The following is a 144,179-nucleotide window of genomic DNA, read 5'->3' on the forward strand; positions in this document are numbered from 1 at the left end:
ACATTTTTAATCATGTCTCTGTGTGTCTGCCTGTGGGTGTGTACACATGAGTTCAGGTGCTTGTGGAGGCCAGAAAAGGGTGTCAGGTTCCCTGATACCACAGTTACAGGCAGTTGTTACAGGCTGATATGGGTGTTGGGAACTGAATTATGGTGTCAACTGAACTGATATTTAATATATATTAATATAATAAATGTACATGATATATTAATATATAGTTTATACATATAGACTATATATTTGTTTTGTTTTTTTAAGACAGGGTTTCATTTTTTTTAAAGATTTATTTATTTATTGTGTACACAGATGAGGGTGCCAGATCTCATTACAGATGGTTGTGAGCCACCATGTGGTTGCTGGGAATTGAACTCAGGACCTCTGGAAGAGCAGTTGATGCTCTTAACCACTGAGCCATATCTCCAGCCCAGGGTTTCATTTTGTATCCCTGTCTGTCCTGGAACTCACTCTGTAGAACAGGCTGGTCTCAAACTCATAGAGATCTGCCTGCCTCTTACTCCTAAATGCTGGGATTGAAGGCCTGTGCTACCACACTGCTTGGCTGATTTTTAATATTTTTAACTATGGTAAACTAATCTATGTGTCCCTTTATAAATAATCTTTAGTATAAGTCTTTTGTAAACCTTCTAATGACATAATTAACCTTCTAGTTTTTTCCCCCTTTCTGTTAAAAAAATCTTTTATTTTAGGAAAGAAAATTTACTTTACCATAAAACCTCCATATTAATACCATGAGACAGAGCAACACAGTAAGAAAATTTACTAACTTAATCCAAATTATGAAATAATCTAACAACCAACCTAGGATAACCTAGTTACATATGGTTGAACTGTTTGTTGTAGGACTTAGTCAAACTTTATTGATGCCTAGGTATTTTATTTTTTACTTTTTATACTTTTAATTTTTTTTTTTTGTTTGTTTTTTGTTTTGTTTTTCGAGACAGGGTTTCCCTGTGTAGCTTTGGGCCTTTCCTGGAACTCACTCTGTAGCCCAGGCTGGCCTCGAACTCATAGAGATTTGCCTGCCTCTGCCTCCCGAGGTGCTGGGATTAAAGGCGTGCACCACGACCCCCTGGCTATATTTTTAATATTTTAATTCTATTTGTATGGATGTTTTGTCTGAATGTGTGTATATGCACCATATGCACGCAATGCCCCCATAGGCCAGAAGAGGGCACTGGATCCTCTGGGACTGGAATTATAGATGGTTGTGAGCAGCCAAGTGGGTGCTAGGAATTGAACCTGGATCCATTGGAAGAACAATCGGTGTTCTTAACCACTAAGTCATCTCTTTAGCTCCTGCTTAGATTAAAAAAAAAAAAAATGGCAAAAGATTCTTTAAACTTTGTTTTTGATCTGCCAAGAACCTGAGATTTATAGAACATTACATTTTAGGAGGGTCTAGCTGAGATAACAGAGGACTTTAAACAATCATTTTATTTTAGTAGAAGAGGCAGGAAAAATCATAGCTACATTTCTTCAAATGTTAACACTATAATTAGATTTGGATACAAAAGCTTTCTGTTCCTCTGAAAAACTAAGGGAGTTAGCAAATTGTTAATTTTATTCTCCAAGTTAGACAGGAGTCTGTCTCTCTGTTGGAAACAGTGGTTGCAGACCAGACCTACAGCATTTGTATATTTATGTAGTTTTTAAAACATGGCATATTTGAAATTTTTATATCATTTCCTATGACATTCTATCATGTTGTATATGTCAGAAGCCCATTCATATAGCACTGTATTACATATAACACAGGAACATTTTCTGCTAAAACAAAGATATATTTAATTTCTTTAAAGTTACTATTATTGTATATATAATATATATATGTGAATAGGGTATGAGAATGCCATTGTTCCTGTGTGAAGGTCAGAAGACAACAATTTCTCTCTCTCCTTCCACTGTGGTTTTTGGTGATAGAATTCAGGTCTGTCAGATTTGCACAGTAAATGCTTGCTAGCTCACCATTCCTAGCATAAATATTGAGTTTAATGATTTAATGAAGATAGAGAGTCCTAAATCCAATACTGTCTTTTTGGAAACAATACTGGTTTTACCTTGATAACTCTACTATATATACACACTATATTAAATATTAAAATATATAATTTTATAACACTTACAATAGAATGCAATAACCCTTAAGAATGAATGTTGAGTAATGTTTTAGTTGGCTTTCTATTGTTGTGATAAACAACATGACCAAAAGAACTTGGAAGGAGCTCGGTGGAGGTGGCGGTGGCGGCGGCGGCGGCGGCGGCGGTGGCGGTGGCGCAGGCCTTTAATCCCAGCACTTGGGAGACAGAAGCAGGCGGATCTCTGTGAGTTTGAGGCCAGCCTGGGCTACAGAGTAACTTCCAGGAAAGGCTCGAAAGCTACACGATCTCAAAAAACAAACACACAAACAAAAGAATTTGGAAGCAAAGGATTTATTTCAGTTTGTAGTTGTGTGTGTGTGTGTGTGTGTGTGTGTGTGTGTGTGTGTGTATAGTGTTTTTTTGTTTTTTGTTTCCTTTTTTGAGACAAGGTCTCACCCTGTAGCTCTGACTCATTATGTAGACCAGGCTGGCCCTTGAACTCACAGACATCTGCTTGTTTCTGCCTCTCAAGGGCTAGGGTGAAGTTTAAAGTCTGCACCAGCACACAGGTTTCAGCTCGTACTTTATAATCCATCACTGAGAGAAGAGGGGCTGAAACCGGAGGCAAGTCTGGAAGGAGAGGCTGTGAAAGGCACTGCCTACAGCTTGTCCCTCATGGCTTGCTCAGTTTGCTTTATTATACAGCCTGCCCAGGGAAGGCACTGCCCCCAGTGAGATAGGCCCTTGCACATCAATCATTCATCCAAAAATGCCCCACAGACTTGTCTACAGGCAATTTATAAAGGCAGTTTCTCAATAAAGGTCCCCTCTTCCCAGATGACCCTAGCTTGTGTCAAGTGACAAAAAAACAAAAACAAAACAAAACAAAAACAAACAAACAAAAAAACCACCACAAGTGACAAATTTATCATCCAAGTAACAAAAATAGCAATCTGAACCCTGAAAAAAATACACGCCTGGGGCAAAGCCCAGAACCATGTAAAAGTGTCTCTACATACAGGCTGGTTCTTTCATTTCTCTTTAAATCTGGTAAATTTATATTTTAAGTTTGCCTAGAAAAGAACATCTTAGATATTTCTTGAGCATTTAATAAAGGCATGTTTTAATAATTTAATCAATCTTTAAGTATAAGATATTAGTTATCTCTCTTGTTAACCTGTAGTAATTTTTTCTTTCATAGTTTTTCCAGAATTAACATTTGAAAATGCCAGATCCAAACCATTCTATCAAGAAACTCAAAACTAACTTTTTTTTTTTTTTTTTGTCGGAGCTGAGGACCGAACCCAGGGCCTTGTGCTTGCTAGGCAAGCGCTCTACCACTGAGCTAAATCCCCAGCCCTGTCAAAACTAACATTTCAATGTCTATAATTTTTGTTAGTTCTGACTGAGGTAAAGTCTTCGCGTAACCCAGATTTTACAGTTAACTTTTAGTTGTTTGTATTTTAGTTAGGCTTGTCTAAGGGCCTGAAAGAACTTTTTCCTCCAAGAGACAGGTGCAGGGGGAAGGAGGGACAGTGCAGTAGATAGACAAGTAACCAACAGTCCATATACATTAATACCATGATTATAAGTTCAGAAATCCTAAAAATCTTTAGACACACACACACACACACACACACACACACACACACACACACACTCCTATCATTCTGAGTATAGTAACATTAGTGCATAGTAAGATAAAAATACAAAACAGGGGGTGTAGCTGGGTGGAGGTGCCACACACCTTTAATCCCAACATCCAGAGGCAGGTGGATCTCTGAGCTCAAGGCCAGCCTGGTCTACAGAGCAAGTTCCACGATAGCCAGAGATACACAGAGAAATCCTGTTTGGAAAATAAAACAAAACACAAACAAACAAACAAACAAAAACCTGGGGCTGGAAAGATGGCTGAGTTTAGAGCATTTGCTGCTCCTGCAGAGGACCTAGGCTCAGTTGCCAGTACCTACATGATGCTCACAATTATCTATAACTCCAGCCCAGAGGACGTGATGCCATCTTTTGTGAGCCAGGCATCCTGTGGAACACATACATACATACATACATACACACATACAGTATACACATGAAATGAATCTTTAAGAAAGTACAAAACTGAAGTCGAGAAAGCTTTGTTGCTCAGTTATTTTCAAAGAAAATTAAGGGCTGCTTTAGATTTTAAAAAACTGCCAAAATATAGGTATCATAAACTCAGAAAACACAACTACACTAAGCCAGCATTCACAGAAGAAATAATGTAGAAATTTATGCAACTTTTGCGAAAGCATAAGGTGACCAGGTGAAGCTTGTTATGTAGACTTTGATCAAAATCTATTTTTAACAGTGGCTTGGCAGGAAGGGCTGCCCTTACAACTGCAGATTTAATGAAGTCAGAAAGATCTGGCTTGTGTAGTAATTGGGTGACTCAAAGTTCCTTGCAAATTCTATTGAGTCCAGGTGTGACTCAGTTTTTCAGTCTAGGTGTGATAAACTTAGGGTCCTTAGAATTTATCTTTAGTTTGACAGTCTATAAATTTTTCTTATTTCCAATCCTTTTTTTTTTTCCTGATAGGCTGATGTAACTATGTCCACCAGGCTGGCCTCAAACTCTGACTGCCTCTGTCTCCCGAATGCTGGGGTTAAAGGTGTGTGCTACCACTCCTGACCCCTCTCTAGGTTTTATTAAGAGATACCATAAAATCTGCTCCTTTGACAGAGAACTGTTCTGTTTGGGCGTCATTTTAAAGAGTGTGAAATGAGCTCGTGATGCAGTGGAGAAGTTCAAGCCTTGTGGTTTAGAAGATGAAGGCAAAGAATGGTGGATAGGAGAGGTCAGAAAAACTCAGGTTCCTTACAGTTTATCTTTAGTTTGACAGTCTAGATATCTCCTCATTTCCTATCCTTTAATATCTTTCTTCAGTTCTGGTAGTTTCCAAAACTCTCTTACCAATCTCTTATAAGTCAGAAACTTTGATCTTTTCTTCTTGCATGCGTTTACGTTCCACATGAGGCACACTGCTCAGTCATCATCTGTAGTTCAACACTAGGAATATTAAATAATCATGTTATTTTCTTGTGAAAATCATGAGCTGTTCTGTTAGCTGGAGATCTGTTTTGGGTCAGAATCATGTGCTGACAGTCAATTCAGAACAAAGCAATGCACTGTCAGCAAAACCAAGCGAGGGCCAAGCACCAGAAAAAACAACTCACTAATGACCACCTGAAAAGGTAGAAGGGCCCCATGTTGGCACCTGGACCTGATCTAGGTGACTCCTCTGGTCAAAGTGAGTTATCACTGGGGCTCTATGTTTAGTCGCCCAAACTGTTCTGGCAAGCACATAGCTCTCAACTCAAAGTGAGTAAGAGATAGTTTATTCTTGGGCCAAATATTGACCATGATTCAGGAACACACATATAGATGGCCCTGAAAGACATGTTTCACTGTGGAAAGAAGTACATTTGAGTTTATTAGTTACAGAACAAGGAAGATCATAAATCAAGGCACTAACCAAAATTATTGGTGGGGACCAAAAGTGGAAAGTTTACAGCTGAGGAAGGGAAGCTCTACCATACAGATGCTGTCTGGTGCAATTCTTAGGGTTTGGATTAGTGGGAGATAATTTTAAAGCTCTTATCACAAAAAATGTTAGATCAGACCTAGGCAATGACTGGCTTTCAACGGTCCTAAAATTGGCCCAGATAATGTCTCTGCTCTGCATTTTAACTTTCCATAATCAGTCTTTTGGTCTCACAGTCTACCACAGGTACAGCTTCTAGTCAGTGTGTGTGTGTGTGTGTGTGTGTGTGTGTGTGTGTGTGTGTGTGTGTGTGTGTAGTCACTTTACAAAATATAACCCCTGAAGAGGAACCAAGGACACATTACTAGTCAGTGATATAGACTGTGGTCTGCTTGGCATTTGATGTGAAAATGCAAATTTTTAACCAATGTACTACAGTAAGTCTGAGAGAGAAGCAAGAGTATAGAAAGAAGGTAAAAGACAAGAGACAGTTAAAAATTACGGGGCGGGGTGGGAGTGGGACTGGGGTGATGGCTCAGTGGTTAAGAAGAGCACTTGTTCTTTCAGAGGACCCGGGTTCAATTCCCAAAACCTACATGATGGCTCACAACCATCTGTAACTCCAGTTCCAGAGGGTCTGACATCCTCTTCTCGACTCCATGGGAACCAAACAAGTGGTACACATATAGACATGCAGGAAAAACACTGACAAGGTAAAAATAAACATCTTTTTTTTTTTTTTTTTTTTTTTTTCTGCCAGAGCTGAGGATCAAACCCAGGGCCTTGTGCAAGCACTCTACCACTGAGCTAAATCTTTAAGCTGTCAGGGGCACATCCTTATGTTGTGGACTGTCTAAAAGTAGCGGAGTCTTTTAAGGGTTCTTTTCACTTTTGGATCACCCTCCACCCACAGCATTGCATGATAACCACTGTTGTTCTTTCCCTCTGCGGGTTGTTACGTGTTAATCTGCCGTTGGAAATAGGGACCATACTAGTTACTGTTCTCGCTGCTGTTAAAAATACCTGCCAGAAGCAACTTAACGAAGGGTTTATTTTGGTTCACAATCGGGGATTTAGTGTATCATGGTGGGGAAGCCACAGCAGCTGTCCCTAGCACTGACTGCAGTGCACCTGCAGGAAGGAAGCAGGGGAGGGGGGGGAGGGAGAGAGAGAGAGAGAGACGCTGATTGCTACCTACTTCCTCAGTTATTCAGTCTGGGACTCCAGCTCATAGGGTAGTATGCCCCATGTCCAGGATAGAGCTTCCTTTTCTGAAGACACAGAGGCACCCAGAGCTGGGTTTCCACAGCGATCCTAACTCTCCTCAAGTGGACAAGATGAATTGTCACAGGGTCTTTGTTCACTCTTGAACTTTGTTTTGAGACACAGACTACCTCTGCCTCTCAGTGTTGGGATTAAAAGCGTGTGCCGCTCCAACCAGCTTCATCCTTTAACTTTTTAATCTCAGGTTGATAGTGATGCAAACAGTCAATTTAAAATGTGCCATGTAGGAAAACTGATGTGTGCTTTCTAGTGTAAGCTGCTGCAATACAATTTTTACCTAAGTTAGTAATAATCCATCTTCTGTCTTACTTCTAAGGGCAATACTGGCTTAGTAATTTTTGGGGGGGGGGGTGGGGGCGGGTCATTATGCAGCACAGGCTGGCTTCCTACTTGCTATCTATCCTAAGATGACCTTAACCTCCAACTCCCTAATACTGGGATTACAAGTGTGTGCCACCACACCCAGTTCTCTTTTGTTCTTTGAAAAATGCAAAAAAATTAGAAAACTTCCTCTTGAGAATTCCAACATTTCGATACTTTCTTTTTCTAATAAAATCACTTTTCCCTAGCAAGCGCAAAGCCCTGAGTTCGATCCTCAGCTCAAAAAAAAAAAAAAATCACTTTTCACTCAGCTGGGCAGTGTTGGCTCACGCCTTTAATCCCAGCACTCGGGAGGCTGAGGCAGGTGGATCTCTGTGAGTACGACGCCAGCCTGGTCTACAGGGTGAGATCCAGGAGAGGCTCTAAAGCTACACAGAGAAACCCTGTCTTGAAAAACCAAAAATCACTTTTCAGTCAACAAATATATAACAGGTAGCTTTCATTTTAGTGTAAAACAATAATATACATTGTATAGCAAATGGTGTAAAAATAGCAAAGTTTCGGTTGTAGGAATTGAATTCTGGGGCACTCCAGGCTTTAAGGGTGAAGAAGTGTAATGATGTAAGGATTTTCTCAGAAAAGATCATTCTGACAAGGTGAAATTTAAACAAAGATCACAGACGGCTAATAAGAGCCAAAGGGTAGGGCACCAAGTGCAAACGTCCTGAGGCAGAGATGTACTTGATACATTGAAGAAGTAAGGGAACAGTGTGAAGGAAAATGAATCAGCAAGTATATTAAAACAAACAAACAAACAAAAAAAACCCCCATCAGATGACAAGCCAGAGGCACCACACATGGGACAGTTTACATAGCATTTGTGCATTATGAAGTGTTAATTTCTGAGATAGACACCACTGGTGTGTGTTAGGCTAGGGATGATACAAAGCTTTCTTTTCTTTTCTTTTTCTTGCTTTTTTTTTTTTTTTTTTTTTTTAGACAAGGTCTCATTAGGAAGCTCAGGTTGGTTCAAGAAGTTGCCATGTTACCTAAGTGCTGGCTGGGATTACAGGATGATATTAATCTTTAAAGGGATCACTTTGACTACTGTGTGGAAGGACTTAGATCCTGTGGGCATGCAAAAGAAATAAGGAAATAAGAGAACGTTCTCATGGTCCAGTGGTAAGGTAATGGAGGTTGCAAATAGAAATCCTATGTGGAATGTATTTGGATGTTACTATTGGTAGAATTTGTTAATGGAACTGATGTATGAAAGCATCAAAGATGACTCCAAAGTTTTAGCCTTAACTAGAAGAGTGGACTTGCCATTCTATAGACGATTTGGATTCTCTGGGGGAGTGTGTGTGTGTGTGTGTGTGTTTGTGTGTGTCTGTGTGAGATGTGAGAGAGAGCGAGAGAGCGAGAGAGCAGAGAGGCGGGGGTCGGTTTGGGATATAGTAACTTGTGTGATGTAGACATCTGGGTAACGCTGAAGGGTAAATCTGAGTCTAGTGTTTTAAGGAACAGTGTGGGCTGCAGACTTAAATGTGAGTCATCCAGCTAGTTCTCAGTGGTATCACCTAGATCGTGAACAGAAAGGTACCAGTACAATTGGAATCCTGGGGCGCTCCAGGTTTCAGGAGTAAGAAAATGAAGAATAAATAAAGTAAGGAACAGCTGGTTCAAGCAGGAAGAGCAGCAAGAGAGAAGAGAATCTTAGAAGCTCTGGGAAGGGATCAGCTGTGTCAAATGTGGCTGACAGTGAAATGAGAGGCAAAAAAACCAGACATAAATGTTAGATTTAAGCTGGGCGGTGGCGCATGCCTTTGATGCCAGCACTCAGAAGGCAGAGGCAGGCGGAGCTCTGTGTGTGCTAGCCCGGTCTACAAAGTGAGTTCCAGGACAGCCAGAGCTGTTATACAGAGAAACCTTATCTCAGATATATATATGGGGAGGGAGGAAGGGAGGGAGGGAGGGAGGGAGGGAGAGAGAGAGGGAGGGAGGGAGAGAGAGAGAGAGAGAGAGAGAGAGAGACCAGAGGTGAGGGTCTAAGAGAGAAATAGAAAACAAATGTGAAAGAGTCCAATAAAGGAATTCAGATAGAACAACAACAAAACCAACCAACCAAAAAAAACCCAAAGGTTAATAAAAGTCTTTAGAGCATTGTTTTTCAACCTGTGAGTCTCGACTCCTTTGGGGGTCAAATGACTCTTTCATAGGGGTGGCCTAAGACCATCGGAAAACATAGGTTTTACATTAGGATTCATAACAGTGGCAAAATTAGTTATGAAGTAGCAATGAAAATAATTTTATGGTTGGGGGTCACCACACTATAAGGAAGAGTATTAAAGGGTCACAACATTAGGAAGGTTGAGAACTACTGCTTTAGAGGAATGAAAATCAACCCCTACCCCTTCCACAGATGGTAGGTAGTTAGTATAGCACATTTTAAGTTGACTTAAGTGATCCAACTCAGGGGGTAGTATCAATCAGACAATTATGTGTAACTGACAAGTCCGTTTTTCCCCAGGACAGATTACAGTTACCGGAGTGTTGTGTTGTATTCAGATGTGGAAAAGCTGGTAGTTCAGGAGTAAGCAGAAATTGTTACTGCTTTCTAATTTCTGTTGTTGGGGTAAGAAGCAAGATAATTGCCTTTGAAGAAGTATTGGTATGTTTAGAAGAAGGATGTTACCACAGCTGGTTAAGAGGCAGGATACATGCACTAACAGCCCTAGGGATTTGCCCCTGTGCACCTCGGCAGTCAGGAAAATAACTGCATCCTTAGCATGGCTGGCTGTCCTTTTCCAGCCAAGTTCAGCTGTTCTGTCGAAGGTAGATACTGTAGTGAATGAGCCAGAACTGTGAATGGGCCAGAACTGTACAGTGGGCAGCTAAGGAGGAAAGGACTGAAAGCATTTTAGGATCTAAGGACTCATTTAAGCTAGGCAACCAATTATTTACTTTTTTTTTTTTTTTTTTTAATAGGTGTTAGGAACTCAGGCCCTCTGGAAGAACAGCTAGTGCTCTTAACCACCAAGCCTTATTTATCTCCAGCCATATGCAATAGATTTTAGAAAATGAATATAATACTTGATTATTAGTAAACACACAGGACCTTTGTTATTTGTAGCAGTTGTTAAAGTAACCATGAACACTTACTGCCCTTGAATAACAAGATTAAGTCCTGTAAACTTCTGATTCTGTTCATCAACTAACTGGCCAATACATAAAGTAATTTTATGTGTTTGTTTGAAGACAAAATCACCAAGACAAAAGCAGTTGTTTACAGTACTAGACATCAACTCATTGAGAGGCAAGGTAGCATTGTTCAATCCCAGCAGAGAACAGTTGTCAGGCACATTAACATGCCCAGATCTATGTGCCTTGGGTGGATACAGATGTGGGGGCGACAAGTGAATTTTATTGCATAACTAAATTCACAATTATAAAATAATGAGTATCAGTGGTACATCTGGAACATTTCCTCCCATAGTTCCATCCTGTGTTACTTCATCAAAGGTGAACAAGGGCTAGGGATATCAGCAGGCGGTGGTGGTGCACGCCTTTAATCACGGCTCTCGGGAGGCAGAGGTAGTCGGATCTCTGAGTTCCAGGATACCCAGGGAGACAGTCTTCAGGATTTCTGTGCAGGGACTGACTACGAACACTCAGAGCATTTCAATTGTTTCTTGTGTTTCATCTTTGCTCCAAAAACGTTAGAAATGATCTCTCCCTCTAGCCCTCCCTTGTCCCTTCTCCATCTTCATTTCAGGCACCGATCTTTTTTCTTAGTTACTTACAGCTTCTGTGGGCATTAAGCTGGCTTTTACTGCTTCTCACAATAATGATCTTAACATTTGACCCGTGGATCTGACAAGCCCACAGTATCATCATTTTTAAACATTTTTTTCAGTTGTGAGTTCACGGTCTCTTCCTACGTTACACTTTATTTATTAGACTTGACACCGTTGTAACTTGTTGAATATCAATCTTCTCGATGCTTTTTTTTTTTTCTTTCCTTGAAGGGTACATTTTTTTCCTTCTTGATGTGCATCTTGTTCTCTTCTGCTTACTGCAATCCTTTCTGTCAAATCCATGTTCCGGCGAACAACAAACCAGTCGACTACCACCAAGAAAAGGCTGCCGCTGGTATTTTTCCTCCCCGTGTATCCCCACTCATTCCCAGCCACCCCCCTTAGCACACCGCACGCTTTCTTCCTGCCCGCATTCTCCGAGGAACGCTCTCTCTCCCAGGGAGAGGAAGAACGAGGAGGGGAAGGAGAAGAGGCGGTGGGAAGGCTCCGTTCCGCCGCGCGGCCCGCCACTTACGTCTCCAGCGCCAAGGCCTGCGCCCTCGCCGTGCGTGCGCCCCGCGCCGGGTGAGTGACTGCACCCGGCCGCGGTTCCGGGTTGCAGCGGCCCGCCGAGGGCGACTTCCGCCGCGGCCCTCCAGGGCTCCGCGGCAACCGGCCGGGCCGCCCAATTAGGGGCTTTCCGACCCCCACGCGGAGCCCGGAGGGCGGGGGCCGCGGCCGACTCGCGGAGGGCACCCCGCCCCCGCCGCCGTTGCGCCTCTGGGCGCACGCGCAGCTGCCGCCGCTCCGCATTTAGTCCGCGATGGCGTCCCTCGCGCCCCACGGTTCTCCTCCCGAAGGCGGCTCCCACCCCGCGCAGCCCGGAGGCCCCGGGGCCCGCCTCTCGCAGGCCCCCGAGCACGACTACCCTTAAGGTGGAACGGGAGTGGCCAGATTCGAGAGTGAGGAAGGCAGCAACCGGAAAGGGCTTGACGGGTCGCGGGGCGACGAGCCCAGGCCTCGGAGGAAGAGGAGGGCGGGAGCAAGCCGAGGTTTGCCGAAGGCGGCGTTCTCAAGCCGCGCGGGGTGGGAAGGAGGGGGGTGTGGCGGAAACTGCCGAGCTTTTCCGAAGGCGGCCGCGTCCGAGTTGCCCGGATGTAGTTGGTGGAGCGGCGGCGGCGGCGGCGGCGGTGGTAGTAGTGGCGGTGGTAGCAGCGGCAGCGGCAGCAGGCGGCGATCAGGACTCGGCGGCGGCGGCGGCGGCGGGGGGGGGGGGGAGGGCAGGCGGCGGCGGCGGAGCAGGAGGAGGGGAAGGTGCTGGAGGCGCTCGCTCTCCGCGGGGACCCGAACACGGCCTCTCGCCCCCTCCCCCCGGCTCGCGCTGCCGCCGTGTAGTTGGCGCCGCTGCCCAGGCCGACCCTAAGCGGTGGTGACGGAGGGAGATGGCCCGGGAGCGCCGGCGCCAGTAACGGGGAGGTGCCGCGAGCCGCCGAGGGCGCGCCGAGTCCTGGTGCCGGGGCTGCCCGCCGCCCGCCCGCCGCCCGCGCGCGCGCCCGCCCGCCTCGCGGCCGCTCTCCCCCTCCCCGACACACACACACAGCCGGGCATTGATGGTAATGTATGCGAGGAAACAGCAGAGACTCAGTGATGGGTAAATCGTCTTTTCGTTTCGGGCCGGGCCGCGGCGGAGGGCGGGCGGGCGGGCGGGCGTCCTTATCGGGAGCTGGCCGCGCCGCCATTTTTGTTGTTAACCCCGATCGGGATCGGGCGGAGGAGGCGGCGGGCCGGGTCGGGCGCACGGGCGGGCAGCCTGGGGGGTCTGGCGGGCGCTGCGAGCGGGCTGCGGCTGCGGACCGGGTACCGGCCTGGGCCTCTGAGTCCGGGGATTGTCCGCGGCGCGAATCCGCTCCGGTACGTTTGGTCGGCGGCCGGCGGGGAGGGGCGGTCGGGGGGACCCTCTTTCTTCCTTTTCCCGCGAGGTCTCATGCCACGGCCCTTCTTACTGTTTTTCAGCTGTCACGACCGGAGAGGGGACTCGCAGCCTTTCCAGGTACCAGCCGATCCCGGGGTAGAGGGATTGGAAGGGGTCGGAGGGGGAAGGGAGGGACTGCTACTCGAGCGTAGGCTTCAGAAGTCGCTACAGGCCCTTGGGTGCAACAAATCCGAAAGTAGCACGACTGGCCCGCTTAAAATTTGGTATTGGGTTCCACTAGCACTCTCCAAACACGTCTAGGGACTTATCTTGAGCGGCGGCTAGAGGAAGTTCAGGGTTTTTGTTTCGTTCTTCTTTCTTTTCTTTTCAAAGGCAAAATCACTCGCAACCAGGAAGACCTGGTTTGTTTTGAGCGAGAAGAAATCGCTGGGGTGTAGTGAGTGATAGGTGACTTCAGAGGCACATTTACTGACTTGGATTGGGGAGCCAAAAGATAAATGTGAAGGTTTTAAAAGTAGATGAAAGGAAGAAGTACCTAAGTGAGTTACAGTTGTAAACTATACCCTTGCTAGTGTGTTTATTATTTAGTTTAAATTATTCCCTTTCAAGGGGAAGGTTTTGTTTTTGCTCGAGTTAATTTAAACCTTCTGTTACTTGGGTACTCCATGCTAGTAGAAATGACTCTGGGTGTCTATTGTTACTGAAGATTTTGCATGTAGAGTTTTAAAGATTTGCTGGGGTGTCCTCAGGACAGTAACTGACGACAACAGAAGCAAATACTTAATGCCTCTAATCACGTTTAAAAGATAAAAGAATAGGAACAAGGTCTCTCTCTCTCAAGGTTCTGTGGGCCAGGCTGGCTTCCAGTTTTACTTCTGTCTTAGTCTTTTGAGTGCTGGATTACACGTGGGAGCCACCAGCCTGGCAAGAGAGCAAGCAAGTTTCTAACCTGATACTTGGGTTACTGTATAGGCTCTTCCCTATTTGCATGTGTCAAACATTATTGACCCCTCCCCCATGTGACTACTCCTGAAGGACTGATACATTGTGTTCATCTTAAGACACCTGCAGAGTAAAACCATTATTTTAAGGGCATTTAGAATTACGCCTTCTTAGAAGCATTGCTCATGTATCAGTTTATTTTGGCAAATATTACAGTTTACGAATTTTATCCCTGAAAGAGCTTGTAAATTAGGGTTGGTGTTTTATTTGAATCAAAGAAATGGAAAAACTGTTGTCTTTTTTAAACTATGGTCTTAAAAACATGCTTATTTATAGATGTGCCTGGATGCATTAGTTGAAGAGTATAAATGGATTGTAGTTTAAGCTTTCAAAAAGTGACTTTAGTTTCAAAGTATGCCAAGATACTTGTTTTTTAAAATTAAATAATAGGAATTTTTCCCTTCCTTTTTGTGTTTTGTGTTTAGATTTGTTATCAGGAGTTGCACTGTAACTCTTGAGCATGTAGATTTTCTCTGTGAGTAAAGGAAGTATTGAAAATGAAAATAAATGAGTTTTGATGTAAGTGAAGTTTAACACATCAAAGATGTAATTTAAATAGTAGTTGAATTTAAAGTTTCAACTTTTTCTTTTCTTTTGGGGGGGTGATGTTTTACAGGCACTTAAGTATTCGTCAAAGAGTCACCCCAGTAGTGGTGATCACAGACATGAAAAGATGCGAGACGCCGCAGATCCTTCACCACCAAATAAAATGTTGCGGAGATCTGATAGTCCTGAAAACAAATACGGTGACAGCACAGGTCACAATAAGGCCAAAAACGTGCATACTCAAAGAGTTAGAGAAAGGGAAGGTGGTAAGTAGCTTTCTGGCCTAAACTGTCATGGATATGTACTTTGAGAGTCAACGCAACAGTGCATTTAGCGTGTCCAGCTTAAGGAAGTTACTATGTGCTGATGTTATCAAGTTTGGGTCCGTTTTTTTTTTTTTTTTTTTAAATTCAGCAGTCACTGTGGGAAAATGGTGTTGGCATAAGCATAGACTCCAGTGTTTGATGATAAAGAGGTCATTTACAAATATAGTTTTCTAAATGTTTACTAATGCTAGCAGTGTCCCTGGACAGTTTTCTAAGAAACTTTGAGTTCTTAAGGACATTGTAGTTTGAAGTCATTGGTACTTCACATTATTTCCCTAAGGTGTTCAAGTTTTTATTGTAATTATGAATTATACGTTTAAAGAGGAGGTTTATCAAGATACTTACAGTCACTATTCAAAATGCTTTTTATGATTCGGGAAATTAGTTTTTGTTGTAACCATTTAAAATTTTATGTCCTGTTTATCCCCCCTAGGGTCCTGTTAATATTTAATTGAAATACTCAACTTTAAAGATAATCCTTTTTTAAAATTTTTATTTTGCTTTTTGAGATAGGGCCTCATGTAGTGAGGCTGACTTCAAATGAACTATTCGCTGAGGATGATTAAGTTAGCCTTATTTCTTTTTTACAGTGCTGATACCTTCTTGTTACCTGCTCAAACTGTAGTGGGTACTGGGAATAAGTACATTTGCAGACTGACTTTGCTCACAGTTTATAAATGTAACCATTTGCTTCTAAAGTCTACATTGTGGGATAAAATAATTTCACTAAGGTAATTAAAAGCCCTATATTTTTCTTTCACAAAAAGACCTCATATTACTTAAGTAGATATCATTTAGAACAGTATTAATTGAAAACTGGAGGCGCTCCACAGTAGAATACCATGAGCTTTTTGTTTTTTGTTTATGATTAGTTCTTAATGCCTTTAATTACTTTCAGAAAATATTTTGCATCTTCTGTTTTACTGTTTACTTTTTGCCTCTTAGTGTAGAATCAGCTGCACTCATTGTGATCATGTATTGAGAAACATTGGCCTCTACATAATTACTGGGTTGAGGAATTATTAATGGTCAGAAGATTACTTTGGGATAGAGTAATTGGATGGGAGGAAGGGAATTGTGTGGAATATAGCTATTGCTTTGTTCTGCTTACACAGATAAACTACATGTTTGTAAGAGTAGCAGGTTAGCAAGTGTTAGAAAATCTTGGGTACCACCATGATGATTGTCAGTTTTCTGGGTGAAGTTTCTGTAGTATCCATGTATCCTAGGGGTACTATTGACCAGTTACTCTTCAGTGTTCGTTTGCATGTTAACCATTGGGAGGCAGAATGAAGTGTACTTTTAGTGTGCTTTCTTTTGAACCCTTTTGATAATTGACACAAAAGTTTGTTTTACTAGGTTTGATAGACTTTCAAGTTGTTTTTTTAACAACTGGACCCAATTGGGCATCCATTCCAAAATCCAGTAAAAAATTAATGTTACACACTCAAGAGAACGTCTATAAATGATTTTATCTACTTATACTGAGGCAGTAAGTTACTTTAGAGTTGAAATAATCCTCACCAAATTCTGTTACTTATACATTCAACAAATGTTGGACATACGTCATGTGCCAAGAGTTGTGTGATAGTTTTAGAAGTCAAGCTATGATGGGGTCTTTTGCCTGGAAGTATTCCTTAACAGTTTTGAGTTTTGACTTGACACCCTGGCCTAGTAGTGGTTTAGTTGCTTGCCTTTTCTGTATTTGCTTTCTTCACTTGATTTTCATTCACCTTCATAAATGAACTCATAAGTAAGTGCTTGGCTTTTGTTTCTTTTTTATTTATATTCTTGTTGATTAATAGTCCATTTGCAAGTAGTTTGTTAGTCATTTTAGTCTCTAGTCATTTGCTAAATTATACCTTACTTTGTAATTCCCTTCCATCACTCCATCATCTTCTGGAGCATAGCAGATAGCCTGACCTCCGTTCTTTCTTAGTCCTCTACACCGGGGGAACTTACCATAGCATAATCTTGTTTCTTCCCCCACTTAAGATTTTGGTTCTTTGAGAGGGTCAGAGTGTCTCACTGTAGTACTTGCTAGGTTGCAACTTGATATGTAGACCAGGCTGGCCCCAAACCCACAGAGACCCATCTGCCTCTCATAAAATTCATTCTGGTATTCGGAGTTTATCTTTGCAGTCCATTATACATATGTATGTAATGTATACTCTTTTCTTTTGGACAGGGTCTTACTATTGATTACCCTGCTGCCTCTGGTTCTTGAGTTCTAGGATTAGAGGAGTGAACCACAGTTTTAGATCAGAGAGACAAAGCAACAGTTTTATATTCATTGTGTTCAAAAACGAGAAAAGCAAGCCTTGAGGATTCTTGAGTATTAAATAATTTAAACAAGAAATTTAATGATACAAATAATTTAGAGTGTTATGTCTTTGTAGAGATTCCATGAAACTTCACAGAACTTCAGTCTTGGGATATTCTTTCCTATCCTCCACAAATTAGTGTGAAAAAGTATACACATATACATACATACATACACATACGTGTGTGTATACACACACACACACACACACATACATATATATTTGTGAGTGAGGTCTCAATTGAGTATGTATTGGTTCCTGAATTTGTGTGAATTTAGTAAAATTTACATATTTTGTTACTTAGTTGGAAATTGTGGTTTTTGTTTTTGTTTGTTTTTGTTTTTGTTTTTGAGCTGAGGATCAAACCCAGGGCCTTGCACTTGCTAGGCAAGCGCTCTACCACTGAGCTAAATCCTCAACCCAGAAATTGTTTTTAATAGAAATGAAAGCTGCATGTTTTGGAGAGTCACTATTGCTTCTGAGGATTTGAAGTTTCTAGATATATGATGTGTTTTACTATTTACTCTGTGTGTTGAGCATGCCTCATCAGAATATTTGAAATCTTGTCAAAGTGTTGAAAAGCCTTTTGGCTGATACATGTTTAACTGGTAAAATCTAAAGAGATATCCCAAATCTCAAGAGGTACTGAACAAACATTTTTGTGTAACACACTTAACATATTGAAGAATTACTCAGTACTGATCATTAGAGATGATTTAAATTTTCTAGATATAATTTAATGTCTTTTTTTAATGATAGATAATATTTAGTGTGGCCTTGAACTCAGAGGTACATGTTAAATTAACAATAGGAACCACTGAGATACACGGTACCCTCATGTTGACACTGAAAAGTAGCACAAATAGTATCTGTGTTTTCACAATTCTACAAGGAAGGAAATCAAATGGAAAACTACTGGTGGGTGAGTCTGGAAATCCTCTCTATGCTTAGACGTTCTAAACTCAGTGAGACAAACTGAAAACTTATTTGTTAGTGTTTAATAGGGGATAAATTATTTGATCCTCTTAACTTCATTCAGCTTGCCTCAGTGGTTAGTTTTTACCAAACTAATTTGTAATGACTAAGTTAGGACTGTGAGCATTATAGTACAGTACACATGTATAGCTCTAGGCCAAGTTGTTCTATGTTAGTGCTTTCTATTTTAGAAGATGTTTCATCTTTAAGTCATTGTGGTGATATATTGTATATCAAGTAAAGCTTGCCTGAAGATCAGAGAGAGACAAAGGAACAAGCCACAGCCACCACCTTTTACCAACTCCTCAGCCTGAAAAAGCCTCTTAATTCCTGTCTCCTCAGCCTTATGTATCTTTCTCTGTTCAGCTATCACTTCCTGGGATTAAAGGTGTGTGTGCTTCCCAAGCAAAGAAAGGCACAGATCTTGATTGCTGGGATTAAAGGTGTGTGCCACCACTGGTTCTTTTCTCTCCTAGACCCAGTCAATCTCATGTAGTCCAGGGTGGCTTGGAACTCACAGAGATCCAGACAGATTTCTGCTTCCCGAGTGTTAGGATTAAAAGTGTGTGCTACCACTGCTTGGCTTCTATGTTTTATCTAGTGGCTTGTTCTGTCCTCTGATCTTCAGGCTAGCTCTGTTTGATACACACAATATATCAGCACAGGTCATACCAAAAGTTTCTCTAGGAAGAAGCTACACTTTCCCACCTAAGTATAAAGCTTCTTAACTATTTCTCCCTCTTTTTTTTTTTTTTTTTTTCAAGATAAGAGTTTTGCTGTTAGTTTTGGTGCCTGTCCTAGATCTCGCTCTGTATTCCAGGCTGGCCTCGAACTCACGGAGATCTACCTGGCTCTGCCTCCCGAGTGCTGGGATTAAAGATGTGTGCCACTACTGCCCGGCTTCTATTTCTTTTTTACAAAGTGAGTTGTTTTTTTGGTACAGAATTTAATGTACTACTATTTGAATCTTAATAATTTGATAAATGGGTAATTTTGGTTTAATGAAAACAAGTTTCCTTTAAAAATCATGTTTTATAATTTAGAATTATATTTACTGAATCATCTTAGGCGAGTCAAAACAGGAAAAACTTTGTGATTAACAGTAAGGTTGAGCCAGGCGGTGGTGCCGCACGCCTTTAATCCCAGCACTCGGGAGGCAGAGGCAGGCGGATCTCTCTGAGTTCAAGGCCAGCCTGGGCTACCAAGTGAGTTCCAGGAAAAGGCGCAAAGCTATACAGAGAAACCCTGTCTCGAAAAACAAAACAAAACAAAACAAAAAAAAAAACCAAAACAGTAAGGTTGAAAGATAAGCAGATAAGCAGTCTAGTCTAGTCTTTATTTATTGTTTTGTTTTTGTTGACACAGGATTTCACTGTTGTAGCCTTACCCAGTCTTGATCCTTCTGCCTCAGCATGCTTGATGCTTTTTTTTAAACGACATATGTATGTATATATGGTATATGTGGAGGTCAGAAGTTCTCTCCTATCGTGTGCCTGGAGATCAAACTAGGCCAGGTTTGGCAGCAAGCCCCTCTACCCTCTGAACCTTCTCATCAGCCCCTGCCTAATGCCTTTTTTTTTTAAATCTTTTTGAGATAGTGGCTCATGCTTGCCTTGAATTCCTGATCCTCCTGCCTCCAGTACTGGAGCATATCAGCAATCCTCAATCTGAATGTCCCAAGGACTCAACTTTGGGACTTTTTCCTTTAACTTTAGAAAACACCCAGGCCTCCCACATAGTCTAATGATGTGTGCTTGTGAATCTTAATAATTATAACAAGTCATTTGTCTTAGAGCTTTCTGTCTTGCTGTATTTTTACATTTCTGGTTTGCTTTTGAGTGAAATTGCTGTTGAGTTATTTTTATTGCATTTCTATTTTATAATACATTTGGGTGGTCCACTTTGACTGTTTAAGACAGTCTTTTTATTTTTTTTTTTAATATATTAAAATTTTTTTTCATTTTACATACCAACTCCTATTGGTGAAACTATTAAGGCCACTCCACGTAGTTAAAAGGGAGGTTTATTTTGTGGGGTAACTTACAAATGAAGGGATAGGTTGTAGGGTCTGGCAAATGTATGGTGCAGTCTGGCGGTGTTCTCTGGAGAACTCTGCTTGGTCTACCTCCAGCAAACAGCATCCCAGAACCAAGAGAGAGCTCTCCTCTCTATCCTGGGTCTTCAGCTTCCTCCCTCAGCCCCTCCTTGTAGGCATGACCATTACTGAAGCCTCAGTGGGGGTTGGAACTTCCAGACCAAGGCTGGGATGGCTACCCACTACAAACCCCAGTTCCCCCTCCCTCCCCTTCTCCCGCTCCTCACCTCCCTCCCACTCTTTCCCCATCCACTCCTCAGAGTGGGTAAGGCCTCCCATGGTAGTCAACAAAGTCTGGCATACCAAGTTGAAGGAGAGCCTACGCCCTCCCCATTGTATCAAGGCTGAGCAAGGTATCCCACCACAGGGAATGGGCTCCAAAAAGTTAGTTCATGCACCTGGGATAAGTCCTGGCCCTACTGCCAGGGGCCCCACAAACAGATCAAGCCACACAACTGTCACCCACATTCAGCAGGCCTAATTTGGTCCCATGCAGGTTCCCGAACTGTCAGTCCAGAGTCAGTGAGCTCCAACTAGCACCAGTCAACTGTAAGACAGTCTTAATTGACCTAATTTCTACTTAGCTGGATTTAAAAAAATAACTGGATAAAAAAATGTGGTGTAACATTCCTAGGGCTACTCTGTAAGTTCCAGGAAAGTTAAGATTGCTATATTTGCTGAAAACATAGCTCCACCAGCTTGTGCATGCAGTGTGGTTTTGGGGTACCAGTTTGACTGAAGATGACACTGAGCAGGTGACTTTGAGACACTGGAACAAGTGGTGGGACACTAATTTCCAATCATTCCAGAGCCTGGTATTTCAGGTTTATGTGCCCAGTCTCTTTTAAGGACTTCTGGATTTCTGCTCTCAGAATGTACTTCCTAGTACCTAGACTAGGATGTTTTTTGTGTTCACTGCCACCTTTTATGGTGATTCTGTAAGAGACCCTGAGTATTGGTTTTTCTTTTTTGCTATGTAGTTATTTCCCATACAAGAACTAGAGTAACCTAATTAAGTTAAGGTATTGCACAGCTCTTGCCACTCTGAGGTTTAAGAGTTTTTTAGTGACTTCAGATTCTTAGTCCTGTTCTCACTATCCTGAATGGATTGTTGTTGTTGTTTTTAAGATTTATTTATTATGTACACAGAAGAGGGTAACAGATCTCATTACAGATAGTTGTGAGCCACCATATGGGTGCTGGGAATTGAACTCAGGACCTCTGGAAGAACAGTCGATACTCTTAACCTCTGAACCATCTCTCCAGCCCGTTTTGTTTGTTTTTAAGATGGGGTCTTATACTTTAGCCTAGGCTGGCCTCTGATTCATGGCAGTTTTCCTGTCTGCTTCTGAGCTAGGGTTAAATGCCATGCACTCATGAATAGTTGGTGTTTACTGCTTCTTCTAGAGGTAGAAAGGAAAGAGGTGGATAGTTCAGTAAAGGAGCACTATATAACAGGAACTAAGGGCATTTGTTCACATCTTTTTTGCCATTCCAAAATTTGGGGAGTTGATAGGGGTGTTTAAAAACAAGTATGGAGTAATAGTAACCAAATTTGGCTACTGACAAGAAGAGCTTGCAACAGCTTACTCTATAACACCTGAATTACTCTGAATCAGAGCATAGAAAATGAAATTTTAAATAAAACTGATTTAATGTGGGTATTTGTAATCTACAGCTCTGGAGAGTTTCCAGTTCTCAACTTGGCATCACGAGGAATCTTCACATTAGAATGATTATTTGCTAGAATGTAAATTCTATAATTTTTAAACTTTAAGGACATCCCTGTCACCTTCCTATACTAATAGACACTATTATAATTTGTATGTATCTTAAATAGACAACTTAATGTCCCGTGGCAAAGGCATCTGGCTAATGTCTTACACTAGTGAAGTCTCTGTCTTAGCAACTGCATAGACCACTGGATATACTGAATTTGGATAATTATAGTCACCGTTGTGTAGATAAAACTATTTTAAGCATTAAGATCTCACAACTCATGAAGTTGTCTTGGGATGGTTCAGTAGTAAACTTGAGTTCTTATGTTTGAAAGTCAGTCACACAAGTCAGTATATTTATAGTAACCGCAGGTGCTAGCTATTTATTTATAAAATTTATTTACATGTATTTGTGAGACATTGAGGTGGCTCATCAGATCCAAGCACTTTGTTGTACAAACCCAACAATGAACTTGATCCTGGGAACCCATGGTAGAGAGAACCAAGTCCTGAAAGTTGTCCAGGACACTTAAGGCGTAGCATGTGCCTGGACTAACATATCACACACCACACACACACACACACACACACACACACACACACACACACACTTTCAGAAACAGTATTTAAAGGATACTTTAAATTGATAAAGTATCCTTATTGTTGATAAATTAACATAGGCCTAGATTTTTTGAAATTTTTAACCTTTTTTTTTGGTTTTTCAAGATAAGGTTTCTCTGTGTAGCTTTGCACCTTTCCTGGGACTCACTCTGTAGCCCAGGCTGGCCTCGAACTCACAGAGATCTGCCTGCCTCTGCTTCGGAGTGCTGGGATTAAAGGCATGCACCACCACCGCCCGCCTTAATTCTTTTTTTTTTTTTTTTTTTTTTAAGATTTATTTATTATGTATGCAAGTATTCTACCTGCGTATATGCAGGCAGGCCAGAAGAGGGCATCAGATCTAACTACAGATGGTTGTGAGCCACCATGTGGTTGCTGAGAATTGAACTCAGGACTTTTGGAAAAGTACCCACTGCTCTTAACCTCTGAGCCATCTCTCCAGTCCCACCACTTAATTTGTATGACAACAGCGTGTTCTGAAAAGTTCTGACCTGTTATCCTCAGAACTAACTAGTTTATTCTGGTAACAATAAAAGCAATATTTGTAAAGTATGAGACTTAGAATATTTTTGCCTACTATGAAGAGAGGATAAATAAAACATTTTGTATTTAATATTTGTGATTTATAAGGATAATTTTGAATATTAATATATAACAGGAAAGACCCTTTGAGGGTTGAGTAACAACATTAATATTTGGATATAATGATAAGAGACATCTTTTCGTTTTGTTTGATTTTGGAGACTTTCTTTGTAGCCCTGGCTGTCCTCAAAATTGCATTTAGACCAAGCTGGCCTTGAATTTACAGATCCTGGCTGGGAATAAAGGCTTATACCACTGTGCCTACCCACGCTTAAATTTTTTGAGACAAGTCTCAATATGTATCCTTGGCTGGCCTAGAACTTGCTTGCCTCTGATTCCAGTGCCCTGGAATTAAATGTGTGTGTCACCACACCTGGCTGAGATCTTTTCTTAAATGACCACTAAATACCAATATTGGTTGTGCTTTGAAAAAGTAGAGTAATGGTGTAGACTAAGAAATTTGGGCCACACTTACTTTTTGAGGCCTGGTCTTTAGTAGGCTAGGGTGGCCTTGTCTTCATCTACCTGCGCCACAGAAGCCACTTTTCTGTCTATTAATGGAACATATAAAATTTAAAATGTTGCTTCTTTGTTCCTTTTGTATAGGTTTTGGTTCAGAGTTCAAGAATTACCTTGTTTTTCAATTCAGACCTTTGTGATTTCAGTTTGCTATTTGGCTCTTGTCCACATGAACTAGTTTTACTTGTCCTTTTTGGCCCATGTCTATAAGAACTAGTTCTAAATCATCATTATTATTTAGTTTTCTTTTTGTTAAGCTTTTGGAATTATGATTCCTTGCATATCATAGATTCCCTATTATTCTAGATAATTTTTGTGTTGGAACTGATACCCAGGCAAGGCCTCAAGCTAGGCAGTTGCTCTACCACTGAGCTGTTCCTTTCCTTACAAATATTTGTTTGGTGTTTGAAAATAGTTTTTCTTTGGTATGATTTCAGCAAATAGATCAAGCCCTTTGCTTAATAATCTTTTGTATTAATTTTTACTTGACTTGTGGTTTTCTTCACAGTGATAATTATGCAGTTAGATTTCATTTCTCACTTTTAAGGCATATTCTGATATGTGTATTCTATTTTGAGTAAAGATTTGAGCTTTTTTTGTGGATAGCAGTGAGACAGCATGTAAGGAAGGGTTGTGCCATCAAGCCTAAAAAAATGGTTTGGCTAAATTACTTTTTCCTTGTTTTTAAATTTTAAATTAATGAATTAATAGATACATTTTGGGCCAGTTTTGCTGGGTAGTTTTCCTGGAATTCATGTGTGTAGACCAGGCTGGTCTCACACTTGGGGCAATCCTGCTGCCTTCCAGTACCTGGGATTCCAGGGGTGTACCTAGTAAAACACCACTGATCGACCAGTTATTTTCTCCCCAATGCACGTCTAAATTAATGATGGTGTGTTGCCACAGTGTGACAGCTGCTGTCACGTGTAGTTCTTAATCATTGGGATTGGATATTTCCTGCTTTTCAGTTAGAAGTTAGGATTCTTTAGCTCATATTACTTAAATGCAGGATATAGTTTTTTTTTTTTTTTTAAAGTTCTATGTAAGTCTCTAGACATTATTTGTGTTTATGTTAAGTGAAGCTGTGATTACTTTCTACAGCAGTAACAATGTGCTAGGAAGGGCTAGACAAATACAAATTAAGGAGTAGAGTGGTTTCTCCTGAAATCCCAGGCTATGTTCCTTTAGGCCACTTAGAACAGGTTTTGTTCCTGTCCTTGTGAGGACTCTGAGTGCCTTACTTTGGCACAGCACTAGACCTGCTTAGCCAGCTTGGCTTTTAGGGTCAGGTTGGTGTTTGCTCTATGAATGTTAGGGGGCTTGGGTTAAGAATGAGGTCAGCAAGAGATTGATCATAGCCAGAATCCAAGAGGGTCCTCAGCAGTTCTGTCAGGCCATGATCTCACTCCCACTGCTTTTGCCCTTTCCAAACGTTCCTTCTCACCCTTATTTGTCTTTATACTGTTGTCTCTCTGTGTTGATAACCAAACTGCTGTGTTGGTACTCTAGCCTCACTTTTTTCTTGGCTAACCTCTTACTAAAAGATAGTAGGCTCCATCTGACCCCCCTTCTCCTTTGCTTGTGTGTATGTCTGTGTACCACTTGCATAACTGATGTTACAGAAGAGGAAGCCAGAAGAGGATGTCGGATTCTGTGCAACTGGATTTAAAGATGGCGGTTGTTATGTGAACCAATGAGAGTCTGTTAAAGGATCTCAAGAATTGATTAAGATATAAAATGGGGATAGTACAGTCAGTGATACAGAACAAAATAGATGCTGACCTTGCTTATCCAGCTATCGTTGTCCTCTATTCTGCCCAGGGGCGATGGGAACCAGCTGTCTTGTATCTTCCTCCTGAGTGAGAGCACACCCCTATTCCTCTGCTCTTAGTTGGTTTTGTAGGCAGGCAAACCTCAAAGCCATTGGCTGAATGGAAATACCTTAATCTGAGTTAGAAATGTATAGTGCAATATGGCAAATAATCCTTAATTTGCATCAGTATACAAAATATTCTAAACAGAAGTAGAACATACAGTATAAACAAAAATGGAACTACAACCAACAAAAAAAATCAAGCAAGAAACACATACTAAATGTCCAGACCATAGATAATTGGCAAATTAGAGAGATTACTCCAAAGAAAAGAATCTGAATCTTGTACTTGATATGCTCTTAGCTAAGATAGGAGAGGACTGTCCCCTTAACTATCTAGTCTTCAACCCCATCAAAGACCTGAGAAGGAAAATAGTATCTGAGTGAGCAGGAAGTCCATGCAAGCAGCTTCTGACAATGTGAGAGATGACAGACAGATAGCTGGCTACCTGGACAGTCACCCAAAATTTTTCTGTAGCGATAGGCATCCACTTTTGGCTACAGGCCTAGAATATCTGACTGATTTTCAGAAGCAGGAAAATTTGGAAGATGTCTTACCCTGGCTTGGCAAGGTTTAGTAGTCTCTTTTCCTTGTGTCCCGCTGTCCAAGCTGGACAGCATGCTTACTGTCAGCAGTCGAGGTAAAGGCAGTTCTTTGACCAACAAGCCAGTTTTGCCCAGAATACAAATTCCATATGCCTATTGTCCTTGTGGGAGTAGATTGATGCTGCCAGGAGCAATTGTGTCTCACGTAAACAGAATTCTAAGTTATTAAAGTAAATGCCATATTTTCTAGGTCTTTGAAGTGTTTGAAGATTACCTATCCATCTGAAATACATCTGCATATCTAGAAAGTCTGACTAACATGACTATAAGTTTGACAAACATGGGTGACTATTAACCTGTAATACTTATAAACCTATATAGCTTAAAGACTAAAGCTTCACATTATAAAACAATCTCTAAACAGATGTACAGCTTAAGGACAATGACCTTGAGGTTGTGACAGCATACAAAAATCATAATCAGAGGTAGAAATGTACAGTGCAGTATGGCAAAAATGTCCTTAATTTGTATCAGCATACAAAATATTCTAAACAGAAGTAGAACATACAGTATGACAAAAATAACTTTACATTTATATCAATGTACAAAAATAAACAGAAGTAGGAACATGTACAATATGACATAATAGTTTTGAACTTGTATCAATATACAAATTATCTTAAGAATAGAAAATAATTTTACATTTGTATCAATATGCAAGGATCCATGCCAATGCAAATTATCTAAAACGTGATAGTTGCTTTTTGATTTACAAATAGATAGAATAATCTACTTTATTCTATCCTATCTGTCCTTTTTTCCAAATGAGATTTCTGAGTGTTTGTTGTTCCAACACCTAACAGTTGACAATTTATGCATAATCCTAAGGGGGGAAAAACCTGTTGGGAGAGGGGTCTGTTGTTTCCTTAGAGTTGCTTCTTGCTGTTTAGGGAACAATGGTATCTCTGTGGGATCCTGTAAAAAACGAAAACTATGGTTAAGTCTTAGGAGGACTGTAACATTTTTAGCCAGTCTGAGAGTAATGGGAAAAGCTTATCTGAAGTTCTGGCTGGAGAGGTGACTTCAGAGATCGCTCTTAGGAAAATTATTGTTCATTGTGGAAGACTTAAACATTATTAATATCATAATGAAAAATTTAAATTTTTTTTTTTTCTTTTTCCCGAGACAAGGTTTCTCTGTAGCTTTGGAGGCTGTCCTGGAACTCGCATTGTAGACCAGGCTGGCCTCGAACTCACAGAGATCCACCTGCCTCTGCATCCAGAGTGCTGGGATTACAGGTGTGTGCCACTACCACCTGGCAGAAAATTTAAATTTTAAGATAGTAATATATCTAAAGAAAGGTTCTAAAGAGTCAAAAATTAAGTATGGGGAGGAAGAGAATTGTGACAACAGTGGTCCCTAGATTTTTGTTTTGTTTTTAATAAAGTAAGGGTTTGATGCAATCTTCATTGGTTTCTTTTTATTTTATGTGCACATTTGAATGTGTGAGGGTGTCATAACTCCTGGAATTGGAGGTACAGCTGGTTGTCAGTTGCCATATTGGTGCTGGGAATTGAACCTATGTCCTTTGAAAGAGCAGCCAATGCTCCTAACCATTGAGCTATCTCTAGCAGAGCTAGCTCAGTCCATAGAGTATGAGACTCTTAATCTCAGGGTCCTGGGTTCATGCTCCATGTTGGGCGCCACTTGTTAGTGAACCTACTAGAGTTTGTTAAAGGATCTCAAGAATTTATTTTTATTTATTTATTTTTTAAGATTTATTTACTTATGTATACTGTATTCTGTCTGCATGTGTCCCTGCAGGCCAGGAGAGGGCACCAGATCTCATTACAAGTGTTTGTGAGCCACCATGTGGTTGCTGGGAATTGAACTCAGGACCTCTGGAAGAGCAGCCAGTGCTCTTAACCACTGAGCCATCTCTCCAGCCCTCAAGAATTTATTAAGGTATAAAATGAGGATAATATAGTCACCTATACAGAACAAAGTAGACACTGCCATCGATGCTTATCCAGTTGTTGTCCTCTGTTCTGCCGAGAGGTGATGGGAACGAACCATCTACCCAGTAGAGAGCACGGCCCCCCTATTTCTCTGGTCTTAAGTGGTCATGTAAGCAGGCAAGGCTCTTGGGCTTGCTACCTCAAAGCCACTGGCTGGAAGGAATGAATTCCCCCAACAGGTTGTAAGCTGCTATGTGGGTGCTGGGAATCAAGCCTAGATCCCCTAGAAAGGAAGCCAGTGCTCTTAACTGCAGTACCATTCTTTCAGATCATTAGTGTTTTGTCCCCATGTAGAAAACCTATTTTGACCTTGGCTCTATTTTACATTATAGTTGTTTTTTGTTTGATTGTTTTAGTATTTTGAGATGGGCTCTCAGGTAGTGCAGGTTGACCTTAACCTCACTGTGATTCCTTGAAATTCTGATCCTCCTGTGCCTTCAGTGCTGGGCTTACAGGTATGCACATTACCACAGCTGTTACATACGTTGCTGGTAACATGACTGTATGGCTTTATGTATGCTAGGCAGAAACTCCACCATTGAGGTGAGCTACATCCCTGGCCCTATTATATATAGTACTTTACATATGTGATTTAAATTTTCCACTTTAGGCTTCTGGTAGTCAGAGATTGTTGCTGTATTTTGTCTATCCCTAAAAACGTTGACACATTTTGCTCTATAATCTTCATTCTTGAGAACCACTATTCTAATTTAAACTAGTGATTTATTGTGTTGGGATTTTATTTCTGAAGTGACTGAATGTTAACTGAAAGTCCTCTTGAATAGGAAATGAGAATGCCAGTACTATGTGGGCAAACTTTCATATTTTTACAATAAATTGACTTTTGGAAGTAAACCCATTGAAAGTATAAAAGCTATCCTCGTTTGGTAGTGGCTCAGTGTTTAAAAGCCTTGGAGACTGATTTGAGTGATTGTTCAAAGCCACTTGCCAGATAAGTCGATGTCGAGTCACATTTGAGTTTACACCATGGTAAAGCAAGTTGCTTTCTGTTTCACAGTATTTTCATTGAGTTCATTCTTTTCACTAGTTAGACCTGTTTTTAGTGATAACGAAGTTAGGTTATATTTGAGTGAATGTTACAGTCTCTGAATTGATTATTTTCTTACTGTTTTTGAAGGAATAGTTATTTGAGAATTGATGTCATCCTCCAGACCATCATTGTGTTTGTGGTTCTTCACTCCTCTTTTGAGTCTTAATGTAATAATGCTTGCTTCTAGTTGGGCACTGGTGGTGCACGCCTTTAATCCCAGCATTCGGGAGGCATAGCCAGGTGGATCTTTGTGAATTCCACCGAGGCCAGCCTGGTCTACAGAGCGAGATCCAGGAAAGGTGCAAAGCTACACAGAGAAACCCTGTCTTGAAAAAACAAAAAAACAAAAAAATAATAATAATGTTTGCTTCTGAAAAATTAGCACACTGTCACCTTTCCAGTATCTTCCTGTGTGGCCTTAAAAAAATCTGTCTTCTGGGTTTGAGGAGCAGTCATTTTTAGAGGTGCTGGGGTGGTATGTCATGTTGCAGTTGCTTTTCTCTTACTAACCTCATAATTGACCAATATCGTGTGGAGAAATTCAGGGTAATTGATCCTTAAGTTTTGGTTTGTTAGCCATATATTACTTCTCTCTTTAGTATTTGAGAGTTTTGTACATGAATATAATGTACCTTGATCAAATCTCCACCCCTGTTTTCTCCCCTTCTGTGCTTTTTTTTTTTTTTTTTTTTTGGTTTTCGAGACAGGGTTTCTCTGTGTAGCTTTGTGCCTTTTTCCTGGAACTCGCTTTGTAGACCAGGCTGGCCTTGAACTCACAGAGATCCTCCTGGCTCTGCCTCCCGAGTACTGGGATTAAAGGTGTGCGCCACCACCACCTTTCTGTTTATTTTTCCTCTCAACTTCATGTACTGCTTCTGACTCACTGTAGTGCTGACACGTATGTGTATGGGGTAGGCCATCTAATGTAGGGAGCAAGTATACTTTTTCAGAGCCTATCTGTCTCTAAAGAAACTTCTCTTTTTCTCCTGATTCCATCATTTGCCAAAAGTTTCTGAGATAGGGATAGGACCTCGTGAGCTTTTCCTCATTCATTTTGGGATTTTGCCTGGCTTCATCTTGTGCAGGTCTAGTGTATGCATTCCCAGCCACTGAGGGTTCATGTGTATAATGGTGCTGTTTCACTATAGACAGCTACTCCCTCTTTTTTTTTTCTTTCTTTTTTTTCTTTTTTGGTTTCTCGACACGGTTTCTCTGTGTAGCTTTTCACCTTTCCTGGAACTCACTTGGTAGCCCAGGCTGGCCTTGAACTCACAAATCCACCTGGCTCTGCCTCCCGAGTGCTGGGATTAAAGGCATGCACCACCACCGCCCGGCTCCCTCTAGCTTTAAAAGTGTTTCTGCCCCCCTCTACCGCCTCTTTCAAGTTGATCCCAGAGCCTTGGTGGCAGTAGTTTGTAATTAAGATAAACCATTTAGAGGTGACTAATTCAATCTCTTTATCATCTGCAGTTGTGGGTTTGTGATGAGGGTTGAGAAGTGTACTTATCTATAAAGATAACATAAAGTAGCAGTTTAATACTGTGTGTATTTAGTAAAACAGTAATAGGTTCTTCCAGGTGCCTATGACTTAGCCAGCCATTGTTTTTGATACCCCCCCCCTTGTTATGGTTGCGGGTGCCAAGTTAACCCTGTCAAGTATGAGTTCTGTCCTGTCTTTAATCCATTCAGAAAGCGGTTGGTTATTTCCATAATATTTGGGCCACTATTGCACCAGTGGACATATTATTATGCCCACTTAGTCAATATTGTAGTATACAGGGCCGTACTTGTTAAATAAGTATTGACTTTTTCCTCCTACAGTGTACAGTGAAAGCTAGCCAGTAGGTATAAAGATTCCATGTTAGTCCTAGCTTGGTTTCTCCATGTTCTGTGACTCAAGTATGTGATGTCTTCATCAATAGGGGGTCTTAGCATTGATGTTTGGGGAGCAAAGAGGGGTATTTTTTGTGGGTCCCACTGACCCAACAACTCAGAAGGTAACCTATACCTGGCACTGGCTTTTTTTTACTTGATAGGCTGTAATTTGGGGGAAGGCAATGTCTCCAATTAAACACCAAGTGAGAGTGAACAACATGCAATGTCTGTCTCTCTGGTTCTGGATTACCTCCCTCAGAATGATAATTTCTAGTACCACTTAGAAAAAATATTTTTCTTTTCTGGGTGAATAATCCATTGTGTATGTAAATACATGTATATGTAAAATATCTCTGGTCATGTAAATACTTTAAGAAGCATCTATAGTTTTTTTTTTCCATAAGGTTTTTTCAAATGTCTTTAGTGTCTTTCCCATTTCATACTACTCTGTGCCCCTTTATTTCATTTCCCTCTACCCCCATGATTCCTCACTAGTTTCCTGCCTTCTGGTACTTCAGCTTAAACACACAAGGCTAGCTAACCTCTGCAGGTCAGTGAGAACATGCATTGTTTGACTTTCTCAGACTAGGTTACTGTAGCTGATGTATTCCTGTGTCCACCCAGCTCTTGCAGCCGCTCAGACCCAAGTAAACACACAGAGACTTACAGCAGTGAATACAAATTAACAACTCTCTTTGTAGTTCCTTTGGGAATATGCACAGGAGTGGTATAGCAGGTAGAGTTGTTGGCTCCTCCCACTTTGGAACCTGCCTTTTCATTCAAGTGATGGTATCCTTTCTTTATGTTTCTCCATTGTTGGTTTTAACATCTGTACTACCAGTGTCCTGTTAAGAAAGCCCTTTCTTGTGACACTAAAGTGAAGCACATTTCACATTTTCTATAAGATTTAGGCTATCAGTAGCCCTGCATCTTTTGTTTGTTTGTTTTTTTAGATTATTTATTATGTATACAGAAGAGGGTGCCAGATCTCATTACAGATGTTTGTGAGCCACCATGTGGCTGCTGGGAATTGAACTCAGGACCTCTGGAAGAGCAGTTGATGCTCTTAACCTTTGCGCCTTCTCTCCAGCCCGAGCCCTGCATCTTTGATGTAGTAGATATTTTAGCTCTTTGTTCAGTATCATTTCTGTTGGAGTCAGTACAAGACGACAAGGAAGCATATTGAGTACTCTAATGGTCTTTGGGTCTGTAATGGACATGTCAGAATAGCACATTTAGGAATGACCAGTGAAGAAGAAAATGTTGTTGAAGGACTGAGGGTCTGCTTCAGTGATGAGAGAGTACTTGCCTGTTACTCGGTTCACAGTATTCAGAACAGGAAAATTGACTCATACTACCAGAAATCTCTATATACTGAATGGGATTCTAAGATCTCTGAGAAGTGTCCCTTTGAATTTGGCAGTGTGTATGGAGGTGAGGAATATCAACTGGAAATCACACTAGGTATACCTGAGTTAAAATTTGGAGGTTAAAGCTTTGCTAGATTTTAGCATTTTCTTTTTATTAAGGAATTTTTTATTCATTTTACATACCAGTGAAAGATCCCCTTCCAGTCTTCTCCCATTGCCCAACCCCCCCCCCCCATTCCCTCCTCCAACAAGGTAAGGCCTCCCATGGGGAGTCAGCAGAGGGTCTTGGACCTGCCTCTACTGAATGTACCAGGCACATAACCTCTTAGTTACTTTTTAAAAAGAACCAGATTGAAATTTATTATTATTCCTTAAAAGTTGTATGGGAGAAACTTGTGACTTTTGCAAGGGTTTGCTATATATCCTACAAACACATGCTAATTAAAATTCCGAGCCAGAAGTATAGTGTAGGAATCTTGGTGTCTTTTGATTGTGTGTGTGTGTGTGTGTGTGTGTGTGTGTGTGTGTGTGTGTGTGTGTTAGGTGGTAATGGAGAACAGCAGACAGCAAAAGAGCCACCTTTGATGTTTAAGTTTAAATTGAGGCAGAGACAGTCGGTATTTGTGAGTGATACTGCTTTAGTTAATTCAATCAATGTGGCTTCTAGTTTGTCTTGTCTATTAAATTTACTGTTCATTTTCAAGAACAGAGTTTTTTGAGAGGAAAAAAAAACGAACAACTAGATCCAGCTACAGTTCCACTCCTGGGCATACATCCAGAGGACTCTAGTCTACCACAGGGAGTGTTTTTAAGTTTGCAGTTAAAAAAATTAAAACAGAATTGCATCATTTCCCCTACCTGCTCTTTCCTCTAATCCTTCATACATTGTCCACCCCTGAGCCCAATTCAAATTCATGTTCTCTTTCCTTAATTATGCAATATTTATATGTTATGTGTGTATATATCTATCTACACACACACACACATACAACATGCTGCATCCATTTAGGGTTGCTTGTTTGTATGTTTGCAGGACTTGATGTTGGACTAAGGGGCTCATCCCAGGAGAAGACAAAATCTCTCAGCAGAGGTTGTCTACTCTGAGGGTGGACCCATGAGATTTTTAGCATTTCTGTTGGTGGTGTCCTTCCTCAAGTCTTGCTAGGCAGCCATATTCTTGAGGCATGGGTGTGGCTTCCCTGTCATTTCTAGGAAACACACTCTTACAGCAGATTTCCTGGTCTGGGGTCTTACAATCTTTTCTGCCCCTTCTTGAAGTTTCTTGAACCTCAGTGTATGGATCATATTGTAGATTGATGCCATTTGGGACTGGGGGCCCGATGGTCCCCAGTTCTCTGTATTTCTACATGGGTGGCTTTCAGTAATACGCTATACCCCCTGAAAGAGTAGCTTTGATGAGAGCTACAGTCTGTTACCAGATTCTTGCACATCCATGTTTATTTCTGTTCTAGTTAGAATAGCACAGAATTGGAATCAGCTTGGATGTACGTCAGCTGATGAATAGGTGATACAGTTGTGGTTTCTGTGTGTAATGCAGTTTTACTCAGTCATAAAGAAAAATGAAATTTTGAAGAAGATGGATAAGTGTGGAAATACTAAATGAAATAACCCAGACTAAGGAAATGAAATAACTGCACATTTCCTTACATATATGTATCTTAGATTTTGTATTTTTCTCACTTCCTTGGAATTCTAGTAGATTTCCTTTGGTGGCTAGCATCTGCTTGTTTGTTTCTCCCAGCTGTGTGATCACAAACTCAGACCACACCACAATGTCCTTTTTTTAAAAACATGGATTCTGGAGTAGAACTTGAGTCCTAATACTTGTCCAGCAAGTACTTTACTGACTGATGGATCTCTTCAGTCCCCAGATCTTAGCTTTTTATGTGTGTATTTGTCATATCAGTGATTGTGGTCATGAAACTATAAGGAAGAGAGGGAAAATAGGTCTCCAGAACAAGATGGGGGAGGGTCATAAAAAATGCCTATGACATGAAAACAAAGTCTGTTGAGGATGGGAAGATGTAAGAGAGGGAATGTTGGGAAGGATCTTCAAAAACAAGTTGTATTTTAAAAATACCATAAAGAAACCTCTAACACTTGGTATGCTAATTTAAAAAATTCTCACTATCAGAAAGTCATTTTGACCCTCATAAATTCTTGGTATTAATTAAATACTAATTTTTGTTACTAGTGGGTTAAATTTTAAACTGGAAATACTCAGCTGGTGGTATGTTTCAGAGAGCGAAGGCACTTGCCTCCTAAGCTTGGTGACTTGAGTTCAGTCTGTAGTATATTTATTGTGAAAGGGGAGATCTGATTCACAAGTTATCTTTTGGAATCCATATATACACACACAAAAGTAATTCTAATTAAAATAAATTATAAAAAGGCATTAAAATTTTTTATAAATTATTTTATTTGAGGATTTTACACATGAGAATGATGTCCTGCATTATTTCCTCTAGCTCCTTAAATCTTTATATATTTTTTCTTAGATTTTTATTTTATATGTATGAGTGTTTTGCCTGCATGTATGTATGTGTACCACATGTATGCCACATTGGTATTGGTATCGAATACATGTCCTGCAAGAACAGCAAGTGATCCTAATCTCTGAGCCATCTCTTTGGCCCCAGTATTTATAAGTTTATTAAAGTTCAGGAAAAATTATTTGAGGAAGTTATACATGAGTAGACTGGATTGGCATATTTCTATGTCTCTCCAATTCCTTTTGTATTTCTCAACCACCCCTAGAACTCATGATTTATTCTGACAGACACCCTTGACCCTACTGCGTCCAGTTACGCTGCACTTACTTGGATGTGTTTGGGCTGATCACAGGATTAAGATCAGTATTCCCCCAGAAAAGACAGATTCACCTGATCTTCTCTTAGCAGCCTTTGAAGACTTAGACTTCTCTGTCTCATTCATTCTTCAAGTGCCAGTTAAGATTGATGAAGAGGCGTGGTAACTTTCCAGGTTTAATAGAATGCAAATGGAGTGTGAATAAATAGTAAAACCTACATTTTATCATTGATTTCTAGAAATGGAATTTACAAATATCTAGAATTAGCATAAGTTGTAGACCTCTGTAATTGAGTGAAAGTATCAAGGTTTAATGAGTCTTATTATCTTGCTTTTTCTTTACTTATTTTTTCTTAGCTGGCTCAAACTGGCTTTATAGCTAAGGCTAGCCTTCAATTCCTGAACCATTTGCCTTCTACCTCATGTTCATGGATTCCAGCTATGCACCACTGCATCTAGTTTAAAAGATCGTGACTTTGCTATCTTTCTTTCTTTGTACATAGCATCTACTGAGTCCCTGACCTGTTTGAAGCAGCTTATAAGCACCTTTTCCATGTTTGACAATAGTTTTTGGCTGGAATTAGATAGTTGGCATACGCTTCTCTCCCTCACAGGTTGTTGTCAACACTTCAGCCACTATCATTATGTAGACCAGGCTGGCCTCAGTCACTTTTTATGAAAAGCACATTTGTCAGTTGTACTCTTTTTTCCTGTTGGCCTTGAAATAAATTACAAACATTTCAAGGAGTAGCTAGCTACAGCCCTTTTAACTTTCCTAGCTTTGTTCATGGTAGATGTTCAGTCTTCTCTTCTGGCCTCGTTTACCTCGTTTACATATTTGTACTTCTTAGGTGTGAATTTGCAAGCTCCTTTCTCTAACTGGCTATACCCAGCCTATGGATTACTGAGCATGTCCATGGTGGCATATATCTTGTCTGTGGTGTGTGTGTGTGTTTGTGTGTGTGTGTGTGTGTGTGTGTGTGTGTGTGTATTTGTTTTTGTTTTTTTTTTTTGAGACAGGGTTTCTTTATGTAGTTTTAGTACCAGTCCTGGATCTCGCTCTGTAGACCAGGCTGGCTTTGAATTCAACAGAGATCCACCTGGCTCTGCCTCCTGTTTTAATCATGTTTTGTATTCATGATAGGATGAGAATGGCCAGTGCTTGGTTTTCCTAGACTCTTTCTTTATAAGGTACTGAAACATAATCCCCCTCTTCAGAGGATTTAACATACACAGCCAGTGATTCTAAGTCTTGTCAGTTTTTCAGTGTGCGTTTTTGTTCACTCAGTTTCACAGAGACAGCCCTGTACTTTTCATTGTTGCTGGCATGACTGGTAACATTGTACTATGGTTTTCAAAATTTGGTTTATGATTGCTTGAAGTATATAGGAATGCCTTTATTTATATTAGCTTGGGTGGGAAGCTTCCTAGATCTGAAATGTTTCTACCTCAGCAGCCATTGCAGCTCTTCAAATAGGTTTTTCCCATCCATATTGGCATTGTTACCTGGTGCTGTGCAGGTCTTGCTTGGGTGTCAATGTTGAGATTTCATGAGTGTAGCTTCCCTCGCAAATCTAGAAGACACATTGTTGTGGTGCCCTGGAACTCTGGTTATTAAAGTCTTTTCTGCTACCTCTTCTGCAGTGTTCTGTGAGCCTTAGATCCTAGTGTGTAGAGGCTATCTGATGTCTGTTTGGGGACCTCACAGTCAGTTCTCTGCATTTTGACCGTTATTAACTTGGTAATGGTCTCTGTTGCAGAAAGAAGCTGCTTTGTTGAATGAAGAGGTCTACAATTATCTGTAGACATATGGGTAAATATTTAGAGATTATACTGGTTTATTAAAGTGGTGCTGTATGCCAGCCTGGGCTACAGAGTGAGTTCCAGAAAAGGTGCAAAGCTATATAAAGAAATCCTGTCTCAAAAAACAAAACAAAAACAAACAAACAAACAAAGATTTCTTGTAGTCTGTAAAGTCACCACAGGGTAGTGGTCTGGATTTATATTACCAGGCAAAACTCCCTTTCTATTGAGGAAGCCTTCAATCAAAGTAGACAGCTGTTGGTTACCCCAAGATACACTTGCTACTATTTTACCTTGGGGGAGATCTTCCCTTTCTGATCATTGTTGGGGTTCATAGGCATCCCAATTGGTAGAACTGTTTACTTTTCTTCTTGGACAGCTTAGATAGCATCTTTGGATGCTGTGCGAGCTAGTCCTCAGATAGGAGGCTTCCAGGTCAGTTCCAGCTTGATTCCTCGAAGAGTTGTGTCACCAGTGTGTGCTGTTTCAGCAAAGGGGTCTCTTACCTCCAGGCTCTGATAGGCAGCGAAGGGTGAAGGCAACAGCCTGTAAACAGTTTTGCTAGTCTCCTCAAACCTCTTGACCAACAAGTTGAAGGGAGATTTTCCATGCCTAGCACTGTGTGTTGTTATTTATGACTTTTTGAGTGCATCACTTATCACCTGATTTGGGATAGCTTTTTCAAAGTACGTATACTAACATGTTTTTAAGTAAGATGTTTCCTTATGTCTTTTTCAAACTTCCTTAGTGTTATTTACCCCACCCTCATCCCTCTCCCTTTGAATTTTCCTGTTTTCCACTTGTGCAGTTAAAATAGTGTCACACGCGGTTTTTTCCTATTTTCCCCATCATAGAACCTGTGCCTACCATCTCCTTCTCCAGAGCTCCTTCTTCTCCACCCTAACCCCAGCATCTTTTCACTTTCCTGCTTTCTGCAGTTAGCCCAGCTTCTGTACTCACAGGGATTGCAGGCTGGGATCCTGTGTTTCATTCAGTGTTTATTCTTCTGGTATGGATTACTTGATTCTGTGTATGATACATTCCTCATGTATTTTAGATATTTGGACCCTATGCGGTTCTCGGATTTAAAAAGCATTTTCTCCCATTTTGTAGGACAGCATCTGCTATGTCTACATAGAGGCTTTTTGTGCTGTGATCCATTTATTTTTTATTTTGTTGTTTGTGCTCTGATGTCATGCTCTAATTATCACAAGATCCATGTCAATGAGATTCATCCATATACTTTGTTTTAGAAGTTTCAAACAATTTTAGAGTTTTCATTTGAGTATTTCATCTTTTTTTGCATATGTTGTAAAATGCCTCCGTTTCCTTCCTTCTGCTTGTGGATGTTGAGTTTTCCTGTTTAGTGTCCATTCCTTATAATGTATTCTTGGTAGCATTGTCCATGATTCTTTGTGTGATTGTTTTGTGTATGTCTTAGTAGCAGAGCCATACTGGTTGGATTAGTAGACCTTTGTTATATAGTTTTGGAATTGAGAATGTGGTAGCTTGAACTTTCTTATTCTTTCTCAAAATGGTTGTTTAGTATGTTTTATGGATACATCCAAATTTTCAAAGGTTTTTTGGGGGTATTTTTGTGTGTGCGAAAGGATGGTTGATGGAGTATAAAGATTATTCAAGTTGAAATGGCCTTTGTCTAATAAACACAGGTAATTTTTACATGAAAATGCCTATGTAATCAATTATGATAAATAACTAAAAAAAAAAAAACCAGGTATATAGCTGATAGATAATCTTGACTACTCTGATTAGGGCTTTTATGTCAACGCATATCTGTCATTCCCCTTTCCCAGTCCTTTAGACTACTGATTCTCAGAACTAACAAGTGGTTACAGTCTATAATCTGGCTTTCTTTGTAACATCAGCTCCTGAATAATGACATGGAGGTTTAATAAGTATGAAAACTTGGCCTTAGCTTAGATTTGTTCCCAACTACCTCTTATAACTTTTAACCTGTTTATATTAATCTACATTCTGCCACATGGCTTGTTACCTCTCCTCCATACTATATATCCTACTTCCTCCGGTCTCCTTGGCGAATCCCCCACCTCTCAGATTCTTCCAGAGTTCCTATCTCTGTCTGGAAGGTCCTGCCTATCCTCTCCTGCCTAGCTATTGGCCATTCAGCTCTTTATTAAACCAAACAGAAGGTGCCTTAGGCAGGTGATGTAAAACAGTGACGTACTCAAAAAGCCATAAATAACAACACACAGTGCTAGGCATGGAAAATCTCCCTTCAACTTGTTGGTCATGAGGTTTGAGGAGACTACTAGCAAAACTGTTTACAGGTTGCTGCCTTCACTCTTCGTTGCCTGTTTTCATTTTTTCTGGATTCCCTTTTGTTAACCATCCTGTTCTGACTATGTTACATGGCACCTTTGTTGTCTTTTCTAACAGGAACTACATTATATAATTTATGCTGTCACGGAATGTGTTTCCAGTGCCAACAGTATGACAGTGTAGTAGCAGTACTATGAAACTAGTAGCATGCAGAGTCACCATTAGCTGAATGAAAGATAAGCAGCTCAAATAAAAACTAAAGGAGTAGCTTCAGAATGGTCCAGAGTTCAGTAAAATACTCTTTTGGCCTATTTTTCACCTTTCTCCCCTGTCTGCTCCCTTACCTTACCCAGAAGAGTGGAATGAGATACATAAGATAAGAGACTTTGAGCACTCCAAAATGAGAAACTGGCCTTTGGTGCATGGTTTGATAGAAGTTGAATGATGACCCTATTTTTGAAGGAATCATCTGAAACGTTTAAAGAATAACTCTTGGAATTTGAACCTTAGCATGTGTGCTGCGTTCAGAGAGTTGGAAGAAACAGAGACATTGAGATGGGTTTTGTTTGTTTGTCTTAGGTTGGAGTGTTTGGTTTAGCAACCCAATGGAGATAATTTAGGTAGATTGGTAAGGAAGAGTCTGAAAGGTAGAGCTTTGAGATGGATTTACTAACGTATAGATAGAACTTAAAGGAATCCACTTAACTCTAGAAAGTGAATGAGTACTAGGGGTTTGCAGACTTTGTAAATGCCAGATATAGTAAATTGCGGTTTTGTAGTCATTGGGTCTTTCAAATAACATGCTGTAAAATATGATTAAGTCAAATGAATTGAGTTGTGCTATGTCTGACTTGGAGCTACAGATGGATCAGACTCCTACCATATACTGATACCCTAGGAAAAGATAAATATTTGAAGTATAACGTTTGCTGAATGAATGTTGCTTTCACACCATTGTAAAATCATTAATGGAACCATTGCTAGTTGTTGGGGAACTTGAATTTTGCTGTACTGCTAAAGCAAGCATATGTAGGAAGGATGTAACCAGATTCAAATAGGAATTTGCCAATACCAATTGTACATAAAGAAGTGAAGCCTGGGGATTTGCCATGAAACTTAAGGTGTAAGGAAGAGAATTAGCACAGGAGTTGAGGCGCTATTGGCAGGACAAGAAGAGTACCTAGCAAGAGTGTCTTCTGGAGGTTCAGTGAGGAAAGCATTCGAAAAACTGTGGGTGGGTCAGGCCATGTCATTGGCTGCAAACTGTGGAAATGTGGAGACCTAACAGATGTGGGCCACACTCAAGAGTAGGAGTAGCCTTGGGCTTGTTAAACCATGCATCCTGTGCCCCCCACCCACCCACCCACAGGCTAAAAAAACCAAGTACTTCAGTCTCTGTCAAGATTCTCTTAAGGTATAAAGAAAAAAATGTTTTTGTGATTGTCTAGCAATTCTTAACTGGGTGTAAACTGATAACTTTGTCATATTGGCCTTATTTTGGTTTTTTGAGACAGGGTTTCTCTGTGTAGCTTTGTGCCTTTCCTTGATCTCGCTCCGTAGACCAGGCTGGCCTGGAACTCAAAAAGATCCGCCTGCCTCTGCCTCCTGAGTGCTGGAATTAAAGGGGTGTGCCACCACCTCTGGTCTTGGCCCTGTTTAATGATACTTTGTTTCTGTGAAAAGTCTGTTTGGATTTAGACATAGGAAGGTACAGATATTCAAAATGTTTCCATGTATTTTGTGTGTGTGGATGTGTAGTCATCTGCATGCTATATAGTGATTAAAACACAACTTGTTGGGGGTGATTATCTCTTTCTATCATGTTTGCTTAGGGGATCGAATCAGTCCATCAGTCCTTTGACCTGCTGGTCATCTCAATGACCTCACCTTTTTATTTAAAGGAGATGTTGTCTAAACCTGTATTCTCAGCACCTAGGTGGTTGAGGCAGAAGTGTCCTAGTCTAGTCATGCTTCTGTAGGCTGTGACAGAACATGACCAAAAGCAGCTTGGGGAGGAAGGGGCTTACTGGTCAGCTTCTCAGTCCATCATGCTGGCAAGTCAGTCAGGAATTGAAAGCAGAAGTCTGGACACTGGGACTGAAATAGAGACCCTGGAGGAACGCGCTTTACTGGCTTGCTCGTCCTGGCATCCTCACTTTGCTTTCCTCTTTCATTTTTCTTTTTTTAATTGAAAATAGGTTTTCAGACGGTATATATTGTTTATGGTTTTATCTCCCCCGGGCTCTTCCTTCCACCTAAATCTACACTTTTTCTTTTTCTTATTAGCAAACAAACATCTAAAAGTTGTGTTTGCTTTCTTGTACACACAGCATCACCTGCCCAGGGATGGTGGTGGTGCACTGTAAATTGAAGTTCCCCAAAATTCCAGCTTGTGTCATGTTGACAGAAAATGAGGACAAGGACTTGAGTTAGAGCTAGCTGGGCTATGAAGTGAGACCTATCTCAAAATAAAGTAAAATAACAAACCCTTTCATAATTAGTTTCTCTTTTAGCATTATTCTTTTCAAATAATGTGATTGTTTTTCCTAGGACTTTGGAAGATTTAGTTATAAAAAACTTGCAGTATTTTTGAGTTTTTTGAAGTTTTTCATATAACCAAGCTTGATGATTTTGTTCAGTGGTATAAAACAAGGCAGGTTTGGGTATAGGAGGGCCTGCTACAGACATTTTATACATTGCTCTTTATTCCTAAAGCAAATTTCAAGATGACATCCAAAGTTGTCCTCTGACACCCTCATGAACATTGCACCCCTACGCATGAGTGTACCTCCATATGAATACACGTGCACAATACAAATTGAAGTTTAGGAGCAATGAAAAAGTGAAAATGTCTTAGTGTTCATTCATATGACTGATTTTTGTAGCTAGAGAGCAAGTTGAATTTGGGAACTTAAATGGGCTGATTCAAGTGTCAGGGAAAGAATAAGATTCAGAAGAGCTATTTAAGTTAAGAGAGTTAGTTAGTAGGAATGCTTAAGTTTAAATGGTGGAGCAGAAGTAGTTAGGAGCAGCGTCTGGAGGGTACCAGAAAGTGTCCTATCATTAGGGGAATTAAAGAACAAAAGCACACCACTTGTCTTGTTAATGTAAACACTTATGCTGCTTTTAGCTAGTCAGCTTTCGTTTTGTACATGTGCTTTTGTGGAGCCAGAGGACAGGTGTAGGGGATGTACTCTTTCCTTCTAACATGTGGGTCCTGTGGCCCGAACTAGGTATTTAGCCTTGGTTGCAGTTGCCTTTACTGGCTGACAAAACTTCTTTTTTAAATTACATTTATTTATTGATAAGGTGTAAATTACAGGATAATGTACATGTGAGTCTAAGGATCTGACTCATGGTCTGATCTTGTCTGTCCTTGAGCATTAAGCAGTTGTAGATTTGCTTACTATCCTAGGACTTAATGCAGTCAGCCTAACTTTCATTCAGTTCCACAACCATATAGATTGTTAATATTTATTTATTAGCAACTTAACTACCGTGATACTCATGTACAGGTGTCTTGGTGATCATGTGTAGATACATACAAAATATCCTCAATGTTATCAGAATCAAGCTATTTCATTATTATTACCATTATTACCAGTGATATAATTTTGTTGTTTTTGTCTTCTAATTACATTGTCATTATGCAGACAAACATTTTTCAAGGAAAGGAGTTCAGTTATTGGTATTAATTAAAAGTAGCAATATTTGTTTCTAGTATGGAGTGACATTAAATAAACCACATTTGCTTCTCATTTTGTTCATAAAATCTGAGCCTCTGCCTGAATAATGTGCATTTTAATGTTTGGTCATCACATACTATAGAACAATTACAGTATATGTATATATAATATACTAATGGCAATTTTTAAATTTTGAACTTCTAAGGTTCTTCAGCTATTTTCAGAGGTACATATTGTTGCTGCTGCTCGGTATTTTTACGATAAACTGAAAGCAAAACACTAAAGTAGTAATGATACATTGTTTGACTGTACATATACATATATATATATATATACACATACCTAGACCATCATTGTGAAAACAGACTCCCAGAACTAAGAATAAAATGCAGTTCTGGATTTTAGTCTGCTTTTGAGTATATTTTGGGGACTTGAATAGGTGGTAGTATATTTTGTAGTTACAGCGGACATATGGTTCACAAACCTGGCTGTCAGAATGAGCTAAGCAGTTCAACATAGACTCAAAATGCCTCAGGTTATCAAGAGCCCTGAATTGGAACTATGCCCACCCCATTGTGTTTTGGACATTAGACTAAGCTATATAAATGAGAGATGTCTTTTACTCTGTTGGTTTATTATAGGAGCTTCAACACGTAATAACTGTCCAAAGATTAAAGGATTGTTAAATGAGAAAAGTATTCATGTTAGGTGTGTGCTTGCTCTTGCATGTGGAGGTGTGCAGGGTAAGACAGGTGTGAATAATAATATATAACAATAAAAATGTATAATGTGTATATTATGGGGTAAATTAATATGTGCTCAATAATGTCTGTCATTTGGCATAGAAGAAAGCAGTAGTCATCAAAACAAGTAGTTGGTAACTGCAGAGTGGGTGTTGATCCCACTGACTAAGCTGATACCTTTAGCTGGTTTCGACATTGTCTACTACTCCCCCCCCAGTAGAGCTGGCAGTTCTGCAGATTTCTTACTTCTCTTTTTTTAAGATTTATTTATTTATTATGTATACACTGTTCTGTCTGCATGTGTGCCTGCAGGCCAGAAAAGGGTACCAGATCTTATTATGGATGATTGTGAGCCACCATGTGGGTGCTGGAAATTGAACTCAGGACCTCTGGAAGAGCAGCCAGTGCTCTTAATCGCTGAGCCATCTCTCCAGCCCGCCCCCGTGCCCCCCCCCCCCCCCACCACCACCACAGGGTTTCTTTGTGAAGCTTTGGAGTCTGTCCTGGAACTCGCTTTGCAGACCAGGCTGGCCTCAAACTCACAGAGATCTACCTGCCTCTGCCTCCCGTGTGCTGGGATTAAAGGCATATGCCAGTACGCCCAGCTAAGCCCGAATTTTTTTGTTTTGTAGTTTTCTTTGGCCTAAATTATAGTTGCTTCAATTTTGAATTCTTATCTCCTTAGTGCTATAGCTCATGTGATATACTAGCTTAAAAAATAATTGTATGGGGCTAGCCAGGTAGCTGAGCAGGTTTTTCAAGGTGCTTGCTCTCAACTCTGACTATGTGAATTTTGTCCTATGGAACCACACAGGGAAGAGATTTGATTCTTGTAGAGTTGTCCTCTGACTTCCACACTTGAGCCATGGCATGTGTGCACTTGCACCCAGACACACACCTGTACATATGTACAAATAAATGCAGTATTTTTTTCAAAATTCTGTACTATTTTCTTAGCACAAGACCTAGTGGATAATATGCTACCTTCTGGCATTAAGCTATGATCAAGGTTTCAAGTGCCAGTTATATATGGCTTTCCTCTGCATAGGTGCTCTTAAAATGTTTAAACTTAAATTTAGCAGGTTCATTGGACTATGAAGATGAAGACTATGTTGATTGGAGTTTTACTTTATTTTAATATTTGATGACCCTTGCATTCACAGATTCAGATACTTATTTCATGGAGGTTCATTTCTAAAAATTATATTCTTTATATGTATGTCCTGCTTGTGCACACACTATATTTATAACCTCTAGTTGCTATACAGATTGGTTTAATCTTTCATTATCTGGCATTCTAAAATACTGTTTTCTGTTTGTGTTTTCGAGACAATACTCTAGGTGACCTGGAACTCACTAGGTCGATCAGACTGGCCTTGAACACACAGAGGTCTGTCTGCCCTTTCCCATTTGTCTGTACATATGCTTTGTGATTTCTTGATCATAATGTTTCTTAGGAGTGACATTGCTGTGAGTGGTGTTTGTTTCTTCATTCATTCTTTCTCTCTTCCCCATCAATTCTTTGGCAATTTCATACATGTATTCAATGTTTCTTGACTGTATCTACCCTCAACTGGCACTCCCCCATTATCTGTGGATCTATCCTCCACGAGTCCCATTCACACACACAGACACATGTACACTTGTGTGACTCTTGAAGTCCAGTTAGTGCTCCTGCTGGAGTGTTGATTGATCTTTGCAGGTACCCATGCCTGCGGTGCAATCAGGAGTACAGCTGCCATGTTCTATTCACAGCACTCCTCCCTATCATCTTGTTCTTGAATTCTTGCCTTCTCATGTTCTGTGCCATTCCCTGAGCCTGAGATGGTTGGTATAGATGTCCTTGGGACTGAGCACTCCACAATCACTTGTTCTTAGCACTCAGACCTGGTTTGTGTTTCTACATTACCCAGTACTGACTGCAGAGAGAAGCTTCTTGGACAAGGTTGAGAAAGCACTAACTCTGTAGGTAGAAACATGAATACTTGAAGGGAGTTTTTACAACATCTGTTTCACTGACTGGCTTTTTAGTGGATTTGTCTGCTTGGAGCTGTGACCTTCCAAGCTGTGGGCTTTTGACCTGGTTTATAGTCCCAAGTGTGAGTTCATCCTGTGGAAGTAGATGTCAATTGAATCTAGAAGTGGTTGCTTTCCCATGACCTTCTCAGTGCCTGACAAGCAGTGACAATTTTTATTTTTATGCTGTCTTTTGAACCCAGAATAGGAACATACCCTACCACTGACTTACGTTTTCCACCCCTCTTTGATTATTTCTAGTGTACTTTTTTTGATAGTGTCATTAATTTGTGGAGGGAAAAAAACCCTGTATTTCTCAAGATTTCTTTGAAAAGTATTTTCTGTCTAGTTTATTTTGTGTACTCCTTTGGTCTCTGCTTTGCTGGTAAGATTATGTGTACTTCCTATTCTCTTGGTTGTCTTTGATTCTTATTAAATTTATTTCTTTATTTATTTTGGTTTTTTCAAGCCAGGGTTTCCCTGTGTAGCTTTGCGCCTTTCCTGAAACTTGCTTGGTAGACCAGGCTGGCCTCGAACTCACAGAGATCTGCCTGGCTCTGCCTCCCAAGTGCTGGGATTAAAGGCTTGCGCCACCACCGCCCAGCCGGTGTTGGATTTTTGACATGCCACTTGAAGGTCTGTATTATTTGACCTAAAAACTAATTGATAATCTTCTGTCAGACATGTAATACTTATGGTTTTTAAGGGAAGAAGAAGCTTATCAATTAGTGGAATGTTTGCCAATATTTGAAGTTTCATTGATAATCACTATAAGTAGATTTTTGGGTCTTAACTTTATGAGAGATCAGTAGATTCCACCCACAAAATACTGTCCATAGTGTAAAGCATGTGTCTTTAGCAAGCCTCTTATTTGATCCCCCTGTAGATTTAGACATAGCTTTTTGTTTAAGAAAAAGAACAAATAAATGTCATCTCATCCAACCTTCATTAATAGGTTATTTTGGTGGTGTTCATTTCAGACAGCATCAGTGGTTTTCTTATCATTATAGACATTGTTTGAAAATCCATGGAAGCAACAACTTGATGAATAGTGTAAAGACATTCTAGTGGCACATACTAATTGTTATATGATTTATCTGCAAGATGGGAATTTTAGCATATATCTAAATCTTTTAATTTGGTGTAATAATTGTAATAATAACCTTAGGGCAGTGGTTCTCAGCCTGTGGGTCACAACCCCTTTGGAGATTTAAAGACCCTTTTGCAAGGGTGGTCTAAGACCATTGGAAAACACATCTTAATATTTTCCTTAAGATCCATAGCAGTAGTAAATTTATAGTTATCAAGTAGCAATGATAATAATTTTATGGTTGGGGTCATCATAACATGAGGAACTGTGTAAAAGATCTCAACATTAGGAAAGTTGAGAACCACTATCTTAGGGCCCTTAATATCATCTCATTGCCATTTATTTGTTTTGAAGCCTCAGGCTCTAATTTGTAGTCCTTATCATGATGGTGATTTCCCAGAGTAGAAAGATCCACATGGTGCAGTTTGGAGGAATCCAGGGCCATGGTGTTTGAGTGTCTTCCAACTAGTAGCCTGTGAAAAATACCCTTCATTCTTCTAGCATCAGGGTATGCTCTGGAATGATATCTCTTGCAAGCTCAACTTGGATTTAAAATTAGCATGGAGTAGTTTTGCCCATACCTTCTGCCTAGCACATAGAAAATTCAGACTCTCGGTGAGAAAGTGATGTTCAACACAAGCTGCATTTTATGCACACAGCTTATATATGGTGAATAGCTCTTAGAGTTAGGAAATTCTGGAACGTAGGTTCCCTCATGAATATGAGCTGTTGAGACAAGCTGGCATGAAGCTTGAGAGATCTGCCTACCTCTCTTCAGCTTAGGGCTTAGTTTTGATTGGTTTCTGATTTTATTGTGTTATTGGATTTATTTATTGCCTACTTTTTTTTTTTTAAGATTTATTGATTGATTGATTGATTATGTATGCAGAATTCTGCCTGCATGTGTCCCTGCAGGCCAGAAGAGGGCACCAGATCTCATCACAAGTGGTTGTGAGCCACCATGTGGTTGCTGGGAATTGAACTCAGGACCTCTGGAAGAGCAGTCAGTGCTCTTTTTTTTTTTTTTTTTTTTTTAAAGATTTATTTATTTATTATGTGTAAAATGTTCTGCCTGTATGTATATCTGCACGCCAGAAGAGGGCACCAGATCTCATTCTAGATGGTTGTGAGCCACCATGTGGTTGCTGGGAATTGAACTCAGGACCTCTGGAAGAGCAGCCAGTGCTCTTAACCCCTGAGCCATCTCTTCAGCTCCCCCCCCCCCCCCATATTTTTTGGAGCTAAAGATCGAACCCAGGGCCTTGCACTTGCTAGGTAAGTGCTCCACCACTGAGCTAAATCCCCAACCCCTATTGCCTACTTTTATCTAGAAAAAATGATTTATTACCATATAAGACAATAAGTGTAATAAGCAGATGCAAAAGCCATTAGGCTTCTCCACTGTCAGACTTTTGGGTGAATTTCTTTTTATCTAATTACCCACATTGACGTTAGGTTAACTTTGCTAACCAATCTAATAGTTAATCCTCTTTTATCCTTTGTGACATCAGTAGCTGTTTTGAACATTTGAGTCTGTTCATAACTTCACTTATAAAAGTATCCATAACCAAAATTTAGTCTTGGTTATAGCTGTTGCTGATTACTGTTTTCTGTGACCAGTGTATGTGTATGAATTACCAAGCCAAGTTCATCTACTTTTGACCTGTAATGGAGGATTGGCAGTCTACATTTATACACTTGCTCCCTTCTGTTCTAGCTTTGAATAGATCAGCTGATAGTTTCCGTTTGGACCCATTGAATCTCAGTAGTCATCACCATCTCTTTCAGTTCATCTTCCTTTTTTATCCACTTAGTTTTTCCTGTTAATTCTAACCCTTGTTCTCTAATGCAGTTGTAATTGGTAATTCATGGCCCACAGGACCAGTACCCTAACCCATCTCAAACACACCACTTTTAGTTTTTATTCATCATAGTTAGCATCCATACTGTCTCCAATACTTGCCTTTAAAATACCATTATGACCGGGAAGTGGTGGTGACTCTCACCTTAAATTCCAGCACTGGGGAGGCAATGAGCAGGAGGATGTTTGAGTTAAGGCCAGCTTGGCCTACAGAGTGAGTTCCAGGATGAACAGGCCTATACAAAGAAATCTTCTCTTGAAAAACCAAACATATAAAATAAATGAAATGCCAGTTATATTGGCTTTTGCCTGAAAAATAGTGAAATGAAATGGAAACATAAACAGACATGTGTTGGCTCTTTTTACACTATTGATGAGTTTTTACACATTTAGATTTATGCACCTTGGTTTTTATTTTCCTGGTGCTAGGAATTAAACTTGTCTTTTGTGTTGGTATGAGTGACAAATAATCTTGTACTGAGCTATGTTCCCAGCCCTCCACATGGACTTTTCCTTAAACAGTAGTAGAGAAACTGTTATTATCCTTGGTGATCTTTGGGATGTGTATTGGTGAGACTTGGGTCATTGTTTAGAACTTTTAGGTAGAGTTGGCCCTGCCAGGATCAAGCCTTTTATGTCACCTTTACCAGCTTGAATAGGTTCCTCCCTTGGATTTTAAACACTTAAAAACTTTGTTATTTTAGTTTAAAATTTTTTCAAGACTATTAAAGAGCACATTTAGGGGTTAATTTTAAAAATCAAGATAATTTAAAAAATAATGAGAACAGCAAGTTCTCTGTGGTCTCTTGTCCTAAATCATTTGAGTTTTCACGTTTCTCCATTTTCTTTGAAAGAAATTTGACAGTGTGGTTCTTTTCTTTGTTTTTGTTCTTTGTTTTTTGTTTGGATTGGTTTGGTTTTAGGAAAAGTCTCCATAATAGCCCTGGCTATCTTGGAACTCACTACATAGATAAGGTTGGCCTCAAACTCACAGAGATCCTACTGTTTTTGCCTGTAGTTTTGGGATTAAAGACATGCACTATCATGCTCAGCTAGGCAGTCTTATTTTTAAGCCATGTCTATCTATAGTAGTATCAGACATTTTCTGTAGTATAAAAAGCATGAGTTGAGCTCGGTGTTATAGCATATACCTATAATTTCAACGTTGATACTAGGCTGAATGAATTCAATGCTGCTCTGGACTAAACAAGGTTGACATGTTTTTTTCTGATATTCATAGGATATGATAGTCAAACAGAATTTACAGTGGCGTGACTTAAAAAAATAGATGACAACTGTGATTATTCTTTATTCTTTCTCTTGAAGGGACCAGTTACTCTCCACAAGAAAATTCACACAACCACAGTGCTCTTCATAGTTCAAATTCACATTCTTCTAATCCAAGCAATAATCCAAGCAAAACTTCAGATGCAGTAAGTATTAAAACAATGTTCAACTGGTTAAAAAGCTGTCTGTCGAATGTAAAAGCACACTACAAATATTCTTAGATGTTGTCTTTGGAGTTGAGCTTAATGTATTTTTGGATGTATTGTTCATATAGCAAGAAGAATTTATCTTTACTATATATGAAAGTACAAGTAATATCAACTTTTCTAAAATTATTTAAGGCATGAGAGAGAGGGGGGGGGGAGGGAGGGAGGGATTGCTTATTTTTTCTCTGCTCTGAACTTGGTATTTCACCAAATAGGACAATATCCTGGTCCTAAAAGGCATAAAACAACCAATAACAAAAAACCACCATAATTTTAAATACTCTGGGAAAGCTTCCATTAATGAAATAACTGGATATTTCAGTATGGGTCCAAATGAAATTTCTCATGTATTGATTTAGCAGCAGAATATCTTAATCAGTTGTATGCTAAGCTATTGTGATATAGATAAGACTGTATTTCATTTTTATGGAATTTGATGGTGTGTGGTGGTGACAGAAATGCTAACAGTTTAGAGTGTCGTAAAGCTGTTTGGGGATCCTTAAGATGACCTCCCACCTCACCTGACAAGTTGTGTATACCTTGGCTAGGTGAAGCTTTAAGAGGTTTAGTCTTCAGAGGTACAGCTGCACTGAAGAAGACAGATGTGTGGAATCGATGGACATAGTGGCACAGGACAGTCATCCCAGAACTGGGGAGACACAGGCAGGAGCAGAACTGGGGGAATTAGCAAGGCCTTGTCTTTCAAAAGAAAGAAAAACATAATAAGGATTTTTGATAATTTGGGGAAACGGAAGGAACTGTCCCCATACTAAAAAGTCAGACCTGAATCATAAAATAGTGTCTGTGTTAGCAAAGAAGGTGAATTTCACAGAAAAGCAGTAGAGAACCAATGAAAGATAATAGTAAAGCAGCTATAGATTTGCAGTTTTAAAAGTTATCATGCCGGGCGGTGGTGGCGCACGCCTTTAATCCCAGCACTCGGGAGGCAGAGGCAGGCGGATCTCTGTGAGTTCAAGACCAGCCTGGGCTACCAAGTGAGTTCCAGGAAAAAGGTACAAAGCTACACAGAGAAACCCTGTCTAGAAAAACAAAAACAAAAAAGTTATCACAAGTAGGACTGTCAAAAATGCAGGGAAGAGTAAAAAGTAAAGCATTTGGAGAGCTCAGAGGATAAGAGTACATGCTGATCTCCCAGATTACCCAAGTTCAGGTCCCAGCGGCACCACTCTGACAGCTCATAACCAAGTATAACTCCAGTTCAGGGAATATAATGATACCTTTTGCCTTAGTGGGGCATCTGCTCTGCACCTTTGTACATACATACATGCAGACAAAACATAAAATATGACTCTTACTATATTCTTTGAGAATTTCAAATATGTCAATAAATTTTACCTTAGGTATTTTGGATGATTACCATGTTTTAGTTGGCATTGAAAGGTAGACGTTAGTATTGTATTCTTTTTTGTCAAGTAGGGTGGAACAGTACATTTCTGTAGGAAATTGTGACAGCAAAGTTAATATTTAGTTCAATATCATTAATTTGTAAAATGTAGAGTAATTATTGTATTGAGTCTATAAAGGAAAGAAATCATGGTAGTTACTTTGTCACCAAGATTTCAGTACGTGAGTATGTAGACTTGTTTAAAACAAGGGCTTCAACTTTGCTCATTTAGAAAAAAAATTGGGCTGGAAAGATGATTCAGTCTTTAAAGGTCAGTCTCAGAACCCAAAAGACAGAACAAATTTATTTGTACTTAGAAACAGCCCTTTGATAGAGGGCTGGAGAGAAAGCTCAGGAAATAAAGCTCTTGCTGTGCCAGCCTGATGAAGACCTGATCCAATCCCTGGCACGGGAAGAAGGAAAGGTGAAGAGACAGCTGCTCCCCAGTACCCCTGGACACTCACAAGCTGTGTGTACGTGTGCACATACGTGTAATAAAAACAAAAGGAGAACAAACACTACATTTGAATGCCGCCCCCTTCAGTATCTTACCCTGATTTGAGTAGCTGGAAAGTGCTTTAAACTCCAACTTGCCTTTACATTCAACCTAGTGGCCTTTGATATTTGGGAGCTCATTTGAGGATACTATATGTTTGCAAACCTTTTGGAGACAGGGTTTCACTGTTTAGCTCCACCTGGCCTACAACTCCTTATGTAGACCAGGCTGGTCTAGAACTCAGAGATCCACCTGACTTTGCTTCCTCCTGAATGCTGGGATTGAAGATATATGTTGCCATGCCTATCTCTGCAGCCAGTTTTGCCTGGAAACATTCTTCTTAATTTACTAAAAGAAAGATGTATCAAAGGATTATTGGGATTTCGTGAAATTCTTTGTTTATAGGGAAGGCTATCTTTGTTATTTAATGAGCTATTAATAACTCATGAGTTAATTTTAGTATCACATTTCTGTAGTTTTAGGAAAGTTGGTAGTATAAACAGTTGAGAAATTGGAGATAATTTTTTTTGAAGAAACAGCAACATTCATGTAAGAGATCTAAAAGTTTTGGATTTAAGGAGAGAGTAGAGGTCCCTTTTGTGGGTTTCATTGTCTAATCTTGGCTAGTCTGGAACTTGCTGTGTAGACCAGGCTGGCTGCAAAGTATAGATATCTGCCTGCCTTTTAAAGGCCCCATTTTAAACTCATGCATTCTCATACACTTTTCTTAGACAATTTATTTAACTTGAAGATAAAAATGTTTTAAAACTGGCTTAGATACTCCTTTTTGTCAAACCAGGAGTGTTGGCTCCTGCCATTACACATTGGTGTTTTTCCCTTGTTTGACGGATCTTTATACTTGACTCCTTGATAGAAATGGGGTTGAGATGATATGCATTGCTTAGTGATTGGGAAAGTAACTTGCAATTTTTTATAGTAAGAGATTCCTCTTGTACAAACTGAGATTTGATACTGGTGTTGTAGACCCTTATACTTCAAGGCTGTGATTGTTGTGTGGTGGGAAGACAGAGTTTTACTGTATAGCCAATGAAGGGATTACATGTTCTGTGAACTTTCAGGTTTTTTTGGAGATTGCCTAAATGTAAACTGATGCTCTAAGATGAACATTGTTGTTTAGCATACCAGGCCCCCCAGCCCACCCCCCATGCACCTTCCCTGGCAAGACTTATGGTAAAAGAAGTGCTGAGCATATATATTCTGATACAGAATGCTGTTTGCCTTGAGACAGTGGACAGTTTGCAGACTGTTGGTCTGAAGAACACTGGTGGGTTAGACACTGGTGTCTGTCTAGAATGTTGTCTGCCTTGAGACAGTGGACAGTTTGCAGACTGTTGGTCTGAAGAACACTGGTGGTTAGACACTGGTGTCTGTCTAGAATGTTGTCTGCCTTGAGACAGTGGACAGTTTGCAGACTGTTGGTCTGAAGAACACTGGTGGTTTAGACACTGGTGTCTGTCTAGTCGGCTCAGCGTCTGTTTCTTTGACCAGTGTCAACCCTCTACCACTTCATGGCTAATGATCTCCTTGGGGCAGACACTTAGAGGAGAACAGCTAAAACAAAACCCTTGATGGTTCCAGACAGCTTGGGGCTTACGAACCAAGTACTTACTTTTACGACGGCCCTTTTTAATTTTGCTGATTTTTCTAATTTCATCAGGATTTTTACACGGCCTGCCTAAAGAACTATACTGCTGTCTTGTGTTCTCCCCGAGACAAGAGTCTACTTAGTTCTTAGCCTGGGGTTTCTTTTTTACCAAGTAACAGCAGATACTGGTTGACAGCCTTCTAACACTGCTTGTCTTTTGTCTTCTGAAAGTAAGAAGTAGTAATGATTTTATGCCTTTATGTCAGTTGAGAACAGCACGATCCTCTCCCATGTGTCACTTGTTTTACTTGTTAAAATGCTGCTTAAGGGGGTCTCTTATAAAGCTTTCTAAATTCAGGATATTAATAATCTCATGTTCTTTCCAAGCCTCATAAACTAATACTGTAATCTTTCTAGATATTCTTAACTCATAAAAGTTTTATTAGACCCTGTTCATATACATATATGTATATATACACACATACATACACACGTACATGTTTGTTATAAAAATCATTGAAATTTTTAATATTTGTATCAGATAATTAAATGACATTTTGTAATTTTTAAAATCTATTTTTAAGCCTTATGATTCTGCAGATGACTGGTCTGAACATATTAGCTCTTCTGGAAAAAAATACTACTACAATTGTCGAACAGAAGTTTCACAGTGGGAAAAACCAAAAGAGTGGCTTGAAAGGTATTTGCTTTTATCTGTAATACTCCCTACTTAATTCTGTAGGTCCGCAGCCTGTGCATTCAACAGTATCTTTAGGTTCTGTATAGTGAAACCATTTATTCCTTTTTCAGTTTTAGTCACGGTCCCATTTCTGTGTTTTCCCTTCTTGGACACATGTAGGCAACCATCTATGGAGGCCTGTGAACAGTCAGTGTGTGTGATACAATACTTAGCCATCTGTCATTTGACTTGGTAATAGAGGTATTTATTTGTTTAGAGATGAAGTTTTTTTTTTTGTTTTTTGTTTTTTGTTGTTTGTTTTTTCTTTTTTTTGAGCTGAGGATCGAACCCAGGGCCTTGTGCTTGCTAGGCAAGTGCTCTACCACTGAGCTAAATCCCCAACCCCTGGAGATTAGAGATGAAGTTTCATACTCAGGCTTACCTAGAATTCTCTTCTCTAGCCAAGGCTGGCTTGGACCTCCTAATAACCCCTGTCTTTATCTACCATACCCTCCTCCCTTTTTGTTGTTGTTGCCTCCCCCCCCCCCCCAAGACAGGGTTTCTCTGTGTATCCTTGGCTGTCCTAGAACTTGTTCTGTAGACAAGACAGGTTGGCCTTGAACTCAGAGGGATCTGCCTGCCTCTGCCTCCCAAGTGTTAGCATTAAAGGCTTGTGCCAACACCACTCCTTGACTTTGTTTCTTAAAGGAAGTCTTTATGTGAAAACTTCACCATTTATTGAACTATTGTTGGGAGTTTAGACTGTGGCATTAGTATGAATAGCTGGTAGTTTTGCTGTAAGTGAGAAACGTTCTTAGTTGTCTCTTTCCTGTAGTCTGTCTTAGGACCAGTTTCAATTGCAAACCACGTTCTCTTCTTTTACTGTTTCTTTTATGTTTTGTTGAACATTTGGTAAGAAAAGTTATTACAGACTCAAGTACTTCATGTAATTTTTATTCATAAACTGATGTTTGATCTTTTACTTCTAGAGAACAGAGACAAAAAGAAGCAAATAAGTTGGCAGTTAATAGTTTCCCAAAAGATAGGGATTACAGAAGAGAGGTGATGCAATCCACAGCCACCAGTGGGTTCACCAGTGGAAGTAAGTGTTCTTTCGTTGCCTTTCTAACAGTAGTTTGCATTTGTTGCTATTGTTTGTTTCAATTTACCAATCTATAAATTCCATCCGCATGTGTAAATTGACATGAAACTATGTGATTTCTATTATCAACTCCTCAATTTTTTTTCCTGGAAAGGGAAGTGGGTTCAGGGTGGGTGGAATAGTGGTATATGTGGTTCTCATTACTCATGTCGTCAGTAATACCGAGTTGGTAAAGAGCAAGATTTCACCTTTTAAAGTACTAATAATTGAGTCCTAGCCATACACATTAAAACGAGAACACTACTGACATTTTATTACTAATGAGAAGCTATTAATTTGTAGATAGTCTCCAAAATTGGATTTTGTTTGACATTGCAGTGATGTGAAAGCATATTTCAATCACTCTTTTGTCACGTTCACTATGCTGTTAGAACATCACATCAGATAGTAACACTTTATTAGAAAGTAAGTTTCATGAGAGATATTTTGCCTGACTATACTGAGCTCACATTTGTAGGCTAGGCTATACCCTTTCATTTCTGTAGCTTACACGTGGTCATGTGTTTTCAGTGTATCTCTGCAGTCATATTGCTGGGATATAACCCCATTATCTGTACTTAGAAGTTAATTCCGTGTTTAGATAGAGATCTGTATAAGCTGTGGACTGAGGCTTCACAGAAACATTAACATTCTTTATAGAAACTGTTCTTCAACCCTTGTTTAAGGTACCTTGATCTATAAGAGAAACTATGGTCATACCATAACGTTTTCTTGAGATTCATCTATTGATGTGTGCAACTGATTCTCAATAAGGGATATTGCTTCTTTGATGGGAAAAATTACTTAGGGTGAACTTGTGCATAGCTTTAAAACATGAGTAAAATTATACTTAATATATTTTAGTATTAAGTTAGAGAATTACAATACATTTCATTTTGAGATGTAAAATGTGGATTTTAGGCTGGGTGGTGGTAGCGCACACCTTTAATCCCAGCACTCGGGAGGCAGAAGTAGGTGGATGGATCTCAATGAGTGAGATCCAGGACAGGCACCAAAACTACACAGAGAAACTCTGTCTTGAAAAACCAACCAAAAAATAAAAAAAAAATTAAAAAATAAACGTGAGTTTTAATACTGGGTTGCCCTTTGTGTCAGGTAACTACCTGACTTTGACCAAACACAAAGGAACCAAGGTTTTTACCTTGAATTAATTAAATAACATATAGTTTGTTGTCTCATGCAATTGATGGACAGGGAGGAGGAGCATGAAGGACTGCCAAATATGGGCTAGAAAAGAACTGTTAAAATCAAAACATAAGGAAAATATATTGTGCTTGTGAACTAGGTCCTAGAATTATACAGTACTAAATTGAAGAGAAAAGGCTATGTATGTCTCCTGGCTTCTAGAATAATGGGTCGTTTTCAGCCATTTCACGCTGATTGGTATCTGTCTCTTGACTGAATTCCTGTATATATAGTCCATAGGTCTGTAGCCGAATTCATGGGTGCATATATTATGTTTTCTTATTTTTAAAAATCATTCTTCTCCAGACTTCAGAGTTTATAAAAGTAAACTGGTGTGGACCTCATGGTAACCATTGCTACTTGGCCAAGTTCCAGCATTTCAGCATTGCAGACCACACTTCTCTAGCACCTTTTTACTTTCAATATTAATGCCTTTCCCTTTGGGAATTTTTTGTTTTTGTTTTTCGAGACACGGTTTCTCCGTGTAGCTTTTGTGCCTTTCCTGGAACTTGCTTTGTAGACCAGGCTGGCCTCAAACTCACAGAGATCCGTCTGGCTCTGCCTCCCGAGTGCTGGGGTTAAAGGCTTGTGCCACCACCGCCCGGCCCCTTTGGGAAATTTTATGTGTGCTTTGGTAAAGGATAAAAATGTGTACAATGGTAGCCTCTCTAAACAAAATAATTCTTTGGGGAAAAAATTCACCACCACCATGGATCCAGGAATCCCATTGTACCCTCCTAATGGCACCAAGGTTAGGGAATTTAGAGATTTACTAGATACACTTGATCCCAAGGATGAAATGCCTACAGTTCAAATCCAGAACCTAAAGACATTAAGGGTAAGAGTTCTCATGTAGAGAACTCAGAATGGTGCGGTGTAATGGGAACAGAGTGAGACATCAGGACCATCCCTCTGGGGAGCATTATGAGGGGAACAGGCCCATAAGAAAGACTGAGAAACTGAAGTATAGTGTCTGTTACCCAGAAGTCATTTTCCCAAGGTCAGGCATTTGAATAAGGGTCTTTATTCCTTTAGGGGCTCGAGAAAAATTCCTGCTTAATAAAGTAGTCATTCTTATCTCTAGCAGGAGAGACTTGTGGCCCTTTTATTAACATGATTTAGTGCCTATTTTCAAGATCAAGGCTAGCTTCCTCAGCCCCTAATCTCAAGCTGTACCCTAGTTCACAGACCCCTAGACTACTTGTTTAATCCTATGTGCAATTACAGAGTGTCTTTTCAATTGAATGCACTGGTAGCCAACCGAATTCACCCTTAGATTGTGCCCATCTCTCCCTCCTCCCCCTCACCCCCACAAATTCTCTTTGGGACCTGAGCCCCCTGCTGAAGCAGGTCTCCTGCAGTAAATGCCAAGATCTAATTCTGAAGTAGTGATGGAAAGATTTTGTGTGTGTGTGTGTGTGTGTGTGTGTGTGTGTTTTATATATCGGCATCTTGTTCATGATTTCAGAGTAAGGCATGTTTCTAATTTTAAAAGTTAGAAAGGCCTTATATGGGGGTGCACTCCATTAATCACTATACCAGGGAGGCAAACAGGTGGATCTGTATAAAAAGTTAGAATGCTAAACTTTTAATCTTTTGACCCAGGAACTTTTTGAGGTGTATGCTTTGTTTACTATACTTGTGTGTATAGAAATCAGACATGTTTATATTTGGAGCCCAGACTGAGGTTATTGGTTGTTTTAGCCTGCTTCTCTTCTTGTTCAGTAGTGGTTCAGGGTTCTGCTTCTGTGTCTGTTTGCTTCTCTACATCTGTTGAATGATGGCCTGTACCATTCTGCTTCAGTATACTATTTCTGTAAGCCTTCTGCTCTGTCGCAGCCATTTCATGCTCTACAATTTATATCTGCCCCTTTACTTAAAATTAATCAATGAGTCTGGCTGGGCACATGACCGTGTGTGTGCGTGTGTGTCTGTGTGTGTGTCTGTGTGTGTGTGTGTGTGTGTGTGTGTGTGTGTGTGTTATTTTTAAAGTTTTAAGTAATAGTTGAGAAAGAAATTTAGCTATATTGGGTTTTATTTTTCCTGTTTAAGTTTTCCACTAAGTTATATAATATAAGGTGCTATAGTAATAAAATCAGTATTCCATTTAATTAATTTGACATTGTCAGATATTGTTCTGTGTTTATTGGTATTTGAGTAGAATAATGCTTAGAATGTGTTCCTTTCAAGAAATGAAGGGAGTAGGAAGATTCTTACACATAGAGAGATGGTGGTGTTTTTACCTCAATTTGATACTTAGAATTGTATGGATATAATTTTCTTTTGGTATTAACTACTTCTGCATTATTTCTTTCTTATGATTCTTCTAAATTTAGAAAATCCTCAATTGGGATTTCTTACTGTACTAGGGATATTTTGGATCTGTTCATTCTTTGCTGGAGATACTGCCCTGCTGTAAATTATTAGTATACCTTCTAGATTAGCTAGTCACACACCTCCCACCATGGCACTCAGACAAGTCTGGGGAGCCGAAGTGCAGAGAGAGGTAATTCAGTAAGTGCCTTCTGTTTGGTGATGGTAGGAAGCATTTTCTCCTCTCTTTGCCCCAGCTCCTACTCTGCTGTCTTTTTGACTTAACAAGTATTTGAAGTATCATTTTAAATCTTCATCTGAACATTTTGACATTATTTCATATGTTTTACTTTTGGCCATATAGAACTAAAGGTTTTTTTTTTTTTTTTTTTTTTTCTTGTAAAGAGAAATCAAAGTTATAGGTAATTAAAGTAGTAGAGCTAGGCATGGTGTTATTCCTGATGCATTGGTCTTTGAAGGTTTCTGTTATAGTTGTACCTTTTTTATGAACAAACTAGATTAAGATTCAAATAGTTTTATGTTCATACAAGATTGTAATTTATTGATGTGTCTGTGCACGATTTTGTACAGCACTGTAATAAGCCATTCTGTTTCTGTTATTGGTACATTGTGTAACATACTGAATGTATATATTAGATAACTGGAGAGTTTCTTTGGATATAATTGAGGGCTTTGGTGGCAAACCAGTGTTTTGCGCATACTGTGGTAGTTGTAGAGTGACAACCTTAAAGTTGACTTCTAGCTTGAGAGTCTTTCCTTGGTATGTTTTTGATATTAAGAGTTAGAAGAGCCCATGGATTAGAAAAAAACATACTCAGTGGGCATCCTTTATATAACTGCCAAGATCTTAAACATCCTTTAATCTTAGGGTGTTTTTTTTTTGTTGTTGTTGTTGTTGTTGTTTTTTAATGTTTCTTTGGGATATTAGAGGTGGGTTTTTTGGGGGGTTGTTGTTGTTTTAATTAAATTAATGACCTTTGTCCAATCCACATAATTGTTTGGTTAAAGATTTCTCCCTTTGTATTACTTTGTAGAAGCATAGTATCAGAATTTAAATTGTTGGCAGAGTTTGAACTATTTCCTATATTTACTTTGTGGGTTTAAATGCTTCTGATGTAATTGCTGGTGATAAGCTTGTTTTTCTGATTATGCTTACATATGTTGGAGTTTTCAGAATAGCATGTGAATGTGAAATAAGATTATTTTACCCTGTCAGTGTTATTCAAAACATTTCACTGATTTATGTATGTGATGCACAATACAGTCTGCGTTAAACCATCTTATATCATTAAAAGCCCTAGACTAAAACACTTAAGAGCCCACACTAGCTAGCAGCTTTAATATTCAAAAAACTGAAATTGATGAAGCCAATGTAATTGATGAATTACAATGTTCTTTTGTAATTGAACCACTGGATAATTGCATTAATTATTTGAGTCTATGATCCTTATTTTAAAAGGAAAAGAAAACGTTTGCCTTTTTATTTTTGGAAACATAGTTTTTGAGTAAAATGTTACAACTATTTTTAGAAAGTTTTTTGGAATACAGTTTAATTTCAAAGAATCCATTAAACGAGTTGACCTATTGATTCTAAGTATAGATTCGTACTTATAGATGTTAAAACTCTTGCTGTATTGATATTTATATGCCAGTGTTAAAACTGCAGATACTAACTGGGCTTGCAGTTTTATGAAAAGGAACATAATTACAGTTATGTTGCTCGATTAGCTGATGTTCATGACACAGGATTCTAACAGCATCTGTTTTTCTTCCCCCTTCTGTCATTCCAACATCTCTTTTGCCAACTGTGAACTACAGTGGAAGACAAGCATTCCAGCGATGCCAGTAGTTTGCTCCCACAGAATATTTTGTCTCAGACAAGCAGACACAATGACAAAGACTACAGACTGCCAAGAGCAGAGACTCACAGTAGCTCTACGCCAGTACAGCACCCCATCAAACCAGTGGTTCATCCAACCGCTACCCCAAGCACTGTTCCTTCTAGTCCATTTACGCTTCAATCTGATCACCAGCCAAAGAAATCATTTGATGCTAATGGAGCATCTACTTTATCAAAACTGCCTACACCCACAGCTTCTGTCCCTGCACAGAAAACAGAGAGAAAAGGTATGCTGTTACTACTAGATGCTGCACGTTGGACTATAGTTTGTAAAATATTCTTTCCTTTGGCTCAAATAAGACTTAATTATAAATTCTTTTTCAGTCTTTTAGAGTGTTGTTAGGTAGACTTAGGTCTAAAATTAGTCATTCAGTTTTTCTTTTAATTTATAATTCTCAGGATTCAATGTTTTGTTTGTCTTTGACCCTGAAACCAAGTATTTAGTTGGTAGCACTTAGAAGTCAGTGGTTTTAATAACATGTCAAATCAGATGGCACAATGCATTACTGTTTGGATAAAATACTTTTCGGGTTTTGTGGCTATCTGTTATCTAGATAGCTTGGGAGATGATCTCCGTTCTCTCTTAAAGACTTGTTTAAGCATGGTTTTCTACTTCAGGCAGCTACTGGCTTGAGCTGGCATATTAGAAAACTAAGGCATGAGGCAAAAAATAAACAGAATCAGACCTCATTTCTATTAGACCACAGATCTGAGAACTGTGGGGACACATTAAAACCCAAATTGCCTTCAATATAACTTCATATCACTTACTGTAATATCCATAGCATGTTCAAAAAGTTAAAGTTGTGGCAAGAGCTGCTTGGGGGTGGTAGACACCATAAGCAACATAATAAATGCCCTTGCACAAGGCATTCATAATTCAAGCTTGCAGCTGAGGATATGCTTTTCAGTCTCATGGCAGAAGAAGGGAATCTAAACAATCCCACTTACATCTATTTATACTACAAATTACTGATTGATATAAGGAGGAAGTGTTGGTCTGTGGTGGTGTGCTGTATCGAATGATGGAAGAGCAGCATCTTTGGTTTTCTTTGGGAGAAACACTTGCATTGGCTGTTGTTTTAAAATGTACTTGTTTGGGGTTGGGGATTTAGCTCAGTGGTAGAGCGCTTGCCTAGCAAGCTCAAGGCCCTGGGTTCGGTCCTCAGCTCTGGGGAAAAAAATGTACTTGGAATAAGAGAAGATGTGTGTGTTGTGCATCTAATTAAGGATCTCACAATAGGTATATTTAATGGAGAGAGAGTAATTTGTGTTTGCTTGAGGGACAGAAGTGTGGGGAACTGTGAACCTCAGCAGTTTTGCAGGAAATACTGTTGGTGTTAGTGTGAAACGGTGTCTTAATGTTTTATCTGTACCTGTTGAGCTGACTGTGAACATTTTTGGTTAGCTTGTCTTATCATACAAACATAATAGACAAATGTTATATATATCAGAAATACAAGTGTTTTTATCAATTAGCCCCCAGTGACCTTTTTTAACTGCTGTAATATTGCTTCCAGTTGTAAAGTCCTTTCTAGAGCTGTGAAATCACAAAGCAAGCAGTAGATGTGAGTCTTTGTACTTTACTCTGGTCAAGGAAGCCACAGTGGAAGAGTTCAGTGAATTTAAATTATCAAACTTTTCATTTAGTTAAGTGAAAGGTATGATTAACACAAAGCAGCTGTGGAAGCAGACCTGCTCAAAGATCTCATGCCAGCCCTTAGCACATCTCCATCACATAGCTGACAATCCGTTGGAGCAATGGAGCAGGTAGTCATTCATTAATATTCAGGCAGTTCCTTAGTCTAAAGTTCCTTAGTCTGTTTCAAATGTCCCCAGACTAAGTAAAATATTACTGAGACCCCTAGACTTAAATTTCACACGAGGTTTTGGAACTGTTGAAAGAATCAGGAATGGGAAACTAGGCGTTCAAAAGGAAAAGCCCACAGGTTTTAAGCTAGAAAAGAACGAGAACAGGCAGATACTGGTGATAGTACTAGTGGCCTTTTGTTGTTGACATAAAATGGACATTAACTGGCTAAAGTGGGCCAACCTCAGCATCCTCTTCCTTGTTTTAAGTTTAAGGATACTATCTTCATAAAAAAACAAGAGATTGGTTTAGAAAGAGAGACAAATAATTGTTGAATATATATACTAGTCAATGTTGTAAAGTATGCCTTTTTGTAATCAGTTTAAATTTGCCCAACTTAAAAAAATTATGCTTAATTTCTAGATTTTTGTTGCCATTTTGAAAAGTGTAACAGAAATGACCTTGTAAAAAGAATAATAGAACATAATTGCTCATAATGTGAGCATGGACTATACCAAAATGATTGTTTACCTCTTAACAAATTAATAAACTTCACTGTTAGACATTTTATACAACTCTGTGACAGATGAAAAAACCAAGATTGGGAGATAAGTATCAAATTAGAATAATGTATATGTGAGGATAGAAAGTTGTGAATGTGTAAGTTTGTTCTTTTAGTGTGGCAGTTTAAGAAATTCCATTTTGGGGTTGGGGATTTTGTTCAGTGGTAGAGCGAAAAACAAATTCCTTTTTAACTGACCCCATTTTTCAGGGGGAGGTTGCTAGGGATTGAACCGAGGATCTCAACAGTAATCAGAACTCTCCCTGCCATTGAGCTGTATTGACAGCCATGCTTAACTTGCTTTGCTTTGTGCAGTAATGCAGATTTTCTCAGTTGAACGGAAGTAATAGTTGCAAACTATTTGTGTATGTTTATACATGTGTAGAAAAAAGACGTTTGTGCGTGCACATGTGCATGTTTTGTGTTGATAGTAGCTGCTGTCACTTACCATTTGGTTTTTCTGCTGTATGTTGGTCATGAAACAAACACTCAGGCAAAATAGAATATGATTTTTTTTTTTTTTAAGCTGAGGATCGAACCCAGGGCCTTGCGCTTGTTAGGCAAGCGCTCTACCACTGAGCTAAATCCCCAACCTGAACATGATTCTTTATTGGATATAACAGTACTATGATCTCCAAGTGTCTGTGCGCCCTTTTGTCAGAATACCACAAGGAATTAATTAGTATTACTACCTGAGTCTTAAAATCTTATTATCTGCCAGAAAGGAGTCACTTGTCAGACCAGAAATACATTCTGACTGTTTTTTTTTTTTTTTTCTTTCTCTGAAGGTTTGTTTGGAAGAGTTAGTGGTAGAACAGATAGATTTCTTTTCCAGTTTAGATGTGGGTAAGTTCCTCCCTCTTCTGGCAAAAGTTAGAAATACAAGTCAACAATTTGCAAGTAAAAGCATAAAGGAAGGGGAGTTATTATTACCTCTCTTAATGGAAATGTCGTTTAAAAGTGGAGTGTGCCCTGCCTTGTATTACAATGTATATTACATAGCCTAAGCAGTTATGATAAGTAGTCTGTTAAATGTTAACACTCAGAAGCAAACTTTTGTTTTGTACCCCTTTTTTGTTTGTTTTTAAGACAGTTTTTCTCTGTGTAGCCTTGACTGTCCTGGAACTCACTTTATAAACCAGACTGGCCTTGAACTCAGATTTGCTCGCTCTGTTTCCTGAGTGCTGGCTTAAAGGGTTAAAGCCAGTTTTGCACTTTTCTTTCTTTGTTTTTTTCTTTTTTCTTGAGCTACTCTGGAATTTGTTTTATCCATCAGCCTGCCCTGAAACTCAGAGATGCCCTGCCTCTGCTTACTGGAATGAAGAAGGATGTTCTGTACTGGTGTACTACACTTCAATCTCCTCTTTATTTCTTTATGGCGATAAGTACTAGTGTTGGTTTTTTTTGTTTGTTTGTTTGTTTTTGGTTTTTTTTGCTGAGTTTTATTTATTTGGTGTAAGGGGCAACACTGCAGAATTTTTAAGTTCTGACATTTCAAAGCTCTTGATTAGCCTCAACAGTATCAAAACAAAACTGAAAACTTTTTGTACCTTTACCAACGTTACCCTGCCTTTCAAGGTGACAATCTCTAAAATGAAAGGAGAGGATAATGCCATAGGAATATAAGGACTGATTTAATAATTCATGCAATAACTAAAATAACATTGGTTTCTCTCTGAAGAAAGTAAAGGAGGAATGCTTTTAAGGGACAGTATCTTTTTTAAAGGTTACAAATTATAATTTGTACAAATAAATTTTAATGAATACAAGTTAGTATAAGTGTAACAGACTTTTAAAGTAAACCAGAGTAGGTGACAACAGATTCCTTAAAAAAATATCATTTCAATAATGTTTCTTTTATTTGTCTATGAACCCACACCAGCAAAGCTGGAAGCAAGTGATAGGCAGTCTGCTGAACCCAGAGTTTGAAAAAGTATTTAAGGACTTCTGAGCTGATAAATTCATTAGCATGTCCACAAGACATACTTTTGAAATCCATGCATTAGAAAGGTATTATTCCGGGTTGGGGATTTAGCTCAGTGGTAGAGCGCTTGTAGGCTCTGGGTTCAGTCCTCAGCTCTCGGGGGGGGGGGGGGGAGAAAGGTATTATTCCTAATTCTTTGACCATGGAGGTGAGGTTGTGAAAAGACTGATACCCAGCAAGCTTCGAGTAATTTTCCATTTCTCTAGGGCCGTGAAAGTTGCTTGTTTAGTTCCTAGAATTAAATACAGATGTTTAAGATCATGTTAGTTAACAGTGCAGTTTCTTGACTCTTCATACATGGATACATGGCTTCCTATGTGCAACCTTATCAATTATAATAAGTATATGATTTTAAGTGGGTATATAGACAAAGTGTTGCTTTAGCTAATGTTTATAGTCGATTGATTGATTTGATTGATTGATAGATATTTGAGACAGGGTTTCTCTGAGTAGCCCTGGCTGTCCTGGAACTCACTATGTAGACCAGGGTGACCTTGAATCCACCTGCCTTTGCCTCTCAAGTGCTGAGATTAAAGGTGTTTGCTACCTCTGCCCTGCTTGCTTACCTGTTTTGACCTAAAAGAATTGTGCTTAGTTAGTTGATTGTGTGTATGTGTACACACATACATGCACACTCACACATAAATATACGTGTGTGTGTGTGTGTGTGTGTGTGTGTCACAGTTTCTGTGAAGGCATATATTTCAGAGCAGCTGCCGGTCATTGTCAGGGAACCTAACCATTTCTGTGTGGGAGGCCCACTCCCACTTTTTCCCCAGGGTACTCTTGAGGGAGGAGTGAAAAATATTTAGATAGAAAATTAGAGAAGGAGAGAAACAGAAACACAGGACAGCCTTAGGAGAGCCTAGATATTCACCAGCCCCTCCCGTCTCTTCTGAAGGGCCCTTTTCTAGGAATGCCAATGGGCGGAGCAAAAGACCTCCCCTAGCTAAGTGCAGACCCTTCCAGTCACCTGGTAACCACACATGTGCTCAAGCAATCCTCTAATGCTGCCCTGCTGGGTAAAGCAAGCTCAGATCTCACTAGGAAACCTCTGTGGGCTCCCACAGGTCATAAAGGAAGTTTATCTTCACCTTTCTAGATATGAATTATAACTATGTATATTTCGTGGCTGAGTTTAGTCTCCTTCAGAATTGTTAAGTAAATGCTTCTGTTACTCTATAAGCATCTAGTATATTGTTAAGCTTAATATTTGCAAGTATGATGAGTCTTTTTCTGAGTTGGCCTATTTCTGTCTAGTTAATGAAATCTAGTGATTTTTATAAATTCTTTAAAACGTAAGGGTCTCATTAATGTTGCCCATGCTGGCATGGATCTTAGGATGTTTCTGCTTCATGTTCCTACCCAGCTAATTTTAAAGACACACACAATCACACAAGTTAAATTGGGTTGTTATCATTATTCGTCTGGCTGGTCATGTCTTGCCAGCTGTATTCTCATTCTTCAGGAATTGATAAAGTTTTCATATTTCCAATTTGTTAAATATAGCAGTGTGATTTTCAAGTCACACATAGAGATAATTGATCAGCTTTTAAAATTTAAGCAACTCAAATCTGTCATGTTCTAATTTCTCACTGATAAATAGGGATGCAAAATTATCTACCTTAGTATATTATAGTCAGACATCTATTTCCTGAGGATCAAATGTAGTTTGTGTTAGATGCATAGCACATGGAAGATGTTACTGTGATGCTGTTTATTTAGTTTCTGATATTGAGACTATTTTTTTTTTTTTGAGCCTTATCTCCTTTTTTTTTTAGAATCTGCTCCAGGAGACAAATCAGTATCACATTCTTGCACAACTCCTTCCACATCTTCAGCCTCTGGCCTGAACCCCACATCTGCACCTCCAACATCTGCTTCAACAGTACCTGTTTCTCCTGTTCCACAATCACCAATACCTCCGTTACTTCAGGACCCAAATCTTCTTAGACAGTTGCTTCCTGCTTTGCAAGCCACGCTACAGCTTAATAATTCTAATGTGGACATATCCAAAATAAATGAAGGTTAGTAGTCATAATAACAATTTTGACTATTATTATCTGCATTATACAAAGTTATTTACGAAATTCTCAATTCAGCCATGATTATTGGTGTTTCTCCTTTCAAATTCATTTGGGGTTTGCTACTTTGGGATTGATACCTCTAATGCCCTTGGTTGTATGATTGAGTTAGCAGTGTTTGTGTATATCTTTCAAGTCTGTTAATAGGAAGATCTTAGAAATTCTAAGAGAGGGGTAGATGCTAGGTGAAAGTGCTCGTGTTGGTTTTTATTAGTGTTTGTGTTTTGTTTGTTTAATCACATTCATTTTAATCTGATTTTTCATTTTCTAAAGTATTTGGACCATCTCCTCATAGAAGTCTGAGCAAAAATGGAACTAGTTTAAATTTGAAACTATTAAAATTCAGATGTTTCATCATAAAAATGCAAATAAATTTAGTCTCTTCGTGCATTTTCTCTTAACAGTAGTGTTAAATGATTTATATTCACTCAAATGGTAGAGCAGTCTCAAACTGGTTGGTTTTCTTGTTACTCTCTACTTCTTGGTGTTTTTATTTTATTCTGCGAGATACCTGTAACTCTTCAGTTTTGCAGATAAATACTTTATATAAACAGTCTGAAATCATGTAAAACAGTCTGTAAAAAGCATTCTTGGGCATCAAAAGTACATGGTATTCCTAAGGACTAGTTGTTTTGGTATTTAAAACATGGTGAGTATTGTTATATAGGGCTTGGTTGGTCAGCTTGTTGAAAAAAAGCAGTCATGTGAAATAGCAACCATCTCTTCAATTGATTGCCAATAATGTACTAAGTACTAACTTGCGTTGGCTCTTACTGTTCTTGACAGTATTACTAGAATTGAGGATATTATTGGCTTACCTTTATTGTGAACCTATTCTCTTCTGATCATTTCAAGATTTGATGCCCATTATGTTACTGTGTGTGCCAAGCTTTCATTTTGAACATTTTATGAAACCAATTTGTCTTTTTTACTATTGCTATTTGTTATCTATAAGTTTCACATTGTTACTAATAATGCCAAATAGACTTCTTTATTTTGATTGGATTTTGAATGTTTTAAGTTCTTACAGCAGCTGTAACACAAGCTTCCCTGCAGTCTATCATCCACAAGTTCCTTACTGCTGGACCATCTGCTTTCAACATCACCTCTCTGATTTCTCAAGCTGCCCAGCTCTCTACACAAGGTATTCTTTCTTTCTCTTAAGTTATTTATAAGATTGTCTTTCTTTTGTATTGTTCTGAAATTAAGGGAAAGGTTTTTAGTTTGAGAAAATATTACCTATAATAGTGATTTTGTTTGACTTTTAGTATTGTTATGCTCTTGGATATGTTTATTTCCTTCATTTTATACTTTGGTATTCATCTGACTAGATCAGTGTATTTGTAATACGTCATATATTTTAATCAGAATATAAATTATTGATAAGGCCTTTTATTTAATGCCAAAAGTAAACTATACTATACCCTCAGTCAATTCTAAAATATCTCACACACTTGAGGACTTGGAAGTTTGCCTTGGGTTGTTGATAAGTTTTTGACTAGAGGATGCAGAAATAACTTTTGCTTTTGAGTTGGTTTGTGTCTCTTCCTCAAACTATGCTTAAGAGGAGATGCAGCAGCACTAAGTTTGTCAGAAAGTCCACAAAGAAAACAGCGTGTTGAGCAACAGAAGTTTAATGGTAGAAGTCCATTTGGCTAACACGCATGAGGCAAGTGACTATAGGCAAATCCTGAGCCTAAGTGGAGAATAAATAAGAACTAAGGAGGATGAGGCAGCTGCTGTGTGAGAATAGGTTCCCGCCTAGCTTTGCAGTATCAGGAAGGAAATTTGATTTCACTATAGGCCTTGTTCTGATAAGATTCATCTGTGTATCTTTGCAATGTGCAGAAAAACAGCGAACCTCACTACATATACAAAAAAAGTTGTTTGGGGGTGATTTAAACTTAATTGCTTCATTCTTTCACAGCCCAGCCATCTAATCAGTCTCCAATGTCTCTAACGTCTGATGCTTCATCCCCAAGATCCTATGTGTCTCCAAGAATAAGCACACCTCAAACTAACACAGTCCCTATCAAACCCTTGATTAGTACTCCACCTGTTTCCTCACAGCCAAAGGTATGTCACCTTTGTGGGATTATGGGAAGGCTGACTCAGAGAAATGGTAGTGTTTTAGAAAATAGGTTTCAGGAAGTGTCCTTTGAGAACAAGGTAGTGGTGGAATGAGTGGCTAGTAGGTGACATTAGATGGGTCAGTGTAGATGAGCAGACTTGAGTCTCAACTTCTATATACTGTGTAATTTTGCCTGATGATTTTGGTGATTGTGACATGGAATTCTGGATAAGCAGGGTATCAGCCATGGGTTGTTGTTGGGTTTTATTTTCTCTTAAATGTTCCTTTTAAATGTGAACCACCTTCTCATAAGAATTTGATGTTTTTTAGTTTTTGCCTAAGAATAACATGCTGTTTGCTTCACTTAGTAAAATTAAATTTTTGTGTGAATCTAGTTTTTGTAGTAGAGTTATAATTAAAAATGAAGGTCCTTCTGAATACAGAGAGCATTTTTCTAAGCATCACTCACTGTGTTTAGGTACAGAAACCACAGTTGTAAAATATAACTGGAATGTAGACTAATTTTGGCACCTATCACATATTTGCATCTTGACCACAATTCATAAGTCAATGCCAGTTGTTCTGACTCTGTCTTTATATGTGTGTGTGTGTGTGTATAGGTTTGTGTACACACACAATTTTTCTGCACCTAATTTCTGTCTTTCAGTTGAACTTAGATTATGGGTAATGCTAGCCTCTTTTTTTTAAAGAACAATTCAGCAAAATAAAATAAAATTCCAGTTTATTGTTCCGACATTGTTTCACACATACATCAACCAGACCAAAGAAATAAATAAACAGTAACTTCGTAGACAAAGGAAGAAACCGGGCAGTGGTGGCACATGCACTCGGGAGGCAGAGCCAGGCAGATCTCTGTGAGTTCGAGGCCAGCCTGGTCTACAGAGCTAGTCCAGGACAGGCTTCAAAGCTACAGTGAAACCCTGTCTCAAAAAACCAAAAAATAAAAATTTAAAAAAAGAAAGAAAGAAAGAAGATAAAAGAAACCTTTTATCTTTAGCCTTTTAAACCATCTCATACAAACCAACTATTTAATATAGTGCCGCTAGATACATACACAAAAAAGTTGCTAAGACTAGCCATTTTGATCTGGGAATCCTGCCCCTGCCTTTTGAGTGCTGGTTTTCTAGGCTGGCTGGCATTTACATAAGTTCTGGGGCTCTCAGTCCCGTCTTTTGTTTATATAGTGAGGGCTTTCTTCACTGAGTCATCTCTGCTTTGGTATCCTGTGGGTTAGTGAGGGTTAGAGCTTGCTGACTGGAGAAGTTGTGGGCTTGTGTTTTTGTTGTTCTTCGTGTTTAATGATAAAGGGAAGAAGTTTTCAGAGAATTATTAAAACTTCATTTTCTTTGACTATGACATGAATATATACTTGCAAACACACATTGATTAGTTGAAATCAGACAGAGTATCTGTGTTCCAGTAATATAATGTCTAAAAGAGCAATGCTAGATTATATTAGAAAACTGTTGAATAATAGTTTTTCCTGTTGGTGTTAGTAATTTGCTTTGGTAATTTTTACTGTAGGGTTGTTTTTTTTTTTTGAGCTGAGGATCGAACTTAGGGCCTTGCACTTGCTAGGCAAGCACTCTACCACTGAGCTAAATCCCCAACCCAGGGTGTTTTATAAAACAGTTCAAATTTTAATTTTGGAGACTGACTGATGACTATGTTGTTAAAGAGTTATTACTGAAGAGACGGGAGTTGAGATCCCACTACTCAGTATGAGTGGCTCACAGATATCTAGAACTAGCTCCAAGGAATCTAGTACCCATTTCTTACCTACATGGGCAAGCACGCACACAAAATAAAGCACCTTTAATTCATCTTTGTGAAAACAGCTAATTTTAAGCTTATTGATTAGATATGTGGGTAAATATATAACTAAAAACCAAACATCACCACCAATATTAGTGTAATGAAACAAAATTATGACAACTTTGTTAACTATTGTAGAATTTCATTGGTATTAGAATTTTTTTGCTTACCTAAATTTCTTGCTATTTGCCTGTGTGGATAAAAGCCTGACTTACCAATTTCGACATTTTAGGTTAGTACTCCAGTAGTTAAGCAAGGGCCAGTGTCACAGTCGGCCACACAGCAGCCTGTAACTGCTGACAAGCAGCAGGGTCACGAGCCTGTCTCTCCTCGAAGTCTTCAGCGCTTAAGGTAAGTTGATGTGTTGAGACTTTTTTTCCTTTTAATATGGCGTCCTGTGTTGTTTGAGTAGGATGTGCATGATAGAACGTCATCACGGAAGAAGTTATTAACAGATCCATGGGTGGCTTTACAGAACCAGTCACAGTTTACAAAAACTACAACAGTTATGACTGGAGTATCTGTAGAACCTTTAAAATTGAGCTAGACAGAACTAAAATATGTGATGCTTATACTAGGAAAGCACATGGCTTCATGTTTGGTGCTATATTTGCTTTTTAACCTACTCAGGTTTTGAAGTAAAAACAAAAGCTCTCACCTCTGAAGTTGTGTGTTGCATTTTCCTAATATCTTTAGATCTGACCTTTCTTATACAGATCACCTTTAATATTATTATAGGGTTGTGTTGCATTTGCTCTTCTCTGCATTGATTATAATACAGTTTCAAAGGCCACTTTTTTGGTTTTGGTTTTTTGAGACAGTTTCTCTGTGTAACAGCCCTGGCTGTCTTGGAATTCACTCTGTAGACCAGGCTGTCCTTGAACTCACAGAGATCTACCCACCTCTGCCTCCTAAGTGCTGGGAGGAAAAAGGTGTGCACCACCATTGCCCAGCTTCGACTGTTTTTGTATTTTTTTCAAAACAAGCATTTAAGAATTTACACATCCAAATGAGACCTGTTCCCTTCAATATAATCACCTTTGGAAGCTGGCTACTTCAGCAATCTTCCCATTGTTCAGAGAGTTTTGGGAAACTTTTAAATATCCTTAGAGGATGCAGTATTATTAAATATATCCTCAGTAATGAAAACTCTTCATCCTTTGGGAATTTACTTTTTGGGAATAACTGGAATTCATTCAGCACCAAGTCTGTTGCAGCTAGTAGGAAATCAACTTGAGCAACTGAAATTTTGGTTATCACCACCATGTGTCCCCACCCCTGGCCATTCAGTTTTAAAGGAAGACAACTAATCTTAGGGTCTCATTTTTATCAGTATGCTCACTCAGAGTTCTCCATTGAAATGCCTGTGTTTTGCGTGATTATATTTCACCCTCTGATTCAAGCATATTTTGATATTGAACATACACATACCTCTCTTTAATTAGATGTTTCTGAAATAAAGTATTCACATGTGCCTTGCATTTGTGACTGTTAAAAGTTTGACCCTTGCTTTATGTTTTGTTGTACCTGAAGTCAACTGTTTGTTGCCGTTCTGCAGTTTCAATTTTACATTTGATATAAACAGGAATTAATGGTCCAAAGACTATTCTCTTAATATGTTTTGAATCAGTAATTCTATTTGCTAATTTTTTAAAAATTGTAAGAATTTGGGTTGGGGGGGGGTTCGAGACAGGGTTTCTCTGTGTAGATTTGCGCCTTTCCTAGATAGAACTCTCTTTGGAAACCAGGCTGGCCTCTAACTCACAGAGATCCGCCTGCCTCTGCCTCCCGAGTGTTGGGATTAAAGGCATGTGCCACCACCACCACTGGACAAATCTGGATATTTTAAAAAATTAATACACATTGTTTTCTGGTATTATCTAGAAATTACTTTGAAGCCTGCTAGGCATTCAGTTGTTTTCTCTTGCAGCAGCCAGAGAAGTCCATCACCTGGCCCAAATCATACTTCCAGTAGTAATGCATCAAATGCAACAATTGTACCACAGAATCCATCTGCCCGGCCTGCGTGTTCATTAACACCTACGCTAGCAGCACACTTCAATGATAATCTGATAAAACACGTTCAAGGGTGGCCTGCAGACCACGCAGAGAAACAGGTATGTCTGTCCCCTTACCTCTCATCCTTTCTCTTCTTTCTTTTCTGTTTTTCCACTTTTTTTCTTCTGTGTGATGCTGGTCTGAAATTTGCTGTGTAAACACAAAGCTGGCTTGGAACGTACTATCACTTCCTCAGGTAGAGTGCTGGAGGACAGGTCTGGACTAAACCTTAACGAATCTGACTGAAACTGTGTACTTTTAAGAACTCTGAAGGCAAAGCTAAAACACTTTGGGCTGTTACAGAAACTTTTGTGCTTTTGTATGCAAAGTTTCATTCTGTACTTTTAGTTTTTACATTCTTTTGTGTAAGTTCATATTTTATGTGAGCTTCATTTGTTTAACTACAGGCATCGAGATTGCGGGAAGAAGCCCATAATATGGGAAGTGTTCATATGTCAGAAATATGTACTGAATTAAAAAATTTGAGATCTCTAGTTCGAGTATGTGAAATTCAAGCAACCTTGCGAGAGCAGAGGTAAGTTATTCACTGGTGTATATGCATTTGTGTTTGTGTTTTTCCTTACGTGTAATCCCCTGCAACAGTTGTACTTTAGTTTTGAATGAAGGAGCTTAATATGCATATTACAAACAAAAGTAAAAGAAGAGTGCATCAGATAATATTGATAAGAAAAGAACAGATCAGATGATGTGTTCCTGGTTGAGTTATTTTTTCAGGCAAAGCACTGTTCAGACCCTGGATAAGCTTCTGCCTTCCATTCCTCCACATACATTTCGCCCCTATTGGAAAAACAATAAGTCACCTGCATTCGGGATGAATACCTACTAACTGTTCTTTAACTGGTTTCCTTTTTCTTGGGCACGGGGTTGGGAATTGGCCTGCCTCATGAAAGGGAAGACTCAGACACTTGAAATAAACTTGTTGATAGTTAAAACAGCACACAACAACCAATATAACGTTTGTTACACACACACACACACACACACACACACACACACACACACACACACACACGTGTACCAGAGGCCGACTTCTGGTGTCTTCTCAGTTGCTTGCCACCTTGTATTATTGAGGCAGGGTCTAGCTGGCCAGCAAACCCAGAGATCCTCTCGTCTATGCATCTGCAATACTGGGATCACAGAGCCATGCTGTCTGTCATACCTGGCTTTGGAACATTCACTCAGGGAATACAGACTCAGTCTCAATTTGTACAGCAAGTGCTTCCTTGACGGAACCATTTTTCCAGCCCCTGAAATAGTTGTCCTTGCAAGAATTATGGATAATGTTTTTCTCCTGCCTGTCCGTATCTCTTGGAAATATATTTTAAGACCACTATTAGATGCTGACAGCTGGTTAGTAGCAAACCCCTAAATGTAATGCCTTCATTGGTACCTGGGCAGTATTAGTTTTGTTCATAGCTTTTCCAGTTACAACAGTAGAGTTAGCATGGCTTTTCATTTACCTGCTACTCAGTTTCCTAGGAAGAAAATTCACTCTTTCTAAACCTTAGCAACTTGAGTTACTGATTTTTTTTTCTATTTTTTATTTATTTATTTTTTTTACTTCGTTTAGCTTCACCTTTTTACTTATTTAAGGAAGTGCTTTGTGACTTGTCAATGTCATGCTGGGGGTTTCAGGATCTGTATGTGTAATGGGACGACCAACATCACAGCCTGTGTTGGGGTATTACTTAGTAAATGATGGTTTGTTGAATACAGCCATTGCAATACCATAAAGGTCAATCTGATAAGAAAAGGACTAAGTGATTAATAGTTGGGACTACGTGTAGCTTCTTTATACTGTACAAGATGATGTACCTTTAGGCAGGGCAGTCAGGAAAGACATGAGACTCATTTAGCTAAGAACAGAACAGTTTAAACTGGGAAATTGTTCATTGAGCTTTTCGAATTTCAGATGACCATAGAAGGCCTGAGTGACTGATTGAGAGTTGCTTGTCTAAGGCAAAGGTGTCCTTGTTGGTGTCAGTCTCTAACCCTAGAAAGGACATTAGTGGAAGTATTGCACCCTTGTCTATTTTAGGAAGGGGAAGTTCATCTGGTTTTAGGGAATGGGACATGGGAATTCCATGAGTCAAATTGAGATCTTCATGATCTGGAATTGCATCATATTCTAGAAGTCTTTTTATAATTTAGTCTGCCTGCTGAGTGCTGTGGTGCCTTGGCTTCCCACTAACTCATAGGTCTCTTTATTTGGGGTTTTCATCTTAGGTTTGTAACTCTGTACTTCTTGGTTTATAACGGTGCTTCACAAGGATCCATTACTTTAAAAATGAAATGCTGATGGCAGCTAATTAGATATGCCCCTCTTAATGTCAGTTAAAATCTTAGATTGATATTTATATATTTTTAGATCCTTTGTAGCTAAAGACAATGTTATATTGTCTAGCCAAGTTGTGGTGTTTCCTAAATCTTAGTGGTGTTTTCTTTTTTTGAGCTGAGGATCGAACCCAGGGCCTTGTGCTTGCTAGGCAAGCGCTCTCCCAGAGCTAAATCCCCAACCCTCGAAATCATAGTATTTTCTCCTGTGCTTATTCTGTTTATCTGACATTTCACATAGATAACATTAGGTAGCATAGGTATATTTCATACACGTGCAACTTTGAAATGACAGATTTTATTTGGCATAAGTTTTATCTACGTCTGTAGTAATTAAATTGTAGTTTATTGGATTCTTGTCTGTTTAATTCTAATCTGAACAATATTATGAGCAAGAAATGCAATATAGCTTTATCTCATAGTTATTACCTACCTTTTTAATGCTTATACTACATATAAATTTTAAATCATTCTGTATATTTGAAAGAAATGTTGAACATTGCTAGGAAATTAAGAAAATTTCCAGCTTTTATATTTTCACAGTTTTTTGTGACATACAGATCTTAATATCTGCTCTTATTTTTCAGGATACTGTTTTTGAGACAACAAATTAAGGAACTCGAAAAGCTAAAAAATCAGAATTCCTTTATGGTTTGAAGATGTGAATAATGGCACATGGAATGCTACAGGAACTGTAAATCTATTGCCCAGTCATAACATTTTGAGCTGCATTTAAGTAGACTGTGGACCGTTAAGCTGGGCAAATGAAATGACAAGGGGACGGGGGTCTGTGAGAGTCAATTCAGGGGACAGATACAAGATTGATTTGTAAAACCCTTGAAATGTAGATTTCTTGTAGATGTATCTTCACGTTGTAAATATGTTTTGTAGAGTGAAGCCATGGGAAGCCATGTGTAACAGAGCTTAGACATCCGAAACTAATCAATGCTGAGGTGGCTAAATACCTAGCCTTTTACATGGAAACCTGTCTGCAAAATTAGCTTTTTTAAAAAAAGAAAAAAATTTGGGGGGTTAATTTATCATTCAGAAATCTTGCATTTTCCCAAATCCAGTGCAAGCGCCAGGCGATCTGTGTCTAAGGACACAGTTTTGAGCAGTGTACAGATATCATGAGACAGCTGTCCCGCACTTGCACCTGATCGAGAGCAGTGCTGCTCCATTTGTTTGCAAAGAAATGTTTTCATTTCCTGTATGTTCCATTCCCTCGGAAGTCCTGGGCCTGATTTTATCCATTTTTTTAAGGTGCCCCTTCTCCTTTCTTGGGCACTGTTGCTGTGGCACTTTTCTAGAACCTTCTCATTCCTGTGTACAGTAGCTGGGAGTTGCAGTGATGGAGCATAACCCACATGTTTGTATAAATTATTGAAATGCATTTGCACCCTGTAAGAATGGACTTCGAAGTCCTGCTGGGCAAGTGTGCTGAGAGTTCACTGACTGCTCAAGTGTAAGGATGTGGCCCCAATGGACGTGGTTGTGGGAGGGAAGAGGAAACAGAGCTAGTCAGATGTGAATTGTATCTGTTGTAATAAACATGTTTAAACAAATGCATTTTGTTACTTTCTTTTCCTTCGGTCAGTGCATATTAGAAATTGAACTACATGGGGATTCTTTATCAAAACTATTCTTGTTGAATATTTATATCTTATTACAGTAATTCCTTAAAGGGAGGTTTTGTTTAAAGCATATTAACAATAAATTGTGCAACAGATATTTAATGAATGTGAAATTCAACAAGAATGATGAAGTCACTTCCCAAGTGGTATCATTTGTTCAACCTGGTTTTCCTGTCTTGCTATTATGACACTTCATTTTGAAGGATGTTTGTGTTGTAGCTAACTGTTCAAGTCTGGTGCTGACTGCTTTTTCTTAGCCATCACAAAATGCTCAGTTTGTGTAATCAGAGTTTCCTGCTGTTACACAGAAATGGTGGGAAAGCTCAGCTTTGTATATTGTTTCCTAAAGTATATTAAAATAAAAAAAGAAACTATTGCTACTATAAAACTACCTTGCCTTTTTTTCCCCTCTGTGCTTAAAAATATTAGTCACATGGCCTTAGCATGACACTGCCAGTGTTGTACCAAATCATAGGAGTTTTGAATGGAGAAAAGTCTTTTAACCTTAAAATTGTAACTTCTGGCTTAAGAGGGTTTTTTGGTTTGGTTTGGTTTGGTTTGGCCATTGCCATTGTTGGGGCAAATGTGTGCTTCCAGATTTACCATCACCAAGGGCTGAGTTTTGCTTTGGTCCAGAATCAGTGTTAACTTTCTGAAATACTGAATTCTAAAAATTACTTTTGTGTTTTAACTATATTTATTTAATTGTATTTAAGCTACAGAAGGTAACATTGAAACTTTCTCTAACTTTAATCAACAAGTCTTAAATCATAGTATTGGTGTATTCTGGTTTTGGGTGTGATAGAGAGGAGGAATAGCCTTACCCTGGAAGCTGACTTCCTCCTGTTTTTTACAAGTACTTTTTAAACGTCAAGAAAAGAAATGTCAGGAGTTATGACGAAATGTTTATACCTGTGGAGTTTTTACCATGTGCTGCACTGTCCTCACATGTGTAAATGGAGTCCTGAAGCCTGTGTTAAGCTAAAACCCAGGCTCTGCCTTTTTCAGCAAATGGCTACAGATTTGTAGTGGAAGAGATGACCATTTTGTGGTGAGGTGCAGCTTGACTTGTGTGATGCATAGTTAATTTTTGTGGTCAGTACTCACTCCATTTATGTTGTGTCACTCTATTCCTGTTGGTTTTAATATTTATAGCCTTAAGTAGATTAGTTAAATATATTATAAAAATGCTTAATTTGAAATTTTCTTGTGGAAATACTTGGTAATTGATCCAGTTGCATTTTTATGGTTTTTGCACTTTAATACACATGCTGTGTCTGGCTCCGAACCCCCTGAGGTGATTAAGGCATATCTGTTAGAGCAGGTACAGTATCCAGGGTTATCTTTAGTTGCCATGAATTTGAACGTGTAACCTAATTTAAATTTGAAAAATAGAAATTCTAGATAACTCTAGAAAACCTTAATCCCCCTCTCTCCCATTTAAAAAGTAAATATTTGAACGTTGTAACTACTGTTACCACGTGTATGGTGATACATCTATTAGAAAATTATCCTCTAAAGAGAACTGGCATCTCTGTTTAGTCTTGTCTTGGTTTCAAATCTTGGGGCTGTAAATTTAAAAAAATGTAAGCACACAATACTCCATACTCAAGGGTTTTTTTTGTTTGTTTGTTTTTTGTTTTTTGTTTTTTGTTTTTTTTTTCAGGAGGAGGGGCAAGGGGCCCCTAAATGGGCAGCTTTATGTTTGTTTCATTCTTGTTTGTAAAATAATTTAGGGAGGAGGGGCTTAAAAACTTGCAAGTGAGATTGCTTTTCCTATTTCATGTTCTGTCTATAAACACTTTAGCTCTAAGGGAAAACTTTAAAGGGGAACATGCAGGAGAGATCATTTATTCTGCCTACCAGAGTCTTGAAGTTCCTGCTTCAAGCTACTGTAATTAGGTGCTGGGTTTAAATATCCAGAGTTCTTTTCAACACCTGTAAATATGCCTATATTCTTGTATTTGTACAGAAGTGTACAAAATGATAAAAGTAATAAAAAATGTTTTGACTCTTGTGCAATTGTTTCAGAAATGTGTGAAAACAATCTTTTGTTTTTTCAAGACAAGGTTTAGTAGCTTTGCGCCTTTTTCCTGGAACTCACTTGGTAGCCCAGGCTAGCCTCGAACTCACAGATCCGCCTGGGGTCTGCCTGGGTGCTGGGATTAAAGGCATGCACCACCACTGCCCCGCGTGAAGACAATCTTAAGGGCAAAATAGTTTTTTTTTTAAAAGATTTATTATGTATACAGCATGTATGACTGCAGGTCAGAAGAAGGCACCAGATCTTACAGATGGTTGTAAGCTACCACGTGGTTGCTGGGAATTGAACTCAGGACCTCTGGAAAAGCAGTGAGTGCTCTTAACCTCTGAGCCATCTCTCCAGCCCCAAAATAGTGTGTTTTAAAGGAAATTTAAAATACTAGATAGCCACTTAAAATGTTAGTAGTTGAGTTTCAGTGATCTAAGTGAAAATTCCAAGAGCTCTAGGCATGCATGTCTGGCACACTTCACTCTCCCAAATGTGTAAATCCAGGTTAATTTTGGGATTTAAGCCCTATTGTTCTTACTGTTTGCTCTTGATCCCTGAGTGTTGAGGGGGTCCTGCATACAGCTTGCCTGGATGGTTTTTGAATGGAGAGATTGAGTTACATTGAGATTTCCTCTGAACTGGTCTGTGAGTTCCTGACAACACTCAATGTATTCATTGGCCTTCATGAGTTGAGTACCTGCAAATTGGTTCTCTGGTTGTTCAAGACTCCAGTCCTGTTGTTTTGCTCCTTGCTATGCATAGCCTCACCTTTGCATTTTGCCGTTCACAATGCATTCAATTCCACCCAGTGCTGACCACAGCAGTACTGCTGCTGTCAGTCAAGATGCTGGCACATCCTAACCTTTCTGCTTTAAGTTCATTCTCATGGGCTCCTACCCCTCATCTTATGCCCTATACATCACACTGCCCATTCATTAAACTGTACCCTGCCAGACCTACTGCTCAGTGAAGTCTGAAGCACTGTGTCTGGATTTCACTTCAAGCCTTGGAAGAACCCAGTTCCTCTCCTGCACATTGCAGGCCATTCCTCCTAAATAGAAGTAGGAAATCTTGCTGTCTGTTCTTCAAAACAGCACCACATAGTACTCCACACACTTTGTCTTGAGTGTATAATATTTCCTTACTGCTGAATGAATTGCAGCTGTCACAAGACTGAACAGAACCAGAATTTAGAATTCACAAAGGTTACTGAAATTGTTTTCTTTATGCTTTCATTTTGTGCACTCCTAGTGAGGCAGGAAAGGAACAACAAAGAAGGGTGGTTCAATAATAGTTGAGTCTAGAGAAAACAACCACATTCTTAACTCCCAAAGGGCATTAGTGATTAGCATGGTGAAATGTTTCTTCATAAGGCAGAAACAGTCAACAGAAAAGAGCAGAATCCTTTGACATGCGTAAATTAGCTGAAGAGAATTAAGACACTGCTGGGACCGCCCTGGGGGCATGACCCAGGATGACCTGTCCCTGAGGTAGACTTCTGTGAGGCATGTGAGGAGGCAGTGGTTTGCCTAGCTCTAATGGATATAATACCTTTGCTTAGGTGATTTTTTTCATTCACCTAACTAGGTATTAATGACATTTTAGCACAAGAAAGGAATACCCAGCCATACATTAACTAGCAAATGATTGCAATGTGAGAATTGGCTGCCTTTGAAGTAGGTCTGACTGGTTAGCATTCTCTAGGTGCTTATAAGTAACTGATTCTTACTGGTCAGAAACTTCTGGATGGTCGTGGCAGGATGTAAGCACAGTGGTTTTTATCTGTGCATTGTTTCCATTCTCTGGAGGAATGTGGTGGATGCTAATCAAGTGTCTTGAGAGTGAAGTCTGTTTTTGAAATGTTTGCCCTGTATTTGCTCGATGTTTTGGAAAATATTTAAAATTCATTCTTTAAACAGCATCATATACATATTCAAACCTCAATTCCACCTTTAGTCATGGACCTTTTAGATTTAAGTCAGGAACAGAAAATACAGCTGCAGAGCACTCACTGCCAATGCTGTTTCCAGCTGAATTTCTGTGAATTAGATTCAGAAGTGGGGTTCCAAAGGTTCTACCTAAAGTAATTGATAATTAATGAACTTGCAAAAGATGGCCCCAGATTTTAAAAAGGGAGAACATCCCTCTACACACAGACAATGAGAAGCACCCAGCCCTCCTCTGATCCAAGAAGTGATAGCCACAGTGAAAGGAATGTAGAACATGTGAATGCATGGAGCATATTTCCTAATCAGCCTGAGTCAGTCCCGTGGTTTTAAGTGGGGGAATGTGAAGGAAATGACATCTGGGCCTGTGGGTAGGTAAAACATGAGGATGAAAGTCACTAACCTGGGTGCCAGCTGAAGCTGACAAAATTCTATCTTGCTCCTTTCCTCATTAGGGCCTGCATTTGTAGAACTTAGGTGGAAGCTCTGAGGCATTTCCTACAATACCAGAATGGAAGAGATTTGTTTTTAAAGTGTATTTTGCTTTTCTTTATGTTAGTGTAAAGGAGGATTTCATGACATCTTCATACATGCCATTATACCTGGTTGGTTATTCATCTTCCTATTGCCCTGCCTGTTAGAGGATATTTAATCACGCTGTGAACCCCAAGATTGTGTTATTTAAATAAAATCAAACATAGGTCAAGAGGTGGAGAAAGTAACCAGTTGGAAAATAAATCGAGAGGTAAGGGAGTTGGGGGGAGCACAGGAAATAGAAGGGAGGACATGTGAGTGGAGGAGTTTCGTTTCAGACAGCATAGGAGAAGACAAATGATAGAAGGTCAGCCAGCTGCCTTCTCTGCCTCTCTGAGCTAGCAAGTTTTCACCCCAGCATCTGGCTCCTGAGTCTGTTTTGGCCAAACAAGAAGACACTTAGTTAAAACATTTGCCTCCCTTTGTGGAGGCAGTTGAAGCATCAGCAGCAAGGCTCCCTAGGGTCTCAGCACCAGCAGCAAGACTGCAGATGTGTGGTCAACAGCTAAGGCAGTGATGAGATCAGGTGCAGCTGCTGTGTCACAGGTAAAAATCAATGATTGTCACCCCAGTGTGAGGCGTGACCTACCAACATCAGAGAAACTCAACTCCTCCAGAAATTAAAAGTCTTAAAGCCTGTTAAAAACCATACAGCTCTGGATGTGATCAATGACAGAACAGCTTCAGTAGAGAGAACATTCAGGAGAGGCCAAAACAGGTATTTTGGAAAACTGCTATAAATGATCAAAGGCTAAAGTTAAAAATACTAATAATAAATGTAATTGAAATTGTAGGGTTATTAGACACAGGTGCAAATGTAACAATAATTTCACCAAAATCTTGGCATCCATATTGGTTACTTCAGAAAGTAAATGTTCAGCTTCTAGGGATTAGAGCTTCATCTCAGGTCAAACAAAGTTGTGTGGATAGGGCCAGAAGGACAGATAGGGAAATTAAAGCCATGTGTTGCTAACATAGCAATGAATTTATGGGGATTTGGCTTGTTGCAGCAATGGAAAACACTGAAATTCCTCCAATCTAGGAACCAAACCATAAAGAATGCTTTGAGAGAAATACTAAAAGTATTATCAACAATTGTCACCGACCACTGAAGTTGTATATAAGCAGGCCACAACAGCTGTTGGATTATCAAAAGTCCTACTTTTAAAATTGTTAAGTGACAAACCTGTGTGGGTGGAACAATGGCCTTTGACATCAGAAAAGTTACAGGCACTTCAATATGCTCAACATATTGAAGAATTGACCAGTCTTCAGAATTCTATATTTGTTTTTAAAAGTAAATCTGGGAAATGGAGAATGATAACAGATCTGAGAGGTATAAATAAGGTGATTTAGCCAATAGGCTCTTTGCAGCCTGGAATTCCTTTGCTTTTTTTTTTTATTATTATTTATTCATTTATTTATTTATTTTTAATTACCTAAAGTATTGTCAAAGTGATAAGTGCCTACTTAAAATTCCCAGTTAAAAGTTATCAGTGGAAATTTCTTCCACAAGGAATGTTAGACAGCCCCACCTTTGACAATATTTTTTATAATAGCCATTGGAAATAATTTGTAAACAGTTTTCTTAATCTATAATTTACAATTAAATGGATGATATCTTACTAGCTGATTCAGATTGCAGATACCTTAGGAAAAAAATTAATGAAATCAAATTTTGCCTTCTTGGAGGTTAAAAATTGCTCCTGAAGAAATATAAAGAGGAGATTCTATTAATTACCTAAGATATAAGATATATTTACATAAAGTTAAACCACAGAAAGTACACATTAGGAAAAATCAATTGCAGGCTCAATGATTTTCAAAAATTGCTGGGAGATATTAACTGGCTATGGCCCCAAATTAGATTAACTACACAAGAGCTATGTAATTCATTTCAAACCATACAAGGTGATAAGGACTTTAATATCTCAAGAAATTATTAACTGAGGCTGAGAGAGAATTGAGTCTGGTAGAAAAGAAATTACATTCTGCACATGTATATTGGTTAGATCCAGACCTTGATTGTATCCTAGTCATGCATGCTATCTTCTGCTCATTCTCCTACAGGAATTATGTAGAGAGGAGATAATGTCTTAGAATGGATTGTTTAACCACACAAACAGAGGAAGAAACTAAAGACCTACTTAGAAAAGGTTTGTGAATTGATTCTGAAAGGAAAATTGGGACTTCATCAATCAGCAGAAATTGTAGCATCATTTACTAATGCTAAAATTGCCTTATGGTGAGCAGAAAATGAATATTAGCAAAGAGGTCGCAGTAATTTTTGGGGAGAGATTAGCAACAATATCCTAAAAGCAAGAGAATTCAGTTTATAAAAAGAACTAATTGTATTATCCCTTATATTGTGAAAGGAGCACCAATTTCTGGAGCCCTACATTTTATACTGATGCAAATAAATCATGATAGACAGGTTATAAGTCAGGAAAACTAAGTCACATGGCACAAAGCCCTTATGATTCAGTTTAAAAATCAGAACTATATGCTATTCTCATGGTATTAGATTTTTCCATAACCTTTAGTATAGTTACCAATGCTCAATATGCAGAAAGTTGTTTTCCATATTGAAAACACTGAACTTATTCCAGATGATTCAGAATTAACTTTGTTGTTTATTTAGTTACAACAGATAGTCAAAAAATAGAACACATCCCTTGTATACAATGCATATCAGATGCTATACAGGTCTTCCAGGCCCACTAGCACAAGATAATAATGAAATTAATCACCTATTGGTAGAAAATGTGCCAGAAGCCTCAGAATTTCATAAGAAACATGTTGTTAATGGCAAAGGTTTGAAGAAAGATTTTTCTATCACTTGGCAACAAACCAAGGAAATTATAAGAAAAATGTCCTGTTTGTGTTTTGTATAACTCCATTACTTGTAGGGAGTAACCCAAAAGGTATTCAAAGAAATAAAAATTGGCACATGGATGTGTTTCATTTTTCAGTTTGGAAAATAAAGTCTGTGCACCATACCATAGATATATATTCAGGATTTCAATGGGCAACTGCTTTAAGTTCTGCAAAAGATAATTCTGTAATTATATATATATATAGAAATTATGGCCATTATGGGGATATTAGTAAAAATTAAGACTAACAATGCTCTACCATATGTCTCTAGTAAAATTGAACAGTTTTTTGCATATTACAACATAAAGCATATTACAGGTATACCACACAATCCTACTGGAGATACAGTTATAGAAAGATCTAATCTCACTTTAAAAGATATGCTTAATAGACTGAAAGAGGTAATAAAGGACCCCCCCAAGACAGATTACACAGTACTCTACTAACTTTAAATTTTTAAAATACTGATGAAAGGACAGCTGCAGAAAGACATTGGATAGTATGTGTGTGTGGGTGACTGCTGAATTAAATCAGCCTGTGAATTTTTAAAGATATGTTGACCTCAGAATGGAAACCAGCATATGTGCTATGTTGGGGAAGAGGTTTTGTTTTTGTTTCCAAAGGAGATGATAAGCTATGGATATCAAGATTGATAAAGATTAGATTCAAACAAGAGAGACCTCTTGATTAAGGATAGGTGGTAGTTCATCAAACAGTCTGGCCATTCAATCCAAACTAACTTTTAAGACTATAAATGCTTTTCATTTGATCAGAATTGAAAAAAATTTAATTAAAAGACAAGTTTTTCTGTTGCCCAAAACCATTTTGCCTTAACAAAAAATATTACCTCCAAAAAAACAAAAACAAAAAACAAACAAACAAAACTTCCTGAAGTTAGGGTTGGGTCAGGGTTTTGTTTTTGTTTTTCAGGAGAATAAAAGCATCCAACCAAGATACCTAGAGACTAACTGACAAATGAAACATCTTAAGAAGAATGAGTCATCAAGAGAAAATGTCCCAAGAAAATGAACAAATTGGCTTAATGGTATATCTCATATCCAACAGAGTAGAATTTTATGAATCTTCCCAAATGCTTGTTTTTTGCTGCTTGGTATAAACATAAAAGGCAAATGGTCTTATTGTGGTCCCAATTCAATTAAAAATTAAAGCGTGCTTTGTAGTTGGGGTGTGGTTTTCTTCTCTAAACCCATGCTTGTTGAAGGAAAATCCATAGCCTCTGTCTCATGTTAGAAGAACCACCTGATATGGGACAGAAGAAAAATGAAAATGAAGAAACTATTCTATTGCTACTAATCTCATCATCCTTTGGTTTTCATTTGATTTTTTAAAAATTTTTTCTTATGGTAGAAATATTATCTCAAAAATCTATAAGATTATTATGTACATATAAACTCTCTGACATGATATTAGTGGTCATATAGAGTACTAACTAATTCTAGAAATAAGTTTCATCTAGTTTCCTGTACATGTTTTTAGGTTTGAGTTTGAATCAGGTAACTAGGAACTAAGTTTGTGTGACTCAGATGTATTTAACAGATTGTGGTCCTTTAACCTCTTGGAGAACTGCTGCATATGGCATTTAAAATGTTTATGTTTTCTACAGTGAACTGAGACCATTCCTAGCAGTGACCTTTGAGATTCTCCAAGAAGATGATGGGGCCCTGCAATGAAAAATCCACCTGGATCATTGTAATGCCACTAAACTGACAAACACCACCCAAAGATCAGATTTGGACCATAAACTGCTTAGGACAACTTTAAAGCTCTAGCTGAGAGGGTCCAGCCTCACAGACTGCTCCAGCCAGGACTGATGAACCCTGCACTTTCCCATCACACACAGAATGGACAGCAAGTGACACAGCCAGCTCTCCTAGGACTTAACCATTATCCCAATTTCCTCAGGGTCCCCTAAAGATGCTGTCACCCCCAGACAACAGCAAGTAATTTTAAAACTATAATCCCCACATTCCTGAGAGGTGGGGTGGGTAGTTTTTGGTCATTTGATGGGTTATGAATGTTTGTCATCATTCAGGGAGGTTAGTCACAAATTGTTACTGGTCATAGTCAGGGAGGAAACTAAACAAAGGAGGTTAGATTCAGAAATCCCTTTCTGAAAAGAAAAAAGGGGAGATGTAGGAATCACAGGATAAAAAGGTAAATTATTGAATCTACTCTTAGATGAAAAAACAACTACTCGTCTCAAATATTTTACATTTGTGTGGATATTTATTGATACAAATTTAAGGCTATTTTGTTACATCATACTATAAGATATTGTACCTATGCAAGTCATTTAAAATTATAATGTAAAGTTCTAATCCTTGAAAGTTACTACTACAAAGTGTTTAGGATAACTAAGATAACAATCAAACTTGTAGTAAGAGTTTAGATGTAGACAGAAATAAACTTTATTTAGCCTCATGTGTTTTAGAGAGACAGGTGGTCTTCAAACACCTGAGAGACCTACAGAATATGGCATTTAAGATGTTTTAATAACATAAGGCTTTTTATGACATTGAGACATGTCTGCTCTACACAGCATCAATCTACTTCAAAAAAGATAATGGGCATTGAAGAACCTCAATATGGAGTTTGCTTCATATGTGGCAAAGCTAACCACTGGGCAAAAAACTGCCCTTGCCTCGACTACTTACAGTATGCTGTACAAATTGGACAAGCAGAACACAAAGGGAGCTGACTGCCAAATTTTGCCAAGGCAAGGTAGACCAGTCCTTCAAAATTCCTGCTTCACAGACAATTCTGTCAGATATTCTAGGCCTATAGACTGAAGATAGATACTCTAACATTACAGCGGAATCTTTGGTGTCTGTCCAGGCATCCAGCAGTCTCTGTCATTTTTATAGTTTTAGAAGTTGCTTGTTCTGCACTTCCTGTTTACTCAGGTAATAGTATATTCTTCTCAGGTCTCTGATGGATTTGGAGACTAGATAGTTAAAGTTTTACCATTTTTTTTCATTACCTAATTAAAAAAAGAAACTCACAAAAGAGATGTAATGTTTATAAAGGTTGAGAGATATAAAAGCTTAAGTTGTTTAAGAAAATATTTTAAGTTCTAAAAATATATTTTTTGGTTGGTAATACAAGTTATGGTAGAAAGTGATTTAGGCACAAAGTTTTGGACTCACCAAAGTTACTTTCTCCAAAGTTGCCAAATACAAATGGACTAAACATTGTGAATGCAATTCTTACCTGATAATTGTTGTTTTTGTTTGTTTGTTTTTCTTTTCTTTTACTTTCTTTCTTTCTTTTTCTTTTTTTTTTGCTAGAGCCGAGGACTGAACCCAGGGCTTTGTGCTTGCTAGGCAAGCGATCTACCACTGAGCTAAATCTCCAACCCCGTTTTTTTGTTTTTCAAGACAGAGTTTCTCTGTGTAGCTTTGGAGCCTGTCCTGGAATTCACTCTGTAGCTCAGGCTGGCCTGGAACTCACAGAGATCTGCCTGCCTCTGCTTCCCAAGTGCTGGGATTAAAGGCATGTGCCACCACCACCTGGTGATAATTGTTCTTATTGTATATAATTTTACTGTGATAGAGTAAAACCTTCCCTTTTTATTTAGACAAAAAGGGGGAAATGTGGGATATTTGATCACATTGTGAACCCCAAGACTGTGTTAAATAAATAAAATCAACCTTAGGTCAGGAGGTGGAGCCAACAACTAGTTGACAGAAAGTAGTCATAGAGAGTCAGAGGAGTCCAGAAAAGAGATAGAGAGATGCACAGGAAGTACTAGGGAGGTATTTTGAGTGTGGCAGGTTTTTTTTTTTTTATTTATTTTTATTTATTTATTTATTTATTTATTTATTTATTTATTTATTTATTAATTATTTTAGGTGGTGGAAGGACCTGATGCTCTTTTTTCTGAGACACCAGCAAAGCAGGAAAGTCAGCTAGTTGCTACTCAACCTCTCTGAACTAACAGGTTTTCATCCCAGCCTCTGACTCCCAATCCTTTACTGGTAAAATTGTAAGATATACATTCAGATAAAAACAACAGAGGGGAGACTGAAGAGAGGTGGGGGGGAAGTAGATTTGGTGGGACATGGGACATCTGGAGGAGTTTTGTTTCAGACAGCATAGGAGAAAACCCTCTATCTGAGACAATGGCAGAGGATGAAGGTCAGCTGGCTCTCTGAGCTAGCAGGCTTTCACCCCAGCATCTGCCTCTTGGTTCTTTATTGGTTAAAAAAAAAAAAAAAAGATAGAGACTTAGTTAAAACAACATTTGCTTCCCTACATGGAGGCAGCTGAGGCAGGTGCGGCAGGACATGAAGGCTGCCCAGGCTTCAGCCTGAGCAGTGAGTTGGCAGAGACTGTAGAGGCACCGTCAACGGCTGAGGCAGCTACAGGATCAGGTGCAGCCATTGTGCTGCTGACAAAAATAAAAATTGTTCACTCATTTTTTTCACTTTACCCCAGATAGTGCCCCTTTCTGCTTATGTATTTCACAACTCTCTCCCTCCCCTGTATACACAGAGACCACTCCCTTTCCTCATAATTACCCCTATTACTAGGCTTGCTTATGAGCCTATCCTTTAATGGCTGAGCCATCTCTCCAACCCTAATTGCTGCCCCCCTTTTCAATTTTAATTTACTAAGTTGTATCTGGGTATACAGTGCCAAGGCACACATAGGGAGGACACCATTTTGGTGCCCGTTCTCCCCTACTTTTATGTGGGCTCCATGATTTGAATTCAGGTCATCAGGCTTGTGCCACAAGCTACTTTACCCTTTGGGTCATATTCTTCTATTTTTTAAGCCAAACAGGCAAATAACCTGCAGTTCAAACCCTGACCTCTACAGAAGAGAGGAAAAAGCATGTCCAATTTTTATTTTTATTCTTTTAAAAATTTAATGCTGGTTAAATTCAGTAGCATTTTTTTTTATCTTATTCTATTTTTTTATTGCTCTGATTTATGGGTGCTTGTATGTGGAGGTGAGAGGACAAATTAGGGGAGTGTGTTCTTTCCTACTCTATGAGTCCTAACAATCCAGCTCAGGTTATCAGGTTTGACAGCAAGCACATCTGGATGCCTCCTCTCTTCCCTTTTTCTTGTGGATTGTTTCTTATTTGTATACAATATGTTGTGATCACACTCCTCCCCCTATTGCCTTCTTGTATTGCCCTACCACACCTATGGGCCCCTTTCTTTCTCCAAGTTAGTCCAGCTCTTTCCTGACTGGCATGTGTCCCAATGTTGGGCACCATCTTATAGTGCTCCTCTTTGTCCTATGGTGTTTGCTCTTTCTGCTTCCCACTTCCATCATGTTTCCTGAGCCTCCAGATGATTGAAGATGGCCTATTTAAGGCTGAGCACTCAGCAGTTCCTTTTTATAAGAACTTATTTAGCTTAGGAGTCTCTGCTTTGACATTTCTCTTCTATTGTAAGAGGATTCTCTGCTTCAGTCTGAGAGGCACACCAGTCTGTGGGTATAAACGTAAGCATTTAAAAATCAGTTTACATGTCCTGTCAGCTAAACACTGGCAATGGTATCCCTACAGCTTCCATGACCTCCCTCCCTTTAGGCTTTTGACACATTGGCAGTATGAGGAGTGTGTTCCCTCCCATGGAGCAGGCCTCCAATCCAACCAGAGAGTTGTTGGTTCTCCACTAAACAGTGTTTCCACCATTGCACCAGTGAAGTGGGAGATCAGTGCTCTAACAGGGTCTACTGCTAGGGAAGTGCTTTGTTGACTTCTCCATCAGCAGCCTACAGAGCACCTTCCAGGGATGAGGTATGCCAGCCATCAGGGAGGAAGCTTCCTGCTCAGTTCCACCTTGATTTCCCCACAGCCTACAACCAAAGTGTGTGCTGTCTCCAGCAGTAGGATCCTACTCTCTTTTCAGGAGGTGCCAAGAACATTAACAACACCCTGTATTAGGTGAGAATCTTCTCTGAGCTCACTAGCAATACATAGGCAGTTATGCATTACCTTGTACTGGAGTTTTCATTTAAAGACATGGTTTCTGGGATCAGCATTATGGACCCATTGTGAACCTCTGCTCAAACTATTTTTTAAATTATATTTTTTGTTTATACTGTCCCGTGTCTTTCTATACATTCTTAGTTCTGTGTACCTTTTCCACAACCTCTGTCTCATGTTTGTCATTGGTGTGCAGGATCTCTACTGGTTTTTAAATGTTAATTTTTATTTTCCCACTTTGCTGAAAGTGCTTGTTAGTTCTAGGGAGTTCTTTTGCTGGAGTGTTCATAGTCTCTTGTACAGAATCATCATTTGCAAATAGAGAGATTTTTGACTCTGACCTGTTTGTACTCCTTGTGTTGCCTTCTCCATTTAGAGTGCAGGTGGACATGTTTGTTTCATTTTAGTGGAATTGCATTTAATTTTAATTCATTTAATGTGGCATTGGCTGTGTGTTTCACACAGACACACACCAACGTGCATGTGCACACACACACAGCTTTTAGTATGTTGTAGTATGTTTTCTCCATCTCCAATCTCTTTGGGTTTTTATTATTGTGCCCTAACCTGATGGCACTGTGTTACTGCCTGCTCTACCTAGTTGTTAGAGACACTTTCCCCAGAGTACTCAAACCTGTGTAATAATAACAACCTGAGTTATTTACATATAACTCCCCTGTGATGGCTAAAGAAACTTAATATGGGACCAGGCATCCCTTAAGGGCTGTTGACTTTTGCCCTGGAATGCCAGTGAGATCCTAGTGCCTCAAGAGAGATAAGACTAGGATAATGGTGATCCTGCTGTGAGGTGTTTAACCACTGGCCTTTTGCTTTTGCAAACACACTTTTTGTTGAGGGACTTGGATCTTTTGAGATCATCATATGATTTCTGACTTTAAGTCCATTTCTATGATTTATTTCATTTATTGATTTGTGTCTTATGATCCATCTCAGCATCATTAGGATAAGACCAGCATGATCATGGTGAGTGATCTTTTTCATGTGCTCTTGAATTTAGTTTCCAAGTACTTCATTGACAATTTTTGTGTTTATCAATTGGTCATAAGCGTCTGCTGTGGATATCGCTCTATGTAAATAAAGTTCTGATTGGCCAGTGGCCAGGCAGGAAGTATAGGCGGGACAAGAGAGAAGAGAATTCTGGGAAGTAGAAGGCTGGGAAGACACCGCCAGCCGCCGCCATGAGAAGCAACACTGGTAAGCCACAAGCCATGTGGCAAAGTATAGATAAGCAGAAATGGGTTAATTTAAGATAGAAGAAACAGATAACAAGAAGCCTGCCACAGCCATACAGTTTGTAAACAATGTAAGTTTCTGTGTGCTTTCCCCCTAAACCTTGAGAAAAAAGATTCTAAAACAGAGCTAAAAAGAACTTCCTAGTTGTCTCTCTCAAGTTAGCGGCAGCCTGCCTGTTTGAGCTACTATGGCGAGTTCCTGGCGTGATTGTCTGACCTGCAGTGTGGCGGGAATGAAGAATCTATAAGCGACACTTTACTCTGCTGCGTGGTGGATTTAGCCTTTGCTAGTTTAAAAAAAAAAAAAAAAAAGATTTCTGGGCTATGCGCTGCTTTGATAGAACTGCTTCTGAGAGTTGATGGTACACATGGCTCCAGACCCAGAGCTGGTGGTAAACTGTACCACCGCCATGTTGGGAAGCTGAGGTAGGCAGAGCCAGCAGCCACAGAGGCGTTTCAATCTTACAAAGATGGATATTACACAGAGAATCTGGTTTGTCTTGTCTTTGGGACTTTTAACTGCAGAAAAAGATTTGGTCGTAAAAGCAGTTGAGTTAAATAAATATGTAAATTGTAAAGGTAACTTGACTTCAAAATTTGGATATAAGGATATGTTGCTTTGGAAAAGAGTCTCTGCTTTTGTTTCCACAGAAAGCCAGAGGCTGTGGATTTGTTCCAGATTAAGATACATCAGTTTTGATCAGCCAAGACCACCTGAAAGGTCTCCGATGACACCATGGCCCAGATGATCCAACATCCAGAATGCTTTCAAGGCAACTGGCTCAGAGGTTCACCCTAATGGACTACTTCATACTCCTAAAATTTTCTTTGTGTCCCCATAAGATACAGCGCCCCCCTCCAGCAGGAAGTAGTAAGGGAAACTACGCCCACATTCCCAAAATTATCAAGCTGGCTTTGGAGATGGAATTGGCTCACTCCTTCTCTAAACCCAGACATATTGCTAAAAGAAAAGGTTAAGAGATTCTTGTGTCCCAAATCAGAAGAGCCCTCTGGTGTGGGACAGAGAAAAACCAATATTTTTACTTAAAGCAGTCTGATTATAAATGAGATCTCTTTCTAAAGAAGAAAAGGGGATAGGATACAGATATAATAGGATGAAAGGGTAGATTAAGGAACTTACTTCTAAAGAGCAACAACTTGTTTAAAATGTTTTACATTGGTATAGATTTTAGTCTATTGATACAAACTTAAAGTTAATTTTGTTATACTGTGTGTATATTTCTAATCGTGTTTAAGGTATTATGTTTGTATAGCTCATTTTAAATTGAAATGGATAATTAAAAATAGATAAATAATTAGTCATCTATGATAATCATACTCGTAGCCATGTTAGTTAAGTCTTCTAGATATACATAGACATAGTTCAGATAGATAGGTAATCTTCAAATACTTCAAATACCTACAGAATATGGCATTTAAAATACTTTTAAAATTTAGACTTTCTGGACAGTGAGACATGTCTGCTCCTGGCAGCACCAATTTACTTCAGAGAGGAGGATGGGCATTGAAGACACTTCATATGGAGTTTATCTTCACCTTGGCAAAAATAGCCATTTGGGCAAGAAACTGTTCTTGCCTGGACTGCTCAATCACCTGGACATGCAGGACCCATAGAAAGGTGACCACTGACCTTTACCTTCAAAATGGTCCTTCAAGTTCCTGCTTCACAGAGGAAACTGCCAGACATTCTACAGGACACTGAGAGAAGTGACCAAGAGATTCTAGTCCTGTGGGCTGAAGACAGATGCCCCAACTTTACAAAGGAACATTAGGTGACTGGCCAGGCTGCCAGCTGTCTCTGTCTACCCTGCAAGACTCCCAAAAAATGCTCGCATCCTTCTCCCGGTTCTCAGGTAATAATACATCCTTCTGAGGTCTTTGATGTGGTTGAAGACTAGATAGTTATAATTTCCTCAGTTATGATAAAAGATAAGTTAGATATAAAACCTTAGACTCACAAATATAAGATAGATAGAATATCTTCTTTAATATTGTAACTGTAATTCTTGCTTGATAATTGTTTTGTTATATGTAATTGTACTATGTAAAAGTTAAAACCTTCCTTAAAAAAAAAAAAAAAAAAAGAAAAGGGGAAGTGCTGTGGATATCGCTCTATGTAAATAAAGTTCTGATTGGCCAGTGGCCAGGCAGGAAGTATAGGCGGGACAAGAGAGAAGAGAATTCTGGGAAGTAGAAGGCTGGGAAGACACCGCCAGCCGCCGCCATGAGAAGCAACACTGGTAAGCCACAAGCCATGTGGCAAAGTATAGATAAGCAGAAATGGGTTAATTTAAGATAGAAGAAACAGATAACAAGAAGCCTGCCACAGCCATACAGTTTGTAAACAATGTAAGTTTCTGTGTGCTTTCTTGGTTGGGTCTGAGCGACTATGGGACTGGCGGGTAAGAGAGATTTGTCCTGACTGGGCCAGGCAGGAAAATCTAACTACAAGTGTCCTCATTTTATTTTTATCTGATTTTGATGTCAGTTTAATGCTGTCCTTTCAGGAAAAGACTAGAGGCGCTCCTTCCTTTTCTGAAATACAGGATAATTAAAGAAGCATTTTTTAAAAAGATGTATTTATTTGTTATGTATACAGTGTTTTTCCTGCATGTATGCCTATACACCAAAAGAGGGCGCCAGATCTCATTCTAGATCATTGTGAGCCACCATGTGGCTGCTGGAAATTGAACTCAGAATCTTTGCAAGAGCAGCCAGTGCTCCTAACTTCTGAGACATCTCTCCAGCCCAAGAAGCCTTTGTTTTAGTTCTTTAAATGTTTGGTAGAATTCTGCAATGAACCCATCTGTATCGGGGCTGTTTTAGTTGGGAGAATACTCCTGTGTCAGCTTTATTGCCTGCTGTAGCTCTGTTTAAATCTTTTTTCTCATTTTAATTTAAGCTTGGTATATCATATGCACGTAGAAATATATCAATTTCTCTCAGATTTTTCATTTAGGTAGAATTATTATTTTTAAGGGGTGTTATGATTTTCTGGGTTTCATTGGTATCTGTTGTCTTCCTTTTTATCTCTAATTTGGGCTTTCTGTCTCTTGGTTAATTTGACTAAGGATTTGCAGTCTTGGTTATCTTTTTTCCCCCAAAGACCCCTCTCTTCATTTGTTCTTTGGGTTTTCTTCATTTCTATTTTATTGATTTATGTCCTAAGCTCAATTATTACTGTCTACTGTTTGTTTTTTGTTGTTGTTCTTATTTTTTTATAAAACCATGAGATGCATCTTTAAGTTATTTGAGATCTCTCTCTTTCTTTCTTATTGTACACATTTAGACCTTTATGTGTCCCACTTAGAATTGCCTTCATTGTATCCCATAGTTTGGTATGTTGTGTTTTTATTTTCACTCAATTCTAAACTCATTTTATTTCCTTCTTGATTACTTTCAATATTCATCATTTAGTTATATATTGTTTAACCTTTATGAGTCAGTATGTTTTGTGTTGTTTCTCTTGTTGTTGACTTCTAGCTTTTATTCAGTTGTGATCACATATGTTTAGAAGTGTAAGGTTCTCTTGATGGATTGTTCCCTTAATTAGCATGAAGTGGCCACTTTCATCTGTTTTGACAAGTTTTAACTTGAAGTCCATTTTGCCAGATATATTAGGGTAGAGGCACTCGCTTGTTTCCTGGCTCCATTTTCTTGGAATACATTTGTCTATGCTTTGACCCTAAGATACTGTCTGTTTTTGATGGAGAGATGTGTTTCTTGGGAGTAACAAGAGGGGTTCTGTTTTCTGATCCACCCCTAGATGTGTTATTCATTGCAATACTGGCCCAAAGGATCTTTGTTTATTTGGTTGGTTTGTCCAATCTGGTAGTTTGTGTTTTCAGATGGTGATTTGAGATCATTAATACTTAGAGTTACTGTTTAAAGATATCTAGTACTTCCTGTTATTTGCTGATTTTGCAGTGTTTGGCCTTAGTAAGTTTTAGGTTAACAGTTGTCCTGGTGGTGTTTTTTCCTCTTGTAGACTTTTGGGTGTGTCTTTCCTCTTCAGTCTCATGTATTCCTTTCAGCACCCTTTGTAGAGCTATCTTATTAGTCAGAAATCCCTTTAGGGGTTTTTGTCACTAAAGGTTTTACTCTTTCCTTCGGTTATGGTAGATAGTTTTGCAGTGTGTCATAGTCTGGGCTGGCAGCTATAGATTTTCAGAACTTGTAATGCATCTTTCTAAATCCTTCTGGGTTTTTGAGTTTCTATTAAACAGATGCAAATTTGGCAGGCCTAGCTCTGTGCAGAGCTCAGCCCTTCCCCCTTGCAGCTTTCACCATACTTTCTTTGTTCTATATATTCAGTGTTCTGACTGTTATATGACGCTGGGAATTTGCTGTCACATCTATTTGGTGTTCTCTGGGTCTCTTGTACCTGGATGGGCATCTTCCCTAGACTTGGACTTTTTTCTTATGATTTTATTGAAAATATTTTCTATGCCTTTGTCATGAAGTTCTTCTTCTGTGCCCATACTATACTGATTCCTGCGTTCTAGTCATGCATTTTGAAATGGTTTCTTTTTCTTTGATGAATCCAATATTTTTCTACCTTATCTTTAAGATCTGATTCATGGTTCTCATGTTACACAGAGCTCTTTATTTGATGTATTGAATTTTTCATTCTAGTTGGGTTTCAGTTTGGTTTTTCTTCAGTTTTTTTTTAATCTCTTTATTTAATTCTATTTTTGTATCTTGATTTCCTTATTTCACTAACCTGTTTTGTGTATGTTCTCTAAGAATTCATTCAGAATTTTTTTCCTATCCTTTTTAAGTTCATTCGAGAGTTTATCCATGTCCTCTTTAAATTCCTTTTGCTGTTGTTGTTATTTTAAATATGGTGTATTTGTATGTTGCATATGGCATGTCTCCCTGTGTTTGCATAGGTACATGTGTGGTCATTTGGGTATCAGAGGACACTAGGGAGTCAGTTCTCTTCTTCCAGCATGGTTCTGGGGATAGAACTCGGGTCATGAGTGTTGTTTGTTTTTGTTCTTTTGGAGGGCCTGCCACCCAACTCCCAAATAAAACACACATGGAGGCTTATTCTCAATTATAAATCCCTGGCCTTTGCTTGGCTTGTTGCCATCCAACTTTCCATAACTTAAATTATCCCATTTATCTTTTGCCTCTGGGCTTTTATCTTTCTCTCTTTCTGTTTACCCTTTATTATTTCTTACTCTGTGGCTTGCTGTGTAGCTGGGTGGCTGGCCCCTGGTGTCTTCCTCCTTCAATGGCCACTTCTTTTCTTTCCCAGATTTCTCCTTCTATATATTCTCTCTGCCTGCCAGTCCCATCTATCCTTTCTCCTGCCTTGCTATTGGCTGTTCAGTTCTTTATGAGACCATCGGGTGTTTTACACAGGCACAGTAACACAGTTTCACAGAGTTAAACAAATGCAACATAAATAAAAGCAACACACCTTAAAATAATATTCTACAACACATGAGCTTGCATGCAAATGTTTTTACCCATTGAGTCATACCACTGACCCTTCTTTGAATGCTTTGAATATATTTATAAATGCACTTTTGGATTATTTGTCTATGTGGGTCCTATTAGGAGGCATTACTAGAGTTGGTAAGTTTGGAGGCAACAAACTAGCTTGCTTCTTTTTATTCCTTGTGGTCTGCACTGGGACTTGCACACTAGAATTATTTTGAAGTTGTGTCCTTCTGGGTACACTTGAATGGCAGGATAAATGATTGATGTTTTCTTAGCATAGCTGTGCTTGGCCTAGCTACATGGTTAACTCATGAGTGAAATCACTGAGGTGGTCCTATTTTCCAAGGGGGAACACAGCCTCTGACCTCAGGAAAGGTCTAGGGGGATATTTATGTGCTTGGAGCACAGTTTTGTGTTGCTTCTGACCTGAGTTGCTCTAATCTTTCATTGTGGTGTTGCATGTTGTGGGGCTGTGATCTCACATGGGATCAGAACCTCTGTGGTTCCCAGTATGAGCCTGGAGGTGTGCAAGTGGATAATGTCATAGATCATAGAGGTCTGATCTTGTGTGGCACCATCTGGAATCCCCACAAGTCCCGGTGAGACCCAGGAGGTCTTATTCAAGATGTACAAATAACCACAGCTGCTTTGAGGTCATGTGTGCAATGTCAATGTCAGGCTAACTTGGTGACTCATAGCATTTTGCACTCCTTCCCTCCATGTTTCAGTTTTCCAGTCTTTTCACCCCCTTGTAATATTTTCTGAAACCAAGAGGTGATGGTGTAAATGTTTACAGCTGAGCTTTGGACTATAGTTCATTCTAAACATCTTGAGAAACTATTCATCTCTGTGTCCCTTGCTGTTCACTTCTCTGACTGATGATGTGAATAGTGTTTGTTTATGGATATAAACATAAATACTTAGATTGCAGTTTGGAATTGCCTCTCCCAGGGAAGAGCACCCTAATTGGATACCCTAAAACTGAATCCACACAAACAACAAAACAGACTGGGCAGTTTGTATTTATATATCTGTACACACACACACACACACACACACACACACACACATACACACACACACATATGTGTAAAACAATAATAAAAAAAAAGATGTGTGATTCTGGAGGGTAGAAGAAAGGAAAGGGGAAAAGAAGTGATATAATTATATTTTAATAAAAATGTATTTAAAGTAATAGAAAAGTTAATAATAATAACAATAATAATGATGATGATGATGATGATGATAATAATAATAATAATAATAATAATAATAATAATAGAAGCCCAATGTGTGTTCCTTCATAGGAACTAATATTCAAATGGTGTAGCTTTCAGCAAATGTTAAGGGCTAAGTCTGGTTACTAGTTGGTCTGTCATTTATTAAATGGGATATCCACATCAATCTCCCACCCCAAACTCAGGGAACATCAGAGAAGAGGGAGTGGGAAAGAATGCAGAAGCTGAAGGCTGGACAGGATTGCTGTGAAAGTTGTCTCCTGGGTAAGAATGGCAGCTGCACTCGGGACCTCACAGCGGAGCTGGCCGTTTGTACAAGATGAAGGGGGTCAACATTCCAGCTGGTGTCTGGGAAGGGCTCATGAGGCCTTACCCCTAAGAAGCTACTAGTTGTTGTGGGCCACAGCATCTCTAGGGGATCCTGAGAAATTTGGGGTAATGGTCAAGTCCCGGGAGAGCTGGCTGTATCATTTGTTGTGCAGGCTCTGTGTGACAGAAAAGTGCAGGGCTTAAGCGAAGTCCTGGCTAGAGTACTCTGTGAGGCTGGACCACTTTAGTTAACTGCTTTGAAGTTGTCCTGGATGCAGAACTCTGAGGAAACCACAACAGAGGCACTCTGAGAGGCTGGAAAATCTGGCCACCCATTTCTGTTGGTGTCTGGTCCCCTTGCTCTGAAAGCATACACTTTCAAAGGTAACATACATATCTCCATTAACACAAGTATGGAATGTACAGTGTACTCAAGTCAGTTAAAGATTTTTGTTTGTTTGTTTTATGTTTGAGCAGGTGAAGGGCATCTGCCAACTTTATAAATCCATTTGGACTGCAGAGCCAAAGTGTAATATAAATCTCTACCCATGCCATATTAAAGGATGGCATGTAATAATAGGTCATGAGGACTCTGTAGCCAACAAGATTTATCATGTCTCATCCAGTCTCAGAGCTGTTGCCGTGTAGAGGGTTCAGCATATATGTCACCTGTTTTGTATTTTTCTGGGTTTGCTACTTCATGTTTGTAGCCAAGATTTTTAGGAGATTTTCCCCATTCAAGCCTGATATTTATTAATTTTGAAGGAATCCAGCTTTTCATTTCCTGTGGAAACAAAGGCATAACCTTTCTCCCAACACAACACATTTCCTGACTTCCATTTTGAAGTTAAGACATCCTTAAAATATATAGGCTGGTTTAATTCAGCAGTTTTTTTTCCAATGTCTCTCATCAGCTGTTGATTTTTACTTAGTAGCATTTAAAAAATTTAAAGTTAATAAAAAACTACATAGGGTCCAAACATCCTGTGTTATGATATTTCCCATCCTTAAGTGGCTTGTTCTTTTTATATTATTTTATTCTTTATTTAAAGACAACTTTATTATTTTCAATTTTTTCTATGACTGTCTATACCCATTTTCTTTTCTTTCTTCAGCACCTATGCATATTTCCAAGCATACTGTACCTGTTCAGAGGTTTTCTCAGTCTGGATCTGACTTTCTGAATACCTGCAGCCTTTCTCTGACTATGTGAGCCAGCGCTTAAAGGGCCAGGCCACCTCTGTGTGTCAGTAGGCTCCTTCTGTGGCTCTGCTTAGCACTTGGCACTAGTGACAGGCTCCACCTGTCAGAGTTAAGCCTCACACCTGTGGGCACCAGCCTGGAGCCTGAGAGACTGCAGTTGCTTGGAAACCACATCCAGCTCCTTTTCCAGAACCTTTCTTAGCTTTCTGAGGCCCTATGCTTGGATCTACATGCCCCATTTTGGGTCCCAAATATAAGAGGTCTTTCTTTGTACTGCCAGTTCCCCAATAATGACATGGAGACTTTTTATTAATTATGAATGCTTGGATGTAGTGGTATTGTGTTCCCCAAAATATTGTGCACCCTAATAAACTTATCTGGGGTCAGAGAACATAACAGCCATAATATTAAACATAGAGGTTAGACAGTGGTAACACACACCTTTAACCCTAGCATTTCAGAGGCAGAGATCTGTCTAGATCTCTGTGAGTTCAAAGCCACCCTGGAAATAGTCAGGCATGGTGACTCACACCTTTAATCCCAGGAAGTGATGGCAGGGAGCAAAAAGGTATATAAGGCGTGAGGACCAGGAACAAGAAGCCTGGTTAAGCTTTTTCAGACTTTAATGTACTTTCTGTGCTTGGTAGATTTAGTGTTTTGATTATTATATGTTGTGAGGAATTTCTTTTCTAGTCCGGTCTATTTGGTGTTTTATATATTTAATGTACCTTGATAGACACCTCCTTATTTAGGTTATGGAATTTTTCTTCTATGGATTTTTTGAAAGTATTTTCTGTGAGTTTGTCCTTGGTTTCTTCTCCTTCCTCTAGTCCCACTATTCTTAGATTTGATCTTTTCACAGGGTCCCAGACTTCCTTGATGTTTTGTGCCTGGGTGCTTTTTTTAGATCCAGTATTTTCTTTGATCAGGGTGTCCATTTGTCCAATCTTGTCTTCATTGCCTGAGACTCTCTTCCTTTGTACTCTGTTGGTGAGGCTTACTGCTAAGTATTTTATTCTTTCTGAGTTTTTCATTTCCAGTTTTACCTCATTTTGGGTTTTCTTTAGTGATTCTATTTCTGCTTTCATGTCTTGAGTATTTTTTTTCATTTCATTCCACTGTTTGTTTGTTTTCTTATATCCTCTTTAATGTCCTTGAGCTTATTCATACTAGCTATTTTGAAGTCTTTGTCTTGTGTTTCAGCTACATTGTATTTCTCGGAGGCTGCTGTAGTAGAGTTGATGCATTCTGGTGGAGAAATAGTGTTCTGTCTATATTTGATTGTGTTTTTAAACTGGTATCCAAACATCTGTTTTTGGGGTAGTTGTAATTGTAGGTGATTACATTATCTGGTCTTGACATTGTTGGGTGGGCGTCCCATTCCTTGGTTTCTGTTGCCCTCTTTGGACCTTGGAAGAGTGTATGGGTGTGGGTTGTGTAGTGGGGATTTTGTCTGGGTTCCTTCCAGGTGTGTTCACTGAGGTTCCTGTGTGGAATGTCTTTCTAGGTGTTGGGGGATGACAAAAAAGAATGAGGATAAGCTGGAGGAGGTGAGAGGGTGCCTGGGAGTGGGGAAAGCTGGGTCTACCATGAGGATCTATGGAGTCCCCAGGGAGTGGACATATCAAGAGAAGACAGGCTTCTGCAGATGGTCTGCTGCAGGCTGGGGGTGAGATTGGGGAACTGGAAATGGAGGACAAGGAGAGTGAAATGCACCTACCTGATGTTCAGGTTGATGTGGCCAGTGTGTTACCAGGTAGAGAGGGCCTCTGGGTATTGTTGGCTGATGTCAGGGGATGGAGTGAGGGAGGAGGCCTAGGTCTGGTAAGAATATCTGCAGAGTCCTCGGGGAATGAATGCAGATAGTGAAGACAGGCCCTGCAAGTGGGCTGCTACAGGAATGGGGATGAGGGCATGAGAGCTGGTACTTCTCTCTTGAACCTTCTCTCTAAGATACTTCTGGTTCTGGGTTCTTGGCATTTTCACTTTAGTGCCAGGCATTAAAGTTATATTTACTGTGTGGCCAGGTGTGGTGGCATGCACCTTTAATCCCTGCACTGGGCAGGAGGCACAAACACATGGATCTCCGTGAGTTCAAGGCCAGTCTGGGCTACATAGTGAGGACCAGTTCAGTCACAGCTCCATGTGAAAACCCTGCTTCAAGAAAAAACTTGCTTCAGGAAAAAAAAAGGGGGGGGGGTTTGAGCTGAGGATCGAACCCAGGGCCTTATGCTTGCTAGGCAAGTGCTCTACCACTGAGTTAAATCTCCAATGATTTTTTTTATTATAACATGATGTAGTGAGGTTCTTTTCCAGACATGACTGTTATAATTCTAAATGTCTTTCCCACCAGCCTGCCCATATATTTCCTTGAATCTTGGGATAGTTCTACTATTATTTCACAGAACTTGCTTTTTATACCACAAATATTTCCACTCCTATCTTCAAACTTACTTATTGTCTTCAGTATAACCTGAAGATTCGGGGGGTGGCTGGGGACGTGATTTTATATGGAGCTTGGGCTGGCTTGAATCCATGTTCCTTCCTCAGTTTACTCAGTGCTGGGATTAGAGATAGGTACCAACAAACCTGGCTTATATAATTTAGTGCTTTTCATACTAATCACAATGAATGATTATTCACTTCTGTAAAATGTAGTAAGAATATTTAGTAATGTCAGATTGCCAAAGACGTTTCCAAAACTATACTTTTAGTTCTGGTTTAACTAATTTTTCAGATTATTCCTAGTCAATATAATTTGAGAAAACATAACAGAAAAAGAAGAAAACTGGTAGCTAGAGTTTTCCTGCCTGCCCAGAGTCAGGACAAGTCTCTCTCACCCGCCAGTCCCACAGTCGCTCAGACCCAACCAAGTAAACACACAGAAACTTATATTACTTACAAACTGTATGGCCGTGGCAGGCTTCTTGCTATTTAGTTCTTATATCTTAAATTAACCTATTTCTGTTAGTCTATAACTTGCCACGTGGCTTGTGGCTTACCAGTACCTTACATCTCGCTTGTCATGGCAGTGGCTAGCAATATCTCTCTCCCAGCCTTCCATTTCCCCCCATTCTCCTCCTCCTTGTCCTGCCTACCCTATCCTTCCTGCCTTGCTACTGGCCAATCAGCACTTTATTTATTTTAACCAATCAGAGCAACACATTTGACATACAGAATACCCCACAGCAAAAACTGTCATCTACACAGTAAGAACTTTTTGGACTTGACCAAGTTGACACATGTTGTCAAGTAGAAAATACATTCTGTAGCAAAAGCACAAAAGATAATCTAAGTGTAGATGTATAAATACATGCTTTAAAAAGTGGTGAGAGGGGATTTTTGAACCTGGTGTTGAAGCAGGGGCACAATTGTCAGAGAAGGGAGGCACTATTCTGTGTGGAGGATTGAAGAAAGAGTTCTGGTAGATGTGTCATGGTATTTGTGTCACAGGGAGAAAACATTTCCTTGAGATAGTTTAGAATTCAAGAACCTACAAATGCTAGCACCTCATAAAAGTCTTCTGGGTTCCAAAACTGGAACTTTTGGAGTAACCCCTGCTTAATTCAGCATACTGATCCCTGATCCCTGACAGTTCCAACAGTGGAAATCAGGGTATTGGCAAAGGATGATGTGGTTGGTGTCCCTTCAGCCCTCCTGAAATACTGTTCACAATCAGAGTATTACATATGAAAAAGCTAGCTGACCTTAAACAGTCTCTCTAATACTAGAGGTATACAACATTTGTAAGAGCACCTAGCTCTACAGAGAGTATGCAATGAATGAATGGTGTTTGGTGTGAAACCTCTAGTCACAAAATATAAAAACTCATCACAAACAACTCTTCAATAAATATGAGCTTCACTGGTGGTCATTTGTTTCCCTTGAAGGCATGATTACTTCTGGACACTTGGTGGCAGTAGAAGCCAACTAGATCGACTATTCAACTGAAGTCCACGTCAAGACTTTCAAATTTAAGAGCATAAGAATAGAGTAAGGAAGGGAAGAGGTAAAGAAGGAAAGAAAGAGAAAGGGGAAAGGGAGGGGGAAAGAGGGAGGGAAAAGGAGGGAGGGTTAAGGGAGGGAGGAGGAGGGAGGAAGGGAGGGAGGGAGGGAGGGAGGGAGGGAGAGAGAGAGAGAGAGAGAGAGAGAGAGAGAGAGAGAGAGAATGAAGGGGAATATTGGCACATATTAAATGACATGAAACAACAATTTCAATATCATTAAATCTTGAAAAGCACTATAATATTGTCATTGCAAACATGCCAATCATTGGTCTACCCTGTAAAGTTTCCAACCTTTCCAATACTTTCTCTAAGCTGGACTGTTACCGTATGTCACCTACCAGTTTGGAGGTCTTCCTAACTGGGACAGTCAGCCTCTCACCTTCTGCCTTCCATCACCCTTATTTGAGACTTGGACCTTGAGCTCTCCCTCCACCCTTCTTCCATTCCCAACACTGGGTTTCTCTCTTGGAATCCACCCTATGATAAATCATAACTCAATCTTCAGTAGTGAAATCAAGGAAATGGGCAATAAAGCAAAGCTGCTACCCTAGTTACTCCCATTTTATTTTATTTTTTGAATGTTTCTCTCATGTCTTTCTCTTAGATGAAGGGGAGGGGCAATGATATGATAGCAAATCTATCCTTTCAATAGTCATCTGACAACAAGGCCCCAACTTCCACCACATCACAATAACCTTGAAGTGAGTAAAACATCAATAGAGTAATCCATTGATTAGGTCTGAGACCTCATAATCCAATCACCTCTCAGCATTGGATCTGCCCGAATGGGGGGGGACCAAGCCTTCAACACATGAACCTTTTGGGGACCTCTCATACACAAACATAGCAGACAGCTGTCATTAGTTTTTCCACTTTCAGGTGAGACAAAACAAAGAGACAGTATTTATGTTAATCAGGAGCGCACAACTAGTTTTTTTCCCAGTGGCTGACTTGCACTCTTAACTAGCATGACAAAAAGAGATATTGTATTAGCTACTTTTTGTACTGTGTAAATGCCATAACACAAAGGCAACTTAAGGAATAGTGAGTTTCTTTGGGCTCCTGTTGTATGATAATTTGTATTCTGAGAAATAAAGCTTGCCTGGAGATCAGAGGGTGGAGCTAGCCACTAGTTAACCACAGAGGCCAGGCAGTGGTGGTGCATGCCTTTAATCCCAGCACTAGGGAGGTAGAAACAGGAATATAAGGCTGGTGGAGACAGGATCTTGCCCACCTACCCACAGTTGGTCTGAGGATTCCTAGAGGTAAGAAGTTTCTAGTGGCTGCTGCTCTGCTTCTCTGATCTTTCAGCTTTTACCCTAATATCTGACTCTGGGTTTTATTGTTAAGACTAATTAGACACTTCAGGCTCCAGAGGGAAATTCCACCATGGTTGGGGAAGAAAGCCTGGCATCAGGCAGCCTAAGCAGAAAGCTGAGAGATCACTTCTCGACCACACAAAGGGAGCAGGGAGTGAACTGTAAGTGGGGCAGCCTATAAATTCTCAAACTCACCCCTGGTAATGTGCTTCCTCGACTAACCTTCTAAGGGTTCCATAACTGCTCCAACAGAGACACCAGATGGAGGACATTTCCCAATCTGTGGTCAGCTGCTTAATCTGACGAGTCTTCTCTCCTGCCATTATATCTGGGGGGCAGAAGTGGATGTTCTCAAGCAGCTCATTTTTAAATTCACTTACTTTGAGAACAAGATGTTTCTATAGGTGAAATACTAGTCCTTTTGGAGTAGACTATTTAGAATTGTTGTCATTGTCCCAGTGAAAGTAAGTATATGTTCTATACAAATTGAGAGTGCACGGAAGTTATTGAGTCATACATAATTGAATGGAAAATATATAACTTACTGCTAGGTAAAGAAAGTGGGGCACCAAATTTGGGGGTATGTGGTAGAAAAATTGGAGCAGGTGTAGTTTAATGCTGAGCCTGTACTTATACCATCTACTCTTCTCTGACTGTAATCAGTGCCGAACTCCAGTATGAGTTTCGGTAAGAACTACCTATTACTTACCATTAGCTCTGCCTGCCTCTGACTCCCACATGGTGGGATTAAATGTATGTGCCACCGTGTCTGACTTTCCATTTATTATTCTCTCTCTCTCTCTCTCTCTCTCTCTCTCTCTCTCTGTCTCTGTCTCTGTCTCTCTCTCTCGTTATTTATTTATTTTAAAAGATTTATTTATTTATTATGTATACAGTGTTCTGCCTGCATGTTTGCCTACAGGCCAGAAGAGGGCACCAGATCCCATTACACATGATTGTGAGCCACCATGTGGTTGCTGGGAATTGAATTTAGGACCTCTGGAAGAGCAGCCAGTGCTCTTAATCGCTGAGCCATCTCTCCAGCCCTACATTTATTATATTTAATCAAAGTGCTGGCCTTAATTTTTTTGCTCCAATATGCACATATAGTCTACTTTTAGACATAAATTTATTTCTGAAGTAGGTTTTTGGATGTAGTACTCTGTCTTAAGGTTTTTATTGCTGTGAAGAGACACCATAGCAACTTTTATAAATGAAAACATTTAACTGAGGGGGCTTGCTTACAGTTTCATTGGTTCAGTCCATTAACAACATGGTGGGGAGCATGGTGGCATGCAGGCAGATTTGGTGCTGGAGAGTTTTACGTCGTGCAGGCAACAGGAAGTCAACTGAGACACTGGGCAGTATCCTGAGCACAGGAAACCTCAAAGCCCGCCCCCATAGTGACACACTTCCTCCAATAAGGCTATACCTACTCCAACAAAGCCACACCTCCTAATAGTGCCACTTCCTATGAGATTATGGGGGCCAATCACATTCAAACTACTACATATTCCCTTAACAAAATCCGGATTTGTAGTCATTAAATGAATATTTGACAGGCCTGTCTGAATTAACATTCTTTTCACTCTCAAGTGAACAGAACTGTACCCTGAGACACAAGTCACCTTCCTGTCATGCTCTTGACTTGTTGAACTCCTAGGTGTGCAACAGAGTGCTGTGCTCTTTCTTCAGATTCCCCCACAGAAATCATAAGTGGACACAGCTGAATCGCCTTCCCATGACTGAACATGACCAGTTTCTAAAGGAGTGTGTAAGAAGGTTAGAATTCAGCTCTGCTCAGGCCGCAGTTCCTGCAGCAGCCCCTCCCTCAGATACCAGCAGGCACCCTACCTCACTGCCTGTGAATTTCCTGCTCACAAACTTCAGGGTACCGGAATTTCTCACCTGTAGAACTGAGTTGACATCAAAAGGGATATTGGTGGTCACACATCCTGGTCCCTACCCCTTCCTCTGCCTTCTGCCTGGGAATCACCTCATGGAGGCTGACTGCAAACTTGTGCTTTGAAATCTCCCCCAGCCTCAAGAGAGGTAGAAGATCTTCAGCGTGGCCCTGGTCTCCTCTCTTTAGAATCCTAGTATGCTCTGTGTCTTTGGTGCAGGTGCCTTAGCTCCCCTCACAGCTGCCACCACTGCCTGTTGGCCCATCTATGGCATCCATAAGTTTTAATAAACTTCTTACCCCCAGCCTTCCATCTTAGTGTCTCTCTTGAACCTGTGTCTGAGAACTATCGGAATATAAAGACAATGGATTGGAGGCAAGGAGTCCAGGTTCTGAAGAAATACTTCCACTGACTTGTGAGCTTTTGCTCTGACACGGTCACCTTTCAGCATGTCAACTTTCTCACCAGTAAAAATATTAGTTCACCCTTAATGAAACCTGAAACACCTGTCATCCCAACGATAAGAAAATAACCTATTTTATACCATCACTGCTGGAAAATGGTTTCTTCAATGTTGTCCTAGAGCATGTGTTTTGTTTTTCAAGACAGGGTTTCTCTGTGTAGCTTTGTTGCCTGTCCTGGAACTCACTCTGTAGCCCAGGCTGGCCTCCAACTCACAGAGATCCACCTGCCTCTGCCTCCCGAGTGCTGGAATTACAGGTGTGCACCACCACCGCCCGGCTTGTTTTTCCTTTTTAAAGCTAAGCAATGTTGTGACTTGTGGTCCAAATTCACATTTTTTTATTCTAATGAAGCTGACATTGTTAGAGATGGGGATTGGGGCTGCAGTGTTGGGGATGCTTGGCCAGAACACATTTTGAAAAGCAGTTGTGACACTGGAAATGTTTCTTCCTTGCCCTGGACTTAAGGTTGTCTAAGGCATCATTTCCAAGTCAAGTACCAATTTTATGTCAGAGCTCCTTTGGGTCTTGGCATGCTTCTTGTGAAGCGCCTTTCCAGGATCTCACTCTGTGTAGCCCAGGCTGGCCTTGAACTCAGAGATCCGCCTGCCTTTGCCTCCCAAGTGCTGGGATTAAAGGCATGCCCCACCACCGCCAGGCTAGGACTTACTTTTCTTAAAAGATTTACTTTATTATTGTATGTGTATGAGTATTTGTTTGCATGTGTCTGTGCACCGTGTTTGCCTGCAAAGGTCAGAAGAGGGTGTCAGATCCCCTGGTCCTGGAGTCATAAACTGTTGTGAGCCGCCATGTAGATGCTGAGAACTGAACTTGATCCCCTGCAAAAGCAGCCTAATTACTGTGGCAGCTCTTCAATTCTTTTTGTGAGGACTCAGAATTCAAAATTTTATATGTGCTTCTCGTTAGTATTACAATCCATATTCTGTGTAGGTAGAATACAGTCACAGGTGGTGTCAATGTGACTTCATTACAAGATAGAAGGCTATCCAAGGACAGACAATAGTGAAATTATGACAATCCTTTTTGTGATGGAGGTGCATGGCTATTTTAAGCAACCCTTCCCTCAGTCAAAAAGTATCTGAGGGTCAGGAATCTGTGGGAAGACCCCTTCCCACCTTTCCTGTGACAAGGTTTTCTCCTAAGCTGCATTCCCCACACTGGACTTTATAGCAAGGAGGCTGCTGCCTAGTCTATTGTTCTTGCAATTACTTCACAAATAGTTCCATCACAGTGTTGCATGGATCAGATGTTTGACCTGTTACTGATCAGTTTAACCAGGCTTTAGAAGCATCCATTCCTTGGACATCATCCTAAGGTTGATATTGCAAATGGGTATGACTGAAAAGGGGTGTGTGTGTGTGTGTGTGTGTGTGTGTGTGTGTGTGTGTGTATGTGGTCATAGAAATGCCAGAGGAAATAACTAGATGTTTTTCTTTAGGAGTTACCTGCTTTCATCTTTTAAAATTTATATATTTTTGGTTTTGATACATGCTTTTCACACTGGTCTGAAACACACCAATCAGCCTAGGCGGCCTGGCTAGTGAGCCCCAAGTATTGACCTATCTCCTACACCCCAGCACTGGGACTACCAATGCACCCCACTGTGCTCAGCTTTTAAAATGAGAGTTTGGGGTCACAATCAGGTTCTTATTCTTGCAACATGAGCAGTGCACTGATGAGATACTCCCTCAACCTGAAAAGGGGCTCAATGTGTGTAAAGAAAAGCTCTCCTGCCTAAGCTCAACTCAAACACCAAGGTTTCTGTTGCAGACTCTTTCTATGCTAGTGGTCAACGGTCAGCTCTCCCTTCAGCTCCGATTTGGGCATTCATTGTCAATCACACTGTGACTAATAGCAAGGACATATGTCTCTCCCTTGACCATGACCTTATGGAGCTAATAGATGAAGAAAATATCTGTCTCCCCTCTTTCCCCTGTAAGTAGCTTCACTGAGAGGCTGAGCAACAATGCAGAAGTAAAGGAGACAAGGAGAGAATTGAGGCACTGGCACTATGGGAGGCAATATTATTAGATTTTTTTGTTTTGTTTTTTAAAAGACTTATTTATTTATTATGTACACAGAAGAGGGCACCAGATCTCATTACAGATGGTTGTGAGCCACCATGTGGGTGCTGGGAATTGAACTCAGGACCTCTAAAAGAGCAGTCAGTGCTCTTAACCTCTGAGCCATCTCTCCAGCCCTTATTAGATGTTTTAAATTATGTGTGTGCATGCACATATGTGTATGCTGGTGAACATGCACATGCCTGTACATGTGTGTGTGGAGTCTAGATGTGGACACTGGGTGTTTTCTCTAGTGGGTATTTTCTAGCTCAGTTGTTAAGATGGCCTCTCACTTAACTTGGAGCTCAATGATTGAATAGGCTGAGCGGCCAGTGATCTCTAGAGATCTTCTTGCCATCATTCATTTCCTACCCTGCTCTGAGTTTAAAGGTGTACTGCCATATTTAGCTGTTGCACGGTTGTTGAAAATCCTAACTCAGTACCTCATGCTTGCATGGTAAATGCCAACTGAGCCCTTTGTTTTTAAATTCTGTTTTAGAATTTAATATGTAGGAGTATAACTAATATAGGCCTCCCAAAGTAAGAAAAGAGTGTGCTTTAAGAAATGAAGCATGCGCCAGGTGGTGGTGGTGCATGGGAGGCAGAGCCAGGTGGATCTCTGTGAGTTCGAGGCCAGCCTGGTCTCCAAAGCGAGTTCCAGGAAAGGCGCAAAGCTACACAGAGAAACCCTGTCTTAAAAACCAAAAAAAAAAAAAAGAAAAGAAAGAAAGAAAAAAAAATGAAATGAAGCATGCCTCCCATGTACCCCCATGACATTCTTAAGTTGATAGCCTTCTTTTCTTTGATTAGGTAGCTGAGAGGGGATGGGGGGCAGGGAGGAAAGGGAGATGATATAATTCTACTTCAGTTAAAACATATTTAAAATCTAAGTAAAAATCTTAAAAAACAAAAGGAAAAAGTGATGCATGGCTGCTCTGGATCTGTCACTGCGGTAGAGAGAGGGGAGACAATGAAGAAGAAGGAGTTGGAAGGTGGAGTTCAGACTGTGAGCAGAGTTTACTAGTTCTGGGACCCACACAGCCAGCCTACTGTTCACCTGTATCATAGGAGATTTATTTGTTCATAGCAATATTAAAATTATGAACTCTGAGATAAAGGACACAGCAGACTTCTTTTCCAAAGAGAAAAGAACTTCCTGTGGCAGTTATGATCAGAAAGAATGCAAAGGAAGAGCATTCCTTTCTTAGTTAGGGTTTTCTATTGCTTTGAAAAGACACCACGAACATGGCAACTCTTTTGAGGAAAACATTTAATTGAGGGTGGCTTGCTTACAGTTTCAGAGGTTCAGTCCATTAAGACTGTGAAGGGGAACATGGCAGCGTGCAGGCAGATGTGGTGCTGGAGTTGAGAGTGCTACATCTTCTAGGCAACAAGAAGTCAACTGACTGTAACACTGAGTGATGCTTGAGAAAAAGATTTCAAAGCCCGCCTCCACCGTGACACATTTCCTCCAACAAGACCATACTTTCTTCAACAAGGCCACAGCTGCTAATAGTGCCATTCTCTTTGGGGGCATTTTCTTTCCAACCACCACAGTTCTCTACAGGATTTTACACACGTAAAATTAGAAAACCTTGTCAGTCAGAAGATGTCAACTCACCCAATTATGACTGAACTAACATGGCCACTCGTTTTGTCCCTCTAGACAATTGATATGTTTTACCACCTGGCCTCAGTGAATGGAAATGCACTCATGCTCACAGCTTCTTATAGGTTGTTAGGATATTGTTCATGTCTCTAAGAAGCTGTTGGCAAAGGAGGGATGTAAGGATTTATTTTGATTGCCCAGCTCATTCCAGATGGTGAAGAGCTACCAACATGGCAGGAGGCTTAGGAGGGTGAAGTGGTAACTCTCAAATTTTCTTAGAATAGTTTAAGTTGATTTGTCAAAACTAATTTTGAAAGTTCCTTTTAAAAATATTCCCTTTGTAAGTATGTTTAGCCTTTCCTAGCTTTGCTATTAAGGTCCTGGCCTGAGATAAAACACCACAATAAATAAAGCGCACTTGTAAGGGTTCCATATTGCTCAAACAACAGCAACCTTCATGGCAGAGGTGGACAAATGGCAAGAGGACAGCAGGCCAGATCTCCACCTGGGCAGCCCACTGCAGTGGAAGCTCAATGGAAGCAGGCCTCAGTTCATCTCCAGTGTTCTGCTAGGCACTGGGCTTGGGAATGGCCATGGTTCAGTTTGGAATCTTGGCAGCAAAAGTCTTGAATCTTTCCATTTGACTTCGTCTAATCCATCCCAGCCACCATGAGAGTCAGTCTAGGCTAGTCTTTGGGGGATGAGGGGTGCAACTCTTTAGAATAGGACCTGAACTACAAAATTACAGATATTTCATTTTGAAAAGTGTTGGGGATAGAGTCAGGAGAATGACCCAACTAACTGCATCTGTAAGTGGTACAGGAAGGAAAGAAGCAGGAAACTGAGTAGGAAGCAGGACCAATGGACCAGAAGCATCAATGACACTGAAAACAAGAGTTCCCAATAATGAGGTGACAAGAGCAAGAAGACTGAGACTAGGGAGGACTATGGAATGTCTGCCTCTCCTGCTTCCTAGGTCAGTGCTCAAGGTGGTGGACAGAGTCCAGGGAATCGTGAAGCAGCAAGTACCAACAGGGTCCCCCAAAGAAGGGCTCTGATAACAACTGAAAAGCCCTGAAGTTGAGGGGCTTGAAGGACTCCTAAGCCCAAAGAAGGATCCAAGTTAATGATGGTCTCAGAAACGATATGACTTAAAACTACAAGGAAAATCCTTCAGACTCTTAGAGAAAGGTAACTGAAGATGGGACAGTATAAAGTGGCCAGCCACGACCCTCCCTTCTCCCTATAGTCAAATGCTGGCAATTGCAACTCTGCAGATCTTCCCATCAAAAGAGCAATCGGTTTCTTCACCTCCCCAATCTGTGTCAGGTGTATGATTTGTTTGAGTGGATGTGCAGACCTGAGCAGAAATGATGGTGGATCCATTGGAACTAAGGCTAGAAAAGTCTGGAATACTTCTTCTTGCCCAGACACTGTGCATAGTCTAGTTTAGGGAGGGGATGAAATCATATAAAGCAGAAACATCATGTCTCAACCAACATCTTCCCATGCCAGATGAGACGAGAGAAGCAGCCAAGCAGAAACAATTTGAAACTGCTCCTCTGTAGAATTCTGAACTGAGTAAACAATTGTTGCTATGAGACACTAAGTTTAAAGGCATTTTATGTAGAAAAATCTAACAAAGCAGAAGATCACAAGGAAGAATAGAAAACAGAGTAATTAAATGGCTGGGGTCTCAAGGGCCGCCTCTCTTTAATAATGACACAGATTACACCAGATCTACACAGTAGTTACAGTAAATAGATATTTGATGTCATTTCCCCCTTGTCTTTCTCTGTTTGTACTGCTATTATAGGCTGTACTTGGCTGGTTAATTCACAATGCAAAAGGATGAATTTGCCTCAATTGTCCTGGAGGCTAGAAAGCCTGCAACTGCTGAGGACCATCTTCCTGTTTCATACCATGGCAGAAAGCACCACACAATGAGAGACCCAAGAGAACATGAGAGCTGCAAATAACTGAGCTCCCCTTTGTAACAAACCCACTTCCACAACAGTGAACATCCCCTAGCTGTAACTATGTTAACCCACATAGGAGAACCTATCTCTCAGGAGTGAGTTTAATGGAATAGCCTAGCCTCAGCACTGCTGCACTGAGAATTACATCCCCAACACAAGGACTCTAGGGCGTTTCCATCATTATATTTCCTTCTCTTATCTGGGGCACTAGGTGACCATATTATAACAAACAATAACTCAGATGTTATACAAATTTGAGGGACTCCAAATACATCTTTGGCTACACAGTGCTCTTCAGAATTGAAACTATTCTTATCACTTATCATCTTATATAAGATTACAGTGTGATTTGAAAGAAAGGAAATGTGTTTTATGTAGCAAGATGAAAGGAGTAGATATGTACTTCTTACAGTTCTGGCTACTGGGGCGGGGTGGGGGTGGGGAGAGTTCCTGTCCAGGTGCAGGCAGCCTGGTGATGGCAGGCTCTGTCTTTCCACAATAGGCTCAGCTGCTGCATGTCTGTGGGAATGAAGAAGACCAAGAGAGCTTCCACTCCTGAAAGCCTTTTCAGAAGAGCATTAAGCTTGTTGATGACGCTTCCCCCAGAATGTACCTTCATTTTTACAGACCTCGCCTCCCAACATTACTACCTGAGCAATTACATTTCAGTGTGAGTTTTGGAGGATGACAAATTTTCAAAACATTGCATTAAGAAGATCAGTGCTTACAAAAATAAATAATGGCAACACTACCTCTGGTATTTAAAGATCAGACAACAAGGGAACCATTCGCAACTTATTTTTTTTTTATTGAAAGTAAATTTTTTTTATACAATATATTCTCATCACATTTCTCCCTCCCTAATCTCCTCCCCGATCCTCCCCACCCTTCTAACTCCATGCCTTTCTTCTTTCTTTAGAAAACAAACAGGAGCTGGGTGGTGGTGGTGCACACCTGTAATCCCAGCACTCAGGAGGCAGAGGCAGGTGGATCTCTGTGAGTTCGAGGCCAGCCTGGTCTACAGAGCTAGTCCAGGACAGGCTCCAAAACTACAGAGAAACCCTGTCTCGAAAAACCGGAAAAAAAAAAAGAAAAAAGAAAAAAAATGAAAGAAAACAAACAGGCAAATAAAAGCAAACCAGAATAAAGCAAAACAAATAAACAAATAGAAAAAAGTGAACAACAACTAAGAAAAAGCATAAGAAACATATACACGCAGATAGATATATACATGCACACACATAAACCAATAAAAACACAAAATTGGGAAACCATAATATATAAGCAAGAGAACTTCAAGGTTTAAAAAGCAAAAGCAAAAACCAAAACCAAGCAAACAAACGAAAAACCAAACAAAGCATTATAAGACAAAACCCTCCAGAAGTATCAATGAGTTCATTTTGTGTTGGCCATTGAATACTGGGCAGGAGACTTGGCCTTAAGAGTGGTTTGTATACCTAATGAAACTCTATCAGAGAAAACTAGTGTTTCCTTTAGGTGCAGTTCATTTGGAGACAGCTTCCGGATTAGGGAAGGCAGCTCGTGTCCACTTCCCCTCTCCGTGCTAGGGGCCTATGTAGCTTGGACTTGTGTAAGTTCTGTGCATGTGACTTCATATATGTGCCAGTCCTGTTCATTTGGAAGGGCCTGGTTACTCAGCATCTTCCGTTCCCACTGGCTCTTACACTCTTTCTGCCTCCTCCTCCACACAGCTCCCTGAGCCCTGAAGGGAGAGTTTTGATGGAGGCATTCCATCTACAGCTAGAGTTCCAGTGGGCCCCGCTTCTGGCACTTTCCCAGTTGTGGGACTCTGAACTAGTTCTCATCTCCTGAGTGAAGTAACTCAGACCCCCAAAGACTTTGTTTTTAAGTCTTTGCTCAGCAAGTTTCAATCCATGTAACCGCAGATGTTAAGTACAGAGTAAGGGAATATCGGGGAGGGAGGATGTCCCAAGAAAGGAGAAATAGACTATATAGTGATGGAGAGACAGTGTGTGTGTGTGTGTGTGTGTGTGTGTGTGTGTGTGTGTGTGTGTAGGGGGAACTAAACTGGAAGGAGTAAGTTGAGAGGGGGAGGGAAAACAGGGTGAGGGGAGGAATATGGGGAGGGACAGTTAACACTAAGTACCATTTGGGGGGATCGTAGACCCCTACTACAGTAGAAGCTTCTATAATATACACATATATTAAAGAAATATAAATGGAATCAACTTAATTTTTCTGAGGCAAATGTTATCTAATCAAATGCTAAGTGGATTTTATGAAATCAACAGGATTGTGTTAAACTTTGATGATGAAAATGTAAGAAACAGCCAGAATGCATGAAGGATTTAGACCTCTAAATTCAAAGTTACTGTAAAGCTTTCATAATCCAGATATTAGGGTAGACACATGAACAGATATATAGCTCATAGCCCACGGTAATAGGGTGAACAGACAGCCCAAGAGACAGTATCAGAATTATGTAAAATCATGTTTTGGGAAATTGTCATTGAAGGTAAATTGGGAGGTCAAGTTTTACTATCAGAAATTGTTGGAACTATGGAATATCTCTGTAGATAAAATAGACATTTGATTATTATTTCACACCATAGACAGAGAACAGACAGACTGATCTGACTGGCAAACCACAGCTCTCATAATCCTTGAATTACTGTAAGAGAATTGCTTTGGTTAGAGTTTAGAAAATGAATTCACAGAAGGGGACACCAGTGACCATTGGAGTTCATTAGCATCAAAGTTTGGCTACATGGAATAAAGCTACAGAGATAAAACTTCAAGCCACCAACTGGCAAAGACATCTGTGAAGCGTTTATCTCTCAGTGTTCCTGTATCCAAGTATGAAACTTTTTCTGACCTGAGAACAAGATAAAGGGTGGAGTAAGTGTCTGCAGAAGTTCGTGTGGACACTTAACACAATATAAAATGGCACAGCTGTTTGTAAATTAAGATGGGGGTACCTCATAAAGTTAAATACATATTACACAATGCACAGTCCCACTTCTCAATAATTACCTGCCACTAGGGAGACATATTCTCATGGACTAACATTAGAGTCCTACTTTGACATTAGAGTCCTGAACAGGAAACAGTTATTCTTTCAGTAGCATGAATGTTAAAGTCTTATTAATAAAATCAAACCTGGAGCTGGGTATTGGGGTGGATGCTGGAAGGTCAGAGAAGCAGAAATAGCCACAGCTACCTTACCTTGCCAGTTCTGCAGCTGATCCTGTTTCCTCAGACTGTAAGCCTCTGTGTCCTCATCCAAATGGGTCTCAGCTGAACTGTGCTGCTCCAAGCCTAAAAGCTTAACCAGGCTTCTAGTTCCTGGTCCTCATACCTTATATACCTTTTTGCTCCCTGCCATCACTTCTTGGGATTAAAGGCGTGAGTTACCATGCCTGGCTGTTTCCAGTGTGGCTTTAAACTCACAGAGATCCAGACAGTCTCTGCCTCTGGAATGCTAGGATTAAAGGCGTGTGTGCCACCATTTTCTGGCCTCTATATCTAGTGGCTATTCTGTTCTCTGACCCCAACTAAGTTTATTAGGGTGCACAATATTTTGGGGAACACAATATCACCACATCCTTCATTGTTGAAGAGATGAGAAAACTGGAGAGTCACAGCTGCAAAAAGAAGCAAACTGTTTAGTATACATGCATCACTGTAGGGGAGGCCTCAAAACTGCTAAACAAAGAAACCAAATAGGAAGGCTGCAGACAGTGTGATCATATTTGTGCAAATTAAAAATTTGTGTTGACAATTGCTCCTGGCAGCATTGATCTGGTCCCAAGAGAATGTTGGGCTTCTTAGACATTTCTGTTTGGAAATTTGTCTTCTTTTTGGCACAAAATGGCCTACTGGACAAAGAACTGCCCATGCCTTGACTGCTGAAAGTATGAATGTTGTCCTTTCTGGATGAGCAGGATGCAAGGAAAAGTGACTACCGAACTTTGCTAAGACAGGGTAAGACGGTCTTTCCAAATTCCTGCTTCTGAAAATGATCCATCATATACTCTAGGCCTGTATCCAAATTGAGTGCCCCAACGATGCTGAAAAAATTTAGGTGAACGTCCATGCTGCCAGCTGTCTCTGTCTACTCTTGCAAGAATTTCAGAAATTCCTTGCTTGCATTTTCTGTTTTCTCAGGTATTAATATGTTCCTTCTCAGGTCTTTGATGGAGTTGAAGACTAGATAGTTACAGTTAAAATCCTCTCATACCTTAGCTAAGAATATTTTAGAAACTAGAGTTAGAATCTTCAGGATAGGACAGCTATTAGAGTAATCTCAGTAATGTGCCATTTACCTATGATCTGGACATTTCTGAACATTTAGCATGTGTTTCTTGTTTGATGTTGTTCTTGTTGGTTGTAGTTCCATTTTTGTTTATGTTATTACCCTTTGTTTTTCCTAGATAATACTTATAATCATTCTTATTGTATATAGTTTGCATTAAGCTTGGAACCTTCTTATTTAGACAAAAAGAGGAAATGTAGTGGTATTTGCTCCACCCATGACCTTGGGCTATAGGGCCCAAAAGATTTGGTGCTTCTTGCTGTTGTATATGAGCTCTTAAAAGGAAAGAGAGAAGGGTCACAAGCCCCTTCTTCCTGCTGCCTACTTCCTGCCTGTTGTGATTGAACTGCTAGGTGGAGTTGCTCCTGGTCAAATTAGAGGATGACTTCAGCTGTTTACTCTGTTCTGTACTTGTGAATGTATTTTCTTATTTTCCCCTAATAAATTTCCCTAATACTCCTTAAAAGAATTTGTGTTGACAGTGTACATTCATGATTGAGGTAAAGGCTCAGGGAGAGACCAAAAGCAAATGGCTATGAAGAAATTTCAAACGTAAGGAAACCTCTACATCGTCACTGTCCTGTGTTTAAATAACTGTGTTTCATTACCAAAATCCAAACTGCAGATGCTATTTGTAGTATGAAAAAGCCAGTTTACATTATACAATGATTTTTCAAAGTTTAGTTAGTAGCAGGATCTTCTGAGATATTAAAATTCAGCTATTTATGTTACAGATTCAGTTACTGCCACCCTGAGTGTTGGGCTCACGGATCAGGAGGCTGCATCTTCACCATCACCTGAGGGATTGTTCTGTGTGCAGATGGTCAGCTTATAGATTTGGGACTGTGGAACCCCTGAATAGAATCCAGAAGCTGGGAAATCCCCTGAGTGAAAACTCACTCAGATGTTCTACTCTAAGGAAGTTTGCAAACGTGACTGTTTACACAATAACACTTGAAATTCAACTTGGTAGAATTTTCAGGTTCAGGAGCAGCCATACCTCAACAAGCCTTTGATCCTTGGGTTGATGAGTTGTTAGGAAGCCATGAGCTGTGGAGAGCATGTAAGGCAACGCTGAGACAAGGGATATCTCACAGGGTCTCATTTACCTCAGGATCACAGTTGGTCAAAGCCAGGGTCTGGAATGTTCTTGCAAGGTGTCTGTTGTGGAGGGAAAGCCAATGAGTCAGCCCTGTGAAGCATCTCTGGTCCAGGACTTTCAGTTTTAGTCTGTGAGTGCTCTCTCTCTTCTCAGTAGCAAGCTCTTCCATTTTCCTAAGATAAGCAACTGGCAGGGATGTACAGAGGATGTACATCCTGAGGAACTCCCTCAGGGTGGAAGACAGGAAGGAGGTCTCAAGCTGTGCTCTGAGAGGAAGTCAAATAGTGAACCTGTAAAGAGGAGGGCCAAGTCAAGTGAAGTTGGGGGTGGAGGACCATCATTCCTGAGGTGATATTCAGGTGGGGTGGTGACCCGCCCTATCAGTACTGAATTGTTACATTATTAGTGGTCTAAGTGAAGGTGGATCCTGGAATGTAGGTAGATTAGGAAAGTGGTACCCTATAAGAGAAAGGAACTTTGCAACTGTTACCAAGAGAGTTTGGTGGTATTTGGGTGAGTCCTGTGGTGATGTTTTGTTTGTGCATTAACAAATCAAGCTTGCCTGAAGATCAGAGGGTGGAGCGAGCCATTAGTTAACCATAGAGGTCTGGAAGTCTGTACAGACAAGAGACAGGGAGTGATATGGCTGGGCAGAGACAGGAATATAAGTCAGGCAGAGAGAGGAGCTTGGCCCCTCTTTTTGGCAGGAGGATTCAGAGCGGTAAGAGGTGATGGTGGCTCCTCCTTCACTTCTCTGATCTTTCAGCATTTACTCTGATATCTGACTCCCGGTTTTTATTATGAAGACCAATTAGAATTTGTGCTACAGAGAGCTCTCAGGAAGAACTGGGGTCGGGGGAGAGCAGGGAAGGGAGGGAGCCAGGCCTCTCCCACCCAGCCTGAGCTCAGCTGTGTGCTCCAGAGCAGGCCCAGTTTCCCTTTCTGCACTGTCCCAGTCGGAAGATGCGCTTTCTCTGCAGCTGTGGCTTGTTACTCCTGTTTCTCCTGCCCATTATCCCACTGTGGAGTTCCTTTGCAATCCTGAGTCTGTGGCTTTCCTCCACATTGTTCTTCTTTCTAGCACAATAAACAGCAGGCTCCTAGCCAACTGCCCTGCACCCCAAGACTCCAGTAACATAAGAAGTAGAGGCTTCTGAGCTCCTTGGGCTCTTCTTTCCCAGGAACATTCAGCTCCTGTCTCAGGGATTCTCCCGAAGGATCAGCCAGGTGAAATGACTGTGCAGTGTGTACATTCTGCCTAAGAGACAGCTCATGCTGACAGTGCAGCATCTTAGAAATGGGTGTAGGACCACTTTGCCACTGCTCAGCTCCTTTCCAAGGGAGCCAGTCAAGCCTACCACAAAGTCCTCAAGTGGATCAAGCCAGAACAGCACAGTTCCACCCTGGAGCCTCTCAAAAAAAAAAAAAAAGGTCAACACAATTTGGGGGTATCTTTGAATTAATGAACTTACTAGGGTGCAATAAGGACAGGATAGCTCAAGAACATAGATGTTTGTTTTGCTCTGTGGCATTGCAGGTAGAAGCCAGGGTCTCACACATTCTAGGTTAGTGCTTTACACTGATTACATCTCCTAGCCTTCAAGAACACTTTCTTGAACATAGAAGCACATTTGACTGTGAGGGTTCTGGGGGTTCGTGATACATGTTTAAGACATATTTCAAAGAATCTTGAATAGCAATCTGTTGTTGATACGGAAAAGCCTTCCACTCTCAAATCCAATATTCAGCTCTTCAGTATTACACTCGGATTATTACAGTAACTATATTGAATCATTATAAAAATGTGAGTTTCAGTTGGGGCATTTAATTACTGCTTCAAATTCTGTACTTTTTGCTTTCTAACTAATGCTTATTATTGTGCTGAATTTCACTAAAGTGTCCATGGTTTGTATTTGTTCTCTACCTCTTCTGCTACTTGGACCCTTAAAACTTTGATTTTTTTTCAAATATTTTCTTTTTTTTTTCCCAAATAGTTTCATGTTAATTCTTAACACTGTTTAAGTCTCTTAGGTGACCCATTGGTTTAAACAACTTCTCTCTCTCTCTCTCTCTCTCTCTCTCTCTCTCTCTCTCTTTTACAAATGTAAGTTTCAAGCCTACAATGTAAATTGGCTTCTGAAGGTTGTAGAATGCCAAGCTTAGCAACTAAGCGTATCAGAAAGGATTACCTCAACCTTAGTATGTTCTGACAATGTTTTTATTCCTTACATGTCTTTGTGAGTAGTTGAACTCCTTATTTTCTATTTGACCAAAGTAGCAAAACACTGTCTCAGTGATTCTCATGCACAGCAGATTGAGTGCAACAGGTTGTGACTTCCCAGAGCTGGTGATGAGACATGGAGCAGCAGAGTCTAAGGCTCGCTAGGGAGTTGCTGAGCCTTTTAAACTACTGACCTCACCACTCCATGTGCTGGGCCCAGTCTACCTCAGACTACAGACACCAGCCACACATTCTAGCCTTTCCCTCCCTCCCTTCCTCTCTCCTCTCTTCCTTCTTCACATGCTTCCTTTTTTTTCCCTCCCTCCTTCCCTCCCTCCCTCTCTTCCTTTTTTTGAGTCAGGGTCTTCCTTTTGTTGAGTCAGGCTCCCAGGTAATTGGCTATGTAACCATAGATGACCTTGAACTCCCGATCCTCCTACTTCTGAGCCCTCCCAATTGTGGAGATTATAGACATGCACAATGCACAACCACTGGACATTTTTGGAGATGGAATGAACATGAGTAGAAGGCATACTTTTCCAGCTCTTATTTCAATAGAAATGTGATTTAAAAATAAATGACATTCCAGGTGGCCACAACCATCCAACTTTGTTTTTGAAAGGTGTGTTTCATTCCTCTCAGGACTAGTAGGCTTATTTTTCTTAACAGAATAAAGGAAAGTTACCATTGCATTGAGCACATGCTTTTCCAAATGTTCTGAAGTACAAGGCCTGGTGCATTTCTTGCCATTCATGTCATCACATTGGCCAGTACTAGTCAGAGCACATGGCAGCTTTTGGTAGAAGGAGAAAACTGGCGGGCTTTGCTGGCTTAAGAGAGCTATGTGTTTTGTTGGATTAGTCATGCCGGCTCTCTTGGGAGATGGAAGGACTGTTAAAACTTTTAGTTAATGCTTCTCACAGTCCATGGAACCCGAAATGTGTCACTCAATGTTCAGTACAAACTTTCCGTAGCAGACAGCCGTGTCTAGTAGCAAGCCCAGCCTACTCCTTGGATGTTTTTGTCACATGTGTACAGGGATGCCATTAGTCTGCTTTTGCAGGTTAGAACTCCCTTCTCCTGGTGCTGTGCTTCAGCTTATCACAGAGCCATCATGGCTGCTGCCTACTCCAAGATGCGGAATAAAATCCAGCATTCCTCAGGTATCACCATTTTTTCTGCTCACTGGTAAGGTTGGAGACATAGTTTAGTAGTAGGGTGCCTGACAAGCATAAAATTTGAACTCCAGGACTGCAAAAATTTGGTGTGGTGGTTCATATCTTTGGGAGGTAGAATCAGGAGGATCAGAAGTTCAAGGTCATCCTCAGTTGCATAATGAATCCAAGGCCAGACTCAGCTACCAATACAAACCACCCCAATACAAACAAGCAAACAAAAGCAAGACTGAAATAGACTATCATTATATAGATCCAAGAATATGAACGCACCATTTGTGGATGTAGAATATTAACCACAAAATGGTTAGAAAGCCTGGCTCATTCCAGTACTGCTGCATGCACAGTTGCCATCTGCAGCAAGTAGAGCCCGCTCTCCTGGGAGCCTGCCTTTGTTCTGGAACTGCCAGTGTCCAGAGATGAGCTTTTCAGTTTGTAAGTGAAGTCTCAGAAAGCTCAGATATGTGTCACACAGCAAGGCAGGAAGAAGTCTAGCCACTGGTCTCTCCACCCCATAAATTCACCCTCCTCTTTCCTGTCAATTACTGAAGCCCATGTTTGTGTGTTTTGGGAAATATCTTCAGAGTTGGCATAAGGGAGAAACAGAGCTTTGGTAAGAAGAGACCAAAGCATCCTCTTGGGCTTTGTATTCTGGCCTGGAGGCTGTGTTCTGATTTCACAGCAGCTCTTGGACATGCAGGTGATGACATCATGGACATCATTCATCCTGTGCTCTGCTTTGCTTTTCCTTCCATTTGAGGCCAATAAGGGTTAAATGTCCAATCTTCAGACTTTCCATTTTTAGCAATAAAGACCAAGTTTTATAATGTCTATTTTGTCCAAACTCTTCCCTGAAGTGATCCCATAGCCAGCACATATGGAAAACTGAAATTGTCTGAATCAATCGCTAAAAGAGACTGATGGAAATCTTATAATCATCAGAAAAAAAAATTAAATTATTGGTTGTGGCTTTTCAGAGCTGTTCAGATAAACGACTTGTTAAGCCTCTGTACACGTGGAAGCCAAATTATGGCCCTGCCAAAGGTCAGAAGAGTAAAGCTGGAGAGTGTTGGGCTGTTTTCCAAAGGAGCACAACAGTGTGAATCCATGAGTGCCTGTGACGTGAAAAAAGTCTCTGCATATGTGTTGTCTGTGAAAACTGTGTTTTGGCAAGCTAAGCTTCTTCTAAAGCCATTGTTTGTGATAGTAAGACCAAGAGGTGTTTATTCATTACATTTTTATCTAGCAGCTGTTCGTATCTGGTAATAAGGCAGGCTAGTGCAGTGGTTTGGAGTAAGAAGGAAGCTGAGTTGTTCACACAGAGGCATAACATACACATAGAGTGTAGAGAAACCATCTCTTTCTTGTTCTTGTTCTTGTTCTTCTTCTTCTTCTTCTTCTTCTTCTTCTTCTTCTTCTTCTTCTTCTTCTTCTTCTTTTCTCCTCCTCCTCCTTCTTCTTTGCTAATTTTAATCTAAACATCTCCCTTCTTTTTTTGTTGCTAATTTTAATCTAATTCCTTTGTTTTCTAAATAGAAAAGAAATTCACTGTCCTCTGCTTAAACCCCAGCTACCCAAATCTGTTAGTTACAATAGAACCATGTTCCCAAATGACACCTCCTGTGATGTTAAAGTCGGTTGTTGCTTGGAGCATTCTGAGACACACTCGAAGACTTGAGATCTGCTTCTGCATGTGTCTGTGAAGGAATTTCCAGAGACAATCGGGATGTGGCTCAGGAATGAGTGAGGTGATACTGTACTGTGGGTAGAACACGTGGATGGAGTGAGAAGATATGGAAACAGTGGAGAAACTTTCTCAGGAACACAAGTTCTGTCCCCCTACATCAGGTCTGGGTCTGTTGCTCCATCACCCATAGACACCGGACATGAGTCTAGCATAGTCTTAGACTCCTGATCCCATCTCCAGCTTTCAGGCTCCAGCATCTGTTGAGAATGAGTCTCCAGCTCCACTTGTTCGGAGGCTTCCTGCTTCTTGAACTGAGCTGTAGTGATTTCCCCTAGATCTCCAGCCTATGGTTGGCCCTATAGGACTTCTCAGCCTCTGGGAGTATAGGCCAGTTTCATCAAGATTCTGGTTTGGGAGGATCTAGGAGGAATTGAGGGAGGGGAAGGCATTGTATTAAATAAAAAGATGTTACAAAGAGACCCATTTGTCTTTCTGCACTACATTGGATCTGTTCCTAGGGAAACCTCTAATACATCATCATCTGATGTCCAGTGACTTCAGAGCATATTGTCACCTGCTTGGGGACAGGCCTTGGTATCCTGTAATACTCAGTCAATCCCTAGCATAGAGCAGGCATTTGGTGCATGGTATTCGGATGGAATCAAGTTCATGTCAATTAATTTTGTTATAAACACACAGGCACATTTCTCTTTCCACCATCAGCATGTTGCTTGTGTTAACATGGATTTCCCACCAGATATTTTATTGAGAATTCTTCAAAAATGAAAGGTTTGGACATTACAAATATGTTACCATATAACATTTCACTTTCAGGAAATTATTGTTAAATAAGTAGTTGCTGCACTGCCCATCCAAAAATTTAGTATTATATACCAGCCTTTCTGCTCCCTTGGCAATGAATAATGGTCCCCAAAATAACTCAGATTGCTTCTTTGCCCTGCTTCCATTTTAGCTCTTAAAATGCACTTCTGTTCACAGTAATCTTTTTATTATGTAAGTTTGCTTAGTATCCAGGAGTTGCCTTGAGGCTGTGCCCATAAAACTCAATTTATTTCCCCTGGAGGAGGGGAAATTTGGCTTCTCCAAGCCACTTTTATTCTCATGGCCAGCCCTCATTTTTCTCTGTCCCACTCTTGGAGGATAGCATGACTCCATGGTGGCAGCTGATCCTTGTGGTGATATATCATGTATCAAATAAAGCTTGCCTGAGGACCAGAGGATAGAACAAGCCACTAGATTAAACATAGAGGCCAGGCAGTGGTGGCACACACACCTTTAATTCTAGCACTCTGGAGGCAGAGATCTGTCAGGATTTCTGTGAGTTCAAAGACACTGTGGACTATAAGAGACTGATTTGGTCTAGGAGAGAAACAGAGCCAGGCAGTGGTGGCACACACCTGTAATCATGGTACTTGGGAGTCACATTCCTTTAATCTCAGTATTAGGAAGGAAGTGATTTGGCTGGATGGAGAAAGGTATATAAGGCGTGAGGAGACAGGAACTAAGACTTTTCGAGTGAGCCTTTCGGCTGAGGACTCAGAGGCATTCAGTCAGAGGATTTGTGGAGATAGGATCTCATCTTCCATTCAGCCTGAGGATTTGGTAGTGTGAGAAGTGTCTCTAGTGGCTTGTTCCTTTGTCTCTCTGATCTTTCAGCATTTACCACAATATCTGGCTCTGGGTTTTGTTTTTTGTTTGTTTGTTTGTTTTGTTTTGTTTTGTTTTTAATTATGAGACCATTTAGAATTCGTGCAGTAGATCCTGATTCTACAGCCCAGATTCTTCAATTGCAGGTTTAGACCACGTATGGCAGCTGAACATGTGTGGTGAAAAACTTGACAATAGCAAACCATGCCTGAAAGTGCAAGAGAACAGAAGACTCCTGCCTAAGGAAAAATGAATTCCTTCAAATTAGTTCAAGATCGCATGTGTGATTCTGAGCGGCATTTAGAACTGTGTCTGGGAAAACATACTCCCAGAGTTTTCCTGTTTATTTGTATCCCTCCTCTTCTCTCTTTGTTACTCCTCCTCCTCCTCCCACCCAGTGTTGAGGATTGAACCTGGGCCCTGTAGTAGAAAACTGCTCTACCGCTGAGCTCTAAGAGCCCTGCCTTTAACTGCTGTTCTGAGTATTAAAAGCTTAATGCATTTCATTATGCATAATTAAGAACATTCCACATTGATAGTTGAAAAAACTTGAGAATACACATAAGCAATCATGAGTGCATATAGCAGTTAAGTGTTTGGTTGTAAATTCATAAATTATTGAGTCCATACTGTATTTTCAGAAAATGTTTTTTTTTTTCTGGGGCAAGTTAGACAATTCCTTGCTCTCATACAGGAAGCTCACTTCTCAGGACTCCACTAACAGGGCAGCAGAGAGCATGGTCCCTTCAACAGCTCCGGCAGTGCTGGTGAGTGACTAGTTGCCTGCTTTCTCCTGGGCTCCTAAACCGGAGATGGGTCATTTGGGCTCTGCTGGGAACACCAAACGGAAGTCACAAGCACCAGGAAAGCCAACATTTCACAGCTTCTTCCTCCATTATAGCCTTGAATCAGGTGACTGTTAGAACGCTGTAGTCATTGTAACTGTAGATCTTTTCATTGACACTCACGGTGTTTGAAGTTTCTTTGTCATTAATGTTTCTGTCTCATCTCTGGCCATGTTTGACTCTTGTTTATTGGTCTTACCTAGTTTGTGCTTCTCACCTGGAAGTGTTTTGCTCTCCTGTAGTGTCTCTCCCAGGTCTTTCCATTCTCCTCTTGGAATGTCGGTTTGACTTTTCTTCAGTGATCTCATGGTGTCCTTCATTTCTCAGAATGACTGTTGTAGTTTCTGATTCTTCATTTCATTGGGATTTGTCTTTTTTCAGAGTTACCTTCTCTAGTTATCTGTCTCTTTTTGTGCCTGATACAACATGTAGCTTATCTGCAGAAGCTTGTAAAACATACTTTATAGTTTTAGTTTTCTCTCTGTAACTTCTATTTTCCTCGATGTCCAATTATCTAGAGTTTTAGTGATGTTATGTGTCCTTCAAAAGGGCCTAGGTTTTAAATTTTTGTTTGTTTTTTTGTTTGTTTGAGACAATGTCTCACAACACCGCCCTGGCTAGACTAGAGCTCCCTGTGCAGCTCAAGCTGGCTTTGAACTTACAGAGATCTGCAGCGTTGTGTTGAAAAGAGTGTGTCAGCATACTTGTCTAAATGCCCACTTTTGAATGTATTTCACTAATTCTTTACTGCGTTTTCACGTTTTTTTCCAGAAACGTATTTTGTACATAGTTGTTTGAAATTCTGACAATCAGAATCACGTGTCATGAAAGTCGTGCATTGTCTCTCTTTGCTTACATAACTTCAGTGGCTTGCTTCATTATATACTTTGAACTTTTACTTAAAAACTCAAAAGCTGAGAGTAGTAGTATTATTACCAAAATAGATGTGACTGTAATATTAGCAAAGTTATTCATATTATTGCAGTTATTGATAGTATCTATTAAAAAAAAACCGTAGTGGCTGCCGGGTGCTGTAGTTACATTTGTTTCAGAATGATGGCACCATCGTTTGAAATGGTCACATCGCCTTCTCTATCTTGAATCATTTTGCCCGTTCCTTTAGGTCCAAGGCTTGCTTTAATGGCATCAGCAACCTCTTTTCTGTGAAATACTGCCAAGGCAGACCCAGGCTGGCTTGTTGATCTCCTGGTAGGTGCCTTTCCCTCTGCTACCTGGCTCTGGCTGTGTGGCAGGAGCCCAGCTTCTGGGAGACACATTCTCCAGCACGGCAACCTTGACCATGTCTGCACAGGCTCAGGAGGATGATGGAGGTGGATTCCTGCCCTCCTCCATAAACCTTCCAGAAAGCTGCACTGGTAGAGGACCCTAAAATAATACATTGAATTTAAAATATTTTCAGTTGGTTAATTTTCTGTGTAAAGTTAAAATACACATACAGAATATATAAATCATAGGCATATAAATGCTTTGGGCAGGTGCATTGTTGTGTTTTATGTGAGTAGTTTTAAATATAAATCAGAATAATATAGAAGTAATATATACTGTTAAAGTTCACACATGTTCTATACTTTGGAACCTGAAAAAAAATTACCTATTCACCACAGAATGCACTAGCTTGCCTAAATATAAATACAAGCTCATATACTTTAATATTTTTCTACTATTAATGTGACTGAGGTGATTTTTAGGTTATTTGTTAATTTCAAATTTCCGACATGACTAAATATTTTAAGAAGGAGTTGGGACAAACATGATTAATGAAAATGTAATTTCCTTCCAAAGATGACGTGAAGTGTGTGTTTTGCATGATTCCTAGATAAGTGTCATAACACATTTGGTTGTGAACGTTGCTATTAATTTGTGTGTGTGTGTGTGTGTGTGTGTGTTTTTCCGAGACAGGGTTTCTCTCTGTAGTTTTGGTGCCTGTCTTGGATCTCGCTCTGTAGACCAGGCTGGCCTTGAACTCACAGAGATTTGCCTAGCTCTGCCTCCTGAGTCCTGGGATTAAAGACATGTGCCACTACTGCCCGAATTTCTTTCTTTCTCCCTTTCTCCCTTTCTCCCTTTCTCCCTTCCTTCCTTCCTTCCTTCCTTCCTTCCTTCCTTCCTTTCTTTCTTTCTTTCTTTCTTTCTTTCTTTCTTTCTTTCTTTCTTTCTTTCTTTCTTTTAGATAAGTTTTAAATGAGACCAAATTCCATGAGATTATTATACTAAAACTGTTACCATAGCAGAGTAAGCTTGGTGGCTGTCAGTAGCTAGTGTATTTGTCTTCTGGTAAAGAAATCTCAGTTTGTCTTCTTCCCTTTGCCCTTGTTTTTGTATTGTTGACACTATAACTAGTACTCAGAAACTGCCATTGCTTGACTAACAGCATCGGCTTCTTTCCCTGACCCCACAGGAACAAAAGCAAGATGAATGGGAATGTGCGCCCACCTTGATTCCATGTCAGTCTCCATCAACTTAGATCAGACTCCTTGCTTGACTTTGCTTAATCTTGATAATTGCTCAAGGACTGCCCGTCCAACTGCTGTGGCTCAGAGATAACTCTAGGCCCTATACCTCTAGTCAGCTTGGATTTCAGAAACAGCTGAACTTTAAAGGGCAGACCACCCCATCAGATGAAGGCAAACTGCTACCATAATGAGGCTTTACTCCTGAGCAAGTAATGACCCTCTGAGAAACGCCTGTCTACCTCAAGCAGTAAAGACTTCTTTGGACCACCTTGCAGACTCAGAAAGAACGACTTGACTAGAACTATGTCATTATGCATCTCTGTTACTCTTTTGTTCAAGCCTACAACTCTTGTTAGTACCTCAAAGACAGACTTGGAGGTAGCTAGACTCTTTAATATATTCTTTTTCCCAATGTGAACATACTGAATAAGTTTGCTTTCTCTGCTTTTTGCTATTACTCATTTCTTTGATTGGAATTTTGGGATATGTAGCCAAGATGAACTTGTTGGAACTGTCAGAGCCTGGGATTTTGCCTCCAAACTCAGCTCCAGCACCAGTCAGTGTTTGTAGCTTAATATGAGAAACAAATAATGAGATTCTCATAATGTCTTGTGCCTTTTTGACAACTTCTGTGAGGTTTTTGAAGTTATGGCAGTAATGAGGCTTTTGATATTTGGTGAATATAATTAATCTATGTGACAATCACCTCCCAGTTATTTAAGTAGTCAGAACTGCAATGGAAGACTGTGTGCTTGACATTCTGAATCAGAGTGTCACCTGAAATAAATTAAAACATGGTGCTAGTATCCTTTCTGTAAAACAAACAAACAAACAAACAAATAAACAAACAAACACAAAGATTTATTTTATCTCTTAGTTATATGTATGCATCTATGCATGCATATGGTTATATGCATGTCAGTACAGGTGTCCAGAGAAGCCAGAAGGGGCAGAAGATCTCCTAGAACTACAGTTACAAGCATTTGTAACTGGTGTGTGTAGTAGGAACCAAACTCTGGTCGTCTGGAAGAGCAGTATGTGCTCTTAAGCACTGAGCCATCTTTCCAGTCACTTTTAACATTTCTTGGATAAATTTTCCAGTGTATGAAATGTTTCTATTCTAATTACACAATAGAGAAAGTCATCAGCAGGAAAAACAAGAAATTCATTGTGCCCCTTTTCTTTTGCTTACCCCCCTCACAAAGAAGAAACATCAGGCTCCGGATGGGCAATTTTTTTTTACTGGATATAAACCGAATTTTGAAATTTTCTAAGTTCATAAGCAAGAATGGTTCACCCATCATGTTTGTGGTAGAACCATCACCAGGGAAACATCCAGAGAAAAGTACTTTTCCACAGGACTCTTCTCTATTTTATCAGGGCTCGGTGCCCCAGATGGGTGGCTCAGTTTCATTTTAGCCATAAAATCTATGCAGCTAATGGCAGCACTCTCGTTGATCTGTATTGGATATGAGATCACAACAGCCAAGGACTGTGTTTGGGATTTAAATAGACAGAGGTTATGTTTCCTTTCTGAAAGTTGAAATTCTATATATGTGTTTATTTGTTCAGCGTTTAATGCAACAGAGGTTTCCAGCTTGAACTCTGCTTCAGGACTAGTGTTTGGTGCCGAGGACCAGAAAGTGAATCTAATTCTATACTCTCCTTGTCTCTCCGCATCCAAAGGCTATTGACATACTAAATAAAAAAAAAAGGTATCCCATGCCAATTGTCTGTAAGGAATGTTATCACTTTTCTCACAGTGTGCCCACCTTTCCCAGACCCCTCTCAGGCTGTCAGATGATATTAATTTCAGTAAGATCTGAAAGTGGCCCAGGCTCCAAACCCAGTTAGAATATAAAGAACCCCTCTGCTGTGCCATTCTATTTATGGAAAGGTCTTTGTTATTGTTGGAGAATGTCCTTACCTCATTAAAAATTATACCCATTTCCATCACGAAGCTATACTTGACTTCCATTAATCCTGCTTTGGGCTCCCAATAAAAACAGGGGCCAGGACTGAGGTGAGTGAATGGGAGCTCAAGTTTTTCTTTCCTGATCAATGGAGATCAAGTAAAATGTGTGTGTTTACTGAAGGGCTGACTTCATCAGTTGGGAGAATCTCCGTGTTGGAAGTGTAACAGGCTGCACCCACACTCACCAAGACTGAAGCTCATGTCAGGCCCATGATAATCAATGACTCCAGGAGCACTACAGACTCCCACCTCCTGGATACAATGTATGAGGAAATGTATTTTGAAGGGTTAGACACTCTAGAAGAATGTCTTATCTCTACAAAGGGCAAGGGCCTCCTTGGCTTCTTGTCATTATTTTTGAAATGCTTTTATGAAATTAACATTATAAAAATGGACTATTTAGTTGCAAGTTTATGCTACACTATATCAAATATTTCTGTCTAAAAAGCTGTTTTTCCCTTATGAGAGCCATGCCACGTCTTAATTATTGCCCACAAAGAAGATCAATGATGCTAAAACTTGCTGCATTTCGATCAGGAAGCAGCTTTTTCTGGATGTATGATGTTAACTTTTGAACATTCTTAAGAGATTGGGAAAAGTAAAGCAAAGGATGATGGGGAAAATGGTAGAGAGTATCAATAGCAACCTGTGAATCAGAAGCTTGTGAATCTCACAGGTACAAAAGAAAAGTCCATCATGAGGCACTCTGCTATTGTTCACACTACAGTTACCCACAGCCACAAGCCCATCCAGTGGCATTATTATGGGTGAAGCAAGGATACCTGTGCTTCCAAGGGCTCCAGCAAGGTTAGAACAATTCAACTGCCAGGAGGAGGGGAGATCACAGAACTCACCCAAATCCTGAACACAGGACCTGGAGAGCCTGCAGTAGCATTCTGGTTAGTGTCATGTGACTGTTGGGATGGCTGATGTGGGTGGAACAATTTTTAAACACACACACACACACACACACACACACACACACACACACACACACACACTACCCAAGGTGAAGGCAAATACCAGGTAGAACCATTGACAACTGAATAAAAGCTCAACAGAAGAAGCAAAGTGCTCAGAGGAGACAGAAGTTTCAGCTAAAACTGGCTGTGAGATCCCACAAAACACTGTAATGCATTTCATCAGTTTCTATAAGAAAGCAACTGAGAAGAGAGAATTAGAAACACAAAGGCAAATTTTGTCTCTCGGTCCATCACCATTTTCCAAAAGCATAAGAGAGCTCATCTCAAACAGTGGTTCACAGAAAATTAGTTCACGCAAGTCCCATATGATTTGAAGTGACAATATAATGCAACTCGTTGCATAGGAAGGTCACCTCAGCTATCTTTCCCACCTGTGATACACAACTATGGGAAATACTGGGCTACTTAGCCATCGAAACGTGTATAATTATGATAAACAAGGACCTTTGACAAAAAAATTACAGCATTTGACTAGCCTTTGAAAGGCTCTCTGATGACACAGTAAAGGCGATGATGACTGTTCTGCTGTCTTCACTGCCATGGTCCTCCCTCAGAGGTGCCCTAGTGGATGTTTTAGTCAGATTTTTATAAGTGGCTGCCCCTGGTGGGAACTATACAGGAAGATCTGGAGATTATAAAATGTGTATGCAGCTGTAACAGTGAACTCTGTACAACACGTCACGTATGCACAGGAACCGTCGTCCCCTGAAATCACCGACTAAAGCTGAAAATAACAGAGTAACTTTAAGCCTGCCCTTCTGAGCAATCTGTAGTTTTGAATTTAGAAGGGGGAACCTTCATGAGTATGAAGTTATCTAAGAACCATCAAAAGTCAAGTTCTTGTTGATTATAAACACCTTAGTTTGCACAGTAGGGAGACATTTGGGTCCTGTGGGGCCATGTGTCCTTGGGGTAACCTCAGCTACTGCCTCCAGTTCACCCAGGAGACTAGCAGAGAGATTTCCAGTCAGGTGTCAGGAGAAGCCTTGCTCGACACCTCTGGACTTGCTGTGTGGAAACATCGTTGTTGAGATCTCCTAGACTACACTCCTGTCCATATTTAGCCAAAGGTTGATGATTGTCGACCATAAGGAAGCAATGGGCTATGGTAAGAGAAGGCAAGTGCCGCATCCGGGAGCCCTGACAGGGGTTTCCCCTTCCCGGTGTTCTCCATCACACAGAGACCGCAACGACTCCCTTCGGCCATTGACCTCAGGTTGATATTCTATAACACAGGAGGAGGCGGTCTGTTCTAAAGGCGTTTTTTGTTTTCATTGCTGTTTTTTCTTTCTTCCCTTCCTCCCTCCCTCTCTTCCTCCCTCCCTTCCTTTCTCTCTCTCTTCCTTCCTTCCTTCCTTCCTTCCCTCTTTTTATCTTTTTGTTCTTTAAAAAATATAGTGAAGATATGTCATCAAGTTTTTGTAGAAAGGTGGGAATCACAAGACTAGAGAACTGACTTGGTTTTTAAAACTAGACATTGATATAGAGTAACATCCTTGTGACCAACAGAAATGCTGACTGTTTCACATGTGACATTCTGGTCCAGAAAAGGAGGAAGCATGAGCAGACATCATTCACTCTTGCCCATTGGACAACAGGTCCTTCCCAATTCTGATGTGAAAATAAGGTGATCTATAAATGCTTCAATTTAAAAAGTAAACTGCCCTCCCAAGGTGTGAGTTCTAATAGCAAAATTGGGCTCTGGGTTTGCCTTGGCCTGAAGTTCAGTTTGGGTCTGCCAATAATTCATTTGTGATTTGATGCCAGGGACTTGGTTTACTCAAAGAGGTGAACTGTACGGCACTCAGTGACTTTCTTCACTCTTGATTTCTTCATTTCTTTCCTCACAGGGAAAGCACCCTGGCAGTGACGGGGAGGAATCTAAATCCCACTGTGAGGACAGACTTTGTTGAGGAGGACAAATGGTGGGCAGGAGAGTGAAGTGAGCAGGCAACAGGGCCCAGTGGTGCGGGGAAACAGGCAGACAGAGAAAGGAGGTGCTGAGCAGTATTAAAAAGCGAGGTTTCCTTCTGTCTCTCAGATGATGGGGGTGTAGCATCGAATTTGATGGATTAAAAAAAATACGTCAACTTAAATATGGGCTGAAGAACGAGGAAGATACACGTTGGCAGGTGTGCAGCCTGTCCTTGGAGGCTCTGATGCACCCATGCTGCAGATGCAGGCTTAGAGCTCGATGGAAAGCAATGGAACCCCACAAATGCTGTGCTCCAACCTAAGGCCCCCCCAAGGCTTAATTGTCTGAGGCCAGGATGCCTTCCTGAGCTTATTGGATAGGAACTTGTCAGTGTGAGCATGGAGAACATATTTTCTCTCTGCCTCCCATACTCTCCACCCCACACATCAGAATTACGAAGACAGTTGGAATGTATGTGTTGTCAAGGAGAAGAGGACCATCTCCAGTGGCAGGGTGTCTGGGTGAAATTTGACTTTGGGTTTGCAGCTAAATTTCTGGAGTTTTTTTTTGGAAGGGGAAGGAGTGAGGGGAGTAGGTTATTTACCTATTTCAAGTTTCAATGTCTTAAACTTGAGTACTAGCCCTTCATAGCCCACATGATGTTGAAGAGGGGAATGGACTAATTCAAGAATTGAATGTGACACCAGGGTCTCCCCTATGTGGATCTGGTCATGTTCTTGCCCCCTGTGATCCAGCCTTATGTCAGTGGACACAGGAGGACTGAGGTAAACTGCTTGAGTACTCCAGAGGCTCTGCTTCTGGGCTGAGCAGAGGATCTTTTCACACATCATTTACAACTTGCTGTGGTGCATCTTCAAAGATAACACACCCTCAACTGGACAGAGAGAACAAGACAGGTGCTTCTGCTTGCCTATTTACTCCCACTGAGTGTTAATCCAGCATCTTTAACTTAGTGACATTGGCTTTATCAATGTCACTGTCACACACACTGTCATGAAGGAAAACCATTTTGACAGTTGCCATTGTGATGGGAAAAGCCTCATTTGGATGCAAAGTAGCTTTACGACCATTTTAAAAATAAAATTTGTACCGACCAATAGGCAATTTTACAGTAAAAGTTTTCTTAAGCAAATTAGACAGGGGAATAAACTGATGATGGTGTGTTTAATTTATAAGCAAACTGTGGGAGCACAGTTGATTTGGTCCTGTTAATATCATAAACAGTAAAGATGTCTCTTGGATATACTACAATTAGTAACACATTTCATTTGTGTCCTATGTATTCCTTTGTCATGAAAGTGAGAGAGTTTCCCTTCTTCAAACTGGGGACCTAAATTGTGAAGATCAAATTGGATGGCATAAACAGTTAGAAGATAATTTTGCCACAACCCCAAGGTGGAAGGCACAAACTCATGAACACTCAAGGCCAATGTGACCATGGAAATACAAGCAGGATGCTATGCAGTAGTGTAAGAAGTAATGTCAGAAACATAGGTAAGATGTGGGCAATCATAAAATAAGTATTTTTAATTTTTTTCATTCACTATTTTTTTTTTTTTCGAGACAGGGTTTCTCAGTGTAGCTTTGCGCTGTTCCTGGAACTCGCTTTATAGACCAGGCTGGCCTCTGCCTCCCAAGTGCTGGGATTACAGGCGTGCGCCACCACCGCCTGGCTTCATTCATTATTTTTAATCAAAGTACTGACCTTACATTTTTGCTTGAAGAGGCTGTGCCCTGCCCTGCCAGCGAAGGCAGCGGGCGCCACTATGTTGATCAAGTATGTGATGGAGAGGTGAGAAAGATAGACTAATGGAGCAGTACATAAAGATGCAGACTCAGTCCCAGAACATGCCACTCTGCTGTGGGATCACCCTGGCTCTAAACAATGATGAAGGACCTAGATGAGGAAAAGTTCACTTTCGGGATAGGACCCCCTCAAAGGACCATCGTGGTCTGAGATGCCATGAGAGGCCATGTTGGTGTGTGTGGTCCATGCTGCTGCTCTATGCCGCGGTGAATCCGAGATCCACGTGGACATATGCAGTCTGTGCTGCTGACTGAAGCCTTGGTGATGTCCTGAGGTTTAGCTGCCTCAGGAGGCCATGTTGATGTGACTGGTTTGTGTAGCCACATGAAGCCATGTTGAGGCCTATGGACCATGCTGCTGCTGAGGGCCACGAGAGGATCGGTCGTTCTGATATGATCGGTCGTTCTGATATGATCGGAGACCCTGCTGATGTCTGTGGCCCTGCATTACCACTCAAGGCCATGCAGATATCCATAGTCTGTGCTGAAGCCTGAGGCTATGTTGGTGCCCTAGGGCCATGCAACAAGCTAGGGGCCATACTGATGTGAGTAGCCTGGGCTGTCACCTGAGGCCATGTTGATGTCTATGGTCCAGGCTGCCTCTGAGGGTTTTATCACAGTCAGTGCTGTCACCAGAAACTGTGTAGAGGCCCATGATCCATGCTCCAGCTGACCACGAGGAGCAAGGAAGCTATTTTCGCTGTGATATTGATGACTGCTGTTGAGATGGAGGGATAGGGAAGGCTTCTGTAACAACCCTACCCCCCTAAAGTTAACAGCTTAGACATGAAACCATCAAAGAGAACTCTTAAAAAGTGTGATGGGGATTCTGATGGTTTCTGGTGGGGGTGCAGGAGGGTAAGGACTCAGTTCTATTGAGGGGCAGGCCACTAAGAGTTTGACCACGTTCCAGTGAGTATATAGATGAACACAACTTGGACTTTTTTTTTTTTGTTTGTTTGTTTGCCTTTTTGTTGGGGTGGGGGGAGGTCACAAGGGTGGGGAGGCAGACACAGAAGGACTGGGAAGTGAGTGTGATCTGGTTGCATGATGTGAAATTCCTAGAGAATCAATAAAAATACTATGTTGAAAAAAATTTGCTTAAATATACAAATATAATTTACTTTTGGTTATAAATTTATTTCAGAAATAGGATATTGGATGTAGTATTCCATGTGCAAAATCCAGATCTTCCGTCATTCAATGAATCTTTGACAAACATATTTGAATTAATATTCTCTTCACTCATGTGACCGAACTGTACACTGAGACACAAGCCACCTTCCTGTCATACTCTTGACGTGTTGAACTCCTACGAATGCAGCAGTGCATTGTGCTCTTTCTTCCCATTTCCCCCAAATAATCAATGAACACAATTTAATAAGTAACTTTGTATGGCTGATCTACATGATTTCTGAGTTTAGATTTTTTTCTTGTTGTTTTTCATATCATTCAAGCAACCAACATTTGGTGTGCTTTAAAAAATTTTTTTGCTGGTCTGAGTGCTTTCCCACTAAACTACATCCATGATTGAAGATATGCCCCCTTATATGACATAAAATATATGCTAGGTATAGAATGAATATAGCAGATTCTCTGTGTATAAGGAGTCTGGCACAGCCATATCTGTTGGGAATAGCAGAAGTCATAAAGCCAGCACAGCTGCTTGACAAAGATCCAGCAAAGCTGAGCTGCATGATGGCTGCCATGTCACCTTTGGTTTTCATCCCCACCTGTTACATACTTGGGGATGGCTCCCAGCAGAGTCTATAGCTCAAAGAAGGAGAGACAGAGTAATTTAACACTATTGAAATGAAATCCAACAAAGGATATTCAATACAATGACATTATACAATATTTGTCTTTTTTTTCAAGACAGGGTTCTGTGGTAATATTTTGTTTGTGCTCTAACAAATTAGAGTTTGCATAGAGAGATGAAAGCTTGAAGCTAGCTACTAGAGGCCAGTCAGGTGGCACACATCTTTAATCCCAGCACTTGGGAGGAAGGAACAGGAAGTGATATGGCTGGGTGGAGAGAGGAAGTGATAAGACGGAATGGAGACCAGAGCTCGGTCTCCTTCAGTCTGAGGATTCCTAGAGGTAAGAAGTCTCTCTAGGCAGGCTGCTCTGCTTCTCTGATCTTTCACCTTTCACCCTGATATCTGATTCCAGGTTTTTATTATTAGGACCAATTAGAATTTGTGTTACAGGGTTCCTCTGTGTTGCCTTTTCTGTCTTGGAACTCCCTTTGTAGACGGGGGTGGCCTTGAACTTAGAGAGCCACCTTCCTCTGTCTCCCAAGTACTGGGAGTAAAGGCTTGAACCACCCATGTTGGCTAATTCTTTCTTTATTTCTTTCTTTTTTTTTTTTTTTAAAGCAAGCAAAAACAATTTACAAAGCAGAGAACATTTCAGACTGTCCATATTGAATTCAGAAAGGGTTAAATGTAGACAAACGGCCCAGCATAAAAGCAGAGGGTACTTCTGAGTAACTTGCTAAGCTGAGTCATGCTACAGAGAGAATTTGTGGGGCTATGCTTCTCAAAAAAGCCCGAGTTCTTGAGTTCTTCCTCCCTTTGGTTAGTATCACTGCATTTCTCATGTAGGAAGAGTGGACAGGAGGAAAGCCAAGAGCACTTGGCAGGAAGATTCCTGTTTAAAAGTATGTGGTAGACTACCGGAGACGGTAGAAGTACAGATGTTTACTGATGGGTCTTAAATCTGCATAGACTGTCGTCTTTATGGACAAGTAGAATTCATTAATACATGGGAATACTTCTTGTGTCTTCTAGAGTTACATTTTAATGTAAGTTCAGTGTTCAAAAGGGCACAGGAACATCTTGGGCTGTGTGGTGACAGGCCACGAATTCAGTACTATCCCTGAAGTTTGACACTGAACTTGGCAATACCTCTGATTCTTTATTAGCTGTGGTTCTGGAGGGTTGTTTACGCCACACTAAAAGCAGAAATTGTCTGCAGTAAGTTATCTTCCTTAATGTAGCAAAATCCTAATGAGAGATACAATGGGCTTCCAAGGCTCCCATGACGTCACCCAAACTTAGCATTGAAGTTATTTACAAATGAAGGCTAATGTAATGGCCTTAACATGGGGGTGGAGGGTGGGGATGGAGGCAGGGGACAATGGCGAATATAGGTAAAATGGAAATAATGAAATATTCCCTGAGGAGCCAAAAGCTTTCAAATGAGACACATATTTCATTGCATTTGGAAAGAGAAAAAAAAAATCCACATTAAGAATTTGGGATAAAACTGTTTCAAAATCACCCATAAATATGTTTCAAAATCATCTAGGCAAGAGCTTTGTGCATGTGTAGTGTTTCCACTTGTGGGTTCACAAATGAGTTTTTCCAAATACACATACATGCGTTTTAAAATTTCCTGTGTATATAAAACAAAACCTTCAAACCAATCTTGAAGTAAAATGCTTTAGGTTTATTTTATTTTATTTTGATGAGTGGTTTGCCAGCATGTGTATCTGGGCACTGCACGTTTGCCTGGTTCCTGCATAGGACAGAGGAAGGCTGGATACTACGGAACTGGAGTTACAGATTGTTAGTCTCCTAGTGGGTGCTGGGAACTGAACTGGCTTGTCTGGAAGGGCAGACAGCGCTCTTAACCACTGAGCCCTCTCTTCAGCCCCTAAACTGCTTTAATTTAACGACAAATCTGAACTTCAACCCAACAGTTGTTGAATTTTTTTTTTACCAGTTCTCTCTCTCTCTCTCTCTCTCTCTTTCTTTCTTTCTTTTTTTTTTTTTTTTTTTCCGAGACAGTAGTTTTAGAGCCTGTCCTGGATCTCACTCTGTAGACCAGGCTGGCCTTGAACTCTCAGAGATCCACCTGGCTCTGCCTGCCCAGTGCTGGGATTACAGGCATGCACCACCACTGCCTGGCTCAATTATCTTTTTAGTATGAATTGGGGCCATAGTGCCATTGGTGACATTTCAGCCCAGGACTTGAGAGATCTGGTTATGAAGTGAAAGAGACCCATAAGTTTGAATCAGGTGGAGATGCAATGCCAGTTTGATATTCTCCTCCTGCTCAAGACCTTCCCTCAGAGATTTCAGTCAAGGGAAATGGGAATCTGGCATTCAAAACAGAGTAGGGTTGGGCTCAGTGGTCAAACTCCTGGTAGTATGTACAGAATCTGAATTCCATCCGCAGCACAGTAGGGAAAGAAATAGAGAAATAAGTAACAAGATTTAAGTCAATATTTTGTGACACAGATATTCAAGAAACGGAGAGAGGTTGAGTGTGGTTAGGTTTCAGCTTATGTAGGAAACCAGTTGGATATATGATTGACAGTCAAAATTTTAGAGTCATTTGTCTTAACGGAATGGATCTTATCCCTAGAAGCTACCCTAAGATTAGCCAAAGACCAGGGCTCATGTGTCAAGCACTGATTTATAAATTACTTGCACATATGTGGTCTGTATGTCACAGACATGAAGGATTCTCTAGGAGGAGACAGGAGGATACCTTACGCAGATTGTTCAAGAACAAACCACAAGGTGCTCTGAGTGGCTGTTTGGCTTGAGTGAATCCCAAAGGAGACAACAGGAAATGTGTAAAGGGTGCTAGAGAAAGTTCAGGCAGAAGTTGACACAAGAAAATCAGAGTGCAGCAGGATGGATGGCATTCAGTGAACTGAAGGGCATGGAGGCCACTGGTGCCATTTCAGGAGAGTGACCAGCGAGAGAGCAGGGCTGCCCTGTGCTGAGTGAGATTGTGGAGGACAGAAACAGAACTCCAGAGATCGGTTGTGAATGAAAGAGACCAGTGATTGAGGAACACTGTGCAGGGCCTTCTCTGTTTTGCTGTGGAGACTGGGACAGAGTCCCCAGTATGGGAAGCTGAGTTTTCAATGAGTGGCTCAGTGGATTGTTTTTGTTTCGCAGTGAGTTGACACGCAGCATTGTCTGAGGTGTGAGCGCCATTTGCAACTAGACTGCTAGGTGGAAGCTGCTTAGTGGTCTGTCTCTGCCATCCAGGGAGGAGACTAGGAGTCTTTTAAGCCAGAGATAGAAAAAACAAAACAAAACAAAACAACAACAACAACAAAACTTTACCAGCTTTGCATTCCATGTATTTGCACCAATCATGCATTTTATACAATGTTCTAATTTGTTTAAAAAACAACAGAGAACAATCCTCCCACCCTAAGGTCCTCTGCAATGAGGTATAATATAATGTTTTCAATTAAATGAGTGTGGAGAAATGCCTAGTGGTTTTAAAAATAATTACCAAGTTAAAAAAAGTGAGGGAGAAAAACAACAAATTGGCTTATAATCTACATGGATTTCAGGTTTAATTTTCTTTTAAATTATTGACTAGGGAACCATAATTATGACCTCATATTTCAAACTATTTGAAAATCAATGTTCTAGACCCAGTGAGTCAAGACAGTGAGACACTTCTTTATTTTTTTGATTCTGTTTTTGAGATTATAATATAATTCTGTCATTTCTCCCTTCCCTTTCCTTTAAGTTCCCCTTTAAGACCCTCCCTGCTCTCTTTCATATTCATGGTGTCTTTTTCATTGATTGCTGTTTCATATATATATTTCTACACATATAATTATACAGTGTTACATCTGTGTGTGTTTTCAGGGCTGACCCTTTGGTATTGGATAGCCAATTGGTGTGTGCTTCCCTGGGGAAGATGGTTTCTCCCATGCTGAGCATCCCTCAGTGGCTTGCAGTTCTTTGGAGACACCTTCTCTTAATGGGCGTGGGAGGCACATGAAGTTCTCAGGGAGTTCGGCTCACTACTCACTTTCAAAAGCAGGAAGCAACTAAAAGTCAGACTAGAAAATAAATGACTTTTTTTTCCATTAGACAACTATTAGAACATTAAGCTGATTAACCAAAAGAAGTAAAATAAAGTCTATATCAGTCTTCATTTTCTGTTTGTTTACTTGCTTCCTTTAATATTCCTGGAAAGAATACTCCATAATAGCATGCGACCAAAGCCCTTTTCAGAATCTACAGTGCTTAAGAGTTAACCGCCCACACACCGGAATATAAATCTGACTGAGCCTTAAGGGCACGAAGGGGGAACCTTCAAGACAAGCCCAAATGGCCTAGAAAGCAGTTAAGACAAGACTACAAAAAAATACACAAATTATCAATGACAACTATGAAGGTGGTTGTGGAACAAATGTATTGCCTTTATTATTTACATGATACCTACTCCGGTCAACCAGGGGTTTGCATTCCTTTCCAGCAATGGGATTAGATCTTCACTAATGCCCCTTGGGAAGGGGAAAGAAAAACTGAGGGTGGCTGTATTGTCAGGAGAAAAAATGCACTAGGAAAAAAGAGGAAATGTGACTAAAAGAAAATATATTTTGTGATGTTTTTTGTATATCTATTAAAAAGTCTACTGTCTCTCTTGGGAGTCATTAAAATGGAAAGGAAGCCATCATGAGAAAGAGGATATTGGAATATTTGGAATTGTTCTACTGATGATTGACAGCTGTAAAGCTGACAAGAGCAAACATAAAATTAAGCAGCTGAGAAATTTTCCTGTGGCTAATTTCACATGGCTAAATGTTCTATTCCATATCTGTGTTTGCTTGTTTGAATGTGCTGGTCTCTCTGTGTGTGTGTGTGTGTGTGTGTGTGTGTGTGTGTGTATGTATGCCGGAAATGGATGAGAGACGGAGAATAAGCTAGTGAATGGGTCGTGCTGAAACCACAGTTTCAAACATACAGAAACACTGCTGCTCTGTTTATGTTTATATTTTCTTAGAAAAGAAGTTATACTGTGAAGTATAAAAAAATGAAGTTAGGAAAAAGAGCTGAGCGAGTGAGTCTCTTCTGCTTGCTGTCTGTAAAGAACAGATTCTGGGAATGGACAGGTTCAGTGGGTAAACTGCTCACAGTAGAAACATCAAGTTCTGTGTTTGGATCTCCATAAGACGCCAGGCAAGTTGGCATGTGCCTGTAATCCCCACACTGGGGTTGGAGACCAGGTTCCCGGAGCTTGCGACCAGCCGGTATAGTCCAATCAGTGATTTCTAGGTTCCGTGAGAGATCCTGTCTCAAAAAGCAATATGGAGAGGGATCAGGTGGTCACCTTATGTCAGCTTCAGGCCTCTGTACATCCATCCATCAAGGGAGCAGGCACCTGAATACCACAGGGGCATCCCTCCCACAACAAAAGAAGATATTCTTACATACAATTACGTTTGCAAGCCGGGTGTGCGTGGCACAGGCCTTTAATCCCAGCACTCGGGAGGCAGACCCAGGTGGATCTTTGTGAGTTTGAGGCCAGCCTGGTCTACAAAGCGAGATCCAGGAAAGGCGCAAAGCTACACAGAGAAACCCTGTCTCAAAAAACCAAAACCAAAACCAAACCAAACCAAAACAACAACAAAAAAGATATTCTTAGATACAATTATGTTTTCAATATTTTTGTCACCTGCACTTACAATTTCTAATAGCCAAGAACTCTGTTTACTCAACCTCCCAACTTCTCCCTCTTTTGTTACATTTTTGACTGTTATGTAACTGATTTCAGTTCTTTACAGAGAACCCATTGTAAGTGCCAATTGTACCTTGAAAGTTTAATTCATCAACATTCCAGGGCATCTTTCCACTTGTGGCTTTTGAAAATGAGATTAACTCCCTGAGTGTTCTCTGGGACTCTACTCAACTTCTACCTCCAAAATTCTGTCACCTTCCATTTCTGTTTTATAACTAAAACCAAGTTCTTTGTTTTTGATTTCAAAATAGCACAGCTAAGTCTGTTTACATTGTTCCATTCAGGTGACTGTTGTTCACCAGCAGGCCAAGTAGTGTGCTATTAATATCTTTATTGCCCTTAAATTGTGGTGTTTTGACACTAATGCCATGTGCCAAACCCTGGTTTTTCTAATCTTAAAGAAAATAGTATTCCCCATCTTTATTATCTGGCAGCTGTTCACTTTGGTCACATTTAGATCGTTTGTTTCTTGGAAATACTCTTGTTTTTCCTGTAATTTGGGATCGCTCTCCAGTTCTCCTTTAGAAGGTTGAAATGGTACTGTACTTATCGTTAATATCATCTAAGTTTTTACAAAGTATAACCTTTCTTATTTACTCCATTGTTTTCTGATGTTGAAACTCCTCCTTCTTGAAGTGCTTCTAGTTCAAATTTGATAAGGTTAACATGTAGGTCTCCTGAACAGCTAACCATTTTAAAAACTGATCCCAGGCAGTTCCAACCAACTCTAGCTGCATCCAAAGTCCCCATTCTTTGGTGTTTTCCATTCTTCCCCATCTGAGCAATGCAGCCTTCCCTGTGGAGGATGTTAGGGCTATAAAAGATAGGAATCTTTGATGAAGTGTATAAACATCTTATATAATAAATGTTTAATTCATACCCGTACTTGATAATTTTGATGTCTTAAATCTATTTTCTTTTTTCTAGGACATT

The 144,179-nt window shown here is 40.0% G+C and overlaps 1 protein-coding gene across 9 annotated transcripts; it reads left to right on the plus strand.

Annotated features, from left to right (window-relative positions):
* Positions 1-11,630: 11,630 nt before the first annotated feature.
* Positions 11,631-77,307, plus strand: Wac (WW domain containing adaptor with coiled-coil). 9 transcript variants are annotated; one of them, XM_036187187.1, is made up of 14 exons: positions 11,631-12,071; positions 13,033-13,069; positions 14,571-14,766; positions 50,049-50,155; positions 54,307-54,422; positions 55,391-55,503; positions 60,901-61,209; positions 67,120-67,365; positions 68,444-68,566; positions 69,350-69,498; positions 71,562-71,680; positions 73,260-73,446; positions 73,795-73,922; positions 76,330-77,307. In XM_036187187.1, the coding sequence occupies exons 3-14, from the start codon at positions 14,628-14,630 to the stop codon at positions 76,397-76,399; spliced, it is 1,806 nt and encodes a 601-aa protein (XP_036043080.1). In that variant the 5' UTR covers positions 11,631-12,071; positions 13,033-13,069; positions 14,571-14,627; the 3' UTR covers positions 76,400-77,307. The 9 variants fall into 9 exon arrangements, with proteins under 9 accessions (XP_036043080.1, XP_036043085.1, XP_036043077.1 ...); XM_036187192.1 differs by having other exon boundaries at positions 12,014-12,071; positions 14,553-14,766; XM_036187184.1 differs by lacking the exon at positions 11,631-12,071 and adding an exon at positions 12,291-12,670 and having other exon boundaries at positions 14,553-14,766.
* Positions 77,308-144,179: the final 66,872 nt, after the last annotated feature.

The sequence above is a fragment of the Onychomys torridus genome, chromosome 5, assembly GCF_903995425.1.
Source record: "Onychomys torridus chromosome 5, mOncTor1.1, whole genome shotgun sequence".
NCBI lineage: Eukaryota > Metazoa > Chordata > Mammalia > Rodentia > Cricetidae > Onychomys > Onychomys torridus.

What these genes read in the sequence shown, in the direction of transcription:
- Wac (XM_036187184.1), top strand. Translation starts at nt 12,630, where the DNA reads ATGGTAATGTATGCGAGGAAACAGCAGAGACTCAGTGATGG. An exon ending in ACAGAAAACAGAGAGAAAAG is followed by an intron (nt 61,210 to 67,119) that starts GTATGCTGTTAC and finishes TTTTTTTTTTAG; the next exon opens with AATCTGCTCCAGGAGACAAA. An exon ending in CTGTTTCCTCACAGCCAAAG is followed by an intron (nt 69,499 to 71,561) that starts GTATGTCACCTT and finishes TCGACATTTTAG; the next exon opens with GTTAGTACTCCAGTAGTTAA.